This window comes from Arachis hypogaea, chromosome 3 (genome assembly GCF_003086295.3).
Source record: "Arachis hypogaea cultivar Tifrunner chromosome 3, arahy.Tifrunner.gnm2.J5K5, whole genome shotgun sequence".
NCBI classification, from domain to species: Eukaryota; Viridiplantae; Streptophyta; class Magnoliopsida; order Fabales; family Fabaceae; genus Arachis; species Arachis hypogaea.
Window position 1 is genome coordinate 134,065,348 of NC_092038.1, and position 142,796 is coordinate 134,208,143.

The window sequence follows — 142,796 nt, forward strand, 5'->3', positions numbered from 1 at the left end:
GGTTCCTCTCATTTTAATTTCTTTTTTTTTTTTTTTCTCTTCCCATGTTTGATGTACCAGGATGTCCCCCACTTTGTTGGATAATAATTCAAGGTCCCATTTCCTAGCTATAATAATTATCAATTAAGTGAAATAACACTACTAAAGACATGGATTAATGAAAGCCAAAAGTAGCACCTTGTTAATATCATCTCCTTTGGCTTCGATTAGATGAACATACAAAACAAACGGACAGAGAGGGGGTTGTAATTAATAGTAATAGTAATAGTAATTAATTCAAGGGCATTTAGTTAGTCAGGTATTGTTAACATGTGTCCTAAAATTATTTAAATTTATTTTTTAATATATTGAATATATTAAAAATTTTAAAAAATATTATTATACTATTAAATGTATTCTTATAGCATAAAATAGATAAATTCATTATTAGTTAGTTACCCTCTTTGTGAATTAGTGATGAAAGAATATTAATTAAAGTTTGTTTAACAATTGTTTTAAAATGCCTTTTTGTTTAATATATATTAATTAAAGTTGTTTCAAAATATTTTTTGGGCTTCTAAAAGTATCTTCAAAATCAACACTTAATAATAATAATAATAATAATAATAATAATTTTTAGGTTTAATTACTCTATTGATCCTTATAGTTTCGTCAAATTTTAAATTAGATCCCTATACTTTTTTTTAATTGGATCTCTACACTTTTTTTATTTTATAATTATGTCATTTCTAGTGTAAAAAATGTTTGAATTAACTGAATATTTTTTCGCAAATTGAAAGTATTCATAATTAAAAACCTAACTAGATCTTTAATCACATGTATTTTAGGAAAAATATTCTGTTTATTTTAGTATTTTTGATATAAAAATTACCTAACTACAAATTAAAAACAGTATAAAAATTTAATTAAAAATAAAAAATATAAAAATTTAGTAAAATTATAAAGATTAACAGAACAAATAAACCTAAATTTTATATATACTATAAAAATTTAAAAAATAATATTTCTAATATGATTATGCTTTTAATTTGGTGCACCTTAAAGGAAACCGCTACCTTAACTAGTTAAATTTATAGCTGTTCACTTGTTCCATAGTTTTAGATTTTTTTCTTTCAAGTAAGCAACGATGGCAACAAAATAATCGCGTTAGGTCAAGGGCAATATATGCTGTAGAAGAGTGGAGAAGTGGTCCAAACTAGACATCAGCACGTGATCAAGACTATTTTAATATTTTATATCCCACAATACAAACATAAGTTTCTTAAGAAATTTTATCTCATTTCTAAAATTTATCTATGAAATTATTACAATTTAACATTTTTTCGACTAGCAATCAGTCAGTACTTTTTAGTTTTTATTTTTTCTCTATAATATAATAACTCAATCTTTTAGCCTTTACTAATTTTATATTTTGTTGATTAGTTATTGAAAAAAAAAATCAAAATTGGTATTCTAGCAGAACCATTTATAGAAGATTCAATATTTTATATATAAGATTAAAAATTTTATTCAATGAGTAGTAGTTCAATCTTAACCAATTGGATCAGTACATTATGTTGGTTTGATTGCATTTAAATTCTGGTAGAGGAGGCCATAAAGGAAAGGGTGGAGAGTTCTGTTTGCGAAAGCTAAAAGGGATTAGTGACACTTTTAAGTGTTAATGATTGTTGCATACTTAATTGTTTCTTTCTTTTTCTTTCAAAAATTGAGTTTGTTCTTCTATATATGGAACAGTAAACAGTTTATAGTAAGCTCATCAAGCCTTGTTTTGCTGAAATAACTTGAACTTGATATATAGAATTCTTTTTAGCTTTTAGATATATTTTAATTTTGTAAGAATTTGGAATAATCATTTAGAAATTTATCATAAAGCAAAATGGATATTGTCACTTTTAAATGATGTTGATCTCCCATGTTGGGACATAATACTCTCAAAAAATATTTATAAAGATTTAATAAAATTAAGAGTGATGATATTATCACTTTACCTAAAAAAATATCCACTTCATTATACGAGGAGTAAAATGATAATTAGATTTTCGAGAATTTTACTTTTGGACTAATTAATTTTGGAAAAAAAAACTATCAATTAAGGTTTAGTTTGGGTAAACAACTTAAATAAGCTCTTTTGAAAAAAGAATTTAAAGGATAAGAATTTTTATTAAGAGCACCTTATAAATAAGTTGTTTTTTGTTTGTATTTTTAGTTATAGAATTACTTATTTAAAGTTGTAGCATTTACATAAATAACTCAAAAAATACAATTTTCTTTACATAGAAAAATAGATATTAAAAAAACGATGATAACAAATACTTTTCAATATTGAATGTTGATTTTACATAATTTAATAATTAAGATTACAATCGTTTAGACAACTCATTTTTTATTTGCTCTCTTATTAGTTTCATTTTGTAGGCAATTAATTCTTCTTATGTAATATCATTAGAAACTGGTTCTTCTACTTCATCTTCACCCATAACGGTATTCTTGTATGTGGTGAATAGTAATAAAATTTTAATTATAACAGATGGAACCTTGCGTAAAAATGGTGGTGGATGGTCAGTATTTTCAGCAGAAATAAAAAATATTTTTTAACAAAGCAATAATTGAAATAGATCTTTTTTGTTTTGAAGTCAATTTTTTTTACGAAAATGATAGAAATAGAATGACTTATCGAAAAGGAAAAGTCATATATTTCTACTTTTTTAAAAAATTGTGAATTAGCTTTTCGGGAAATTAAAAGCTTTTTGTGACTTTTCATAATTCAAAAGTCAAATAAAGTAGCTTCTACTATTTTTCAAATGGGCTCTAAGTCATCCACAATAGTAAATAATAGACATATATGTCCTTCCCTTAATGGATAGTATAAAATGAAATAGAGTTGTCCATAGATTTTGTTATTTATAGTCAGCTACATGAACATAAAAAGACAGCTTTGAATAGTAAAACATTTATTATCTTTTGAATTTTTATATAATATTTATTAACTATTTTTTCTTTATCACGAATCCTATCAAAATGTGTGAAGTTTCATTTTAAAAATTGTTATCTACACGACGATCTTTTATAAATAGACATGTTACAATAATTAACAATACATATAAGCACCATAATTAAATTTTACATGATAAGTTAATAGAAAAGCGTCACATATTCACTGTTCATTATCATAAAGAATCAAATTAATACTTTTTTTTTTTTAATTTTCTTAGTAGTTCAAGGTGGAAATCTTTAAATTAAGGACCTAATTATCACTTTAATTGTATTATTTTATCTGATGGTCATTCGACAGTTTTATGTTAGCTATAAAAAATCTATCGTAACACTCCTGTTTATTTTTCCAGACTTAGAATCATCACTATATAACAAATTTACAATAAATTAAACTCAAGGTAGGTATAGTTCGATATATAATTGAACTTCTTACTTGTATTTTCTGTGACGTACAAAATTAGTTTCGTATTCTTACTAGCTAGTTAATCACTTTATTTGTGGGGAATAACTTTTGGAAAAAGAATGTTAATTACAAAATATTCATTCATTATTGTCTTTCTGAAAAATGAGATAAAACCATTCTGCAAAATCTCCATCTTTCAAAAATAAACCTAACTCTTTTATATAAATAGTAAATGCTCATAAAATTATGCAACACCACTAGAAGTCCAGAAGTAAAGGAAGAAGCTAAGAAGGACCACAAAAAGAAGGATTAAGAACATATTCTCGATCTTCATTCAGTAATTTTTTTTTAAAAAAAATTATGCAAATATAAAGGCATGAATAATGTGGTGAAATATATCATGAAATTATTATAACGATAATATAAAATACACTCTTTAAGAAAAAAACTTATTTAGGGTTAGCCTCTTCAATCATCCAACGATATCCATAAACTCTGAATTTTATTTTGTTGCTTTATTTTCACTTTCTTGATTCTTAATCAGTGTGAGTTGTATAAAAAGGACATCCTCCCGAATTTATCCCAATTATTTACATACATATTACTAGGTTACTAAAAAAGGGTCAACATCTTAGATTTCTCTTAATGCTTTTAACATATAAAAGTCTCAATCGAAGTGTTTTAGATGCCTTTAAAAAACTGTTTTTGTTGTTAGTTCCAACTAGTAGAAGATAAAGTAAAAGCAGAAGAGTGAACAATTTATGAAGCACAATTTTCACGTGCTAAAAGTGTTGCATAGAAAGAAAAAAAAAATCAAGGATTTGGCAGCTGGAACTAAGTGAAATTCCCAATTAAATAAAAAAAAATATATATATACCAAATACCCAAAATGGAAATGTAAATGGCTTTATCATGAAAAGGAAGAGTAATACCTAGCTTTTATATTTATATGCCAACAATGAAAAAGACTAAGCTCACCACACAGTCAACATCATGTTTAACCCTTCTTTCACACACTACTACTCACCCAATTGAACACGTTTTCATTCCATATTCACTCAAATTCTTGTTCAATTTTATGTGCTACCCTTTTCTATGATACCAATAGTGGCAATGCAATAAGCAGTTGGAATTCTTGGATGCTATTCTTTTTTTTATTATTATTATTTACATTATTATTATTATTATGAAGTTTGTGTGTTAGTATGCACTAGCAATCGAAGGTGACCTAATTTGGTCCCTAGAGTTATTGCAAAAGTACGATTTGATCAAAGTGTGACATTGATTCATGCTCAGGTCACGCCAAATACTTTGCCATATCTAATATCAAATATGGTTAGACATAGATAATAGCCAGAAAGTTACCTCCTTCTCTTACTTTGGATACCACCTCAAAGAAGTCCTATCCGTGCACTTAACAATTTTCAGCACATGTTTGTGACTTCATCCTCATTATGATTTTATTCCCATGCCTTTCACGCGCTGTATATAATACCCCCTTTGCTAAACTATTATTCTCCGATTATACTAGGTAAAAATTCAGATAAAGTCGACTTCACGTGAAGTTGATATCTGAGATTTATTAGTTGATTTGACTAATTTGACTAAATTTTCATCTAACGGCTCTCGGGTATCAACTTCACGTGAAGTTGACTTCACCTGAATTTTCACCAATATGCTAATACTAAAGTAACAATAATTTTAAATTATTTTATTTTATTTTATTATTTTAGTGGTAATTAACAAATGCAAAATAAAATAAGCAATTGATAATTAAAGAATGTAAAATCAAATAAATTCGAATTGATTTTTTATTATTTTTTAAATATTTTTTGTATTATGACGCTTACAGATCATGAAATTTAACAATTTATTTTTTGGGAAAAAAGGGTTCAAAATCAGCCAACAAATTTATGACTTTCATAGAATTATCGGTGACTTTCTTGTATTTAAAATCTATTTTGCTCAAATGATCTTTTGGAGTCAATTTACCCTAAAACATTTCTATCACCAAACTCAATTTATTAATAGTAAAAAAATAATAAGACCATTATATATTAGTGTTAAAATAAAGACTATAACACAAAAAAAAATTAAGAACAATATCAGTATAATTTATTATTTTTTGTCAGTAATAAATTAGTAATATTTAAAAATATTGACTAAGAAAATTGTACGTACTGGATTATTAAACTAAAAATGTTGAACTATTAGCTAAAAATATTGGTCAATATAAATTAAAATTGATGGCTCTCAACTTTTTTTTTCAAAATTTAAAAATAGCTAGTAGAATAATAGATAGATATTAATACAGAGTACGAGAATTTAGAATATATCTAAAACGAGTAAAATAATTTTGTGCGCATTAAATGTGTCACATTTATATAAATCATCAGATTTCATTAAGTAAAAATTAAATACTAGCTAATATAAAAGAAAAGTATTGATGGAACCTAATAAATACAGAATATCATAGTATATAAATTAATACTTTTTAATATACAATACTTTAAATGAAATATATTTTTTTATTTTTAAATAAATAAATATAAAACACATAAATACAAAAAATATGAATATTTTTTATTTATTAAAATTAATTATTATGTAATAAAATTTCTATAATATTAAAATAATATTTTAAATTGCAACATAAAAATATAAAATAATTAAATTTTATTTTATATTACTCAACAAATGATTAGATTATTATATTCAAAATTTATTAACTAATTATTTGTATCAAAAATATTATTATATAATCTAACTTTTTATCAAAATATTTATGAAAGGGTAACTAATTAATCAAAGGATCAAAATTTTATTTTGAGCACGTTTCAGAATTGGCATTGTGTGTGTGGTTTTCATGCATGTGCAAAATTCTGAAATAAACTTGGGCAGGGAATTTTCACATTTAACAATGGGGGCCGAATTGAATTATGTGAACACACCATGTGCTATTTTGCTTGAAATGGGAGTGGCCACAATTCGTAGTTCGAACTTCTTTCTATTAACAACTTAGCTTTGTGGGGAGAAGAGAAAAGAGAGAGGGAGGGGTTCATATTTAGCTTGGGGGCAAAAATTAAAGCTTTGTGGTATGGCTATGGCTATGGCTATGGTGGTGGATATGGCTTTGCATTTATTCTTCTGAAAGATTCTAAGTATAGTCTTCAAGTTTGAGAAGAAGAAAGGTGTCCACAATTATTCATAGCTGGGTACCATCTATACACCCATGCAAAAACAATAGTTATATATGCATGCTACCCTTTTTGTAATTTCCTTTTCTTTGTTTATTATTTACTTTTTTACTTTTGCTTTAATTAACCAATCTTTCTCTCTTGCTTTGTTTTAGAGGAGTGCTAGGCCATCAATTTTTGTGATTTATAGTCATTAAATAGCTATTAATGATGATTTTAATGGTGTGAGATTGTTGTGAAATTTTATCCAATAGCTCACTTTTCTTTACTGATTACATACTTACCAGAATTTAAAAAAATTACTCTCCCTAAACTTTTCCTTTGTTTTATTATGAATTGAAGGACTTCATGTTGACATAGTGGAAAATACAAACATAAGTCTGGTCATGTCAGCTCGCTAACAAAGCCTTTAAATAATTATATTATGATTGCTAACTATGAATGTAAGCCTGCAATTATAACACTTGCCCTTGTTTTTCTAGGTAATTTAATTTACATTTTGGTGAGTAAAAAATAGGTTACAAAAATCACTCTTGTATTATTTTGATATGCATATATTTGTGACCTAACTAAGCAATTCAAGAGAACTAAACAAAATAATTAAGGGAAGTAATTAAATTAAATGTATAAATGTATGGTTGTCTATATCATGAGCAGTATTTGGCAGTTGCGGTATATTATCAATTGATGAATAATGATGAGTGACGTAATGTAGGTTCAATATATATATTCTTGAAAGAAATTAAAGGTGGTACCTGATTAGTGTGTGGTGAAGTGAAGTGCTAATGTCTTATCTGTGCCAGCCATATAATAAGTATCTATTTATCCACTTGAAAGAAATGAGTGAAAAGTGGTATTGATAAGTTAGCTCACTTAGCTGGCATATGCATATATATGTGTGTGTCCTACGTAGCACATACTTAGCTTACAGTGGAGAGCAACCAATAAGACAACATACAAATAATCAAAATTCATTACAAGACAGGGTGTCTTATCTTCTCTTACTCTTCACTTAATTCATTGTAGAGATCCTCCTCCCTCATCATTTTCAGGGTTTTTTATTTAAATAAATTATTTGCCATCCTATTTTACCTGAATCTCCTAAATAGTTTTTTTGAACCTGTTTTCTAAATCATATAATATATAAATCGTCCTAAACTCGCGTGTTTTAATTAATATATAAACCATTGTACCCTGGGACGATTTATGCATGAATTGCATAGGTGAATAAGGCATAAATTGTCCCACCCTAGTGTGTATTAAAAGTAACACATAAATCGTCCTAGGCTAGTTTGATTTATGCGTTTTACCCTAAAACCCCATACCCTGGCACGATTTACGTGCTTCTCCATAACCCTCAACCCCCTCGCACGATTTACGTGCAAATCCCAAACCCACAAGCCCCTAGGATGATTTATGTGGAAACCTAACCCCCACCAACCCAGCACGATTTACGTGCATATATACCCCTCAGCACCCTAGAACGATTCATGTGTAAAGACCCAAACCCTACTTACCTTCCACGAGTAAAGTCTCATTCGTGAGAGACTCCATTAGCGGCGAGGAGGGTAGTGGAGGGGAGGAGAGCTCCGGGAAAAAATTCAAGGAAGGGTGTGGTCGGCGGCAGTGGAGGGTTAGTTAGGGTTCGGAAGAGGTGGCCTCCGGTGGACGGCGTTGACGGCGGCGGAGGGCGGCTTCTGAAGGTTGGGTTGGCGGCTGTTGGAGGCTGATTTGGTGGCTTAGGGGGGCGGTCGAAGATGGCGAGGAACGACATGTACCGATTGAACGGCATCGCGCACGTGGCAGGTTTTATCGACGAAGAGGTTAGTAGTTAATTTGATTTACAACTGATATATTCAATGTCGTTGATGTATTTAGTTACAAGAATGTGATTCTTTTGAAAAAAAATGCTTGTTGTGTTAGAAATTAGTGAAATGTTAAGGTTAACATGTTTAGGATATGTTAGGGTCATGTTTAGTTTAGGGGTTTGGTTGATTTCTGATACATGTTTTTGGTTGTTGTGCGATGTTGAGTTGTGACTGTGCTTGTTATTTTCTTATCAGCCAACCCGGTGTGTACGGACTATCCGTAGGCAACAAAAGATGAGAGTACGACACTGTTCTCTGACTTCTGCAGCCCGAACCAGATGGAGCAGGTTTTTAGTGCGGGGAGTGATTTTTTTGCTGAGATACGGGAGTTTTCCAGCACAGATGGTGATTATAGGCCTCAGTTTGAGGGAGGGACAGTGGATCTTAACGTCGATTTGAATGAATCGCCGACTACTTATCAGTGAGGTCCGTTTGCCATGGGCGGTACTCCGGCATCTGCCGTGCAGGGACAGACACACACAGAGTTGTCTGACGAGCCCGATCGTGCTGCTGGGATGGAGGTGCAGCCACCGGAGACATATGTACTGGTCACACAGAGGAGGAAGCGCATCATCAGGCCAGCCAAGTGTGGCACCGGGTCACATATGTGTTAGATAGTGGGGTATTCTTATGTTATTGTTATGGTATTCAGTTAGTACTTTTTACTGTTGTCGTTTCGATATTGTTATGTTGTTATTAAGCACTGTTGCCGTTTCGTTAATATTATGTATTATCTAGTACTATGGAAAGATTTAAGGACTATTTTGAAAGTAAACGAGAAGTGAAATTTAAACCGACTAACACAAGGTCTTTAACAACAAATGAAGTGAACGACAAAGAACACCATTAAATGCAAAGTGTAAAGAGCGACATCAAGCAACAATCTAACTATGCTAAGGCAAATAAAATAACATAAACTATAATGCTACTCGAGGCTCTATGCATTAGTCCCTTCATGAGGACCGGATGCACATGCGCGAAGGGGACACTGTCTCCTAGTATGACCTGGAACCCTACACATACCACATCTCTTCGTCTTGTCCGGTTCGGGCTCATCCATACTGTTTCTTATCCGTGTAGTCCTAGGACGACCCACGGTCGCTCGCATCATGCCGGGGTCTGGGATAACTTGAGGACCCTCGTACAAGGGAAGCAAGTCGTCTGCCATCGGAGGGGAGAAACTTATGTTATAAACATTGAAGATGGTTGTCAAGCGATACACGTCATCCACGTAAATCCTCCAATCCAGTCTGCAATACGAACAAGCTGCAAGCACATGACGACATGGGTAATGGAGGGTCTGAAAATAGTCACAGTCACAAGTCCTGGCCGAAAGCGATATCCTACATGCAGTCAGAGCGATTCTCCCTCCCGTCGGAGCAATCTCGTCCACAACAAACTCTGTGTTTCCTCTATCATATAGCTCAACCCGCATGTTTCTGGAGGCCTATTGGTTCTTCTCAATCGCCCTCATAAGCATCTGCGAAAATTTCTGCCTTGCCCCGAGTTGCATCTCCGCTTCCTTTCCTTTCCTAACAAAGAGCTCAGCCAATTGTCCATATGTTGACTTCACAAGTGACCCCACCGGTAAGTTTCGTGTGCCCTTCAAGACGGCATTGATACACTCAGATATGTTGGTTGTCATGTGACCGTACCGGCGCCCACCATCCCGATATTGGGTCCATAACCCTAACCCAATCCGGTTACACCACTCAACCATAGTCGGGTCTTCGGACCTCAAGATCTACATGTAATATTGATGCTTCTGTTCGGACTTTGCATAGGCTGCGTTCACCAGAATCTTCCGTGCATCCTTGGATTTAAAGTTAAGCGCAAAATTAGCAGCTATGTGCCTAGCACAATATGCACGATAGGTGGCCAGTGGGAGCCACCCACCGTCTTCTGCAACTAACGCGGCCTTGATTGCATTGTGGCGGTCAGATATAACTAGAATGCCGGGTTGCGGGGTCACATGTTGGCGAAGGTGAGCAAGGAAGAACTTCCATGACTCAGTGTTCTCACCCTCAACAAGTCCAAATGCCACTGGGAGTATGTTCGAGTTTCCATCTTGTGCAATCGCCATGAGTAACGTTCCGCCGTACTTGCCATACAGATGGGTACCGTCAATGGATATCAGTGGCTTGCAATACTTGAATGCCTCAATGCATGGCGGAAACGTCCAAAACAATCGATGAAAAAACACCCTCGACTCATCAACCGTATTACCAGACCTTACAGGTGAAGTGCGCAATACTGCAATACTGCCCGGCATGTACATCTGAACCCCGATTATCCACCTCGGAATTATGTTGTAAGATTCCTCCCAATCACCATAAATCTGTGCAATCACCTTCTGCTTAGCCATCCACACCTTCCGGTAGCTGGGCTTGAATCCATATGTCGTTGACACCGCATTTTGCAGTACTTTCATCGAGATTGCCGCATCCGCCCTAACCAGCGATAGAATTGATGCACAGATCACATGATAATCAAGCTGCCTGTGGTCGGTGGACAGCTCGGTTGCAAGACATGTGTGAGGCCCATTGTACTTCCGGACTTCCCATTATCCTTTCCGTTGCCGCATAGTCACGCGTATCAGCCAATTACACCCATTCCCAAACTGGACGCACTTCCCGTGATACTTCAACTAGTCCGACTCAAACACCTTATACTGAACACCACGAAGAATATTATAATTCTTCACCATCAACACTGCCTCCTCCTTGCTCTGGAACCGCTGCCCGACCTCAAACTCCTCTGCCGCATGCATACCATGCTCGTCTCTGTGAATACTTGACATTTGTCGACCTGGAAATGCTGGTTGATTCATCGCCTCAAGATCCAATGTAGAGAAGTGTGGAGGGTAATGTTGTATCTGAGAGCTTGTTTGGCCTTGCGATCTCACAACTGTTCTTGTGTCATCCTCATCGTCAGATTCATCACCGATAACGGGTGGTTCCGAATCTGAATCATCATCACCAATGGCCTCAACAACTGGATCCCTATCTCCGACCTCCATAAACGTAGTTGCACCATCCAATACCGGTCCTTCTCTGATTGCCGCTGCAAGCTCCTCGAAGGTTCGTGCATCACCCAAGCAATCCCCATCTTCGGCATGAACTGCCAGATCGGCTGCAAATGATGGAGATGAAATGTGGGCGGTGACGTCGTGACGAATAGGAATGGCACTTGAAGCACCATCTACCCCGACTGTGGGCGGATTTGGAGTAGATCCACCGGAGCTACCCTCCACATCATCCATTTTCGCGAACAACTCCATAGCTCCCAAATCTGGAAATCTCGATTGACTGTGAAATATAACACGAATGTCGTCATCGCCTAGCATCTCATATTTTCCAAACTTCACATAACCTTGCCTGAGTGAGATAGGGATCCTGAAAAACATTTGCTTCACAAGCTTCTTACCGCACTTACCTAACTTTTGTAGTATGCTATTTCGTAAATCATCTAAACTCGTTGATGGATTTATGAACACTCCAATCTATTTCTTGCAACTGAACGTTACACCCTCACTTGTATTTTTATCGATCTTTTCCCGATGATGAACTAACAAGAACACACTCTCAGCCATCTTCCCGCAACCCTCAGCTGAAATATGGCTCGACAATGATGTTCCTCCTGTATTTATAGGCTCTTCCAGCACATAAATCGTTTCATGGTGTCTGGTATTGTGTTTTTACACATAAATCGTCTCACACTAACGTGTCTTATCATAGTAACACATAACTCGTCCTAGGGTATTGAGGGATAAAGTTTTTTACATAAATCGTCCCAGGGGCTTGTGGGTTTGGGATTTGCACGTAAATCGTGCCAGGGTATGGGATTTTAGGGTAAAACGCATAAATCAAACTAGCCTAGGACGATTTATGTGTTACTTTTATTACACACTAGGGTGGGACGATTTATGCCTTATTCACTTATGCAATTTACGCATAAATCGTCCCAAGGTACAATGGTTTATATATTAATTAAAACACACGAGCCTAGGACGATTTATATATTATATGGTTTAGGAGATTCACGTTCAAAAAAATCATTTAAGGGATTCAGGTAAAATAGGATGACAAATAATTTATTTAAATAAAAAACCCTCATTTTCATTTACCATAGCTTATCAAAATTTAATTGTATATATTATAGAAAATTTTTAAATATTTTAAAAATATTAATGTTTTAGTGATTTTAATTAGTTAATTTTAATTAATATATATTATTATATATTTTTATAACTAAAATTAACGATTAAAATTATTAAAATGCTAATATTTTTAAAATATTTAGGGTAAAGTATATTTGTTGTTTATGAAGTTTGGTAAAAATTTTAAAAATACTTTTAAGTTTTATTTTATTTCAATTTTGTCCTAAAAGTTTTCGATTTGCATCAAATATACTCCCGACAGCTAAATTCTCAAAAATTTTAAGACCAATCCAATAATAATGCATGACAATTATATTTGATTTGCTTATATTGAAGGTTGTTCTTATGAAATTGTTATTGAATTGATCCTAAATTTTTTGAAAAATTAGCTGTCAGTGGTATATTTGATGCAAATTAAAAACTTGTGGAACAAAATTGAAACAAAATAAAACTTAAGAATATTTTTAAAATTCTTGTCAAACTTCAGAAACAAAAAATATACTTTATCTAAATATTTAAAATTTGTTATATTCCATTATTTTAAATAGTTTTCATGATTATTGGGAGATTAAATACGTACTTTTTAATTTAAGGTAGGTTTAACATTAGTATTTATACAAATTTTTAATAAATATATAACAAATATAAGTTTTACACAAAAAGATTTAATTAGTAATTTTAACCAATTTTCTAATTAACAAAATCCTTTTATTTATTTTATTATCAAAGAATTAGCTAATTTATATTTTTAGGACATTTAATTTGTTAAAGACACTAGAAGTAATAATATTCAATTTTTCTTTTTACACATTTAATACTTCAAAAGTGCATTGAAAATATAAAAATTAGAATTTGTTTGATTTGTGTTTTCACATTTTATTTTTATCATTATCAATTTTTTGGACTTTTATGAAATAAAAAGAGAAAATAAAAATAAAAACAAAAAAAATATTTTTTATTTAAGAAAAATACTAAAAATAAAGACAAAATAAAAATGCAAATTGTTACGGTTTAGTATCTTCAACTGAGTCTAAGGCATTTTATTAGCTCAAACACACCTCTTTGTAGATATAATTAGGCACAAGATTCTCGAACTATATCGTATCTCGTTAAATTCGGTAAGAATCTACTATAAATATTTTTTAAATTCATAGTAGATATATTATAAGAATTCCGCTAGAGAGCCAATAGAGTAAGTATACAATGTGTATAATGGATTAATTTTTTGGCCCAATATGAATAAAAATAAAAAAAATCAAAATTACCCACATTTTCCCTTATTCCAAAAATGATGTTCATTTTTGAGATAACCACCATCATATATTCAGTAATCTTAATTTTTTCTCAATCACCCTTTCTTCCATTACCGTAACGTTTCAAACCAAACCATTCACATACAATGTTGAACATCCCACTGTCTCCCCCAATGGAACTCTAATCAGCGCTGAGCATCCTTCACCGCTAGCTTCCGTCGCGTGTCTCCCGCCCACCAGACTCCAGCGGCTCACCCTCGGTCACAGGTGTATAGGACGTCGGCGGTTCAATCGAAGTTGTGCCATCCAGGTTAAGACCACACACAATAAGCCATGACAATTTTATATAACTATCTGCGTATAAGAAGAAGTAACCATCCGATATTGTACATGTTCGAATATCCAGGGTAAATTACTACTAATTTATCAAACACAATACACTCATACTATCTAGAATAACCATCCGGCTACCAGGGATAATAAACATCTGATATCCTACTGAATCGAACATCCAATTTAAAATACTTGAAACCAATGTTCTGAAAATCGGACCGGACCGGCCAGTTCAACCGAAAACCGGTCATCTAGCTGGTCTGGTCTACCTGTAAAACCGTCCTGCAAAAGACCGACAAAAAATCGGCCAAACCGGTGGTTAACCGACAAACTGGGTGAACTGGCTGGGTTTCTGCAAGCACCAGTTCTCCCCCCAGGTAACGAAACGGCGTCGTTTGGCGCTAAATAAAAAAAAAAAGAAGGCTGAAGTGAAGTGAAGTCTTAATGCATTGTAACCCTAATCTCTTCGAAAAAGACTCCTGGACCTAGTCACCTCCCACTCCCAACCCTAATCTCTTCAAGCTTCTGCCTACGAAGGACACCAACCACCGTCAAACGAAACAGATGCTGGAGCCAAGCCTCACCGTCGCGGGTCGTCGGCTTGTTGTCGTCACCGACTCACCGTCACCGAAGCGTCGTCGCCTGGCTCTGGCCTTTTGTGCCCTTCTGCGGTTAGTTCTGGCTCTTCTTCTGTTCTTCTGTTCTTCTCTTTCAATCTGATTTATGTTTCACGTGCCACTAAATCCTTGCTTTGTGTTTTTTCATTTGATAAAAATGCATGTAAGATCCAGGAACTCCTTTCCTTGAGGATGATTGGAGCTGCTAAACAGTTAGGAGGTTTATACATCATAAATAGAGACTATTTTCACACATGTCATCAACCACAACATTCACACTACACATGAATCTCAGCACAACACAAACAACATCAGACATTCCATTGGAGACAGTAGCATTTGGCATCAAAGATTAGGACAATTGGCTTTAGATAGGCTTAGTTCTATGAAAAAGAAATATCCCTTTCTGATTGGTCCTAATGTTGGTGTGTCTTATGACTCTTGTTACTTTGCCAAACAAAAGAAAATTCCAGTTGGCACTAACATCACTCAATCAGAGAGAAAATTTTCCCTCATTCATGTAGACATTTGGGGCCCCATTAACATTTCTTCAATTGTCGGTCACAAGTATTTTTTGACTATAGTTGAGGACAAAACAAGATTTACTTGGTTGTACTTTATGCAAAATAAATCCGAGACATCCTCTTGTTTGAAACAATTTGTTCAATTCGTAAAAACGCAATTTAATTGCAGTATACAATGCATAAGATCAGACAATGACAAGGAATTTATCTTAGGTGATTTCTTTTAAAAAGAAGGCATTATTCACCATACCTCTTGTGTTGAGACACCTCAACAAAATATTGTGGTGGAACCTAAGCACCAAGAAATTCTAAATATGACAAGAGCATTGCTTTTTCACACGAATTTATCTAAAAATTTTTGGCATATGTAACTGCATATGCTGTACACATTGTGAACCAGGTACCAAGCTCTGTTCTTAATGATTGCAGTTCATATGAAAAACTCTTCAATAAACTACCTGACATCAGTCATTTTAGAATTCTTGGGTGCTTAACGTATGCCTCTACTTTAGTTGCCCATCGAAAGAAACTAGATAAGTGAGCTCGAAAATGTATTTTTTTGGGTTTTAGAACTGGTACCAAGGGCTATGTACTCATGGATGTTCAAACCATAGAGGTTTTAATCTCAAGACATGTCCAATTCTATGAGCATTGCTTTCCCTTTCATAACACTAAACCTTCACCATCAATCCAATAGAAAGGTTGATTTTACTATAAACAACACTCCTTCTTCATACTTCATGGATGATGGTGATGATTCCACTCACCTTCCCTCTGATGCCATAATGTCTACTTCCTCACATTCTCGTACTCATTCATGTTTTTCCTCCAATTCAACGCATGCATCCTTAGGCAGTACTAATACCACCGTCTCACCTGCATCTCATAATTCTAGTGTCCCATGTATTTCTCCTATAGTACCACATGCACCTAGGGCCCGTTTGGAAAACTTTAGAAATAACTTTTTTTAACTTTTGACTTATGAAAAGTAGTAGTATTAATGTCTGGTGCAATTTTCAAAACTAAATTGCAACTTTCTAAGAAGCTATTTAGGAGCTTATAGAGAAGTTAAAAAAATGACTTCTCTCATAATACTTCTACTTTTCATCACATTTCTATAAAATAAGCACTTTTAGAGTTAAAAATCTAAACACAAAATAACTTATTTATAAGTTACTTTTAACAGAATCATTTATTGTTTAAGTTATTTTATCAAAAGGAGCTTAATTAAGTTGGTTACCCAAACTAGGCCCTAGTACAGTACATACATCAACACTGCATGCATTAAGAAGATCCACTAGGGATAAACACAAACCATCTTATCTCTACGACTATCATTGTTTTCAAACCTCTTCTAACTCTACTCCTGCACCCTCACTCAAATACTCCATTTCCAATTATCTGGACTATAAATCTTTATCACTTGAGCACAAAGTATTTTCTATAACACTTACTAACACCATAGAACCTACGAGCTATGAGCAAGATACGTTCTTGATGACGGTTGGAAACAAGCTATTAAAGCTGAACTTGATGCTTTAAATGAAAATAAGACATGGATTCTGACCAAACTACCGAAGGAAAAAAAGGCCATTGGGTGTAAATGGGTGTTCAAAGTGAAGCTCAAGTAAGATGGTTCCATCGAAAGGTATAAGGCTCGTTTGGTGGCCAAGGGTTTCACCCAAACTCTTGGTTTTGATTATTTTGACAGATTTAGCCCGGTGATAAAGATGACTACATTTCATTTGTTACTTACCATTGCTGCCTCCAAAGATTGGTACGTGCACCAATTGGATGTGAATACGGCATTTCTCCATGGCGATTTTCCAGAAGAAGTCTTCATGAAGCCTCCACCGGGCCTGGCTGCACCTCCGGGAATGGTGTGCAGACTCCAAAAATCCCTCTATGGGTTGAAACAAGCGAGTTGTCAATGGAACACCAAACTTTTCTCTATTCTGTCATAATCAGGTTATTTGCAATCTAAGGCTGATCCGTGTTTGTTCACTAGGCTGTCCCCTCGAGGTTTCACTTGTATTCTCATCTATGTTGATGACTTGGTGGTAGCTGGGGACTGTTTGGCATATATTCAACATATAAAGAAACTCCTTGATGACCGGTTCAAAATTAAGGACTTAGGTAATCTCAAATTCTTCTTGGGTATGGAGATAGCTATAAGCACTCAAGGTTTTGCTCTTTATCAACGCAAGTACACTTTGGAGCTCTTGAAGGAGTTTCATCTCGAGTATGCCAAACCCGCATCAACTCCTATTGATTACACAATGAAACTTTCAAGAACTACTGGTACGAAGCTGGAAGACTTTACTGCCTATCGAAGAATAATTGGAAGACCCATTTACCTCACCAACACTAGACCAGATATTACTTTTGCGGTAAGCAAACTCAATCAATATCTTGACTATGCTACTGATTCTCATTTCAAGGCGGCCTTGCATATCCTTTGTTATTTCAAGCAATCATCCGCCAATTCTATTCTCTTCCCTCCTTCTCCAGATCTTTCTCTCACAACATTTACAGATTCAGATTGGGGAAGCTGCCCATACTCAAGGCGTTCTATTTTTGGGTTTTGTTTCTTCTTTGGAAAGTCCCTAATTTCTTGGAAGAGCAAAAAACAGACCACTGTTGCTAGATTCTCTGCGAGGCTGAGTATCACGCCCTGGCCTTGGTCACATGTGAAGGTCTTTGGCTCTCTTATGTGCTCGTTGACCTCAGACTTCCATTGTCTAAGCCCATTCGTATGTTTTGTGATAATAAATCGGCTTTGCATATTGCTGCAAATCCCGTCTTCCATGAACGTACCAAACATATAGAAATTGTCTGCCATGTTGTGGGTGACCAGGGTCAATGTGGGATGATCAAACTTCTTTCCATTACTTCATCTAATCAATTAGCCGACGTCTTTACCAAAGCGCTGGCTCTTGGACCCTTTAGCACCTTTCTCTCCAAGCTAGGAACATTGAATTTTCATGCTCCTAACTTGTGGGGGGATGTGGACAATAGAGCTTATTCACCAGTAATAGAAGAAATGGAGTGATGCACTACATAATTCACTGATGTACATATATAGAGGCAGTTATGCTGCAGCTGCTATTTAAGTACCGAATAACTTAACTAGAGTTAGATGTTAATATGAGTTTGTTAGCTATAGTTAGAAGTTAATTACATTTTTAGTTGTGTATATAAACACCATTGTACTTTTCTCACTTACCTTCACAAACTCTGCACTCAGAGCATGAATTTTCATAAAAATCTCTATTTTTTTAAAGATAAATCTAGATAGTTAGTGTCGAACACAAATAAAAACATCTTCTATTTGCTTTCTTAACACTTATCTTTTAAAATACATATTAATTAAATCTTATTATTTATGTGTCAAATACTAATTAATACGATATTAGTGAATTGTAATTTAATAGCCAATAGTTAATTGTTGTCTTTATAAAGAATCTTCTGTAGTTGTTTAATTCTCACTGAAGTTTAGTGAAGAAGATCAAGTAGCCTTTAGATATTATTGGATTGGTTTAACGGTTTAACCTAACACTCAAACTCCCAGCAATTAAGAGCACTCAAACTCACTACCTAAGAATTCACAAATCTGATCTATAGATTTTCCACTGTTCTTACTCATTACAATAATTAATAACTCACATAGCTCAAGCTAATTGAGTAAATTGACACACTTTATTACAAATATAAATATGAGAGAAGGAAGTAAGATTGCATAATAAAGGACTTTAATTTTGGTACTGGAATTTTCTATGCTGAATAATCAGTTTACCACCGCTGTGGTTGACGTTTCTTTAATGAATAGGAAGGTAGATGTTGTACCCTTGTTGGGTTATATAAGCTTAAGAAAGAAACTAGCTACTTTCTGGATTTTTAATTTATACCTGTTTTCTCTCTCTGTGGTAAATTCTCACTACAACTAACATGCATGTTATTTGAAACAAGAATGTTACGAATTAAAATCAACTATTAAAATTATTAGTTAAAAATATATTAAAATATAAAAATATTAAAAATAAATTAAATTATTCATATATTTATACATAAATATAATAGTGATTGATTTTGATGATTGATTTTAATATACATTTAGTATTTTTTTTATTTAAACACAGATTATTTAATTTGGTTTTTAAATACTATAATAATATATAATATGGTTATCAAATGTCACTGAGAAATTCCCAAAATCTTAACACCAAAATTAAACTGCAATGTTCAAATGCAAGCCAATAAAATGATAAACATTGACCATATATGTGCACAAAATTAAAATAGGAGAGGACAAAATTTAGCAAACACAAGAGAAGAAGACAAGAAAGAAGAAGAAGAAGAAGGGGACAAAAGGATCCACCTCCCCATTTGTCACATATCTATACGACTCTCTCATCTTTAAAAAAAAAATTAAAATAGATTTTGAAAATAAAGAGAAATTATTCAAACTTCAGTTAAAAGTTAAAACCTATAAATTAAAAAGAGAAATAAACCATAGCATATGTTAAAGGCTTAAAGCACATATAAAAAACTACTTCTATTTGAGAACGCAAATAAGAGAAAGGAGACTATATCTAAAATAAAATCTAAAAAAATATCTTTCCACCTCTGGTATTGAATTGGCAGGGATAAAATTTTCTCTTTTTTTTTTTTTTTTGGTAATAAATTTTTTTTTTAATATAAAGTTCTGAATTTCATATATCATGGGGCCAAGGCCCAAAGGTTGCAAAAGGAGGCTTAGATAGTTAGAAATACGATGCGGCCCAAGGATATAAATCCAGGCCCAAGTATCCTGCTGGATACAAGATATCTAATTATTTATATATAAATACTATGAAGCACAAACACTTCGTTGAGTTGCCGTGCGCGCGTGTCGGACATATTTTGAATACGACACTTATCGACACTCGTCCGACACGCATGTTTGCTGTGTCCAACCGTATCTTAATAAAAAATAAAAATTCTTCTCCGAACACGTCTACGTCTGGACACACCTAAATATCATCACGTGTCAATGTGTTCAGTCTTATTCTTAACATATATTCTTAAAATAAATTTAGATATAGCATATATTATTATTTATTAAAACCAAAAAATATTTTAAATACTTGATATAATTAAAATAAGACATTAAAAATAATAAAAAAATTTAATTTATATTTTAATATCAATAAAATATCAAAATATCGTTACGATTTATCTAAAAAATACTTTATATTTTATATGAATGCGTGTTCCCGTGTCATATAAGATTTTAAAATTTGCGTGTCAACGTGTGCGTGTCAATATTCGCCCATCATAGTATAAATATTTTTTTTTTGGTGACTCCATCGTAGTATAAATATAATGATCTTCAAACGCTTTTCTTTTTTTCCAGCCCAAAAAAAATCGCTTCGTTTCTTTTTTTTTTTTTTTTCCCTTCTTTTATTGGCTCTCCCAAATCCCAATTAGTGTAAATTTTTAAAGATTTGTCATTTTGTTCAATCTTCCCCATATATTTCGATATCAAGGGGGCGAAATTATGTTACGAAACTTGGGCCATATTTTGTAGCCAGCAATATCTGGCAAAATCAGTTTTACACTTTTACTACAAAGTATATGTTCTCTAATAATTTGTTTTACTTCCATTAATTTTAAAATAACAACATTAATATAATTTTTAAATTAAAAAATATATATATATAATTATTTAAACGGATAATAATAATAGAAATTTAAATTTTGGGTTTTAATTTAAATTAAAAAATACATATTCACACACTTGTAAATTTAAAATGAAAAGATTAATAATTTCTTAAAATTTATAAAAGAAAATTTTAAATTTATTGAGATCTAAGAAATTATTTTATATGGAGACTTTTGAATTTTAATTTAAAAAACGGATCTAAAACAGATACTCTTGTGACATAGAGAGATCACGCACGTGTCTAATCCTTAGCCACAAAACTCACCAACCTTTTCTTCACTTTTTTTAACTAAATGATGTAGCATGATCCCTATGATAATATCTTCTCTTCACATAGTTTTTTGTTTAAGTAGGGAGCTATATATAATATATAATATATTGTAGCTTGGATTTAAATTTTAAATCTCAACAAGTAGGTAGTAGTTGTGTGGTGATTAACTAGAATGGCCGTGGTGACAGTTAATTAAATGAAAAACATGCAAAAGTAATTAAAAAAGTAGTTGGTTGTTTGGTACAAAACTTCATGAAATGTTCAATGATCACAGTCATCACACCATGAATCATTTAACCTCTTTAACACCCACATCAACTTCTCTTCTGTCCCATTAATATTAGTCTTCTATTTATAGTATGCATTAACATATCAATTATCAATTATCATATATTCATGGCAAAGAGTGAGGTGAAGTTGTTGGGTGCATGGCCAAGTCCATTTGTATTGAGGGCTAGGATTGCTCTTAACATAAAATCAGTGGATTATGAGTTCCTTGAAGAGACATTTCAACCCAAAAGCCAACTTCTTCTTCAATCCAATCCTGTTTACAAGAAAATTCCTGTTCTTATTCATGAAAATAAACCTATCTGTGAGTCCTTGATCATTGTTCAGTATGTCGATGATGTCTGGTCCTCCGGCGGCCCTTCTATTCTTCCGGCGGATCCTTATGATCGCGCCATTGCTCGATTCTGGGCAACTTATGTTGATGACAAGGTATATGTATACAACTTTCGTTGGATATTCATAACATAATCTTTATGATTTAGAATTTAGGGTTTAAGAACCAAGCGAATATACTTTGATAGTATATTAGAATTGAATGAATTTAACCAAGTAAGAAATTAAAAAAGTATCTTATTGTAACTAGATTCTTAGATAATGTGAAACTAAATATATTCCGAGTGAGACAAGAACATAAATAAAACCAAGAAATCAGGGACGGATCTAAAGTGCAGTGGTGTAGGGGCTACAATTTGAAATTTTTTTTGAGTAATATATGATAATAATATTTATCTGCCCTCATTAGATTATTAAATTTAACTCTACAATAATTTTTTATTCAACTTTTAGTACTTAATCGTTAATTTAAAAATTTTATATTAGATATTCGTTAGAATGATCAATTCTCATATTTAAACGAAATTAGTATTCGTTTCTAAAAATCAACTCAAAAGAATATTATTTATCTTCTTTTCAAATTAGCTTTAATTTTTACGTAGCAACTGTATTAATTGAAAGAACTTTTTTAACTATGAATATCAATAAGAGTCGGCTTCTAATTGTATTGGGAAGTGAATTTTTAAATAATTGTTTAGTAATATATATGGAAAGAGCGAAATTTTAATGGTAGTGTTAAGAGAAAAATTACTTAATTTTTTAAAAATATAAAACCTAAAAGAATAGAATTTTAAATTATATATTATTATTTAAATTACTATTTTAGTATTTTAATTTGTATATTATATATTTTAAAGGCTAATCATATTTTACAATAACAAAATATAATAATAACAATAATCATGCTATATATACATAAAAAATAATTATCTGTATAAAATATATATTAAAATATAAAATATACCTTAAAAATAAGTTAAATAATACATATATTTATACATAGATATATAATAATTAATAGATAATTTAATATTTAATTTTTTATATACACATTATTTTTATTATAAAAATTATTATCATGTTATATAAATTTTGTCCCGACTACCAAAATTTTCTAGATTCGTCACGTCAAAAAATTGTCCGTTTGCCACTAAATGATAGAAATAGACAGGTCTATGAAAGTTTTCACTTTTTATTTTAGTGAATTCATCTAAGAATATTAAAAGTGGAAATTGATGCAAATTAGAATATAGTTTTGTTAAATGGGCTTTAGGCCCAAGGCCCTACTTTAATTCAACTCTTCTTTTGTCCGAGAAAAAAAATACTTTTTATTTTGTATAAATAAATTTTGGGATGATGAAGAGTTGAAGATGGTTACATACATGAAAGTATAACAGAATTGAGAGTAATAAATTCTGATTCTTCAGTCCGTTCTTTTTTTTTTCTAAATCCAACTTGTGATTATTTTTCAGTTGTTCCCAGCCATGAAATCCATTGCAGGAGCAAAAGGAGAGGAAGAAAGAAAGAGATTGATAAAGGAAGTGGAAGAAGGATTGGCACTACTAGAGGATGCATTTAAAAAGATCACCAGCAAAGGAAATAACAAATTATTTTTTGGTGGTGACCAAATTGGGTACCTTGATATTGCATTTGGTAGCTTATTGGGGTGGCTAAGGGTGACAGAGATAACCAATGGTGTGAAGTTGTTTGACCAAGTCAACACACCTGGTTTGGTCAATTGGGCTGAGAGGTTCTCTGCACATGCTGCTGTCAAAGATGTTATGCCTCACACTCATAAGCTTCTTGAGTTTGCTAAGACACTTATGACCAAACTGGCTCCTATTTTAACAAATTAGTAGAGGAACATGCAGTGTAATAATTAAGCCATTGTTGCTGAGTGAGTGAGATTTTGCTTTTGTGCCTTGTAATGTCTAATGTGAGGCTTTGTTAAATAAAAAATATTATTCGTATATTAAAATTAGTCACTAAAATTAGTTACTAATATATTTGTGTATAAATATATGTATGGTTTAATTTATTTTTAATGTGTATTTATATTTTAATATATATTTTATATTGCTGGCAAATTTTGATGGCTGATTTTTGTTTGCAGGTAGCATAGTCGTTGTTAAATATATGATATTAAAAATACGTTGTAATGTGAAGGCAAACGGCACCAGTGGTCTAGTGGTAGAATAGTACCCTGCCACGGTACAGACCCGGGTTCGATTCCCGGCTGGTGCAGTTTTTCTTTTCCTTTTTATGTTTTTTGCATTCTTAGAAGTTAGAACCCCCGTTCAAAACTGATGAATTTTTTTTATTCTTAAATAACATACTAGCTAGTAGAGACTAAAAAATAATAGGATCTTGTTTGTTGAATAAGTAGTTTTACTTGTTGGACTTCAAAGTTCAAACATTAATTGTGCAACAAATATGAGTCAAATATATATATATATTCCAAAATAAAGTCAACAATGGCATGCAATATCATCATTCAGAGTGTTAAATGAACTCTCAAGCTTTTGTTTTCATTCTCCCTTTGATGTCATAGAAGGTGGCGTCCGAGGACGGCTGCTGGTGACACTGTCATATAACTATAACAAACTTACCAAGTCTTACATTTTATAAATTAAAACTTGAATCTAATTTTTTTTTATTATTATATATTTTGTATACATTTATAAATAAAAATATAAATTAATATACCAATATATAGTAAATAAATAAATAAAATTTTGGTTAATATATGTCTTAAAAATACATATTAAAATTATAAAATATATTTATTTTATAAAAAACCATACATAACTTAAATTTTTTTATAGTTTATTAACATAAAAAAATTAATATATATATATATATATATATATATATATATATATATATAAGATGAACTAAATTCAATAAATAAAAAAGCAAAACAAGATTAGGTGTCTGATGTATTACACTAACAGTCTAACAGTGTTATAGTCAACAGGGACATTTTGATCTACGTATTAATTAATTAATTATTGTTGCATCATAGCTAATAGCTTAAAGTTTATGGCACTTGTCCAGTATTAATTTCTAAGGTGATGTAGCATTTCTATTTCTATTTCTATAATTTTGAAAATGCAGTTTTTTATGTTGACCGTTTACCAAAGTGTAGTCACTCATATATATAAGTAACTTCACTCTATTTGCTTTGTTCTGGGTATCCTAGACTATTATTGTTCTGCATTAGAGTATGACAGAGAAGAAGAATAGTAATGGTGAGGTGAAGTTGTTGGGGGCATGGCCAAGCCCTTTTGTGATCAGAGCTCGCATAGCACTCAACATAAAATCAGTGGAATATGATTTTATTGAAGAGACTTTTGGGAAGAGAAGCCAGCTACTTCTAAAGTCCAACCCTGTCAACAAGCAAATCCCGGTTCTGATTCATGGTCACAAATGCATAGCTGAATCCATGATTATTGTTCAATATATCCATGAAGCTTGGTCCTCTTCAGGTCCTCCTATTCTTCCCTCTCTTCCTTATGATCGTGCCATCGCTAGATTTTGGCTTACTTATATTGATGATAAGGTATCTATCTATAACCATTCTATATGTTAAATCATAGATTATTGTCTTTAGTGTAACAAAGGTTCTTATTTTATTTTCTAGTGGAATAATTATAGTGAGTTCTACTATGTTAGTGGAAATTAGAATATGTATGTGCATATAAAAAATGATTCATAGTTGAATGTGGTAATTAGTTTTGTGGTTTTGACAGTGGTTCCCGCCCTTGAAATCCATTGTGTTGGGACTAGACACAGAGCCCATAGAGGAAAAGTTGGAAAAAGTAAGAGAAGGGTTGGCATTGTTAGAGGATGCATTCAACAAAATAAGCAAAGGAAAAGATTTCTTTGGAGGTGACCAAATTGGGTACTTGGATATTGGGTTTGGAAGCTTCTTGGCATGGCTGAAGACGGTGGAGGTGACTGAAGGTGTGAACTTGGTGCATGAAACCACCACTCCTGGCTTGGCTAAGTGGCTTCAAAAGTTTTGTGCACATGATGCTGTTAAGGATGTTCTGCCACCCATTGACAAGCTTATTGCCTTTTCTAAGATGCTAAGGGCCAATGTGGATCTTGTCATTAATCCTAAGTAATTTTGGTTAATTAATACTAGGTGGAATCATTAATAATGTATTGTGTCATTCTAACCTTTACTATTATTATATGGTGTGTTACTACAGAATAAAAGACATAAACATTATTATATGATATGGTTTCAATAATATATATGATTTTGTATTATATAATTACGGAAATAATAATTAATTAATCTCCTAATTTGTAATCGATAATTAAATTGGTCTCTTAAATTTAAAATTAATCTTCCTAATAGACAAACTAACATAATGAGAAGCCGATTTATTTGAAATTGAGACATCAATTAAATTATATAATTAATATTTTTTTTATAAAAGTATGGTACTCATGCGTTTGTATGTATCTGAAAGTTTGTAGTATAAAATATTCGGTCCAAAGAAGATTCCAAAGAGGAGTATCCAACTTTGATTCTGATTTCTGCCATGGGTGAGAGTGAGGTGAAGGTGATTGGAAAATGGTCAAGCCCTTATGCTATGAGGGTGAAGATTGCCCTCAGAATCAAGTCCATTGAACATGAACACTTTGAAGAGACCTTGAACCCCAAGAGTGATCTTCTTCTCAAGTCTAATCCTGTGTATGCCAGGGTCCCTGTTCTAATCCACCATGGCAAACCCATCTCTGAGTCTCTCATCATAGTTGAATACATTGATGAGACTTGGTCCAATAATAACTCTCCTTCAATCCTTCCTTCTGATCCTTATGACAGAGCAATTGCTCGCTTTTGGGCCACTTATATAGATGAAAAGGTGATTCCTTTTTGTTTTCCCTATTTTCACTCTTCTTTTCTCATTGTTTCCCTGAAGTTGGATTGTAAGTTGGATTATTTCTAATTATTTGAGTAGAAGATCTTAAAAGTTTATGTTAGTGAGTTTTGAGAGACTTTTAATTGTTTAAAAACTATCAGTAATTCGATTCTTTATTAACAACCTTACAACTAGCTTACTATTATTAGATTAGTTCTATTAATTATATTGATTATACTATTATTTCAATAAAATAAACTTACATGGAAGTTTGTTACATGTTGTTAGTTAATAACTTAAGATTAGTTGGTAGGTTATAGTAATTACTCTAATGAGTTAGCTTTCTCTTATTATATGTGATTTTGTCTCTACCGAAAAACTATATGTCAATTGTAGATCAATTGATTCTTAACAGTTTTTTCCTTTCTGTGCAAATGGGGGCAGTGGTTTCCTTCCATGAAGAGCATTATAACTGTTGAAACAGAAGAAGAGAGGGAGCCATATTATAAGGTGATGGAAGAAGTGGTTGAGAGGGTGGAAGAGGCTTTTGGGAAGTGCAGCAAAGGGAAGCCCTTCTTTGGTGGGGATAGTGTTGGATTCCTTGACATTGCTTTTGGGAGCTTCTTAGGGTGGCTCCATGTCACAGAATCTTTGTATGGAAGGAAGGTTCTTGTTGAGGCAAAGGCTCCTTCTTTGGTGAAATGGGCTGAGAGATTTGCTGATGATCCTGCTGTGAAGGGGCTTATTCCTGATCATGACAAGCTTCTTGAGATTTCCAAGCCTCTTCAGATCAAATGGAGAGCTTTAGCTGCTGTTGGCAAGAAATATTGAATAAGAATGAGAAATTGTTGCATGCTCATAGACCGGAAACTTAGGCGAATTGTGTTCCATCTACTCATAGAATGGCATGGGTCAGTTTCGTTTGAAATGCCGCTCTATCAATGAATAGATGGAGCATAATCCGCCTTAGTGCGCTTTGCGAGCGTGCAATTATTATTTCTCGAGAGAATTTGGAGTGGGATTTGCTAGTACAAATGATCAAAGATTGTGTGAAAAATAAAGTAGAATTGCATTGATCTATTTTCCTCTGTTTTTGAGCTTTAAAGTTGTTATCTCATTTTTAGTGACAGTTCCATGTATCAAGTTACTGGTTTGCTTAGATGATTCAATGTTATGTAACTGTCCTGATCAACAACTCTCATTATCTGATAACAGTTAAACAACATTGCTTAATTCCTTTTAACTGCAAGGTTTGAAGTTTGAACAATGATGATTCATTTTGGTTTATTGTCACATGCAGTGTTCATAACATGTGCTGTTGCAGATGCTGATGTTTATGTGAAAATATCAATACTCTTAGGTTGTAGTATATTTCTCATGAATGAATTGTTTATATCTTAACCTTAACTTTCTTCTGCTTTTGAGCTTGTAAGCTGAAATAGTATTTTTAAACTGTTGTTGCAAGTAATTCAACATCAAATGCACTTGCTGCTTGAAAATCTCCTCTTTGAAGTTGCTACTATCAAGAAGAGGAGTAATGTAATGGCATAAGCATATTTGTGTTGCCACTTAGATTCTTGCTGCTATGAATTGCTATAGCTTTTCCTTCACTTCCCATAATCACATTAAGTATATCTTTGGAGTCACATGTATACTTCTTTTATAAATTGATTGGTTTTGTTTATAAATCAATTTTTCAAAAGAAAGTTCAAGAAAAAAGAAGACTCTGTGCATATCTATTTTTGAATTTAATTTTTTTGGGAGCCATTATTCTATAATTAGAAAAAAATATTTAATTAAAAAATATCTTTTTAAAATATTTGATATGTTTATGAAAATATTTTTAATAAAAAGACTAAAAATAGAATTATTAGAATTACTAGAACGAAATCTTTGAATATTAAATCCAAATACAGATTTATAAAAAGAAAAGATCTTTTAAATAATAATGTACGAGATCTTACTAGCATTAAAATCAAATCCAAATTAAAAAAAATAAAAATCATACTATTCACTATTCATTATCCTCACCGAAAAACATCATAGTACAGTTGGAGTTTTCAGCCTCTGACACACTTCACCAGTTGATTCAGTTCAGTCCAAATATTACAAGGTAGTTCCTGTCTTTTTCCTGGGATGTTCTTATGTTCAAGTCTGAACCCAAAAGCTAACTTGAGATTGGTATATGAAAAAAAGATAGTAAATTAGATAAGATAGCAGGAAAATGGAGAAAGTTGTTAAATTGGATAACTGGGGATATGAGGTGACAACTTCTTCTCAAGCATGTATTTCAGCCATCAATGCCTACTATCATCAGGTGTGGAATTTCATAAATGGTTGATCTTCTTTCTTTTAATTATGTGTTTGATAAAGTTTCAATTTTGACGAGTGGGGTTTGCCTGGAATTTGGTTTTTGAATGTTGTGAAGGTACTAAGCTATGGCAGAGAGAAGCATGTGATTCTTGAAGCTGTAGCTCATGACAAAGATTGTACCTTGGCCAACATCTTAGCATCCCATTTTCTCCACTCTTCTGATCCTTCCAAAGCTTCCTTTTTTCTTGATTCTGCTAAATCCAATCTGGTAATGTTCCTTTTGTTTTTGCTATAAATTATGCTTGCTTACTCCAAATTGTATTTTTTCACACATAATAAGAGTTCAGTTGTGAGTTGTGACAGGAACAAGCTACCTTGTACGAGAGGCTAGTTTTTGATGCTGTCAGTTATTTAATATCTAAAGATAGAGATGATGATGTGGCTTATGAATTACATGCTAAAGTGAGTTCACCTCCCCCTTGATTCATTGTTCTTGTTCTATATCTCTGCATATTTATCTATCACAGTTATGTTCTGCTTAATAACTGATGCTTTTATTCTCGAGTTTGAGGACTAGTTGTTACTCATGCTTGGAAAATTCAAAATTGAATTTCGACTTATTTTACTTGGTATGCTACTGGCCTACTGCATATTCCTGCACTATGTATTGAAATTTATCTATATTTCTAGTATAGGTTCTCTTGATTAATACATCTTTCACTTTGGTTCGTAGCTTCTAAAAGAGTTCCCGAGAGATCTTGTTTCTCTGAAGAGGGCGCAAGTGCTATGCTTCATCACAGGCCGGCCTGATCTTTCTTTATCTCTTGTTCATCAGGTTCTTTACTAATCAGAGAACTATCACTTTGTGTATGTTATAATTTGCATGCAGCAAGTAGTTTTTCTTTGGCCATAAAAAAGTACATTGCTATTATCACTATATTCTATATTGTTTGAAGAATTTAGAATATGTAAATATTGAATCAGCATGTACAATGAAGGGGGCTCCCTAATTTGAAGTTTATAAAGAGTTGAGAGTTAATCAAAATTCTTCCCTTGAAGCAAACAATTGTATTACTGCAAACCATTGGTTAATTGGACAGTTTGAGAACCTTATCCTATGTTTTATAGGTACTACCCCAAAATAAGGGAGAAAGTTTCATATATGGCATGCTTTCTTTTCCTTCATTGGAGCTCGGTCGTATGAAAGAAGCCGAGGAAGCTGCCAAAAGGGGATTTGAAATTAATAAGCAAGATAGCTGGGCACATCATGCTGTAAGTTAACATATTCCATTGAACAAGGGAATGCTCACTCTACCTTATGATTTGCAATGTGCTTTCTAAAAGATGTTTAACTATCAAATCTTGATGTCATAGAAGTTTCCAATTTTGTTAAATGATCAATTAGTTAATCATGCTGGGACTATTGTCTCTAGTTTTGTTTAGATTCATGGACACATGCTAGAAATGCATTTTGAAAAAGACCTTGTAATAAGTTATATACTAAACTAAATAATTACTGTAATCACTGGCTTTATTTTATGCAGTTGTGCCATATTTATCAGTACGAGTGCCGTTTTAAAGAAGCTGTGGAGTTCATGGAAGAATGTTCACCTTCATGGAGTTCTTGTTCATCCTTTATGTATGCAAGGCACTTGATTTATTATTACAAGAGTTTTGTTTCTCTTGCTATCAGTAACTTGAAATGTTTCCATTTTTTCAGGTTGACCCATAATTGGTGGCATGTAGCACTTTGTTACTTAGAAGGTAATGGTCCAATGAACAGAGTGCTTGAAATATATGATCATCATATATGGAGGGAGTTAGATCAACCTGATGCTGTGGCTGCAGAGGTTTGTTATTTCATAACATCATCTCTTAAAGAAATAAAGAAAGAAAAAGAAAAATCACCAACATCATTCCATCTAACAGTTTCTAGTTTTCTTGGTTCCTTTTAATGAGTTCTGACATTACACAAATAGGTTTATCTAAATGCTGCTGGCCTACTTTTGCGGTTGTGTGTACGTGGCGAAATGGATATCATTGGAGATCGTCTCAAGATCCTAGCAGAATACCTAACTGATAAAGTAAGTTAGGATACACTCTACGTCTTACAAGTTATATGAGCGAAGACTCGCAATGGTAGTGTAGATTTGATGGTGAAATTTATGATAGTTGATTCTTGGTATTATCTAGCTAGTGGAGAAAAACTTGCTAACTTGGCTTGCAATCGAAGCATATAAATGCTGACAGTTTATTTGCATTGTATACTTAAATATTTAGGCCAACTGGTATATGAAGTGGCAACTTGATATATTGACAGTGTGGACTCTTGCAAAGACTGGAGAATTTTCCAAAGCTGAAGAGCTTCTTGAGGGATTAAAACTTAAAAGGCAGGTAGAAAGTGTTAACTCATCTTTTGCAGAAAGTATTCTAGACCTACAGCATCATGAATTATAATACTGTATTTCTTACCATAGGATTTCGAGGATGACGAAAAAGAAGCAACGAGTAATGCATAGAGGATTGGTGGTATGCCCGAGATACGACTTTGTTCACCTGAATGATACATTTCCATAGATAAAATTCATCTCTCCATTTCTATTTTTTAACATAGCTTGCAGAGGCAGTTTATGCTTATGGGAGTGGCAATGACAGACATGGGTTGGAAATACTTGGTCCAGATTTCGATGCTCATTCTTTTAAGGTTGTGGTGTTTATCAACCTATTTTTTGAGTTGTGGCTCCACATTCCTTAAATTCTTTTTGGAATTTACAATATCAATTGAACTCTCATTTTCAGCTGATTGGTGCATCTGATGAACAACTAGATGTGTTCAATGAAGTTTGGTACATCATGTTGCTGAATGCTGGTGAAGCAATCAAGGGTAAAATCACAAACTTTAGTCTAATGTTATCTAATACAACTTCAAGTTGGTTGCTAACTTTGTAAGGAGTTTTCAGAAATCAGTCTCATTATCCACACAATCTAAACAACTAACTCTATCAGCCATGACTGACCATGATAACTTAAATACAGCTATTGAAGTGTTCGAGAGGCGAATCGAGAAGAGGCAGGGGTTCGCGTTCTTGTGGCGTCTGCTGGTACATCTCTGTTTGCTCATGGTTTTGGAGAATAACAAGAGGGGCTATGATCTGATGATTGTAGCAGAGTTGATGACATATTGTTATTTCAAATTTGTGTTTCAGGAGAGTGCATACAAACTAGCAAAGATGCCAGAAGAAGCTACTATAGCAAATGAGAAAGCAAGAGCTTTGGAGTGTGCATATTTCCAGTGAAAGGAACAAACAATTACATAATAATCCCAGTAATAAGTTGATGAATTATAGTGAGTTAGCACACATCTGTGCTAATGTAAGAAGTATGAACTAAGAACTAGTAGTATTATAAAATAAAATTTTACATATTGTCTAGTTTGTGTTGTTTAATCTAATCTAATTTGGTAAAAGAAAACAAAGACACTTACTTTGTCAAACTTTTTTTTTTTTTTTTTTTTGGTCGGTGGATTGGACAACCCCAATCCTAGGTACCCCAATGGATTGGACAACCCCCAATCCTAGGTACACAATACACACCCACACACTCCTCACATACTTACCAATTTTTTTCTTCTCGACTGCAGCTGGTAGGACTCGAACCCAAGACCTTTGAGATGAGGAAGGGGCGGAATGCCGTGTGAGCTATAGCTCATTGGCCTTTGTCAAACTTATGTGGCATTAGGATAAACAACCAAACCCGTCCCCGATTAGGGGTGAGCACGGGTAGCGGGTACCCGATTACCCGTCCGAATCCGAATCCGAACCAATTAAATTGGTTCTGAAACCAACGGATAATCGGGTCCAACCCGAACCAAACTGATGACTTTTGTTAGTGATCGATTCAGGTATCGGTTTTGGGGGTGCGGAACCCGAACCAACCCACGAACCCGATCATATATAAATTAAATAAAAAAATAAAAAAATATATATGACTTTTTCATTAGACAATGATTATTCATTATTAATATGTTTGGATTTTAATGAGTTTAGTTTCTAATGTATTTAGTGTTTAACATGTTTGAATTATTGTTATTGATGTTACATGTTTATTGTACTTGTTGAATTTTTAAAATAAAAAATTAGGTTTTTTTTTATGAATTTCAAAGTCATCGGAAAACCAATTATCCGAACCGAACCAATCTGTTTTTAATCGGTTTGGTTTGGTTCGGGTACATATAAAAAGAATATAAATCTGAACCAAACCGAACTAATTACATTTTGATCGGTTCGCTTCTAATTTTACCATAAATCCGAACCAAACGACCCGTGCTCACCTCTATCCCCGATTTTCGAAACTGTTGACAAAATATTATAAAATACAACAAAAATAATTAAAAAAATATAATATAAGTAACAAATTTTTTTGGTATTTGTAAAATCGTTTATGCATTTGATCTAATTTTGTATAAGAATATTTAAATAATTATTTAAAAAGTGAATAAAATGACAGATAAAAATTTAACTTTTAGATTCTTTTTTAATTTTTTGTTAACCATTAACAAAAATAATTGCAAAAAAATATACTTACCATAAAATTACTAAATTTTAAAGATAAAAAATTTATTTTTTTCTAATCATGTTTATAAATAATTGTATTAAAATATTTTGAGAATATATATTTCACATTTGGAATTTTTGTCACATTTTAAAGCGTTTGGAGGATATTTTTCTCAGCGTATTAAAAAGTTAGCGCGATTTTGATAGTTTATCCAAATTTTAAAATTAGTGAACAATTATAATTAATATCATAAATTAAAATAAATAAAATCAGTTAGCAACTCATCAACATCGGATCCGTGGCGCAATGGTAGCGCGTCTGACTCCAGATCAGAAGGTTGCGTGTTCGATTCACGTCGGGTTCAAATCCCGGATCACAATTTTTATCTACCAAAATAAAATTTGTTTTATTTTATTCTCAACTTCTCAGAGCATTTTAAGCTGCAAAACGGCGGCGTTTTGTCGTTTGGCTCTGCTAACAAACTGAGATCTCATTTCATCCTGAACCGCGAGTGTGAAGAGGAAGAAGAAGAGCACAGTGCGAATCGAAGAAACTCGAAATACGAAAACCTAAGAATGGCGTTCGAGATGCCATTGGATCAGATAAAGCAGTTACAGATCTTGCTTCGCAAAGATGCCAACCTCTCGTGGTACGACACCGACAAGAACGACCAACTCTCCCTCCCCAAGCTTCCTTCCGTTGCCGAAACCGTCGCCAATCTCGATCCCTCGCCACCGTACCTTCGCTGCAAGAACTGCGATGGTAGGCTCCTCCGCGGGGTGCAGTCCTCCATCTGCGTCTTTTGCGGCGCCAATCCTCACAAGGATCTCCCTCCCGAGCCCATCAAGTTCAAGGACACACTCGGTTACAAGTGGCTCCTTGATTCCCTTCAGCTCGATGGATCGGTAATGTCAAATCTCCTTAATTATATATAATCAGTTTTCTACTGATCAATTTGTTGAAATTGTTCTCCTATAGTGCTGGAATTTGGGAAATTGTATGTAGCACTTTGATGAATTCTTATGCATAATTGTGCAAATTATTTAACTAGGTGTGGCTTAATTGGCGTAGTTGTGGATCCATGCTATTTACATGTACAACTACTTAGAATGTTTACATATAATTTACCCATCATATCTCTTGTTAAAAGAAAAAAGAAAAATTCTAGAACTGTGGGATAAATACATTTAAATGTGATAAAAAATTGGGATAATTCCAGTCATATTTATTTGATAGAGATTTGTTGAATATGATGTTTGTTACTAACTAATAACTCATCTTGGAGCAACTGCTTTGATTTTTAAATATTTTTCACATTGATTAGTCATTGGAACCTTCATCTTTTAATCTTGCACTTATGTAACCTGTCTATTAAGTGCATGTTTCTAGGGATATATGTTCATCTGTCTAATGATGACTGTTAGAGATATAATCATGTTACTTTCTTCTATCAGTTTAAACTTTTGGGATGAGTTTCATGATATGGTATTAGAGCTCTATATCTGAAAGGTCTAGGGTTCGATTCTTGGTGAACCCCAAAAGTGAAAAAAATATCATAAGGCAAATAAAAGAAAAAAAAAAAGAAGGCCTAAGCAAAAAATCAAGCAAATCCAAAAGAGGCTCTTGCTTGAGGGAGAGTGCTAGAAATATAACTATTCATGTTGGCTTTTCCTATCAGTTTACGCTTTTAGGATGAGTGGTTTCATGACAATGACTTATGGATCTTGGATTGTAAATAGGCCATTACTTCTTTCTTGCATTTTCCATTATTTCTAAACTTCCTAACATAATTTTACAATATTTTGAATTTTTGACTGCAGTTAAATTGGCTTGTTGGCTTTAGACTTTTTATTCATAGTATTTTTTTCACATTTCTAAACAGTAGGATCATTTCCTAACTTGTTGAAGCACAACTCTTACTTATAATACAATTGGCCATATAATGTTTAAGCTGCTAATAACATGGCTCTCTTAAAATTTTGGTTGTAATCATTGATGCATGACCAACTTTTGGAGATAGATAGTAATTTTGCTTTATATGCAAAGCACCACAATAAATAATCTAAGGCATTATTGATCCACTTAAATGGTTCAGATTGACTAAGATAGAGTGCTCTACGATTAAGTTAATGAGAAATTCTCAAGGAAATTTAGTAAGATCTCACAGATTCATTCCATATGGGAACTTTGTATTTTTATGGAACAGTTGGCAATGATTTAGATATTTTCAAATTCTTATTCATAGCTTCTCCTTTCATTCATTCGTTCTTTCTTTTTTATCTTCTTGTTTTGTTTTGTTTTGTTTTTCTTTTTGGTTGTTTGTTTTCAATGAAAAGTGAAGTATGTGGAATTTGGAGAAGTCAATAAACCTCATTATCTGACCAATACAAACCTCCATTAACATATGCATTGATGCATCATCCAAAATTAGTGGCGTATATTAACTATTAGATTATGCATGATGTGTGGATTTGTGTTCTTCGTTGCTTTATAATCCAAATTAAATAGAATATTGCATGAGAAGTCCCCTAGCATTCGCAGCCAATAAGCATAAGCACGACCCTTGAACATGGATTAATATGTATTTCTACTTTGGATTAAATATGAATCAGTCATTAAACTTAAAGAGTGTCTTTGTTTTATACTCCACCTAAATCCGCTTTACAGTAAGTACAGTTACAGTATTAGTAAAAGGATAGTTTGTATATGGGGGTCTTGAAAATGTGCTGCTGTGAAATGAGTTTTGGTTTCAAGTCTCTTAATTGATTAATGTTTCTGAAGGAACATATTCAAGAGTCTTCATTTTTGGATATTTATGACACCATAATAATACCCATAAAGTTTGCTGAGAAAATAAAACAACTCAACACATTCATTAAGTAACAGAGATTAACAGACAGAAACTACCGATCATCTATAGTGGGGCAATCCTTGATATGAGAATATTTAATCTGGAAGTTAAAGAATATGAGAATACTTTGAAGTTTGAAGCATGAAGAACCATTTCAATGGTATTAATCTCTTGCTCATTCCACTTTGGTGGAACTCTCCAAAGCCTAACAACCCAAACATTGAAGCACAACTCTAGTTTCTTGGGATTAACTTCCTTGAGTAATGAGTATATAAATTTTCTCATCCATTTCTGTGGCTAATTATCTTTGGATTCTCACTGATTGATATTCACCGAGCAATTTGAGTTCTGTGTTGGCATTGCATGTTTGATGGAGGAAGAATAGTGTATAAATAGAGATATAATAGGTGAGAAACATGGATTGGCTGGACAATTTGAATTTTCGAAATTGGTTGCTGAAATAATTGCTTTTGGATTAATATTCTACAATTGAGGATAACCTAAGCTACCCTATGTCTCCGATATCTGCTCCCTAAGATTTAATGAGGCATGCATATTTGAATAGTATTTGCCTTCTTTGCTTAAAACTTTCAAAAAGGTTGTATCCTGCACCCTTGCTTCCTCCCATTCAAAGTGTTCAATGTTCATTTACTCATGCTGCTACACGTCACAAAGCATGCATGCATGTTGCACTATGATGCTGCAGAGAACATCAATTCCACATAGATGAAGCATCAGACTTAGCATCCATGAAGTTGAAATGCAGTGGTCATATAACACTTGGACAAAAAGGTGGGATACGGGATTACCAGAGTCGCACCTATATAGCCAAGATTTGCTACTAGATAAAATTTACATTTTAAGAGTTTATGTCATCAATAATAAAAGAATTATGGCAGTGCCCTTTTTTTTGGGTATAAAAATAGTTTTGGTAGTTTGTTTGAAAATAATGTTTTCGTGTGCTTTTGCAGGAGATGGTGGCACCTATGGAGGAGGAGGAGAATTCATCAAGCAGGAGGAGGAGTGAATCTAAAGATGAGATTCCCTTATCTGAGCTGCTAGATTTGGAAATTAGATGGCCAAGTGAGGCAGAGAGAACTCTGTCTAGTAATTCAGATTCGGAAGCATTCCAGGGGAAGAGTTCGTTGAGTTTGGCTGGAGTTGATCTTGATGGTTTTTTCGATCACAGGGAATCCGATTCAAATGCGTCTGGACAGACAATGGCTTTCGGAGATCAAGTGGGTGATACTGCTTCTTATAGTGCCATCCAAGCTAGTGAAAATCTTAGTTTGTTTCAGAATGTCCAAGCTTCAGAATTGGCTACACCTACAAGGTCTATGGAAGATCAGAGTGATGATTCCTTTTCTGGTTGGGCGGCCAACTTTAGATCCGCTAGTTCTGGTCCAGTTAATGAAGAGCCCGAGTCATCATTTGGTCATTCTAAAGTTCAAGATACAGTATCTGGATCCTCGAAAGATGATTTCAATCATTCAGTGTCCAAAGGAAATGATTGGTTTCAGGTTGATGGATGGAGAACTTCTAACCTAGAGGTACCTAACCAGAGTGGCAAACCAGAGCTGAACGTGGATTTTAATGATACCAAAACAGCAGAAAGCGCTACCAGTTCCTCTACCAGAAATTTGGACTGGATGCAAGATGACCAATGGCAAAGGAGTGATAATAAAACAACTGCTGCTGTTGTTACTGAGGCGGTTGAATATTCATTTGATGGATGGAATGATTTTACTGGCTCAGCTAGAGATAGTGCACAAGATCCTTCAAGTATTATTTCCAGATCAAATATAACTGAGCAGGTTGGAAAATCTGAAATTACCGCTGATCTTAACAATACCAAAGCAGAAGGTAATAGCTCTTCTATTGAAGATTTCAGCTGGATGCAAGATGACGTATGGCCAGGTAGCAATAACAAGACAACTGATACCAAGAGTACTAATAACGTTGAGGATTCATTTGATGACTGGAATGATTTCAGTGGATCAGCGAATGCACAATATTTGTCCAGTAATCTCTCCAACTCCAAGATAACAGGTGAGTCTGGCAAATCCGAACTTGCCAAGAATAATGATGATAAAATAATAGCAGGAGGTGATAGTGGCTCATCTAGAAATTTTGACTGGATGCAAGATGATCAACAGCTGGTTAGCAATAACCAGGCTTCTGACGTTGTGACTACTAATGAAGATGCTGATTCATTTGATAATTGGAATGATTTTACTGGCTCCCCTGTTACACAAAATCCTTCCAGTAGTGTTTTGTATTCTGAGACAAACATTCTAGCTGGGAAATCTGAGACTTCTGTTGATGCTCACCAAACCAAAACAGAGGTAGGTAATAGCTCTTCTATTGAAGATTTCAACTGGATGCAAGATGACGGATGGCCAAGTGGCAATAACAAGACAACTGATGCCAAGGGTACTAATGAAGATGCTGATTCATTTGATGACTGGAATGATTTCGCTGGATTAGCCAATGCACAACATTTGTCCAGTAATCTCTCCAACTCCAAGATAACAGGTGAGTCTGGCAAATCCGAACTTGCCAAGAATAATGATGATAAAAGAATAGCAGGGGGTGATAGTGGCTCACCTAGAAATTTTGACTGGATGCAAGCCAATCAATGGCAGGGGAGTAATGACCAAGCTTCTGGTATTGCGACCACTAATGAGGGTGCTGATTCATTTGATGATTGGAATGATTTTACTGGATCCCCTGTTACACAAAATCCTTCCAGTAGTGTTTCTTATTCTGAGATAAATGTTCTAGCTGGGAAATCTGGGACTTCTGCTGATTGTGATCAAACTAAAACAGAAGTAGGTAATAACTCTTCTATTGAAGATTTCAGCTGGATGCAAGATGAAGGATGGCCAGGTAGCAATAACAAGACAACTAATACCAAGGGTGCTAATGAAGATGCTGATTCATTTGATGACTGGAATGATTTCACTGGATCAGCCAATGCACAACATTTGTCCAGTAACCTCTCCAACTCTGAGATAAAGGGTGAGACTGGCAAATCTGACTTTGCCATGGATAATGATGATAAAAAGATATCAGAAGGTGCTAGTGGTGCATCTAGAAATTTTGACTGGATGAATGATGATCAATGGCAGGGGAGCAATAACCAGGCTTCTGGTATTGTGACTACTAATGATGATGCTGATTCAGCTGATGATTGGAATGAATTTACTGGATCCTCTCTTGCACAAAACCCTTCTAATAGTGTTTCGTATTCCGAGATAAATGCTCTTGCTGGGAAATCTGAGACTTCTGCTGATTCTCATCAAACCAAAACGGAGGTAGGTAATAGCTCTTCTATTGATGATTTCAGCTGGATGCAAGATGGAGGATGGTCAGATAGCCATAACAAGACAACTGACACCAAGGGTGCTAATGAAGATGCTGATTCATTTGATGACTGGAATGATTTCACTGGATCAGCCAATGCACAAATTTCATCAAGTAATCCCTCCAACTCTGAGACAACTGGCAAGACGGGCAAATCTGAATTTGCAAAGGATAGTGATGATAAAAGAATAGCAGTTGGTGCTAGTGGCTCATCAAGTTTTGACTGGACGAAAGATGATCAATGGAAGGGGAGCCATAACCAGGCTTCTGGTATTGCGACCTCTAATGAGGGTGCTGATTCATTTGATGATTGGAATGATTTTACTGGATCCACTGTTACACAAAATCCTTCCAGTAGTGTTTCATATTCTGAGATAAATGTTCTAGCTGGGAAATCTGAGACTTCTTCTGATTGTCATCAAACTAAAACAGAAGTAGGTAATAGCTCTTCTATTGAAGATTTCAGCTGGATGCAAGATGAAGGATGGCCAGGTAAAAATAACAAGACAACTGATACCAAGGGTGCTAATGAAGATGCTGATTCATTTGATGACTGGAATGATTTCATTGGATCAGCCAATGCACAATATTCCTCTAAAAATATTGACTGGAAACAAGATAATCAATGGCAGGGGAGCCAAAAACAGGCTTCTGGTATTTTGACTGCTAATGAAGGTGCTGATTCATTTGATGATTGGAATGATTTTACCGGCTCCTCTGTTACACAAAATCCTTCTAGTAATGCTTCATATTCTGGGCAATCTGTGACTTCTGATTTTCATCAAACCAAAAAACAAGTTGGTGCTAATACTTCAGTTCAACTTCAAAGTTTTGATTGGATGCAAAATGACCTATGCCCAGTTAGCCAAAAAAAATCAAATGATCCCAAAACTACTAATGTAGTTTCTGATTCATTTGATGATATTTGGAATGGCTTCAAACAAAAGGCCACTACACGAGATTCTTCCGGCACTATTTCAATACCAGTTCAGACTTCTTCTGAGCAAAGTTCTGTCTTGAATTTGTTCAGCTCCTCAAACAAATCGCATAGTGTGAATTTTTAGGACGTTTTAGCAGCCCACAGAGTACTACTGCAGCAAGTACACAATCTGAAGCTGCTTCTACAAACAGGTAACTTGACTGACATTAACTCAGATGCATTGTTATTCTTTTTGAAAAGTATGTGTAAGTGAATTCAAGCTTTCAACCACTTGTAATACAAGTGGGAGGAGTAGAATGTGTTTTTATGTTCCAACACTAATGGTTGAGGTTAATCATTCAGATTATGTTAGTAGTATTGTATATGATTCATTAAAAAGAATGTCTGTCTATACAGCAAGTCTTGCGAGGAAACTGATGGTCTAGTTAAGCCAATTAAATTTGATATTGGAGAGGTGTTAAAGGGTATTTTTGTTCTGTTTGGTTTGACAAGTTGAACGGGACTTTGACTGATGGAATAGTTCTTAGCATTTACAACAAGGGTTTACATCTTGCATGTGGATAGTACAAAGGAGAGATGGTGTAGAAAGGAACAAATTAGTGGATGGTTCTAATATTTATCATTCATTACAAAATCCATGGCCCAACATATCTATCCTTTCCAGTACTGTCTACCTTGGAAATGCCTTTTTCATTTTAAACCCTGGACAGGCTTTACATATTATCACTGATGATGTGTTTTCTTGATGTGGTTTTTGGTCAGCCTACAAACCTACATGTTGATCTTTCATACCGAAAAGTAGAAATTTATCCAATATGTTGCATGTCCAGGCTGGCTGATGTGGATACCAGGCGATGAGACTCGAGAGAAGTTTCCACTGCACAAGTAGGGTCAAAAGGTAATGATGTGGAAATGTTAATGTCTCTCAGATGCGTGATCTTTCCTTTTTGCTTGAGAGCAGTCTTAGAGTTTCCCAAAAGTAAGATGGACATTCATTTTTCTTATTGATTTCCAGTCATTCTTCACATGTAAGTTTAACTTTTATTCTTGAGCACGGGCCTATATTCTCTGTGTTCTTGGATGAATGGGTGGAGGGTGACTTTGATCTAGTGTTGTGATTCCACTTTCCTGAATCCGTCTTTTATTGTAAACCGCGTATGGTGGTATTGTGTTGTTTTATAGAATGCGACCACTGTACATTCGAAGCTAGCTTTTCTGAGGAAGATTATGTGTATTATAATTTTTTTGTGTTGCTGTTGAGGAGTTTCAGACATTATTCACACCACTGGCAATTAATCTTCATTGGATTCTTCAGTCTTCACATCTGAGCCCCTTCCCTCCCCCTTCTTTTTTTCTTATCTTCATTTTCTTTTAAAAAACATCGATTTTTTTTTTAAAAGACCGGTGGAGTTGGGAGAATATCCCACTTAAACTTGGGTTCGTCGAGTGGTCAGCTCACTCGTCCGCTTAAGCAAGTGTCGGGGGGTTCGAATCCTGCCTTGTGCATGCAGCAACTCATTGGCCAGCGGCAGATCCTTGAATGGAGCTCAGATCCGCGACGGATTAGTCCTTGACCTGTCGGGTTGGGAGATACCGTGGGAAACAAAAAAAAAAAAACTTGACAGTTTTGCCCAGACCAAAACAAAGAAGTTGACTGTTTTGGATTTGAATCCTTAACGCAATGGCAGTTCTAAAGTGAAAATCTTGGGGATTAATAACTTTTCCAGTTGCCGTTATCTTCCAGAAGCTATCATTTTTATTGATTTATAATAATATAAAGTTAACTTTTCCTAACAATCTGCTTGAGAATTCAATAACTTTTTTTCTTATTTAAAAAGAAAGATAAGCAATTTAGAAAAAATTGTTATTTGTAAATTAAAAAATGAGTGATTAATTACCACTCATATGAGATGCATGCAATAAAAAGATATATTGATAATATATAAAAATTCGACGTTGTTGTTGGCCCCTTTCTATATATATATGATTTAATAGTTGATTTTTTCATAATATTTTTAATTTAGAAATATCGACGTTGTTGTTGGCCCCTTTCTATTGTTGTTTCCGTCGGCTATAAGACGAGTCAAAGGAAGAAATGCAATGGCAGGGACACCAACCAATGCCTATTATAACAAGTCGTAGTATACCTATAGAAATGTCTAAGGAATAGATATAACAAACATTGCTAACGACTAAATTCGTTCACAAAGCTTATAAATTATCCTCTTCATCCGTTTTGTCCTCTTGCAGAACTTTGTTCCTTTATTGTTCTGGTTTAACTGTATTAAATCATTAAGAATATATGTGTATGTGAACAACTTTGCTAGCTACATTTTATTAACGTTACATTGAAGTTATGTTGCTAAAGAACTTTAATAATATATATTCGTGATTTAATAATATTTATACAAATTTGGTTCGTTTATAATCCAATTAGAACGAGCAGAGGAAGAAGCCACTCCCTCTGCTGTTTCTCTCCCACTTAACAAGGATATATTATTCCTAGATCTTGTAATGATGTGATTTTGCCGCGCTGTTTAGTTTACGCACAACATAGGAAAAATGGAATTTGATTAGGACATTGTTACTTATTTGAATAATGGCAAGAGCAAAGACCAAGTTTATCGAAGTCAGAATCTGCATACTGCAACGTAGCATCATCTGGTCTTCCTTTGAACGTTGACTACCCTTATGTCTTCTAGACTTGGGTTGGTATCGCTATGTATCTCTTGGAGTCAAACCACTGTTCATTCATAGTTTTGTGTGTTTCTTTTTCATTTTTATTTTTTTGAAAAGTTGACATTATGTTAGTCTTATTTGAAAATAAGATATATATTGCAAAAACCATAAATCTGATTACTATACTCGTATTGTTGAGGCTATAAATAGATATATATTATGTTATAAGAAGATTGATTAAGGAACTTGTCGGTTAGCTAATACCTCCAAGTAACAAATTGTTTCTTCGTTCCATGTTTTCTTTAAAGTTTCCATGATTCTTATGTGCGGGTCAAGTAATGCCGTATGTTATTGTTGACCACCGGGTCAACTTGTAGCATATTAGATTATTAGTAGATATATGATATATGATCATTTTTCACTTAGCACATTCATCGAACACTTGGTAGACGTTATTCAACTACGTAGCAATGGAGTATTTCAACAAAGCCAAATCCGTGAAGCTTCGGAGCCACCTCGGCAAGTACCTAATCGCAGACGAGGACGGCGAAGGCCTCTACCAGAGCAGAAAAAGCTCGGCGAAGAACGCAATATGGGAGGTGGAGTTAGTAGAAGGGAAGAGCCACAGCATTCGGCTCAAGAGCTGTCACGGTCTGTACCTGAAGGCAACGGACACAGCGTTCCTTCTAGGAATGACCGGAAACCGGGCGGTGCAGTCGGAGATGGACGCAGCAGGTTCGAGTTGGAAGTACGAGTGGGAGCCACGAAGGGAAGGGTTGAGTAACCACGTGAAGCTGAGGAGTTGGTGTGGGACCTACCTTAGGGGAAACGGTGGCACTCCGCCTTGGAGGAATTCAGTTACGCACGACGATCCTCATAGTTCCACCACTCACTCTTGGATCTTGTGGACTGTGGAGGTTGTTGACAACATTATAGTTGGATCTTTTTCCAAAGAGAGATATGATGATGATGCGGTTGTTTCTGTGGCGGCGCTTTCTGATTCTTATGTAAGATCTCCGTCGTCGTTGCCGCTGTGTGAGGACCCCGCGGAGTTGCAGCTTACGGTACGTCTCTCAGATTTTATTGAAAATATTGATTCTCTAATTTGTTTATTTATTTAAATAAATAAACCGAATATTAACCATTTTTAATATTTTTAAAATATAAAAAAGAGAAAGTTTAGCTAGCAATATTTTTATTCAAATTTTTATGATATGATGACTTATGGCATTTAAGTTTTTCTAAATATAACGATGGTAAAGCATCTGTGATTAATTAGTAGATATTATCTTGTGATTGGATTGATTATGGGTGGGTGGAGATGGGGGAATTAAACGTAGGGTTAGATGGTGATGAGAGCAGTGTCCGCCACGAAATGGCGACGGTGTTTGGCCAATGCTGGGCCAAAACCTCTGCACTAATATAATGACGACGTCCTATGGCTTCCTTACGAGTTCTCAAATGCTCTATATCCACATTACAATTCTTTTTTTTTTTTTTAAATATTTTGCCATCAAAATTACACTTAAATAAAATGTCGACAATTTTATTTCAGATAGGTGTTTTATTTTTCACACTCGTTTTATTAAAACATTTAAATAAACTTATTCCTAATTTTATTTTCTAAAGATTCATTTTCACCGTATCCCCAAACACTTTCCAAGGCTGTAAATTACATAAGGTTTGTTTTCTATGAACACCTTCCAGTTTCAGCTTAAGAAAAGTCCAAATCAACTTCTATGACTTTCTAAATCCACGTGCCCAACTCCAAATCTTGCATACCAGTTAATTATTGAATAATCTTACTCCTACATGTCATCACTGAAATTCAGGATCAAAACATAGTTTTCTTAGGCATCGTAATTATAGGCATCGTAGAATGCCCAACCGTAGTTGTAGATATTATTTGAAACTAGAAATACAAAAGTAGAAGATTAATGTTTGATTTACGAAGGATTATGTCATAAAATAATTTGGTCTAAGAAAAATTTGATATTCTAATTTGATCTTAAAGAATATTAATATAATTTAAATATTAAAATTAAATGTCACATGAATTTTGAAGATGAGTCCTAAATAGAAATAGTTGGTTTGATGAACTGTGAAGCAGCAGCGTAGGGTGGTGGTGCACGTGATTGGCTCATGTGGTTCCTGAAGAGATTAGCATTTAGCACTTTCACTTTGGCCACCTAATGGCCGCGTCCACCGCCACCAGCTAACAACCGCGTTCTGCTTTGTTATTGCTGGCTCCCCCTTACAGCACACAATGTTGAATAAATCATCTCCTACATTTTCAAAATTTGATATGGCCAATTATTTAAAAGGATTAGGGTTCGTTTGAAAAGTTTTAAAAATTATTTTGTTGAGTTTTTGATTTATAAAAAATAATAGCATTAATATTTGATGTAATTTTTAAAATTAAATTATAATATAGAATTAAATTATTTTTTAAGTTGTTGTTTAATGATGTAGAATTACACATTTTTTAATAATTAAATACTAATTAAATTTCAATGAAAATACTGCACTGAGACTTTTTCATAAATAAATAATAAATAAGCAAAATGGTAAGAAAGAAAAGTAGTCACCTTTCTTCTCTCTCTTTCTTCTTCTCTTCCACAATATAAGAGACCAAGTCCAAATATCACTTCTCAAAATCAATCAAAGCTCCCACACTTTCCATTCATCTATCTCTCTCTCTCTCTCTCTCTCTCTCTCTCTCTCTCTCTCTCTCTCTGTTCGCCATGGACTTCTTCCACCGCGCCAAGGTGGTGCGTTTCCGCAGCCACCACGACAAGTACCTCACCGCCGACGACGATGAAGAATCCGTCGTCCAAGACCGCAACGGCGCCACCAAGAGCGCCAAGTGGCTCGTCGAAATAGTTCCCGAATACGACAACATCGTACGCCTCAAAAGCTGCTACAACAAGTACCTCACGGCATCAAACCAGCCCTTCCTCCTCGGCGTCACCGGCCGGAAGGTCCTCCAAACCCACCCCTCAAGACTTGACTCCTCCGTCGAATGGGAACCCATCAGAGACGGCGCCCAGGTCAAGCTCAAGACCCGTTACGGCAACTTCTTGCGGGCCAACGGTGGCTTGCCGCCGTGGAGGAACTCCGTTACACATGATATTCCGCATCGGACTTCCACTCAGGATTGGGTCTTGTGGGATGTTGATGTGTTGGAGATTCATGTTGATTATGTTCCTCCGCCTCCTCCTCCTACTCACTCTGATTCCCTCAATTTTGAATCGTCTACTCCTTCTGCTGTTGATGCCAAATCTGCTCAATTTTCTAGGCAGGAGGTATGCTTTTGGGGAAAAGTTTTGAAATTTTCATCTCTGCTGCCTTTGATTTTTTGTTGACTTTATTTCTTTATTTTCTTGATGGTACTTTTAGCTCTCAAAATAATGCTTATTTTGACTAAATTGGTGTAGTGTGTCTGGATAGTTACATTGATTTATGAATGAACCTATTAATATGGAATGGAGGGAGGGCTGTAATTAGCTTGGTTAATTGTTTATGATATAGCTAGATTAGATACATGAAATTGGTCGTTGGATGTTTGTTTGTGCGGTTAAAATTAAATTACTGTAGTTCCTAGAAATATATATTGGCCTTTGACTATCATTTAAGGACTAATTCTGACTGTGATTTCATACTGGACAAGCATGATTTTCGTAGAGGGAAACATAATACTTTTATTATGGTAAGGTTCTGCGGTTTTTTTATGATGATTTTGTCTTGATTTGTTTGCTGGCAGTCGTCGGATTCATATGTGGGCTCGCCGCCAAAGATGGAGGGGAGAACTATATACTACCATGTTGCCGAGGATGATGGGGAAGTGGACGATGAGAATGTGCAGGGGTATTCTCTGATCTTCAAAGGGAACGGGGTGGAAGAATTGACAAAGAAGTTCGAGGAGGAGACAGGGTTAGAGGGAGTTATTGTGTGCAGTCGGAGTCCTTTGAATGGGAAGCTTTATCCTCTTCGATTGCAGCTTCCTCCAAACAATGTGATGATGCAGGTTGTTTTGGTTCTTCAATCGTCAAAAGGTGAGTTTTCAGAGTTCTTATGGATGCTGAGCTGCTAGTAGTCAGTTACATGCATCAGAGTATTTTCATGAAGTTGTCATAGATTATCAATTGAAATCAGATTGAGTTGATATTATACGAAGTTGAGAAAGGATAATTTGGTGTTGAGAATTGGATTGAACTACAAGTGTGGAATTCTACAATAGCTAGTCTCTAGTTGATGTAGGACTAAACTACATAAGCCTACCACTTGAAAAATTATGGATCATTTGAATTACATAATTATTAACTCCCTTGGAATATAAATCTTCTAGGATCCTTAACATCAAGCCTTTTAAGACATTGTTCAGACTTATATGCATTGCTTTGCTTCCTTCTTTATAGAAAAATCAAGTGGAGGACTTGATTGATGGTCATATTTGTTTTCAAGGTGAAATGCTGAATTGTTATAATAGAAGTAATTTAAAATAATAGTTAATGCTATTTTGGCTTAATTAGTCAAATTTCATAAAAATGTTATACAACAAATAATTAGCCATTTAGAGTGACTTTTAATAGTTAAGAAATAAGGATGTGGCATCTCTACCTTTCACACATCTCGCTAATCTTACATCCTATAAATAAATAAATTAAAAATAAAATATACTCCTTCCAATGCATAATATTTGTCACTATTAACCAATGTTTACCGAAACAGTTTATTTACAACTAATTTATGGCATCATTAACATTTTTATTGTACTTTGTTTTTTATATCTTATTGTACTTTGTTTAATCTGAGTGGAGGATATACTTTGGAAATTCATCATAGAAATGTGAGAATAATTGATACATTAATCCAAAAGAATTTATATAAAATGATTTGATATTTGCGCATTATACTTCAATTATTTCCCTAACTTTTATTTTTCTATTATGCCATTCCAGTTGCAAAAGACTTTGAGGCACAAGGTTTACTTTGAGTAGCGAGATTTGTGGAGTCTTGAATCAATTACATTAATGCAAGGGGTATGTACATAGAGATCCAAGCGGGTTCAAATATCAATTATACATGTGAAAGCATTTAAGATGTTGCACTACTACACCATCTTCATTGCGTTGAAAAAGCACAATTCATTAAGGTCTTACCAACCTTCAATGGAGGTGCCCTAAATTTTGCATTGGCTAGGATCATATCAGCATATTGTCCCCTTCTTCTGGTAGTAGTTGTTTTTGGGCTTCCTATGTATTTGAGCTATAGTTATAACTTAGTCAATTCTTCATGTGCACTACTATTGTTTCATTTATTTCATTTCATTTGTATTGGGGTAAATTTTCTTTGACTATGCTATTCTTAGGTGTATCAGTGTTAGTGTATCAGTATGCCTTTGTATAGATTTTTTTTTTATTTATTTATTACAATACTTATAAACAGGCTTATTTTTCTAATAGAAAAGGTTCTGTTTATATGTGTATGTCTTATTGGGTGAGATTCTAATTCACAAATGACAGAACAAAACAAAACAGAGAGATGCAAACTAAATTTATCAATGAGCGTCAAGCATTATGACAAAGACCAAAAGTTTCATGTGCATTATATATATAAAGTTACAATTTGAACCTAAAAAAAATAAAATTCAATTCTCTGGTACAATCTTATATCAAACCAATTTGTGTTACTGTTCGTCCGTTGAATTTGTGTCAATGGAATGCATGTGGCCGGCAGTTTCACTAGTATCAACTAGCTGGCTATTATTAGTTGAACCAAATCATTCATCATTCGTGTCGCTTTTAATATCCAGAGAGATATATGATTATAATAATTGCTGTGAAGATAGGATTCTCTATTGTCACATGAAATTTTAAGAAATCCATAACATCAAACCCGGGCCAATAAAATTTTTTAACGATATATTAGTTCACCATAGATTTTTCATTTATATATGATTGTGCATATTTTTCGTCACCAATAATCCTTACAAGAACAGTTTCCCTCTTTAAAATGATGGAACCGTGCACGATCTCTCACAATTATCTCTACATTATAAATTCTTGATAGTAATTTTGTAACACTGTGACAATCATTACACACTCTAAGATTCTTAAACACTCTTATTGGCATGCCTGGTCTTGACCTTAGTAATCCAAAAGCTATAGCTAATCTCTCACTATGCAACCTCATAGTATTCTTTTTTCCCTCATTAACCTCATCAACTAAAGGTGCACCTGAATAATCAGGTACATACCCGGTTGCTTCTAGCTTCTCCTCAATTTCACTCATAAACTTGTATATATCTTCACTTTGAGGATGACTAGTGTCCCCAGCAAAAAATTCATGAGTGACACCATCAATCTCTACCAAACTACAACCTGGTTCTTTATTCACACCCTTATCAGTCATTAGTTTTCTAAGCAATCCAACATCATTCCACATGCTAGCTGAAGCATAGATTCTTGACAATAGCACATAAGCACCACTACTATATGTAGTACTTCCCTCTGACTCAAACACTTTCTTGGCCAATTCTTCACTTAGCTCAAGACTTGCATGTTGCTTGCAACAAGCATCCAACAGACTCCTCCAGATCACGACATCCGGTTTCATAGGCATTTCTGAAACCAAGTTCATAGCCTCTTCGATGCGTCCGGCTCGAGCGAAAAGATCAACGAGGCATCCGTAATGCTCTAATCTTGGCTCAATTTTGTACTCCCTGGTCATTATGTCAAAAGACATAATCCCTTCATTAACCATGCCCCTGTGATTACATGCACTCAAGACACCAACAAAAGTGATTGAATTCGGCATGAGTCCCTTTACCTTCACCATTCTTGCATAGTAGTCCAACGCCTCCTCAGCCATGCCATGCATGGCAAGCCCCAAAATCATTGAATTCCATGAATTCACATCTCTATAAGGCATGCTTTCAAAGACTTGTTTTGCAAATCCCACTGAGCCACACTTGCAATACATATCCACCAAGCTAGTGTTAACCAAAACATCACCAATCATGTTCTTGTCACTCCTTTTCAAGACATAAGCATGAGCCCACAAACCCAAAGACAAAGCACCCAATCCAGCACAGGAACTGATCACACTTTGCATGGTGTAACCGTCAGGATCATGAATCCTCTGCATCTCACAGAACATTCTCAATGCAGTGTCATACTCACCAGCACTTGCATAAGAGTCAATCATGATGTTCCATGAAACCTCACTTCTTTCGGACATTTTCTCGAACACCTTGTGTGCCAAGTCTAGAAACCCACAAGTTGCATAAAAATGAATCAAACTGTTACAAATATGAGTATCCGATTCAAACCCAAGTTTCAATACATGAGCATGCACCTGTTTCCCTTCAGAAAGAGAGAACAAGTAAGCACATGCCTTTAAAACAAAAGGGTATGTGTAATTATCAGGAATAACCGCTGCACTTTGTTGTTCTCGTTCCATCATTAACATTGCTTTGTAAAGTTCCATGGACTTGTGTTTTTGGTCTGCGGTTCTAGCATAGGCTCTTATGAGTGTGTTCCACATGAAGGAATTGGGATTCTGAAAGTGATGAAAAATTCGAGTGGCGTATCCAAGATCAAGCAGAGAAGAATGGTGAAGGATTCTGCTGTGTAGAAGGAGGGATTGTGGATGATGGTTGGTGTGAATGGTACGTAGAAGTTGAGCATGGATTTGCTTCAAGTGAGAGATATCAACAATGGAGTGGTTGAGCAAGTGGAAGAGGCGCGTGTGGCTGTTATGGATAAAGGGTTGGCCATTGTTGTTGGTGGAGAAAAGCAATGGAGTTTGAGTTGTTGCCATGCCCAATGCTATTCATTTCTCTCTCCTACTTATTATCAACAACAAGATAAGGTGGAACCATGCTACCAAATTAAACATCTTATTATTCATTATTTTCTATATAAAAAAATATATAAGTAATTATACTTTAACAATTAAAAAATATCAAATTCGATTATAATTTTATATCAACATTAGAAAGCTTTTAGCTTAAATATTTAGTGTATCTCCCATTCTCCCTAATAATTTAATTATTTAATTCAATTTTGATACTTTATAGTTTATATAGCTCAAAATTAAGTTATTATAATACGGAGTCATATATTTATTATTAAAATTTATGTTTACAAAAAACCAATTTTTAAATTAGTCATTATTTATATAAATATGATAGAAATAGGGATGGTAACATACACCACCCAAGCCAATGAATAAGGTAGCGTTTGTTTTAAGGTACTGAGACAGAGACTGAGAGACTGAGACTCAGTATCGTATTTGTTAGTTCAGAGACTGGTACTAAAATTTTTGTCTCTGTCTCTAAAATTTCAGTATTTCAGTACCTCCAAAAAATAGGGACACAAAAGACTGGAATTTTAAGAGATGGAGACTGAAACTTTAATAACATTTTATACCTAAAATACTTTTATTTCAATTAATTAATTCCAATTTTACCCTTTGTGCAAATTAAATTAGAGTTTCATTCTTGTTTCAATTCCTGTCTCCCATTTTACACCAAACAGAATACTGAGATTTATTTCAATCCCTGACTCTTAGTAATAGTTCAAATGGCATAATCTCTCCATACTCATCTAAGAGGTTGCGGGTTCGAGTCTTCATATATTTGGTAAAAAAAAAAAAAAAAAAAAACCACCCAAACTTGCGGGTACCCACCCCATCCCTACTCGTTCGAGACGGATAATTACCCGTCCCGCACTGTGGTGGGTTTTTGGGAGAGGCGGAACGAGATTGGGTTTAGGTAATACCCGCCTTACTATATATATATATTATATATATATATAATATATATATATATATAATATGTATAATATATGTAAAATAATTAGTAAATGATTAATAATATTGTATCATATTTAAATTTTTACTTTAATTTATGTTATTTATGTGATGATGGTTATACAAAATTTGAAATTTAATTTAATTTATTGGATTTTAATAATTATAGGGACAGGTATGGGGGAGGCGGATACCCGCAGGGGCGGGTTAAGGTTCAACGTTTTACTACCCGCGGATAGAAGTGGGACGGATTCTATGCGGGTTGTTGTACGACGGGGCGGGTCAAGTAGAGCGAAAATTCGCCCCTTTCCGCTCCGTTGCCACCCCTAGATAGAAATTCATATGTAATTTGTCTTCATATAAAGTTAATAATTAAAAATCGTTAAATAATAATTTAGTCAAATTTGTCAAATCATCTAACGGTTTTTAATGATCAACTTCACATGAAAACAATTTCACGTGAATATTCACCTATATATATGTATTGTTTAAGGATGAAAACTTAAGTACAGTCAATTTCACGTGAAGTTAATAGTTAAGAACCGTTAAATGATTTGATTAATTTGACTAAATTTTCATCTAACGACTCTCAATTATCAACTTTACGTAAAATTGACTGTATTTAAATTTTTACCTTGTTTAAGTAATTTCTAATATGTATTTTATAGTTCAAGATATATTTTATGTGAGTGACTGTCTTTTAAAGTCTGATTAAATGTGTAAAATTATTTTATGCACCAACCTGTAAGTGTATAAAATTGAATCCTGAGTTCTACATTCTCGTTATATCATATTGTTGAGTTAAGGTTGATTTTGGGCTCATATATGATGACAAACATTATTTGAGTTAAAAGGTTAATATTATTTAATGTGTGTGCTACTGATGCAGGCCCAATTACTTACTCCTTAGTCCAAGTCTACAGTGCTTCAGCAACTTCAAATGATACAAATCATTAGCCTTTTGTATTTTGATGAGTAACTAAACATGCTAAAAGAGAGAACGGAATTAGAGAAAAAGAGAATAAAGACATTTGACATCACAGGACAGTTGTAACACCAAGACAAAAACAAGGACACAAGGATAAGTTCACTACACTAAAGACATCAGTAAAGCAAAGCTCAAAATATGGAAGAAAAAAACACAAACTTGCAAGAATGTAAAAGTAGTGGAGCAGCTCATCGGAAAGCAGAAGTAATGGAGTAGAGAGAAAAAAAAATGCATTCCATGAAAGAAAGCAAATCAAAGGACAATAAAGGTGGTGGAGTAGTTCCTCGACAAGCAGTGGTAGTGGAGTAAAATGGAGCAAAGACTGCATATCATCAAAGACAGCTCCAACGAGTTGATGGACAAGGAATTGAAAGAGGCAAATTAGAGAGCAAGGTGATGATATAAAACAGACCTCACTTCAACAGTTGAAAGTTAAAAAAAGAGAGCAAATTCAAGAGCATCATCTCAACAGACTTGAGCTGAATTCTTTTTCTTCTACTAGTGCTTCATTTCTGATTTTCTTTGTTATGGCTATCTTGTGTCATCTTTTGTATTGAGAAAAGATTGAATATATGAGTTGAAAAAGTCATGAGAGAAAAAGCAAGAAAGATACATGAAAGAGCCACTAATAAATCTGTGTAATTGAATGGTTGAACTAGGACTAGTTCCTTTTGCCAAGTTGGGATAGCACTATACTTGGTGAGTTTGAATCTGTTTAAGTTCCTCTTCTAAGTTGGGACAGCACTTAAAAAGTTGAGCTTTGATGAAGAAAATTTAATGGTAGATACTAGTTGAATTAGATTGTAATTCAATAGTATTAATGAATGTAATCTGTTGATTATAGTGAAAATTCCACTATAATTGTAGTAGAAACTGGATATAAATTTTATGGCATTTAGAAACTGAACCAAGATACATGTTAGTCTCTATCTCTTTTTTCTTTTTCTGTTTTATTTCTGTACATGAGACAAAACAAATTTTTTTTTTACATATTTAACTTTCGTGAAAACAGAACTAAAGAAATTTAATTTTGAGCTAACTTGATTCAACTCCATTCTCAAATCCTAACCATTTCCATCATATATGAATAACAATAATGTGAAATAATGAAACAAACAATTTGGCAAGTAAAAACATATAGACGGAGGACATTTCAATAAAGAAACACAGACAGACGTAGTTATTATAAGTGTTCCATAATTTGGATTACATGAAATAGAAACGATCGAGGACATATACTTAATTAGTTTAAATTCCAGTAGCTACAGAAATAATACGAGTAATCAAAATCTAAAAACATTAGACCACAGATTATAGATACCATTATCAATATTGGTGTTATTGTTGTTTAAATCATCAGCTTGTGAGTACATATTAGGAGGAATGCGAAGCAAACGTTGGTGCCTTTCCATTTGAAGCTTTCTAATGCGATTGAGAGAGTCTTTGTAATTTTGGTAATGCAATGGATGAGGACTCCCTTGAAAATATTGCATTTGGTGCTTAGCAAGTTGGTCATACCTTGCAATTTCTTTATCAAGGTCCCCAACATACACTCTATTCAACTTGTTTAGCACATCCATCGCTATTTCCTCAACGATCTCTGATTCCAACCTATCAACATATATTATTTGCAAACATTAAAATTCCTACATGCATGTGTGACCATATATACATATATATATATATATATATATATATATATATATATATTTCAAAACTTGCAATTTCTTACTTGAGAAACTACTTTATTATTTACACTACTCATATTCTTTAATTTATATTTTTCAAATAAAAAATGCTATTTGTACAATAAAATCAACCACTAAAATTAACTACCAATATATTTGTGTATAAATACATGTGTGGTTTAATTTATTTTCAATGTGTATTTATATTCTAATATATATTTTATACTAATGACTGATTTTATTTTAGTGACTAATTTTAGTGTACACCTAACATAACTCTTTTCAAATATATACACTCCTCTTTCCTTAAGAGTAGAGGTAAACTATATGTTACATTTTTAATCGCTTTTGAAGCATTTTTTTAATTTTCTATTATCTCATTATATTAATTACTCTATTTCTTTTATTATTAAAATATTCTCTATGATAAAAAATTAATGAGTTATTCTATTCCTTCACTTATTAAACTTCTAGTTAGAAAAGTAAAGTCACCTTACTTTATATATACCTTTTCATAATTTAACTTTGCCTTATACCATATATATACAAGTGTGAAGAGTTGACATTATTGTTATATGATTATCTAGGTTTATATATAATAAGCAAGAAAATAACCACTTTGGGCATATTGTTTGACTTTCTATTGATTTTCTGGATCATCATGTACAAATAAACAAGAAACATATAGAGAGATATTAGTTTAGTGTACCATTACCATAAACTATTTTACATTAATATTTAATTATATATTCTCAAGCTAAACTAAACCATCAATATTTTGACCCTAAAATAAAATAATCTTAAGAGGAAAAACTGCACTTTCTAACACTATTAGAAAAATGTTTAAAACCTACGGTAATTATCGTCAAATTTTAGAATTTCAATAATAATACATTAACGTTGTGTGTTTCTTCAACAAAATAAATCTGATAATAATACTTAAAATCGTCGATTCTGTATATAAAATTTAACAGTAAATTTAACGATAATCAAATTTTTTTTGCCGTGTAAACTTTCAAAAATAATAGAAGCTTGACCACTATCAAGAATTGTGAGTCCGTGGTTTAGTGTGTTTAATAATTGGCTTAGGATTAAGGTAATAAATAGGATATTATAAGCATACCAAAGTTCTAAAATTGAACCAACTATTGAATTTGTAGAGTTAAAAGTTTAAAAATTAAAAATTCTATCAAAATTAAATCACATATAATAAAATAATATATTATATAATAAAAATATTTTTTTATATATTTTATTATTTAAACAGCTAAAAAATCATATTTGACATTTTGATTACTCATTCACACCTAATTTTTATCTCTTGAGTTTTGATCTTTGACCTAATGATCGATTTGGTCAAATAATTTGATAAGTTTGACTAAATTATTATTTATCAACTCTACCTAAAGATAGCTGCACGTAAATTTTCACAAACTGGAGTTCATTAGATGTATATTATGATTAACCTGTCAACGGAGCAATCCCAGCCAGAGAAAGTGGCAGCTTCAGCAAGAGCATCCCTCCATTTCTGAATCTTCTTGTTAGGGCGATCAGAATCACGAAACCGCTCCTCATGTCTGGCGAAAGCAGTTGCAAAGCTTCCCGTTTGGTACCTAACAATGGAAGGCTCCACATCGTAGAATATGGGCAGCACCATCTGCCCCCTCGTTTTCTTACAATCAATTATCTTCTTCACCTCCTCAAGACACCATCTGGAGGATGCGAAGTTCTTCGAGAACACGATCACGGAGAGCTTCGCATCCTCTATGGCCCTGAGAAGCGTCCCCGAGATCTCGTCTCCTCTCTCAAGATTGTAGTCTATGTAGGTTCTGATCTCAAATCTCTTGAAGGCAGCGTGCAGATGGCTGGTGAATGTCTTCCTTGTGTCCTCGCCCCTGAAACTCAGGAACACCTCGTGAACACCATTATTGGTGGAGGACGATGAAGACGTTGCTGCCATCTTCGTTCTCGATCTCTATGGTTTCAAATACTCCTAAATAGGTGAAAACATGCAAGAAATTAAAGCATTATTACCATTTGCCTTATTAGTTGACTTTAGTAGGTGTTAGTTCCTATGTACCTTCCGGGGGTAGAATTCAGGCAATATCTCTATTGAACTTTTCGTAGGAACAAATACAAGCAAACATTACATTATTATATAAGGAGGCCACTCCGATAAAGACGCGTAAAACGTCTTTTTTTAAAGATGTTTTTATGTTGTGTTTTAATTGGTTTCTGTATAATTTATTCGGTGTTCCTCATCACATATTATTAAATTCCTCAAAAAATTTTCTTTTCAAAAACAATAAAAAATATTTAATTTAGACTAAAACAAAAAAGGTAATAGATTAACTATTAGATTTTTTTTAAAAGATTATTTACATAAAAAAAATATATCACATTCATTATATACGGTAATTTTATAAATAATTATATACGGTAAACACCATGAAAATTATTTTAATCATATATAATTATTTTAAACCATGAAAACACCGTTTATTTTTAATTATATATGATTAAAAAATAATTAAATAAATATATTCGATAAAAAATTAATATTATTAAAAAATAAAAATAAAATTTATTTTAAAATTAAAAATAAAGTTTATTTAAAATAAAATTAAAAATCATGATTTTTTTCTTTTTTCTAAAATTTATCTACGAGTAATTCTATAAATATTTTATGATGAATAAAAATATTAAACTCATACTAAAATTTATTCTAATAAAATTTATTTTTATTCTACTAAACATTAAATAAACTATTGAAAAGAATTTTGTTTTCTCCATTAGAGAAGAATGATAAACTTTCATACTTCTATTATGTTATGGCAATAATTTGGCCTGTTATTTTTTAATGTACATAATAATAATAATAATAATAATAATAATAATAATAAAAAAAAAAACAAGTATATCACAATAGAAAAGGAAGTACGTCACCAAATAATTTATCATCCGAATTATATATGAATCAAATTGATAATATGAGGGCTAACACTACAAAAATCGATAACAAGGTTAGGGATTTACAAAACCTTTCTTAAGATTATAGAAAAAAACGTTTATATTTGTGTGATATATAAAACAATTATCATATTATTATTATTATTACATTATATATATATAATGTAATAATAATAATAATATGATAATTGTTTTATATATCACACAAATATAATATATATATATATATATATATATATATAAAAGCAAAAAAAGTCCAACTGTTTTAAAGTAAAAATTTTTTTAATATTTAATTAAATGTTCTTGTATTTAGTACTTTTTTTTTTGCATTTTCTCTTAGTTAAAAATACAATTATTATAATTTTTTAGTTATTATTGCTAGGGGTGTTTATAGTGGGATATGGCTGAAATTTCGATCCAATCCGCACTAAACTTATTAGATCAAATTCGATATTCGCACTTTTTATGTTTGGATCAGATATCAAATATATCCATAAAATAAAAAATATTAAAAAAATTTATTTTTATAAAAAAAGTCAATAATTTTTTTTGTTTACTTTTTTAAACATATTTACTTCTATCTGATTAGAGTGTGGATCCGATTCGATCCAATCTGATCATCTTATAATACTTATTGGTTTCTAAAATTATGTTTATATTTCAATCCATAGTTGTAAAAACCGAACTGGATCGGTTGGTTCGACCGAAAAACTAGTGAACTGTACTAGAATCGGAACCAGACTAGGTTTACTCCTTGGACCGTTTAAGGAATAAAATCGGTGTGAACCGATAAAAATTGGTGCAAACCGGTCTAACCAAACTGGTCTGTTTAAAAAAATTTTTAAAATGTCTCCACAAGGTCTCGAACAAAGAACCTTGGAGCAAAAGCAACCTCTACTTGCCACTTAGCCATTGCACTTCTAAGTATTGTATTTGACAAATACTAATTATATAGTATACATAAATATCTAATTTAATTTAATTTTTGTTTTTTCTATTTTTAAAATTAATTATATTTTAATTATATACCATTATTAATATAAATATAAATTTCACTAAAAATTTATTAATTTACTTGATCTATTTTATTGCTAGTATTGTGATTAAAGTTATTTGTTTTGGTGTTAGTGTTAAAATCTACTGATATTATAGTTAGATGATAGGCTTTGTGAATTAATTATTTTTTTATTGTGTCAAAATAAGATACTATTGTAGTATTAAAATTTTATGGTTTTTTTATATTAGTTATTTTTAGAAGTTGAGACTTGATTCTTCATAAAATGTTAGTGAAGATATGTATTTCAAATTTTAATTTTAAGTTTTTAACTATTTTATATTTTATATTTACGTGAGATCGGTTTTATCAGTTCAACTAGTGATTTATCGGTTGAACCAATAAACCAGTGAACCAGTAGCTTGACCGGTTCGATCACTGGTTCGGTTCTAATAACTATGTTTCAATCTAATTTCAAAAATTTCGATTTACTTAATTTAGTCTCCCAACTTAATAGTTATGACTCACATTGGTTCCTAATCTTATTTTTGTCACTGTCTCATAAAATTGTTAACGACATGCTGAGATGGACTAACGACTGCTACATTATACATTCTAGCGACTATTTGATGTGACAATTGAAATTTTTTTTACCTTATTTTTTTTCAACTAAACACTTAAAACCCTAATATGAGTCACGGATACCTAAGTTAAAAAATCAAACTAAGTAAATTGAAACTTTAAAAATCAGATTAAAGCTCGAATATAATTTCAAAACAGAACTTTAACTTATGTAGTGATTAATTTAAATGAGAATCAAATAAATCAAAATTCAACATAATTTTTATCAATGTTTTCAAATTCGAAATTTCTATACAAAAATTAACTAGAATTTGTCTTTACATTAAAAATTTAATGAAATAGTGACTTTAATTATCTTAACCAATGTCCTAATTAATTACTTTTATTTCTTAAAAAAACTGTATATGAAAAAAAATAATTAATTTATCTATTTTAATAAATAGTTATTTTACTAAAATGAAAGAAACTATTTTTTTAGAATTTTTTAAGAACTAATTAATATTATATATATTTTGTTACACTACATTTAGTTATAAAAATTTTATTTATTTCTAATACTTATATTAAAAATAAAAAGAAAATTTAAATTAGTGAATCTTAATCTATAATATTATAATAATAATATAGTAATTATTTTATATATTGTACGAATATAAATTAATTATTTTTTTATTTATAAAAATTTTAAAAGGCTTAAGCTTGTTATATATATATATTGATGAATGTGATATATTTTTTTATGTAAATAATCTTTTAAAAAAAATTTAATAGTTAATTAAATATTTTTTATTGTTTTTGGAAAGAAAATCTTTTGAGGAATTTAATAATATGTGATAAGGAACACCGAATAAATTATACAGAAACCAATTAAAACACAACATAGAAACATCTTTAAAAAAAGACGTTTTAGGCGTCTTTATCTGAGTGGCCTCTTTTTTATTCTCTAATAATAATAATAAAAACAACAAGAGTAAAGTATCCTTCTTATCTTTAATATTTAGAGTAAATTCTGTGTCTTTAATGTTTAAATCATCCTATTTGTACACCTAACGTTTATAAAAGTAATTTAATATTATCTTGCCATCAATTTTACTAATAGATCAGATTGTATTTGTCAATTATTCTCACTTAAATGTATTTATTCTCAATTAGATCTCACTTGGATGTGTTCGATTTTAATATTGTATCCGTTAGTTGTGTTCAGATTTAATTATGTCCCTAAAAATGAATTATGTAAATGTTACAGGGATTAGTTTCAACTTTTAATGAGCTATTATCCGGAGTAGATCATGAGTTCTGTTTCACATATTTATATTCTAACTTTAAAAAGAGATTTTCAGAACTCCAACTAAAGCTCATGATGTGTAATTGACAGTATGATAAGATAACATTGAATCACTTTTACAAACGTTAAGAATACAAATATAACGATTTAAACGTTAGAAACACAAATAGGACTTACTCCAAACGTTGGAGACAAAAATAATACTTTACTCTAACAACAATAATAATACAACTACGGGTGGGTATACATTAAAATCAACTATCAGTATAGAATACACGTAAAAATATAAAATACATACTATAATTAGTTAAACTACATATATTTATACATAAATATATAGTGATTTATTTTAGTGACTAATTTTAGTGTGCAATTAACATTTTTGATAATAATAATAATAATAATAATAATAATAATAATAGATTATTTTTATTAACATGACATTATAATTAGATGAATGTATAAAATTATTTTATATTAATAGTATATTAAAATTAAATAATAATAATAATAATAATAATAATAATAATAATAATAATAATGATGATGAAGTGATTGAATTTTAAAAAGTAAAAAAGTCCTCTTTATCGTTATTTTATTATAAACTAGTGAGCGATTTCTTGTTGGAGAGAAATAGAACAGGTAAAATTGTTAATGGACTAATACTATTAATTAATATTAAAAAATAAAGAGTAGTTAATTACTATTGATTCAAAATGAAAACAAAAAAATATTGGTTATTTAAAATTTCTGGTTGGTGTATGAATTCTTTAATGTTATATGAGTTTCACTTAATTCGTTACGTTCTTAATTGATATCATACTCATCTCTCATATATATATCTCAATATCTTTGAATTAAATGTAAGATTCAACACGGTTATTTCTTCTTTTACAAAACTTTCTAAATATTCAATTACTATTGAATTCATTATCGGATGAGCTCATTATTATAATCCAGTATATTAACTTATAAGAATATAATGTTTAATAAAGATTTAATTCGATCTGAAAAAAGATAAAAGCCAGGCAACCGATCAATGAAAGCAAGTCCACACACGAAATTCCATCATTACATTTGACAAAGTCCAATTATTTATTATTATTATTATTATTATTATTAGATAATTATAAATGTATAATCAGACAATGACGTATGGGGGTTGGGGTATGTTATAGAATTATGCAATGATTAACGGGTAGAGTTATGTAGTCGATGATGAAGAATAAGAATCTGTGAGATGTGGAGACGATAAAAGAGTTGACCATGTGAAAAGGAGAAACGTAGAGCAGCATTTGTCACAAACCAGCCACAAAGAAAGAAGCCAAATTGCAATAAGATCAGAGATGTAAAAGCTATGAGAAATTTTGACACCAATAATCTTACACAAATAGTGAATGGATGCTTCCAAAAACAGTAGTACTAGTGGGGCTACTGTGACAACTCATTTCAACAGCTTCCTTTGTTGATTTCTCCTTCTTTCTTTTCATTCTAATATGACTATACTTCAGCTTAACGTCTTATGCTATAAGTTCCATACATCCATAGATTTATAGCTACCTTTTGAATCCGGTAGACACTTTATTAATGACGATGATAACCAATTTGTTCGCTTTGAAAAGGATTGTCAAGTGTTTGTATTTCAGTAACAATTTCGTTTTTTTTTGGTGACTAGTAACAATTTCGTTTAACTATGTATATTCCCTCCTTAATTAGGAATGGTAAAAATATCTCCGCTTCTCCGGTAATACATTTTTATTTTAGTAACAATCAAAATAGCCGCTAATATATTGGGTGAAAATTAAAGAATTTTTAGCGATAATAATATCATTGTTAATAAAGATTTTTTTTAATGACTACAAAAAATATATAATTATTATTATAACATAGAGTAATAACGATAAATATATAATTATCGCAAAAAAAAGTTATAGTAACTATTATATTATTGTCACTAAAAATTTATTATTTAAAAGTATTTTTGTTGTAGTGGCAATGAAGGGATTAAGAAGGACTCGCAAAATTTATATGGAGATAGAAATACGTTTCTACGAATAAATAGCGACGAGAATAAAGATATTTGCCTTATAAAAATCTACTAAATTTTTGTAAAAAGTAAAATTATTAAAATATTTTTATTTATATATAAAATTATGTTATATTATTCTATTTTATTGAAAATTATTTCTATTTCATTTTGATAAACGTGTATATTAGAGATTTTATATATACATGAATTACGTTAAATTTATATTTGGATTGTGTTTTAATATAATAAATTTAGTTAAATTGTATTAGAATATAATTTATTGTGTTGTTTTTTAATTATTTAAAGATTAATATCTATAAATATGCACAAATATTTATTTTTTCAAATAAAATTAAATAAAAACTCGTAATAAAAATAAAATAGAAGCAAAATATATTTTTCTAAATGAAAATAATTGTTTGTACCTTACTACTATACCTTACTACTAGGGACGGACTTAAGGGGGTAAGTAGTAATTTTGGCCTCTCCAACAAATTTTAAACTCATATATTATTATAATAGATGTATTATATAAAGTAAAATTTAATAGTATAATAATAATAAAAAGAATTAGTATTCTTTATGTATTAGAGTTTAAATTTTTTTACATATATTTATATTATTTATATTTTTTTATTTGATTTAGAATTCTTTTTACATTTAATTTTTTAAAATTAATTTTAACATCTATAATCATATAAAAATTACTTTAATATTATTTATAATAATATTGTTCTTTTTTTAATTGGCATTATTAGTTATTTTTTATTATTTTTTTATTACTTTTTACCCCTATTATTATATAAAAATATTTTAGTATATTTTAAATTCACGTAACAAAATTGTTAGTGACATTAAGTTATATTATTTTACATCATATTTTATAATGATATAAAACATAAAAATTTAACTCATTACATATAAATACTTACTAAAATAAATTAATTAACAAAATATTTAAAAATAGATAATTTTATTATATATAATCATAAAAAATTATAAAGACTGAGATAATTCTTTTATTTGATAAGTATTTATTAATTTTTTAATTAAAAATTAATTATAATTATATTTATTATTAAATATATAACATTATATTTAATTATACAAGATTTTAATTTTCGACCCCTCCATTATTATTTTTTTTTTAGATCCATCCCTCCCTACTATCCTAACATTAACATCCTCTTTTGTTAAGTTGTTCAAACTTGAATAAAATAAATTAAAATGACGTTCAATTTGTTTTGCGGATATCTAATTGGAGTGGCGGAATTATGATTAGAAAACCGCGTTCTTCATTTTCAACTCAACCATTTAAAACAGTATTTTACTTATTCAATAGGCATGTTGTCGGCTGCGGCTGGTACAGTAACATCACATATTAAATCATAATCAAAAATATTATTTACCCATTAAAATTAATCACACTAAAATATAAAATTAAACATCATTATATATTTTATATTATAATTAAACACATATAATTTAATTTATTTTTAATATATATTTTATTTTAATAATTAATTTTAATATACATTTAACATAGTTATATATCACATTAGTTACTACTCAAATAGTTAGAACATTTATGAACATTATGAGTTTGCTAAATTTTAAACTCTAAATATTAAAAGTTAATTTATAGTATTTATTATTTAGTACCTAATTTTTATTTAATTTATTTTTCATAATAAATTTTAAATATTTAAAAATCATTTTATTATATTTTTTTAAATTAAAACTGATTGTTAATCCTTTTTGAACAAATTAGTCACTATTTTTTAAACATCATAGCAATTATTAACGTTAAATCGTAAATTTTAATAATATAAAAATAAAGTATTGATTTAAAATATTAACTAATATTAATAAAAAATGTTGAGTTTCCTTGTATATATATTTTTTTTGTACGCCAGAAAGAAATTATTATACATGTAATTCAACGAATCTGCAATTTTCTTAGCTCTTTTTATGCCTAAATTATTCACGAGCTTCCTATATTAGCTAGTATTCCTTAATTTCAGTTTATTAGTTTGCTCATCTCATATTTTATTCCATCTTAAAGATGATATATTTAGTTAAAGACTTAAAGCCCATTTGTTAATGTTAATTCTTAAGAGTAACCAAGTTTTCCTAACGTATAACGAGGGCAGGGCACATGCATTTGTTCTTGTTTTCAATTCCTTCAACGAGGACATATTCAATCATTAATGACTCGGATAATGAGCATTCAACAAGAAATTAAAAACATTATGAAAAGTTTGATCAGGAAGTACATAAGTCAACAAATTGAAAATGAAACGACTTGTAACAAGGATCGAATTAACCAAGTATACTCTTGATGAAGGCATTTAAGCAGGCAGTAATAATTAAATGCAATGATGAATAAGAGTTAGTGGGATTTGAAATTTCCGACATATGGAAGCATGTCAGGAGTTAAACGAAGGAGACGAATGCTTCTCTCCATTTTAAGTTGGGTGATGCGTTCAAGCGTTGACTGGTAGATTTGTAAATTTTCCACATTTGGTATAGCATTGTAATATTGATCTTGAAGCTCTGCAAGTTGCTCAAATTTTCTTATTTGTTCATCCAGGTCACCAACATACACATGATTCAGCTTCTCCATCACATCCTTTGCGATTCCCTCAACTATTTCATATTCCACCCTGTCACGCCAACATATCACTCAAACAACTTTATTATTATCTCAACTATTTGAAATGTGCGTAATATGAACATGTTTTGTATGAAAAAAGGGTTGAATTTAAATATAACTCATACCAACAAGTCTACTGTTTAAAATAAAGCAATCATATATAATAACAAAAAATGTTATCTTGCTTTATTAAGCGAGAAACTAACTTTTAGTTCATTAACATTAACTAATTTTAAAATTTAGATATTATAATTTAAAATATAAGATTAATGATTTAGGATTTAATACAAAAAATTTAAAATAAATAAAATAATATTAAAAAATTAATTGAAAAATGTTATGTTCCTGCAAAAAATTCAATTATGTAACACTTTCATTAATAAAAACAATTATATTTTATAATGACTGCATAAATAATTATTTAAATGTGTAAAATTATCGGCACATCAAAATTAAATTCAAATAAAAAAAAAAAGAAAAGAAAAGAAAGGAAGTTACTTGTTGAGGGAGCATCCCCAACCAGAGTGATTAGCAGCTTCAGTCAAAGCCTCCCTCCACTTTCTGACCTTATTCATCTCACCTTCAAACCGTTGTTCATGCTTGCCAAATGCGTCACCATAACTTCCGATCTGGTTCCTCACCATGGCCGGATCTACACGATAGAAAACAGGCACAACAATTTGGTTACTCCTCTTCTTGCACTCCAATATGTTGACAACCTCATCCAAGCACCATTTTGAAGCCGCAAAGTTTTCCGAGAAAACAATGACGGAAAGCTTAGCATCCTTGATTGCTCTAAGAAGCCTCTCAGGAATCTCTTCTCCTCTTCTGAGGTCGTGATCTATGTAGGTTCTTATCTCTAGCCTTCTTAGTGCAGCATTGAGATGGCTGGTGAAGGTGTTGCGTGTGTCCTCACCTCTAAAGCATATGAACACTTCGTGTTTCTCTTCACTTGACTTTGCCATCTTTGGATTTTTCACAAACAGGTACGCTGCAATATGTTACTTAATTGATTTTGGATGAAATGATAAAATGCTTACTCCTTCTTATACGTTGTATGCTTGACTTTTGGGAGAAGTGGTAGGACAATATTGTAATTTTGAGTTTACTTTGACTTTGGATTATATGGAAACATTGGGCGCAGATAAAGGAAAACAAGTGGGTTAGTCTATTTCCTTGATCATCCCTGGAAGCTAGAGATTGATTATTCAACGACTCTCGTTTTCTTTTTTTCCCCTATATGTTAATGCTTCTGGAACTTATTTTTAAAATGTCACATTTTTTAAATTATTTATGTATCAGTGTTTTATCATAGTGACCTTCCTGCTGAGTGCTGACCGAGGGGATTCGAACCCCCGACACTTGCTTAAACGAACTAATGAGCTAACCACTAGATCAACCCAACTTGATTAGATATCTAATAATTTTAATTATCAACTATATATAAAAATAATTACATCTGAATTTTCATTGAAACACACACACCTTTTTTAATCTTTCAAATTTAAAAGTTTGCTGATTTATATAGCATAATTAATAATTTTATGATAGCATTTTAGATATTGGAAAATTTTTAAGTGATTATGAATTTTGTGTTTAAATTGTATAAAAATATTAAAATAAAGATAGAGAAAGATGAGACACATTTTTTTATTTTTGAATTCTATGTCTCAAATTTAAACACCATAGAATAAACCTTCAAATATTAGAGACGTGTCCCAATAATCAAAAAACTAACAAATAGAACTTGACAAAATGATAACACCTAAGAGCGGCATATTGGAGAGAAAAAAGAACAAAGCGACGATTTTCAAAGAGCTGCATTTAGGGCTAACCGGCTAATACTTCAGTTCATAAACCCATTTATAGTTCAATCAACAGCTAAATGGGCAATTGGATATACAACTCGCATGAATACTTCCCCTAAAATGAAATTGTTCTCAGAGAACGTTTCCGGAAACTCCCCCACCGCAAGACCAAAAAAAATATAAAAGAAGAAAACTCCTCAACAACTTCCCTTCTCAGCCTTGACAATTCGTGCATTCATTCTTTCGAGGAAGGTATACGCAGTGCATAATGCATATTAAAAATATTGACCACAAATCTGCACACCCTCTATTCACAAGTACCGCCATTTCATTTCAACGTGAACGTGCCAACTATGCGTGAATGTGAAATTATTGAAGCCTAGTATAAAACTCAATTGGGCATAACATACAACTTCAATATAGGTAGACAACAGTATACAAAAATAATAAAGCAAAAACAAAAACTCATCGTCATTCATATGTTTTCTTCTCCACCTCAAAAAAATGGTTCCCAGCAATTCTCTTCCTTCCCACATCTCTTAAATCCCTCTCAAGTTTTAATAACAGGTCTACTCTCTCTTGTTTAACTCAGTTGGGGAGCGGCCGGGACATTCAGAGTGATTCCTGCTTGGATTTGTCCCCATCCAATCAGACGCCAATGCTTCTCAACACGCCGACTAAGAGCAATCTTCTCACCTTTGCTGGTGCACACCGGGGAAGTAAGTTGCAGCTTTGCCAAATCGTTTCTCACAGCGACAACTCTGGCTCCCGTTGACATTGATCCAATATTCAACATAAGCATCTCTCCTTTAGCAAGCTTCGATACCTTCCCCTGTTTCTCTGAGCCTTTTGTCCGCACACCCAAAAGCCGTCGAAGCAAGAAAAAGTTCACCTGCAAGACCGCAAGTCAAAACACAACCAAACAGGCAAGACAGGTGTTCACAATACCAAGCAATGAGGGCAGATGTAATAATGAGAGCACAAAAAAACAGGAGGCAGAGATAGTGAGACTATGAACGTATGCTAAATTGCAGATAGTTAAGTATGTAGCCCCGTACCTCAAGTTCAACAAAAACATCAGGCAGAGATCCAACCTCACCAAGAACTTGCCCAACCAACCTGTCAGCACGTGTCAAAGTTGGATCCATTGTCGTCCCAACACCAATGAGACCTCCAGGCACAGCAAATTGAAGCTCATTTTGCTCAGCATATAATGATACTATTCTGGAGTATATAGGGGTGCACTTGATATTCCCGCTCTCGTCTTTAACAACTATACCAGGTCGAACTTCAATGAATTGGTTTACCTTCAAAACACCCTGCGGCAAAAAATCGTCAGATGTGTTTGACCAAAGATGTCAGGGAGAGACACAGAGTAAGAATAGAATGCCTCTAACCAGCCATAAATTTATGTCATATTCTAACACATTAACTTGGTTTATAGTTATTAAAAAAAGTATACATTGGAAAGAAGATTAATGAGGTGCTAATAAATCAGCTCAGACATTGTTTCTCATTCACTGAGCATCCACCTTTTAGCACATGGTGATGCCTTCTTTGGTTCTTCCCCTATTTGTATAACATTTCGCAAATAGAGCAAGAGCAATTTAAATTTAGGACGAGCTAAACATTTTAAAAACATGTATTATACATGGTCAGGAGTACCAAACAAGGCTTACCCTCAGAATACTTCCACCAGCTACACCTCCTTTTATATCATCAACCTCAAAACCAGGTTTGTTGACATCAAATGACCGAATTACTATCATATTGGGTGGAGAGACGAAATCCCTTATTGGAATTGGGATCTTTTTTACAATATACTCGCACACAACATCAATGTTATACTTCAGTTGTGCTGAAATAGGTACTACTGGTGCACTATCAGCAACAGTTCCCTGGATTGGATAGCCACCAAAAGGAGAACATGTAAGTTGCAGAAAGGGACCCACTAAGAACATAATAATAATAATAATAATAATAATAATAATAATAATAATAATGAGTATACAATTAAATAAAAGAGGGCTTCCTTGCACAACAAAATCTTTCTCACAGAAAACTTATTCACAAAAAAACTAACCGCAATAAACTTCGTTATTGCTTCATGTTGATTGATTGCCACATTTTCTTGAATCAAGTCTACTTTATTCTGAAGGATGATTATGTGCTGCAGACGCATAATCTCTACAGCAGCTAAATGCTCTGAGGTTTGTGGTTGTGGACAGCTCTCATTAGCAGCTATAAGTAGCAAAGCTCCATCCATGATTGCAGCTCCATTAAGCATTGTAGCCATGAGAATATCATGTCCCTAAACAAATAGGAAAAGTAAAGATAAATATCATGTAAAAGTAAAACCAAGCAAACTAGAGATATATTAAATTAGATAATTGGCGCTGATTAGTGACTGGTAACATACTAACATCACTAAAAAGGGATAACCCAAGAAATATGAAAATCCCATGCCATATGGAGAAAAAAAAAAAGTAAAAACAGCAGAGAAAAGGCAACAAAAAAGCAAAACATATATTATAATGAAATTATGTAGAGAAAAGACGGCCAAAAATAATAAATGACAGATCAAGGCATTACCGGGCAATCCACAAAAGAAACATGCCTCAGCAATTTCATCCTGCTGTTTTCAAACCCTGGCACATCACACATAGGACTGTCTTCCTTCCCACTTCCATATGCCCTGAAGAGGAAAGCTGATCACCATAATGAAAGTTGAAATCAACTGATAATATAATAGCATTCATAAAATCAATACCCACTTGTAGCACATAGGCCTAGGACAACGTTCATCTTCACATTTATATATCTTAGCATTTGCATAGCCAAGCTTAATTGTAATATTACGCTCCAACTCATTTTTGAAACGAACAGTCTGCACATTCACAGTATACAAGAGGTTAACAGTGTATGATTAACTAACACTCGAGGAACATATACTATTGATAGAATGAAATTATTAATAAAATTTCTTTTTAACACTACAAATCCAAGGAAAAAAAGTAACAACTATCACATGGAACTCATGTATGTTGTCAAAAGACTTTGTGACCACTGATCAACGGGGAAAATAAAAATGTTCTTATCTGCAAAATGCTAAAACCACTTCCAAAGCCACTTAATTATCCCTTGACAAACAACTGAATTTTACAAGCTGAGTATTGTGTCTAAAACTAAGTGAAATTCCTTGGTGACGACCTATATGACAATGAGTATATATTATTCTTTGCAAAGTTGAAAGAAACAATAGACATTATTATTGACCCTTCCTTTCTTTTGTTACAAGGATTTCCAAAATTATAATCCAGTCAGGTGATACAGCATCATAGTGGTGGCACCCATGATGGAAAAATTATTATTCAAGCTTTAAGATGACCAATAAATGAGGAAAAAAAGGCATACAATAGTATAGCAATAGCATCAATAACAAATTGCAACAGATGTTACCAGGATTTGGTATATAAAAAGACAAAGTTAAAAACAGAGAAACTAAAGAGAGAGAAATACCTGAACACCTGATATTGCTTTCACAACAGTTGACTTGCCATGTGCCACGTGACCTATAGTGCCTGCAAAGATTCAAAAAAATCATAAGTTCCAAGTATCATTATTCATTAATAAAAAGGAAGAAATAACATTAGTCCTTTGGAATAAAAATCTGTTTCAGCTCAAATATGGCTGTAACAAAGCTGACAAATGAATGTGATATACATTAGAGAAAATATTACCAATATTAATGGTAGCCTGTCGTGATATGACTTCAGGAGAGAGTGGATCCAATTTCTTTACATCCAGTTTACTCAGGTCTTGTTCCATCAAACCCTTCCGCGACATCTTGGATGTTTAAGATGGTATGAATGACTTTACAATTCAAAATGTGTGATGGTAACCTATCTAAAGGTTAAAAAAACACAGGACAAGAAACCTGCATCAGCATCAACATATCTATTTTGATAAAAATCTGCATTTTTAAAAGTGGCAGTGACAAACATCCAAAATATCTTGCATCGATAGTCAACATTAAGAGAAATTCATCCCTAATAGTGTTAGTTTATCGTTATCTTCAGAGATTATAAAATTATTTATCAATTTCTTGGAAATATCAACAGATTGTTTCCATTTTGTTAACAGATCCCCCAACAATTTGATAAATGTCTCCCTTCACACAATTTTCTCAATTCTCACCATCTACCAAAAAATTACTACTAATGAATTTCAAACTTACCACTCTTACTTGGATACCCTCAGAAATAAATTGAAGCAAGAAAAGAAGTATGTTAATAGTTTTGATCTTAAGCCATATAGTAAATGGTGGAGTCTTAGCTAGGGCATAATAAGTACAAACAGAGATTGTTTATAACCTAGTACAAATGATTCATAACTCTTCATAGTATCTCTCTTTTCCTATTCATCCACACCTCTGAATTGTACATGGCACATTAACACAGTTGTTAGCTATACTCCCATACCACCCCAAACCCTTCCAGTCCTCACAGCATAAGCACACAGACACTTATAAATACAACATGCCAATTAGCATCGCACTACCATATAACTCTTCAAACTGTCAGGAAAATGAGAGGAAAAGATACAAAATACAGCATCATTTGTGAATAAAAGAATGTAGCTCAAGACGACGACAACAACAACAACACATTTTGATGAGAAACTTACAAAACTGAAAGGAGAATATTGGCAAAACTATTTACTAAAACAGTTAACAGAAAGGGCAAAAAGTGTCAATCGCTAAAAATTGCAAAGGAATGAAAGTTGAATGCCTCTTACTCCTTAAACCCCAATCTCCACCCCCTTCTCCAAAAACCCAATAAAGAACACTACAATAAAATTGGGCATTTCATAATTCATACTCTTCAAACAGTCGATCCAATCATTGATTCTATTTAATGAAAGTCGTAATGTCTAAATTAATCAAATCCCATATATACGACCTAAAACCCAATCATCCAATACAAATGAACAAAAAAGACAACTCTTCAGTATCATACAATCTGCAAAAGCTATCATACAAGAGACACATCAAACTGATGCAGAATAAATTATTTTGAAAAATATAAAATATAAAATATAAAATATCGAATCTTAAGCAAACACAACCAAACCAAATTAGCCAAAAAAAAAACAATTGAATGATTATTGAAATTGAAATTAGTAGACTTAGACAGAGAGAGAAGTAACCTGGAAGAAGTAGAGCAGCTCAGAAGTGTTGAGCGGAGCGGCAGCGGCGGCGGAGGCGGAGGAGGAGGAGGAGGAGAAGGAAGATGATGGCAGCTGAGGAGAGTGCAGAGAGACTGCGTGCGGCTGAAGCCAAGTGAAAGAAGAAAGAAACCCTAACTATAGTAATTGCTCAGAAGAAAATCAAGAAATGACAATGCTCATGTCAAAAGAATAAAATATAATATTTGAAATCAATAAAAAAAATAAAATGAAATACAGAAAATTGTTTTTTAAATGTCTACATAATAATTAATTTTAATGGATTACTTTCTGTTTTGATATTTTTACAAGACGAACCAGTAGGAAAATGTTATTACTTGTTAATTTGTTATCAATAAAAGGCTGGTTCAATTTAGTACAAGAATCTGCTATACATTTAAATTTTTTTATTAATTAAATTTAATTAAATTAGTTTAATATAATAAAAATTAGTTATAATTAATATTATTTTAAATTTTATTATTTAATTTAGTTAGATTTCATTCATAAAAAAATTTAAATGTGTAATATTATTTTAATATAATAAATCTTAAAATTATTTCTTAATTTTTTATAGTATATTTTAATTCGATAGAATAAAAGTTAATGAGTTATAATTCAAATGACATAGTCTCTCTATATTCATTTAAGAGGTCGCGAGTTTGAGTCTCTCTATCTCGAGTGAAAAAAAAATTTAGAATAAAGACTAATTTGATATGAAATTTTAAAATATTTTATTTTAAATCTAGTTTTTTTTTTTTTTCGGACCGGTTGAAATCCAGTTACTAGATTAAATTTTCCATTGGGTTATTCAATTTTCAAAGTGCGTTAACCTTCTTTTGACAAAGCACATTAAAATTGGGGAAAAAGTTATTCTCCTTTTTATTTTGTATTTTGCTATAACTTTTGTAAAAATAAATAAATAATATATGAATCACCTAATTTATATTAATTTAATTTCATAAAAAAAGCGCATTAATATTGGGGAAAAATTTTGCATATGACCCATCATTGGGTGAAATTCTGAAATGTCACATAATGGAATATGAGACAAGGAAAAGCATGTTTTTTATTTTCTTTTTCTAACAAAATAGAAAAAATGGTTAACATTTCTCTCTTTTTCTGAGTTTTTAATGTACCTTGTTTATAAAAAAATAATAATGTTACGTGGTTAATAAATATTATTATTTTTAGTCAACAATAATTTATACTTATATTTATAGACATTTTGTATATAATAAATATATATTTTACATTTATATTTATTAAAATTTTACACATATGAATCAATACAGTTTGTATTTATATTTTTTTAAAATTTACACACATAAATTAATAAAATTTATTTGTTAAAGACAATTTAGTATTTGTACTGACCAAATAATAGCCAAAAATACAAAAAATTACTGACTCTAAGAATTTTTTTTATAAAAAAAGTTGTATATTTATAATTTTATATAAAAATATAAATATTTATTATTTTATGTATTCTTTTTGTCGTAACTACTCAATTTCATGCCAATGAGTTATAGTTCAAATGACATAATCTCTCTATACTCAAGTAAGAGGTTGCGAGTTCGAGTCTTCTATCTTTGGTAAAAAAAAAAAAAAAACTACTCAATTTCATAATTATTATTTACGAAATATAAATTTTTATTGCAATTTAACCGATGGTGTCAACGAAATTAAAACAATAGAAAACAGATTAATTTATTGACATTTTTTGGTTTTAAGTTAATAAAAAATAATTAATTTTAAAATATACATATTAATAAAAAATATTTTTATTTTAATTCAAATAAAATATAAAAAAAATAAAACTAACAAAAATAAAAATTCCAATTTTGTGTATTAACATTAATTAAATTTTGAATTTTTACTCTTATTAATTTTGATTTTTTACATATATATTTTCTATTTTCAAATATCAATCTATTTTTTTCATGAACATGAGTGTCATTTGATTAAAAACACATTACATTGATCAATCTCACATTAGTATCTGTTACTTGAATTTTGCAGAAAATAGTATAGAATCTTTTTTAAAATTTGTTAGGAATATGTGTCGGCTAATTTTTTTGCATATGACGTAAGGTTTGATGTAACGGCAGGTTATGGAACTTATAGGAGTTTTACACCAGTGTGACGGTGGTTAGGTGACAAAAGAAAATCAGACGGTCCGAATTCTTGCAGGTGGGAGGGAACACAAATCGGATCGTCCGATTTGTGCTTGGTGGATAGTTGTGCACAGAAGTCGGACCATGCGATTTGTTGCATGGGTGAGAAAATTTTTTTGGCCCAAACAAATCGGACCCACCAATTTGAGGGCTGCATTCAAAAAAATTGGCAGAACACCCAAATCGGACCCAAAGATTTCTGGGTTTCAAATGTTTTTGGGCGGGCTGTTTAGTAATCGGACTGTTCGATTTTTTGGTTCAAAAAATTCGAATGACCATGCAAGTGGTCGGATCGTCCGATTTCAGTGTAATATATACCTACCCAAGCTGACCAACCCATTTCATTTTCTTCTTCTCCGGTGCTACAAGACCCTAAAGCTCTTCTCTGCAGATCTCTTCTTCTTCTTTGTAGATATCTTCTTCTCTATTATCATGGATGATAGAGTAAGATTAAAGGTGTATTATAATGGCCAAATTTTATTACAAAAATCAGAAGGAGTAAAATTTGTGTGAAAATCCGTTAGATATTATTATTCAATTCACACTGTCATTTGAAGAATTAAAAGGTGTCATTTGTGAAAAGATGAATTCTGAAGTATCCAGGAGAATGGCGTATATTCTGTACACGATATCCGATATCTGTGTTTGGTGAGTTCGTTCAATTTCAAACGAAATACGTGACCGATGAAGCGAGCATGAAAGAAATATTTTCAGTGTATCTTGAAAGTCGGTCCCGAATATCGTTCATCGAACTGTATATTGAGTTCGAGCAATCTCCAGCGGACCGAGATATTGAGTTGGAAGTTTACAACAGTGATAGTGAAGAAGAGTTTGAAAGTAACTACGAGAACGTTCATCCGGGTATAGACGAGGATCATGCTGACGATGATATGGTGGCAGATGTGGCGGATGTGGCAAATGCACTAACAAACCAGCAGCCATTTGAGGAGCCGACTTTCATGCGATCATTGGATTTGGACGCCATGCATGCACCGGAGTTTCCTCAATATATAAATGCAAGTACGTCATCATTTTAAATTAAGATTTGTTAAAGACTTAAAGTATGATTTGTGCATAGGTTTTGAGTTTAGGACAAATATTCAAGACAACGGTAAATATAGCATATAATTAGTAATTGTTTAATGTTTGATTATCAAGTAAACATGTATACTGAGATATTTAGTATTTGCCATCATTGTTACTAAAACCGAATCGGACCGGTCGGTTTGACCAAAAAATCGGTGAACTGGTCTGGACCAACTGGTCCAACCGGAAAATTGATGAACCGGATCGAACTGGCCGGTTTGACCAAAAACTGATGAACCAGATTCCAGTCCAGTCCGATGATGAGACTGCACAAAGCAACGAACCGGTGTGAACCGATCCAATCTGGAGTGAACCGGTTAAAACCAGTCAAACTCGGTAAAGTTAACAAAATATTTATTGTTACTGTTTCATATTGTTTTAGAATAGATAGATATATTTAAAATGTTAGTGAATATTTTTTACTATGGATTGTTTTTTACTTACATAGGACCGGGTCAATCGGTTGAACCAGTGACCCACCGATTGAACCAGTGATGTGATAACCCAGTAACCTGACCGGTTCGATGATCGGTTCAGTTTTGAACTTACTATTTTTTCCATTGTTGTGTGATTGTTAGTTTATTACACTATTAGTTCTGACAACTATAAAATTTGTGATGTGATTGCAGCAGAGCTTCCCGTTATGCCAGATGGTGAATTTACCGTGGGAATGGAATTCAGTTCTAGGGAGGCAGTAATTAAGGCGATGAAAGATTATACTATCCGCAGAGGTATAAATTATCGGGTGCATGAGTCAGAGCCAACGACATTCTATACTAAATGCACCCAGTATGGCGCAGGATGTGATTGGCTTATCAGGGTGAGCAAAATGTCCAGAAAGTACTGTTGGAGATAAGAAGGTACAATGGCAGTCACACCTGTACTAGGGCCACCATTTCTCAAGATCATTCGAAGGTGGATTCCAACAATGTTGCAGAAGCAATAAAGCCATTGGTAGAAGTTGACCCGTCTCTAAAGGTGAAATCAGTGATTGCAGAAGCGCAGTCAAAGTTTAACTACACCATAAGTTATTACAAAGCATGGTTGGCAACACAGAAAGCAGTGGAGTCAATTTTCAGAGGTTGGGAAGCTTCGTACGAAGCCTTGTCGATATGGTTTGAGGCCATGTGTCACAAGGAGCCATCCGCAGTCGTTCATTTTGAAACAATGCCTGGGTATCAGGGAGATGACTTGGTTCCTAATATTTGTGTACTACACCGAGTCTTTTGGAGTTATTACCCTTGTATTAGAGCATTCAGACATTGCAAGCCAATAGTGCAGGTAGATGAAACTCATTTGTATGGAAAATACAAGGGTTGTTTGTTGGTTGTAGTTTTACAGGATGACAACAACAACATCGTGTCTATTACATTTGCGATAGTTGAGGGAGAGACATCTGAGGCTTGGCACTTTTCTCTAAGTAACTTGCGACAGCATGTTGTGACACGTGATGGTGTGGGCCTTATCTCCGATCGACATGATTCTATTAGGTCATCTATTGCTCGCAATGACGGAACTTGGTCTCCTCCCAGAGCATTCCACATGTTTTGCATCAGACATATAGAGTCCAACTTTTTGAGGAAGTTCAAGGCTCTGTATCTACAGAAGCTTATCGTAAACATCGGTATGATAGTTACGATTATAGTTACTCTTGAACCCAATTATTATGATGAACGTTGTTTATAGTGGGTCTTTTTTTTATTGACAAGATACTCGCGAACAGTTCGCGAGTATGAGACGCGTTATCAGCGTTTACGCGATAGGGGTGAGGCTTATACCAACTGGTTGGATCGGATTCTATGTGAGCAATATGCTTTAGCATTTGATGGGGGATATCGATGGGGTCATATGACCACCAATCTAGTGGAATGCATCAACTCGGTACTGAAAGGGGCTCGCAATCTTCCAGTCACTGCACTTGTTAAGGCAACGTTTTATATGCTTAATGAATTGTTCACCCGAAAAAAAGCCGAGGCTGAGGCTCGGATCAATGCAGGACATGAGTTCTCTGAGATTGTAACCTCCAAACTGCATGCAAATCAGTGGGCAGTGGGTAACATCCAAGTTACTTGCGTTGACCGACAGAATAAGGTATTTGAAGTGCGTGAGTGTCCAAGTGGTGTAGAGTATGCAGTGAACCTTCGTCAACATCGGTGTGTGTGGTGTATTCCAGGTCGATCGGCATCCGTGTCGACATATGTTTGCTTGTTGTGCAAACCAGCGGATGGATTAGCAATTGTATGTACATGATGTATACAAAATGGACTAAGTTCGACGTGTTTACAGGGCTAGGTTTAGACCACTAGGGAATCCCACAACATGGCCTGTCTATCATGAACCTCGATTCATAGGTAATCTGTTCCTCAGACGAGTATCCAAAGGTCGGCCAAGGATGACCCGTTTCTTCAATAACCAACTAATCAAACCAACTAATCAACTCAAATCAAACTAACTAATTCAATAATCAACTAAGCAAATCAAATCAAACCAACTAATTCAATAACCAACTAATGAAACCAACTAATCAAGTCAACTAACTCAATAACCAACTAATCAAATTAAATCAAGCCAGTCTAACCAATAAATTGTTTTACCTGCACTAGGCACTAGACCATTGCCCCCTCATCATCAGCATCATCAACCTCCTCATCCTCATCATCGTCCTCATCCTCATCCTCATCCCATCCGGATGGTCAACCAGAAAGTCATCAGCACCATCATCAACTGTCTGGTAGCTCTCCTGGATTAGACACATCGGAACACGACGTGAATTTCTGCTCTGTATGATCCCCCTCGTGGCATCATCACTCCTACTTGAGTCAACAGAAATTCTACCTCCGGAATTACCAGAGGAAGTGAGCTGACGAGGTCTCGTATCCAATGACAATCTACCTGGAGCAATCCCACTCGGTTGGGTCCTCTGGTTTGTGGGAATGTCTCTATAAGCTGGATGTGAGTAACCTGGCACAGGAGCCATGAATCTAAGCAGCTGGCTGAACGAACCCTATTCACCTGATTCTTGGTGCAAGACACTCCAATACTGTTGATGTACTGGTGGTGTGAAGTAATCCGCAGAATGCGTCTCAGGAATGTATGGTGTGAACTGCTCAGGCTCTTGTTGTGCTTGTGGTTGGGGGGGCGATGGCGGTTGCGGTGGCGGTGGTTGTACTTGTTGATTCTCCTGATTTTGCATAGGATCACCGTCCTGATTCTCTTGCGGTTTGAGATCTGATAGATGCAAGTGGTCACCATATGTACCTCGGTACCAATGCAAGTAGATATCTAGCTGGTGCTGTGATGGCACCATGTGCTCGACAAGAACATGACTATACTGATTCGTCCAATGCATAACCCAGAATGAGTGGGTTCCAGACCAATCTTGATTCTTCGGACCTATCAGAACTTTGCCGTGTGCTTCACCTAGATCCCGCTCTTGATGAGGAATGCCCTGAGTCAAGCTAAATTGCCTCCTTAGTCTATCAGATGCATGCCACTCAATACATTCAATAGATATAAGCAGAACTGTGGTCGAATGCTGACGGATATCAGGAGGAATCACGTATGGATCGATCCGACTAATTGCATAAACCTCCCAAACAAACTGCACACATTATACAAGTAAAAGAGGATTACACACTGAATAATAATACGGCTAAACGAAAACAACAACTTACTTATTACAACAAACCTGTCCTTCTTGCAGACTATCAGTTCTCTCCAAAAATGAGCTAGGGTATGAAATCTGTAAGGCCGATTCTCACGCTCCCAGTTACGCCACCTGACATCAGACAATTCATTAATTTACATTTATCAATACAATTTAAAATACACTATTTGAAAGCATTTAGTAATTAAATTTACCTATTTGCAATCGGAAAGATTCGAGGATTGCCAGGAATAGGCGCAATGAATGGTAGACGGATCCAAGTCCAGGTAAGTAAAAGTGTCAGCGGACCATCAATCTCTTTACAGTCGACACGAGTTGCCCTACACAACGCTCTATACAGGTGTGCCAAGCATGCCGATCTCCAACTGAACTGTATGATCCCGACAAAATTACGGAGTAACAATAGAAACTTCCAGTGCACCCATGCCCCAAACTTATCTCCAAACACGACAGTCCCAAACAGTAGCATTATGTGGCACTTCACGTACCTCTGAATTTGAATATCGTCAACCAACACTAAACGATCTTTCAATCCTCGAAACCACGTCAACTTGATGAAACTTCCCCTATAATATGCCTTCCTAGGTGCAACACCAAACTGATCCAAGCATTCACCATCTAATGCCTCGTAACTACCGAGTGTCGGTCTTGTAACTGGCAGACCATTCGCCGGAAGACCAAGAATTAACGCCACGTCCTCCAATGTCATGACACGCTCACCAACCGGAAAATGGAATGTGTGGATCTCAGTGCGCCATCTCTCGATCAGAGCATTAATCAGTGCCGACTGACATTGGACAACTCCAATCTGTGAAACATGATAAAAGTCGGTGTCCCGTAAATACCCCTCCACTATTGGATGGTACCGATCCGGCGGCATGTAGTGGTCACATTGCAACATTCTAGAACCCTAAACACAAACATAATATTAATTAACTAACAACTTAAATTTAACAGAATAAAAATTTCATTATCAAATAACCAGTAAAACATATCCACAATCAATAAAAATAATAATAATAACAATACTACTAAATAAATAACTATTATATTATATACTAATACTCAAGTAACTATTCAATTATATTCTAACAACATACATACAATAATAAATCAATCATTAATCCTTTATTAAATATTTATGTTATACTTATAACAAAAATAATTAAATTAATAATTTTTAATTTATAATATTTATTTTACTATCCTACGAAAGCTTAATAATAAACATTATTACTACAAAAAAAATATTTATTACTAACAATTAATACTAATTAATTTATTTATTATCACACGTACTACCAATCTTAATATTAGTGATGTATTCTAATAATAATTAAACCATCAGTAGTAAATAACAATTATTATTATTATTATTATTATTATTATTATTATTATTATTATTATTATTATTATTATAAATTCATTAATAATAATTAATAATAATTATTTTATTTATCATATCTCCATTTTTAATAACAGTATTATTATTATTATTGCAATTATTCTATTAATAACAATAATTAATTTATTATCATAATGTACAATAATCATTTTTTCTAAATAATATTACTACACTATTCCCTATTCTCTAACATTTGCATTATAATCTACTATTACTAATCCCTAAAATTATTTTAATTAGATTAAAATATTTAAAAATTATTACTACACTAATTTCTAACATTATCATTATAATAAACTACTAATCTCTAATATTATAATTATTATTATTTTAATTAAAATAAAAATTTCTAAAATAAAAACTTACATAATTAAAATGATCAAGATAATTAGTAATGTGGAGTTCCGGACGATTGACATCTTTTATTCTTCTTCTTCTAGACATTGCTAAAAATGAGTGGTCCAATTTTTTTTTTAATTCAAAGCTTCATCAATGGAGGGCCATGGAAGAATGAAGCTAGTAGTGGGGTTGGAGGAGAAGAGAATTTCGTTGCTGCTTGAAAGTGAAAGGGAATGGGGGGATTCAATCAGTAAAGGCATGCATACATCTTGGTGGGAGGGGACACTTGCATGCACGACACGTGAATGGGGGCACAAATCGAATGGTTCGATTTGTGTACCTTTCCAATCCCTAATCAAACCGTCCGATTACTGGCATCAAATCGGACCGTCCGATTTTTCATCACAGCCGTCACATCTGCATGAAGCACCATGGATGCCCATAACCGTGTTACACACCATCTTCTCCCCAATATGTAAAATAAAAAAGTGTAATTTTGTTATAAAATATAAATATTATTGATGTTTTAGTTAGAGATGGGTGTAGTTAGTGTATTTACAAATTAGTAGATGTGTCATAGAGAAATTTCAACACGTAGGAAGCATGTTGAGTCAATATGTGGGGGCGTACTGTCACGTGTCAAAGTCTAATTAGTTGGTAAAGCAGCACTTGAATAGTGTACTCAGTGTTCCCCTTATATAAGGCAAAACTCGGTACCATTTCATTGCGAAAAAGAGAGTTGTTTAAGTGTATTGCTAGTGTAATGGAGGGTACAGTCAATTTGATGGTGTATCACAATGGTAAAATTATATGGAATACTCATAAGGGAGTGAGCTTTGTGTGTAAGAATCCACTTTTGTTTGTGGTCCATTTACTATGACGTTCATTGAGCTTCAAAACGGTCTCTATCAAAACATGGAGAACGATATGTTCAGGAGAGTGACCTATATTCTATATCGAGATCCCGTTATAGTTTTTGGTAGTCTAATACAGTTTGATATTATGCTAATCATTGACGAAGCAAGTATACAGAATATGTTTTATATTCACCGGCAGACTCAAGTACGACAGCCAAAGATTGAGCTTTATGTTGAGTTTGAAAATGTAGAAGAAGATGGAATTCAACATGATTCAAATATAGAAGATGATAGAGTTGAAGTGTACGAAGAAATGAACAATGATAGCGAAGAGGTCTTCGAAACTACTTATGAAGCCGGTGACGAAGACGAGGATGGTGTTGTGAGAGGTGAGGCAGTAGTGGAGAATGTAGCGGTTCCCCCCGTAGTAAGTCAACCGATGGGCGTTCCACCTTTTATGCATATTTTGGATCTTGACACCATGCATGCACCAAAATTTTTCGAATATGTAAATACAGGTAGTGACGAGGGAATAAATTAGTTTAAATAAATAAAAATTATTACAAATAAATATTTATAATACTAATTTACATCAATATAAATATTGTTCTAATAATAAATAAAAAATATTTATTTATTTAAATATTATAAATAAAAAAATATTTAATAAAATTTATTTATTAAAATATTTATTTTTTCAATATTTAAAAATAAAATATTTTATAAATATTCACATATTTATTATAATATTTATTTATTAAAATATTTAATAAATATTCGCATATTTTTTTAAAAAATATTTATTTATTTATTAATATTTAAATTATTCATTAAATGTACAAAAAAAACCCATTATAACAAAAAAAATTATATATTCATATTTATATAAAATAAAATATAATTATTTTGGACAAATAAAAATATTATTCAAAAATATTAATAAAATAAAAAAAATAAAATAACAATGCTATATTTTCATATGATACTAACAATAATAAAAATTAAAAAAATTTAAATACATAAAAAATAAAAATTTATCAACTTACATAAATTGGATGATCCAAATAATTAATAATAGGGTAAAGTACTAAATTGGTCCCCTAGGTTTGGGCGTAATTCTGTTTTGGTCCTTAAGGTTTAAAGTGTTCTATTTAAATTAAAAAAAGTTTCATTTAGCATCAATTTAGTCCCACAGTGAGGTCAAAATTAAATAATTAACAAAATGTCCTACATAACAACAGTACAAGTACAAAATCGATAATCTGGAGAATAAGTACAAGCTCCAGAGGCATAAAATCAACCATTGATACATCAATACATTTATTTATTATTTTTTATAATATAAATAAAATATTTTCTATAAAACTAAAGAAAATGATAAATAAATGTATTGATGCATCAATGATTGATTTTGTGCCTCTGGAGCTTGTACTTGTTCTCCAGATTATCGATTTTGTTCTTGAACTGTTGTTATGTAGGACATTTTGTTAATTATTTAATTTTGACCTCAGTGTGGGACTAAATTGATGCTAAATGAAACTTTTTTGGATTTAAATAGAACACTTTAAACCTTAAAGACCAAAACAGAATTACGCCCAAACATAGGGGACTAATTTAGTACTTTACCCTTAATAATATATTCTTTGGGTGCAGTACAATTACGTACTATTTTTTATTAATAGAAACTAATATTTTTTTTTGTATAATCACTCTTTTAAAAAAAAAATTAGCTACACTAACACTAACACTATTAACCCAACTCTCTTCTTCTTCTTCACTTTAGCTTCTCTCTCAAACGCACTCTCACTCGGTGACATCAAATTGAAGAAGAAGGAGCTCTATTTAAAAAGTTTTGGTCTATTTCGCATATATGTTATTCCTCGAAAACGCACGCTAATCTATACAAAAGCTAGTAAATTTCTAAAGCACCATGCCACCCGCATGTTGACAAGGTGCTGCTACGTAGTTGACGTTCCTATTTCATCACACCCCGTGTGTTGACAGGATGCTGCTATGTTGCTGACGATCCTGTTTCATCATGTCTCCTAGGGGTGTGCATGGCCCGGTCCGGCCCGAAGATCCGACCCGGTCCGGAACACTTTAGGGGCTAATTTGATGTGATTTCATCGGGTCTAGGGTCGGGTATGGGTTTCAAAAGTAGACCCGGTCATTATTTCGGGTCGGGTCCGGGCCATAGCTCGGGTCACCCGAAATCGGCCCGGTCATCATACACAATTAATATTTTGTGTTATTAGTGATGGATGATGGCTATTATTATGTGAAATTTAAGTATTGTAAACCTTAATATTTTGTGTTATTAGTCATTATATATAAGACTATAAGTTAATGTTTTATGTTTAAAATGCATAAGACTTTAGACTAATGCATAATCTTGTGTTATTTGTATTGATTTAAATATTTGGTGTTATTAGGCAATATTAGTATTGATTATGGTTATACTTTGATTTTAGAGAAGAGTTAGTTCTTATTATATTTTTCTAAGTGAATTTTACCATGTCAAATAATGGTTGGAGTCTTAGAAATTTGGATATTTTTACATGCTAATTTACAAGAAGGTATCAAGGTAATATAATGTTAACGGCCCGGTTTTCACCCGGTTTTTACCCGGTATAATCATGGCCCGAAAGTGTATAGGTTTCATCGGGTCTAGGGTCGGGTCCGAGTCTAACAAATAGGCCCGATATATATTTCGGGTCGGGTCTGGGTTACATCAAACCCGGTTTCACCCGACCCATGCACACCCCTATTGTCTCCTGCATATTGAAAACCTGCTCCACAAACTAACAAAATATCGAATATCAATATTGAGCGAAAACACAATTTTACTTTCCATATTAAAAATAAAAATTGCACAAAATGTGAAGCATTATCAATTATCATCAAGTGGTAACAAGACACTCACTATGATGTTGAATTGCTGATTATTACGTCAGTTTGACTTTATAACTTAATCCTTGACTATAGCACTTGGCACTGCAGAATAGTGTCTAATCACAAAGCCTCATCCCCTACTTTTGATTAGAACAAAAGATCTGGTCGGTGATGGTTGTTGCAAATCAAATTGGAACACAGTGCCTTTAACCCCCCTTTGGTACAATCTGACACTAGTAGGGTTACGTTACAAATTGTGTTATGGACAATTGAGGGTAGCTTTAAACTATGAATAATGAAAAAATATTAATCAACTTAAATGTACAAAACAGAAATAACTACACAAACCATTTCTACAAAGTTTTAGTTGTATGAATGCATAGTTTTAGTTATGTCTCGAATAGTTGAATTGTTTCTCATATAAACTTTAATAGATCCTTGGGCTTCTTTATTTTTTGAGAATTGGGCTTAATAGGATATTTATTTAAAGGGCTCCATCACCCCCCACACAGTGATCCAAATTTTAAAGGCCTTGATCCAAAAATAAGAGGGAGTTTTATGAAAACCATTAAATCCGACATTAGATATGCTTGAGAAAAAATAAGAAAAAAAAAAAGATTAATTTAAACCTGTATTTTAAGTGTAAGATCCCTCTAAGAGCACCAACTAGATTCTGGGTCCTTAGTGTTTTGGAAGGAAACAGTGAATTGGAAAAGGAAAAGAAACATCATGGTTGGTGGTACCTCTCTTTCGTTTCACTCCAGCTATATTATGCCTACCATCCCACTCCATTGCACGTTCTCAATCTCATTATAATATTGATCACTTCTTTAATCACTATCTCATAAACCTAACATGTCTTCTTTCTCCACTCGCCAGGCATTTCTTCGCTGTAATTCTGCCTTCTCTTTCTTAAATCAAAAACTAAGCACTTGTCCTTTCTCAAACTTGATCAAACCCATTCAAGTCTTAGCTTCATTTCTCTAACTCAAAACTCAAAAGTAACTCACCCTACAAGTTTCCAAAATTAACCAAAATATTGCTATTTTCTTTAGAATTTAGCTAATTTGTATATTAAAAGTATATTTTAACCTGTGTTTTTAGAGTATAAGACTATAAGTTAACAAAATTCTTTTATTTATTAGTTTTCAAGTGTAATATTGATGGTTTTTATTTACAATCGAAAATTTTATTATCGTTAAACACAAGAATTAATCTCTTGTTACTTTACAAACATTTTAATAGGGTTTTTTTTGGTATTGGTGACGTAATCTATTTTAACTAAATTAAAGCATCATTGGTAACAAATAATTTATTTTCATACATAAATTCTAGTTATTTACAAAAGGAAAAAAAAAAGGACCCTAATAAAGGCCTAAATCTGTAAATCAAATAGAGAGAACTTAATTCAAAATCAAGTAACTGACTGTGCTGTCAATTCCATATTTTGAGTGATTCTCCGTTTCAAGTCCACAAAACGGTCTGAGAAATTAGAGATGTATTCTAGCCTCCAGGGATCTCACCATTTTTTTTTATTTTAAGAAAAAGAAAGGATTTTCCAGAATAATATATAACTTGATATGAATACCTGGCTTTTATCTATTGGTGCTTGCTGAAACAAGTGCTTATGACAGCACACACTCTTCTCTCTCTCTCTCTCTCTCTCTGAAAAAATCAAATATTCCGAAAAATCAAAATGCAAGTCTCAGCAATCAATCAGCATCATCCAAGTACCCAACCTTAATTCTCATCTCATCTCTCTCTTTCTTCAAATAAACACACACTCTCAAGTCCTAACTCTCTGTCAGTGTTCTCTTTCTCTTTTTCTCTCTCTCTCTCTGGCGGAAGGTGAACGTGAATCCTGCTACTTTTGCGCGTGTGCATTGTCCCTTGTTTCTTTCAACAGCTGGAACTGCTTATTACTGTAGCACTAACACGCTCCTTTCTTCTTCAACTCACTAACCCTCCACCACCAACAACCACCCCCTTTTGCAACCACACATACCAAACCCAAAAATTGAAACTTTTCATAAACCCCATCACGAAAGTTATAATCTTTTTTCCATATAATTGAACTGAATTGTGAATTCAAAAGAAGAAACTTCTCACTTTTCAGTTTCCATAAACCCCATTACAAAAGTATTTTTTTTCCCCTTTTTTCACAAAATTGAGGTGAATTGTGAAGAAGATGGGTGCAGGGGACTACTACAAGGTTCTGAAGGTGAATCGTCACGCCACAGAAGAGGAGCTTAAGAAAGCATACAAGAGGCTTGCAATGAAGTGGCATCCAGATAGGAACCACCATCAAGAAGTGAAGAACAAGGAAGAAGCTGAAGCAAAGTTCAAGCAGATATCTGAGGCCTATGATGTCTTGAGTGACCCCAAAAAGCGCCAGATCTATGATTTCTATGGCCACTACCCTCTCAATTCCATGAAGGTTAACAAAAAGGAACAAGACTATGATGGTAGGAATAATAATGTGAAGGAGGAGAAAGCAGGGGTGGTGGTTGAGACCAAACTTGTGTGCACCCTTGAGGAGCTTTACAAAGGTTGTAGAAAGAAGTTGAAGATCTCAAGAAATGTTGTTGATGAACTCGGGTAAGTAGTAGTTACAATTACTCCTCTTTCTTTAATTAATCCATGCCATGGTTTTACATTGCGGTATGCATTACAAGTGTTGAATTGAGGCTTTAGGTCTGATTTTGTGATGGTTTTCTGCTTCTTGATTTGGTTACAAATTTACAAATTTTGGAGATGTTATTTGATTTAGTTAAGCTATATTATTAATGTTGCATGCCTTTGTCGGCTACATGTTTGGACTATAACTAATTGAAAATCTACTAGTACTGAAACTCATTGTTATCACTTAGTACATATACTTTAGGCTCTTGATTCTTGAACTTGAATCTTTTCCTAACTTCAATCAATACCCCTATGATTTTTGTCTTGCTTTGGCCATCATTTTTATTTAACTCATCTGCAGAATTTTGTTTTCTGTAATTAATTTGGCTGTGGCTACTACACTGAAATTTTTGGCTGTACATTGAGTAGGCCTAATGTGTAGACACGCAAGATTACATGTGTATCCACATGCCACAGAAAAAATCAATTTTCTTGTTTCATTTATTTATTTCTTGGCATTTGTGTTGGTCCCTCCTGTGTTTATTTAATTGGTTATTAACAAATAACAATACACAAAATGCTAAGACCATTCTTCCATTAACAACTAACTATAAAAAATTACTAAGTTGAATACAGTATTTTTTTTTTATTGGTTGTAGTAATCTTCAACTTAGCCATTCCAATCACAATATCTCTTCATTCCTAAGTTTGATTTGAATATACCTTAGTTTTATTTTACCAGCGTCACCCCTAAGTTCCGATTTATAATAATAGTTAAGAACCACTGTATTATATCAGATATATCAAATTATCTAACGGTTCTTAAATAGAGTTATATCGTTGCGAATGCACAACAATTGACCTAGTAATAAGCGGTTGAGTGAACTTAAAAAAGTTCCTCTGTTTTTGGTTTTAGCAGCAAGTTGAAGTGTGTGGAAGAAACCTTGAAGATAGACATTAAACCAGGTTGGAAAAAAGGAACAAAGATAACATTCCCTGGAAAAGGAAACCAAGAACAAGGAGGGTCTCAACCTTCTGATCTAGTCTTTGTAGTGGATGAGAAACCACATGCTGTGTTCAAGAGAGATGGAAATGACTTGGTGATCACACAGAAGATCTTGCTTGTGGAGGCACTCTCAGGGAAGACACTCAACTTGACAACCTTGGACGGAAGAGAAATCGCCATTGAAGTGACCGATGTTGTGAAACCGAGGCATGTTATGGTGGTCCCAAATGAAGGGATGCCAATTTCTAAAGAACCAGGGAAGAAAGGATCCTTGAGAATCAAGTTTGATGTTATGTTCCCTTCAAGGCTTTCCACACATCAGAAGCATGAGCTTAAGAAGATTATGAGAAAGGATTATAAACTGTCATCATGAACATGATATATATATATATATATATATAAATAAACTAATTCTCTCAATCTTTTATTACTTACACTGTATATATATGTAATGTAATTTCCAGCTCTAGTCTTGAAGAAATTGTGCATAATACTAATAAACAAGGCATGGTTGGTTGCTGCTACCCAGGTTTTGAATTGATAGCAGAAAATCGTTGGTGTGTGAAAACTTTTTGTGATTGTAACTTGAGAATTGGTCTATTAAGGTAGTTAATTATAGTTATATTGTAATTTACATAAATAAGTGTAACACCACAAGTTGCCTTGGATTTTGTTTTATTAATATTATTATAACACGTTGCTACTTGCTATGTGTAAAGTGTGTATGGTTCATCTTATGAGTGGTTTCAGTTAAAGAAGTTATAGGCTTCTTATTTAGTTTCTCATATTAATTGCTTATTATGAAAATGACTTGTCTCTAGATATTTCTCTAAGGTCCCATGACATGAATTTTTTTTTTTTTTTCATTCTCCTTTGGCCTTGTATTTTATAATAATTTATTTTGTTTAAGAAAAAAAAAAAAAAAAGAGAGAATTGTGTTGGTTGACCAAATAATATTGATGGTTATAATATAATCTTTGATGAGTAGTGTTAGTGTCAAATATCAATAAAGAATCCAATGGATGTGAGGTTACAAATAATAGAGACATGAATCGGTAACCCCTTTTATGTCGTTTTCCATTTTTAAAATTAGCACCGACACATGACAAATAGGTCTAGAAAAATAATTTTCATTCTGATTTGAATCACATTAAACAATGACACCTCTATTTTGTTTTTTTAGGTGATCCAACATAACCTTGCTTGTTCTCCCTCCATCTTTGTAGCTCCTGATTTCTAACTCCAACCACTTTATGAATGTCTTTCTTAATAAGCATGGTGTTGCCATTACCTGCACATGGATCTTTCATCCTTGAGACACCTGTTTTCAATTACAATAGTGATTTCAAATAAGTTTCATAGGTGCTAGAATCAATCAATCATTAATTTTGTGGTAGGCTGATAAAGAAATTGTACTTTTTTTTTTCTTGAAATTTAGTAAAATTTATCATGATCTACCTTTATTTGTCTAGATACTATTGTTTTTCTTTAAAAAAAAAAAGGTCTTATTTAGTAAAGAAAAATGTAGAAAGAGTAAAGTATTGTTTTTGTCCCCAACCTTTGGAATAAGTTCCAAAGTTGTCCCTAACGTTTCAATCGTCCTATTTAAGTCCCTAACATTTCAAAATTGACTCAATGTTATCCTGCCGTTAGGGATCCCTTAACAGAATTGACGGAGGGAAAAAATTGAGACGATTTTGAAACGTTAGGGACTTAAATAGGACGAAAACGTTAAGGACAAAAACGATACATAAAAATAAATTTTAATTTTATTTTATCTTTCAATAATATTAATTTTTTGCTGTACATAGTATTCAATTATTTTTTAATCACATTACTTTTATTTTAAATAAATTTATTTTTTTATAAATTTAAAAAATTTTGATACATTAGAGACAAAAGGTATAATTTATATTTTATTGTATATATATATATTTTTTTTCTGCAAGTTTATATACTAGTCATTCTACAAACATTTCATGATAACAAAATCTTTAAGAGTAAAATTATAAAAAAATTAATTTATTTAAAATGAAAGTAATATGATTAAGTGTAATTTACTTAGATGTGATTAAAAAATAATTGAATACTATATATAGTAAAAAATTGATATTATTGAAGGATAAAATTAAAATTTATTTCTATGTATCATTTTTGTCCCCAACGTTCTATTTAAGTCCCTAACGTTTCAAAATCGTCTCAATTTTGTCCCGCCGTCAATTTTGTTAACAGATTCCTAACAGTAGGACAACATTGAGTCAGTTTTGAAACGTTAGGGATTTAAATAGGACGATTGAAACGTTAGGGATAACTTTCGGACTTACTCCAAATGTTGGGACAAAAACGATACTTTATAAAAAATATTATTAAAAGGACAATATATTTGTAATTTAGAGAAAAATATAAAATTAAACTTTATAAATAATATAATCAAACTAGATTTGCATTATAATTATTTAAAATATGAATAAAAATATAAAAATTCAATGGTCGACTAATTTGATGTTGAGAAAAAAAACTATTATTCTATTGCAAAATATTTAATTATTTTACAATATAATTTTTTTTTTATTTAGTAGTTGACTATTTTATCAAAAAAAAATGTATAAAACACGTATATATATTTATATATTCATAGATCATTTTTATTTTTTGTTTTGAGACGTTTATCAAATAATAAAGTTTTAGGAAAGGCTAGTATTACATTTACAAGAATATCTAACACTACATTTTAGTAATATATATACAAGAACACCATATGTATTTTTACTATATATATATATATATATATATATATATATATTGTCCAAAATATCTTTCAATTCGACAGACTAAAGACTAATTAAGTACGGATCAGAATTTTATTTAAGAGTTTGTCACTAATCAATAGATTATTATATGTATAAGACAGAATTTAAACTCTCGATATTTATTTAAGCGGACTAGTGAATTAATCACTAAATCAATGTACACAGAAGGAGTACAAGGTTGGATTTCACCAAACATGGGAGGTGAGAATAATTTCACCGAATCTAAAAACTTATAATGGGTTGCTATATAGAATGAAACAAGAGAGTTATGGTGAAAGAGAAGGAGGGATATACCATAAACTCGTCCACATCAATATTGACAAACCCAACCCCTGTGTATTTTGCAGCAAATTGTTGGACATCAACACGGCCCATTAATTTTCAAGGTCCACAAACATCATGTTGCATGCTGTGAAATCAATCGCCATCTACATAATTATGCCAATTAAATCAATAAAAAGATTGTATCACCAAAAAAAAAAAAAAATTCAATAAAAAGATTGATATAATAATAAGTAAAACGAAGAAACATTTAACTTCAATTGACAGTGATACAAATTAATAAACATTGTTGGTATCTACTAGCATAACAGCTTTAATTTGTCCGTCTCTTTGAATCCATTAAAATATGCATTCCATCTACATATCAATTGTGAAGTGTGACTATCCTAAGGATGATAATCTATAATGAATATAGAATAAACTAGACCAAATGACAAGGAAAAAAAAAAATGAGACGAGAATTGAAATTGAATAAAAAAGATAAATTGTAATTGAAAATAAAAATAAGATAGATAGATTAAAGTTGAATAAAAAGAGAATTATTTTATTTTTTATTTAATTTTTTGAAATAATAAAAAAAGACCCTTAACTTAATTTGTTCATGTCATAAGTTGAGAATTGAATCGAATGAACTCTTTAACTTTCTATCCAATTTTTTAATACAACAAGAGAGGGACATATTCAATTTTACGTGTTCGCATTATAGTTTCATCATGAAATCAAAAAAGAATTTAAAAGTTAATTTCAGTGTTTAAAACAAAAATATTTAAATTAGTTTATATGGAATTCAATTCAATTTCATTATTTTTTCTCAAAATCAATTTCAATTCAAATAGGTAGGATTTGAAATTCTATTCCATTAGAATTTCATTTAAAACTTAAAATGTCTAAAATATCCTTATAATCTAATTACTTCTTCTTAAATTTTCTCGCTCACTTTCACTCAATGCTTCCCACTTTTCAACACATACACTCTCTTCTCTCACCACCTTTATTTTCTTCCTTTTCTTTTCCTTCAATTCACTTAATATAATATATAGTTAATATAATATATAGTTTTTTTTTTAAATGTCTACTATGTAAATCTAAAAAAAGATCCACATATATAGATTTATGTGTTTAACTTAGATTAATGACACCAAAGGTTTGCCAATGTATCTGAACATTTCAAGTAAAATTGTGCCAATCACGACACTAGTAAAAAAGGGCATAATTTTGTTCCATTTCACTAATATGAATTAGTTACTATAATTTATCGTTAATAACTAGCTTTTTTTTACTTGCTATGTCATTAAACCACTCAAAAAATTGATTTTTAATAGTTCATGTTTGTTTTTTGTTGTTGGTTTGTGTTGGAATCAACCATAAAGAATTATTTAATTTTTTTAATTAATAATAATAATATTTTTTAAATTTAATATTTTTAGATTAATCTAATTTTTTTTAAAAGAGATGAATAAATTTTAGTTGAAAAAAATTTTAGTTAGAAAAAACTTTTTTAATTATTTATATAATTTAATAAATAAATATATTTATTATTTAAATATAATGTTATATTAATAAAAGATAAAGTTGTCTATTATAAAATTTTAATTCATTTGATAAATATTTTAAACACTGAAATTCAATTCAATTCTATAAAACTAATTCATTTCAAATACTATAATTCAATTAAGTTCTAATTGGAATTCAATTTTTGATAGAATTCAATTAAATTCTATACCATTAAAATTTCTAAACATCAATATTATAATTCTAATAATTTATAAAATATTTATAATCTCTTATTAGATTAGTGCCTAAAAAAAACCCATAAATTCTAAATTGGGTATCATGATAATGGTTATTAATTAATTGCTTCTTTTTTATATATAATGATGATAGACCAAAAATGGATACATATCATTTGTGCATTAATGTAGAATTAAAATGACGAAAGGACTAACAATGCAAGATAGAGGGAAAGTTTTATAGACTTGTAATAGTATGTCAGTATGTCTTTTGAAACGGCATTGGATTCTGCTAGAGAGAAGTGACAAAGCAAACTATAGAATGGAACCTTAAAAGCTAATTTAGGCACATCATTATGCGATGAGATTGTGAAAAACTGAAAATAATATAAGTACCTTCCCTGCTATGTGATCCCAAAATAATTCTTGTCCTTAAAAATGTTACCTTAGTAGTATTGTCAATAATCCATTCATGTATTTTATGGTTTTTTTTCCCAGCTTGTACATTCAAGTATATATCGCATTTCTATACAACAATTAGCTTTCCCGAGGTACAAATTAAAGCAGTCTATGACTTTTACTTTTATGAGTTTAGCTAACACGAACTTTTTAAAACAAGTAAAAAATTTTAAATATTTTTATTTAATAAATATAAAATAAGTATATTAATTTTTTTAAATTTTTTTTATTTAAAAATAAGTAACCACTACAGCACAGGCGGGGCTTAGCGGCGCTTTTTTATCCTTTTAGCGGCGGTTTTAAACCGCCGCAAAATAGATTTCCGGCGGCTATAATGACCGCCCTGGTTATGAGCGCTGGGACTGAGTTCAGCGGCGGTTTCCAGCAACCGCTGGTATAACCGCCGCTAAATACGTATTTCGCAGCATCTGTTAAAAAACCGCCGCAAAATAAACGTTCTACGATTCTCTACTTTATTTATCAGCGGTTTAAAAACCGCCGCGAATCAAAAAATAAAGAATAATTGCTTAAGAAGCAAGATAGTCCTATCTAAATGTTATTTTTAAATTTCTTTTAAGATAACTGAAGCTCCACTTATGAATATGAATTTCATCACCGTTTTTATCATAATATCTATTATTTTATTTGTATCTCTCAAAATTAATTGGAAGTCAATACGTTATTTTCAAAACATTATGTCCCAAATTTTTAACACTAAAAAATTAACAAAATCAGATTATCATATTTTTATAAACTTAACATATATTTTTATGATACAAGATAGATAAATTATACTTTTATAAACAAACGTTGAGTAAATAGCCAAATTGGTCCCCGAAAGATAGCCCATTCTTCAAACGAGTCCCCGTAAGAAAAAAATAATAAAATTTGTCCCCGAAAAATTTAAAATTGATAACGTTAGTCCTTCCGTCAGTTGGATGATGACGTGTCACGTTAAGTGCCACGTGGCATATGATGACGTGGAGGGCTAATGCCACGTGTCAGGTCAGTGACACGTGACATGTCACGTGGCACTTGACATGTCAAAAAGTTATTTATAATCAAAATAGTTCTTGAAAGTTCAGACGTAAGTCATTTTCATCCCTAAAATTTTAAAAATTAATCAAATTAGTCCTTATATAAATTTTTTTATTTTTTTTGATAATATTAAATTTAAAATATTTTTTGATACTACTAATTTTAATAGAAATGTAATTGACAATCAAAAAATTAGTAATTGTATCTTTTCTTCTCAAAAATTTGTTCAATAAAATTATATCTCTCCTTTAATTCTTATCAAAATCTCTCTATTCTTTTCTATTATAAAACCTTTTTCTTACATTATTACATTTTGTTGGAATATATATATATATACTCAAAATTGAAATGTAGGTATTTGTTAACCTAAACAAAGTTATATGCTCAAAATCAAAATTTATGTATGTTAATCTAAATGAAAGTAATAACGTAATGAAAAAAAAGATGTATAAATTTTTATTAAATTTGTTTAGGTTAACATACATAAATTTTTATTTTGAGCATATAACTTTATTTAGGGTAACAAATACATACATTTCAATTTTGAGTGTATATATATATTCCAGCAAAATGTAATAATGTAAAAAAAAGGTTTTAGAATAGAAAAGAATAAAAGAGATTTTGACAAGAATTAGAGGAGAGATATAATTTTATTGAACAAATTTTTGAGAAGAAAAGATACAATTACTAATTTTTTGATTGTCAATTACATTTCTATTAAAATTAGTAGTATCAAAAAATATTTTAAATTTAATATTATAAAAGAAAAAATAAAAAAAATTATATAAGGACTAATTTGATTAATTTTTAAAATTTTAGGGATGAAAATGACTTACATCTGAACTTTCAAGAACTATTTTGATTATAAATAACTTTTTGACATGTCAAGTGCCACGTGACATGTCACGTGTCACTGACCTGACACGTGGCATGCCACGTGTCACCGATCTGACATGTCAACCAATCATATTGTGACACGTGGCATTAGCCCTCCACGTCATCATCCAACTGACGGAAGGACTAACGTTACCAATTTTAAATTTTTCGGGGACAAATTTTATTATTTTTTTCTTACGGGGACTCGTTTGAAGAATGGGCTATCTTTCGGGGACCAATTTAGCTATTTACTCAACAAACGTTTAATTAGATTTGGCAATGATCACATCTTATATTTTTAAACAAAAGTTTAAATTAGGATAGATTTAAATTTTAAATTTTTTAGGGTTTAAAGAAGTATTTACAAATTGGGCAATGCTACGTAGCTAAAATATTATAGATAATAAATAAAGATATATGATTAATAACATTTGCGTTTATAAGAGAATGTAAATTGTTCTCTTAATTTAATTGACACAATTAATTTCTTTCTATAATTAATTATCTTTCTTCATTTAATTATACTAAAAATTAATGCTAAATTTAATGTTAATCAAATTCTAAAAATTTATCTCTCATTATTACTATATGCATTTATAATTCTATAACTTTTTTTCTCCAAATAAAAATCTCAAATTCTTATATTTTTAATTTTTTAAAAATTTCAAATCACCTCAATACATTTTAAAAAAATATAAATATTATACGTATAAAATATGAATATTAAATCAGAGAATTTAACAACTTCTGTTATACAACTCATATTTTATATATAGATTATTATAAAATAAAAAATAGAAAATAAAATATAAACAAAAATTAAGAAATAACATTTTAAAAATAATTATTAACTCGTCATATTAAAATCAATAAATAAAAATACGTATAAATAGTAAATAAAAAATATTAAAATTATGACTCTTTGGTGTACATATAAGATAATTTGAAATATATAACAAGACATATAGTTTAAAATTTAGTAATATGAAATTATGGATGTTATTAATATGAAATTTTGGATGTTATGTATACCTTACCTAACTATGAATGTTATGTGTATGAACTTATGAATGTTATGAGTAAATTTGCTAATTGAATAAATTAATTTAAGTATTGGATATTCCTTTTTCAAATTTAATTATAGTAAAATTTGAAAATATATGTAAATCAAAATAAGTAATTTCATTTTGAAAAATATGAAACAAATTTTTAAATTATCAATGATTTAAAAAATTATATGTTAATTTAAATGTATACTATCTTAAAAAAAAATTAAAATATGAATCATAATTATTAGTGTATATATGAAATAATTTGAAATATATAATAAAATATAGTTTAAAATTACATAATATTAATTGTAAAAATATATTAATTATAAAAATTATATATATATATATATATATATATATATATATATATAGATGTTACATAATAAATAAAAAATGTACTCAAAAATTGATAAGAATATAAATTGATAAGAATATAAATTATATATATTGAAGATCCTTCTATATTCATTTAATAAGAATATAAATTGATAAAGTATGTATTTATAATATACTATTAAATATATAATTAATGTTTTTATATATAATAAATATTGTAATAAAAACGATAAGCGCGTAAAAGAGTTCTAATTAAATTTAGTTCATCTAATTAAATAAAGTTAAAAATAGAAAATTTTTGCTGATTTTGGTTCCTAAGTTTGGTTACCAAACTTTTCTCTTACAAACCAAACAAAAATCGAATTCCGACGCGTCTTCATAAAATAAATTTTATATAGCCCCAATACCATAAATGACAAATGTAGGTTAAATTATGGAATTTTGAGGGAGTTGGACTGAAACGGTTGAGCTGATGAAAATTAAAATCAACTCAACATGTTGGATATGGAAGGAAAAAAAATTGGGAACATAGTAATTTGTTTGAAGGACAAAGTAATTTTTTATAATTTAAAAATATTTATTTAATTTTCAATTATTTAAATAGTTAAAATTTAACTAAATCAATTATTTGAATGACTGGAATCTAATTAAAAAATTTTGAATTATAAAAGATTATTTTGTTTTTCAGACAAATAATCAGTAACAAAAAGGGTATTTACTCATTCGTAATTCATTCTTTTGTAACAAATTAAATGAGTATATGTCTGGATAAATTAAAATGTAACATATTAAACATTCAGTGTGCAATAATGATATGTGTGAATTGGAAGGAGGGAGCACCTGTTTGGTTCCACCTTATCATGTCTTCTTTCTTTTTTTACTTTATATGTTCCGTCCCCTACTTTACATAATAATATTTGTGAATTGAAGGTTATATGCTGATATATCTTATGAGGGAAAATCCTATCAATAGTGTTTTTAAAAAAAAAAATTTAGTTACTTAGGGTATTTTTTTATCAGTCTAATAGCTCAAAAATTAATCCGTTGCATATTTAAGTTTTATTTAATGGTATATTATTGGTTAATAAATTGCTATATGTATAAAGTAAAATTCGAACTCTCGACATTTACTTAAGTGAACGAGTGAATTGATGACCATCCAAACGAAATTCAAATTTTTTTTTATTATTTTATTTTAATTTAATTTTTTTACAAAAATATTAGACAACTAAGACTTTTTTTTAAAACAAATATAACCAAATCAAATTTATATAGATGCATTTCTATTTTCATTCTCGTTTTTGTTTTCATTTTTTGTCCTTGTTCTTTTTCTTCTTTTTATTCCTCTTTCTCCTTCACGGTTCTAACCACCCTTCCTCCTTCTTTTTCTTTTTTTTTAATCATCATCTTCTTTTTTTCTTTAATTTCTTCTCCTTCTTTTTCTTCTTCCTTTTCTTTTATTATCATCATCATCTTCATTTTTTTTTACTAGCTTTTTTTTTAGTTTAATATCACACAATTAGTTTAAAAATAACAAAAATGACACAAAAATTTTCTGTTAATGACACAAAAAATTTATTAAAAATAATACCAACTTTTTTTTATAAATGACACCAGAAATCTTTAAAAAACTAGAAATCCAAAATTATAACTTTTTCAACCAACAAAATACATTTAAGTGCATTTTTGAATGAAAAAATAAAACAAGTTATTACAAAATGACATAAGAATGACTAAACTTCTTATATGAGTTTAATACCACTCAATTAGTTCAATAATAAAAAAAAATTGCTAAATTTTTTTTTATATTATTGTTAAAAAATTTCGGTATCAAATTTAAAAAACTTCCTATATCACAATTAAAGAATTTTAATATTATTTTTCTAATAAATTTTACACAATTTAAAATTCTCCTTTCTCCTCTTCTTTTTTATCATCATCTTTTTTTCTTTTCTTTTTGTTTCACCCTCTTAATAAAAACCTGTGTCACGCTTAAAAAATGTTGGTGTCAAAATTAAAAAACTTCATGTATTACAATTAAAAAATTTTAATATTATATTTAATAAATTCTGCAGTATTAAAAAATTTCCTTCCTTTTCTTCTTGTTCATCATCATTGTCATCATCTTATTTCACATTCTCATAATTTTTCTTATTTCACCCTTTTAATAAGAGTTTGTGTCACAGTTAAAAAATTTTAGTGTCAAAATTAAGAAACTTTCTATGTCACTGTTAAAAAATTTCGATGTCATTTTTCTAGATAAATTCTATACCATTCAAAATTTTGTATACCCCTCTTATTCTTCATCATCTTTTTCTTCTTTTCTTCTTTATTTTTTCGTTCTTATTTTACCAACTCATAATTCTTCTTATTTTACCTTGTTAACAAGAATAAAAATATGAAAAAAATTAAACAAATAAAAAAAAACTCAATAATCAAAAAAAAAGAAGAGAAGAATAAATAAAATAAAAAAACACAATAATAGCAGCAACAAAAGAACGATAATAAATAAAAAATACTCAACCAACGCAAGTTGGCACAGATAGATGAGGGTCTTTGTCCTTAACCATATCTCTTGGATTCGATACTCACTGGAGGATGAAAATAGAATTTGCTTGTTTGAGAAGGTCGTCCACTTTGTGCCTCTGCAGTACTCGAGAGATTAATTATTGGGTTTCCGACCTAATGGATATCCTGATACAAATTAAAAAGAAAAAATACGCAAAGAAAAAAATGTCTAATTTATACACAGGTTGTGTGAGTGATTTTTATTAGTTTTAGGACAACTTAGTTAGACTTTATCGATAAAAATACTTAAATGTATAATAATTTTTTTTTTAAGTTGTATAGTAGTTATATTCGGTAAAATGAAATAAAAGTTACTTTCAACAAATATACACAAGATATAATAATATATAGTATTTGATAAAATTATTCTAAAAATTAAAATATTATAATAAATATAAATATAATAAAAAGGGTGATTTTCATTTTTTTTAATAGATTCTTTGATGAACTTTTGCGACGCAATACAAATTCTTTCTTTTGACAATATACAATAAATAAATAAACAAAACCTGGCGTGAAGTGTTTGTTACACAATCGAAGTGAGTTGGAAAGTGGCATCTACTTTGGTTCAATGGGAAAAGAATGTAGATTTCATGACGCAGACGAAGACATAAACATTAACAAATCATGAATTATATGCATGCAAGTACAAAAAGGAACACTAATACACTGCTTCTAAACTGTTCCTTCTTTTAATCTTTTGGTCTGAATCCCACATTGATATTTAATTTCATACACATATATACCGGATCGGATCAATATATATACAAGATAGAATTTAAATTTTTCAACCCTTTTATTTAAGAGTGTTATTATTATAATTATATTATGTTTATACACATGCATCAGTGAGGTAAGTAAAGTGGTGACTGAGGCATGCATGCATTTGACATTCTTCTTCCAGTAGGATTAGCTTTTTTGGTGTTGTCCAACACCATATAATTAATCTATTTAATTTAGCGGATAAAGTACTTGCGATTGCGATGTTCATCATCTTATTTAACTTTGAATGGAATGATTTGATGTTTTGACAATATAAAATATTTGATACAGTTATATAATTATATTTATTTTTTTAATAATTATTTATGCAATTGATATAAAAGCAGTTATTTTTATTAATATTATATTATATTATTAGATCTACATATAAAATTATTTTATACAGATAATATATTAAAATTAAATTCTTAATATGTATGTTCCTACACAATAAAAGTGTTTTATGCATAAAAAACAATATTTTTGGTCATAAATTTGATTTTATTATCAAAGTTGCGAGAACCAGGTCAATAAACTAATAAGATTATTGATTCAATAATTTATTAATTCGACCGTAATTCACCCGAAATTCAACTGGTTTAATTAAATATTAAATAAAATTATTAAAAAATTTATGTATAATTTTAAATATATAAATTCAATAATTTTTAATTTAATAAAATTTAAAATTTTATAATTTTACATAATAAATTATCCATAATTTAATATTAGAAGTTCACAAACAATTTCAAACATCAAAATTCATAACTAAAAACAACCAAAATGCACATAGTAACAACACACATAATGTTTTACTATCAAAAGAACCATTAACAAACAAGGTTTCAACTAATCAAAAGCACAACTCATCACAAATTATAATCATCATTAAGTGTTCCAATATCTCTATCATAAACAGGTAATCATCCAAAGTCACCATCTTTAAAAGTACCACCAAAAAATTTGTATTTTGAAGAATAATCAATCACAATATCAGGCATATCCACATCAATCACAGCATTGTCTTGTGGCTGTTGATCACTTTGTGATTTCATCATTAACATACAAAAAAAAATCATGAACAAAATTAACTCAACAAAAAATATTTGACAGAATCATTCAGCAACTCACAACTCAGACATTCAATAAACTACTAAATCCAGTATTATTAACAAAACTACAAAGTATTATCAAAATCTGAAAATTTGCAACTCAATATTATTAACAGTAAAACCAGCAAAAATGATTTCAAGTAACGGTGCTTACCGGCGGCAAAGGAGGAAGAGGAGTGACGGCGACGACAAAGGAGATGGAATTGCTAGCGGAGATAGAGAGAGAGAGCTCAAACAGAGGAGACGACGACGACCACAGAGCTTCCATACGACGGCAAGGGAGCTTCCTAGGACGGCGACACAGTTTTCTAGGACGGCGACGAAACTTCCTACGATGGGGACACAACTTCTTACGACAGCGACGGAACTTCCACACGCGACGCCTGTCCCCAATGGAGAAGAGTTCGGTGATGATAACGAAGCGGGACTGCGGAGACTAGGATTCTTTGTTCTTTCAATTTAAATTTTCACTTTTCAGTTTCAGAGAGGAGAGGAGGGGGACTGGGGCTGCGTTGGGGAGTTAGGGTTTTCTTCTCTCTTTTTTTTTAAAGGGGTAAACCGGCGCTATGTGAAGGAGTATACCGAACTGAAAATTCTTTAAAAAATCGATCGGTTCTAACAGTTTATCAGTTAATTGTTGGTTTGATTAATTTTTTGATCGATTTTTTGTCATGCGATTTATGAGATCAACCGAATCGATCTAATAACCGATTTCTAATTAATCCGCTTGACCCGGTCAGTCTGATTTGAATTTTAAAACTGTATTTATCATTCTTATTTCGTAAAATTTTTTAGACTATCCTTTATTATTATTATTATTATTATTATTATTATTATGTTTTTGCCAGTGATGAACAAAATTTGTCAATAAAGAGTAACGATAACCATATGACAAAAATTATTTTTAGTAGCAAAATTTTAATAGTAATAATATAATAACCATTATATGTTTGTCTAACTTATATTTTTGTGATAATTATATATTTATCATTGTTATTATATGTTGTAATATTAATTATATACTTTTTGCGATTACTAAAATTTTTTTACTGACAATTATATAATTATCGCTAAAACTTTTTAGTAACACAACATAAGACTATAATATCTAATTGCCGATAAATATATTAGTAGTTATTTTTATTGTCACTAAAATTAAATAAATAACTGTTAAAAATAATTTTTTTAATAGTATAAGAAGATAATAATTTAAAATTATTTTATTTAATTTAATATTTACAATTTTATGTATATAATATTTGTAATTATATATTAATTATATCTAATATTATATATTCGTTCTACCGAGAAAATCAATGAATACAAACAAAATTACAAAAACAAACGAAAAATTATAGCTACTTTTGACCCCAAACTTTGATCACAACAATTTTCGATTAGATATATGTACCTAAAAAACATATTAATACGTGAAATAGAATGTACATAATTTAATGAAGTTCTTAGAAGACATTATTATTACAATGCTTACATTTAATTTGCTAATCCTAAGTACATTTACATATTGATTTCTAAACATTTAGGGTTACCAGGATAAAGTTATAGGTCTACCGATGAAGTGCCTCTAGAGATCGAACATATCCCAAAATTCACCGATACTGTTTATTAACAGAACTCCAAACGATAATGCAACTTTCTTTTTGTGTTTCCTTCGCTTTAATTTGATTCAACGTAACTCACGGCTGAGTTCATTGGCCTATAGCATGGCTTCTTCAACAAAAATCGTAAATTCATTCGACTAATACTATATCTACATCAAAATCAGCTATTAAAATCGGTCACACATGTTAAAATATAAATACACATTAAAAATAAATTAAACAACATATATTTTATTAACTCCTCATACTTTTCCTATATTTATATACAAATATATTGATAACTAATTTTAGTGGATGATTTTATTATCCAAATAGTATTTTTGAATTCGTAATCATCACACTTTTAAAAGTTATCTACATTATCTACGCCTACTACTAATTTGATATGACCACACAGTTTCAAACATTTTTATTTAGACAGGTGTTTATCTATAATAAATTTTTAGAATAATATTATATATCTAAATTTTTCTATTAATTAAGTTTAACTAAATTGATTTAATGTAACAAAAATTAGTTATAATTAATATTATTTTAAATTTTATTATTTAATTTAATTAAATTTAATTCATAAAAATTTAAATGTATAGTATTATTCAAATTTTTATTTATTGATTATAAAGTGTAAGAGTTATAAAAATAAAAAATAAATTTACAAACTTATTTTAAAACTATTATAGTAATAATTTTTTTTCAATTACTTAATCTATTTTCTCTCTCAACACATTTAATTCCAGGATTGATTAAGGTAATAACATCGATAAATTAATTAAGGAAAATAATAATAATAATAATAATACACTGATCGATTTGCTAATGAATCTTTATTCGTGAAAAAAGATAAAATTTTAAGAATAGACACTTATAATAAGATAGTCAAACTTAAAGGAAAGATAAATTGTTATTTAAGATTTAAGACATTGATCGATTATATTTAGTTTTTATTTTATTTATTACTATTTATTATTAGGAAGATATTTAAGAAAAAATTTAAAAAATCACGTCAATGTCACTTTTCCATGTTTTTCAAGAGTGGGTAACTAATCTAATCTATATGTGTGATACATAGCATGCGTATGATATCAATTCATTTATCATTAAATAATATAGAATACGATTTCTCATATATATAATATTAATAATTTTAATATACTATTAATATAAAATAATTTTACATATATATTTAATACATAATATAATATCAGTAAAAATAATTATTTTTTATATTAAATATATAAATAATTATAAAAAACCAATATAATTAAATAATAATATTATTAATATATGAAAATATCTAATATTACTGTCGATATAAATTTCATAAAATTATAAGAATTGAAGTTGCCGACACTGATGCATATCCATCAATGATGTAACTAAGCACTGCATGCCGACACAAATAATGGCCTCATTATAAAAAGTTTGGGATTATTATTGGTTGGAGAGTGGTAGTGCTCTATAGCCTCAGCATCATATATATCTCATTAATCACACTTCAAAATGTTGATATAATGTGCATATATAGTCACAACAAATCAAAGTAGAAGAATATCAATGTTTTGTCCAATATATATACGCGCTTCTCACATGCATGTAACTCTCACCTCTTATTTTATTTTGTTTTTCTATTCTTTCCGTTGCTTTGTGCTCGTGATATTATCATGTTATTCTAGAGAAGACACACTATTCTGATGATTCTCGGATGTTCGAAAGGTTAATAACATTTATGATTTTAGGATTACTTTGATACATCTTGAATTCCTTATGAATTACATTATCATCAGAAAGTCTAGGAGTCAGCAATTTTTTAAGAAATTGGCCAGTATTTAATTATTAAAAAAAATTGAATGATTTTATATTATTGAATTTAATCTCACACTATTAAAAATATTATTAATAGCCAATTAATAATTATAAAACACAAAAATTATTGGTCTCCTAACACTCTTCTTATATTATATTGTTAGTTATTGAATTTGCAATAATATACTGTCTTATGTAAATGAATTTGTTGCCCTTTTTTTTACCAATATGTCAATTTTTTTAAAATTTATTATCAAAATATTTTCTTTTTTGAAATTATATATATATATATATATATATATATATATATATATATATATATATATATATATATATATCACTATTTTGTTATAATGGTAACTGATTACTTTATTTTTAATTATGATAATATAAAAAAGAAACATTTGGATAAGTAATTTTAAATGAATAACAATTTAATAATGTTTTGAAAACAGGTAACACATTGGTAAATATATATATATATATATATTTGTTGTATCTTAACACTTTAAGCAAAGTGAAACACGCACATAGTATACCTAGCAATCTAGCATATGGAATAAAAGTTTTGTTAGGCTGAGAAGGTATATATTATTGATGCGGTTCTCATCATTGACTTTGTTTGACATGACTCAAATCACATGAGCATCGTCCTTAGAACTTTTTAATTTTAATATGGAGAGAGAGTTAGTGTATAGCAGAATTATGAAGGTATATGATGTTTTATTAGGGTATGAGGATTGTGCAAGATAAATTGGACCGTTCGATTGGAGGTACTGAAAATTTTGGGTCTGATTTGTGTATTGGCATAAAATCTTGGGTTCAATTTGTGTACTGACAAAAAACTCTGGGTTCGATTTGTGTATCCACTCTCTGCAATAAAATCGGACGGTCCGATTTCTTCCCACTAAAATAAAAAATTGAACGCCGTCACAATCGTGTATATCTCCCCAATACTCCATAACTCAGCATAACTCACATATAAAAAAAAATTGGCCTCGTCCTTACCTAATTGTTTAAAAAATTTTGACATTTTGGCCTGTTATATATTATACATATATAATCTGATTTAACGAATGCTATTCTCTTTAAGTAATAATAATAAAAAAATTCTAAATATAGAGTTAAATACCTTATCACACATGGAAATAACTTTTAGAGTGTGTTTTGAGTATTTAAAATTCCTAATGTATAATAAAATAATGTGTTTGAAAATATTTTAGAGAGAATTTTAAAAATTTCAAGAGATTTTGAGGAAGGAATTTATTTTTTAGGAATATTTAAAATTTTTAAAGATAAAATATTTTATTTGTGTCTATTTAATCAAAAGTATTTTCGAGTTTCAAAAAATTTTAAAAAGAATTTCAACTATTGAAAATATAAGATTTCAATTTTCACCTAGAATGAATGAATTTCAATTTCTCTCTCTTTTTTTTATCTCTTCAGTTTTCAATTTTCAATTTTCAATTTAAATACTATAAGATTTCAATTTCTTTCTTATAAATTTATTAATAAAATTATAAGCATTAATTAATATTTAAAAATAATAAATGATAAAATCAAGTACACATTTTATGAATATAGATAAATTAACTATCTTTTTAAACAAAATAGTTTTAAACTACATCTAATATGATTATCTCAACCAAATAAAATATTTTGAAATTAAACTATTAAAGAGAATTTAATTATAGTATTTAATTTGCTTTCTATTTGAACTAGAATAATGAAATTTAAAAAAGTATCTCATCCAAGCAAACCTTTAAATATAATAATAGTAAACATAATTTTGAGTAATTACCCAAATCAGCCCCTAAAGATTTTAAAATTGGATATTTTAGTCTCCAAGAAAAATTAATACACAGATCAATTCTCAAGATTTTACTCCGGCAGACAAATCAGTTTTCAGTTCATTTTCTGACAAAGTAATTACCCAGATCAGTCTCCAAAGATTTTAAAAAATGGATATTTTAGTCCCCAAAAAAAATTAATGTACAAATCAATCCCCAACGTTTCTCTCTATTAGACATACCGTCTAAAAATAAAATAAAATAAAATAAAATAATAATAATAATAATAATAATAATAATAATAATAATAATAATAATAATAATAATAATAATATTATTATTATTATTATTATTATTATTATTATTATTATTTGTACAATAATACTGTACTATATTTTTTTGTATTTTTTGGACATAAATAATGATAAATATATATATATATATATATATATATATATATATATATATATATATTCACTCAATAATAATAATAATAAAATTATTAGAGATTATTCTATAAAAAATTTAAGGTTAAAACTATTTGATATTTTTGTATTTAATATAATTAAAAGATGTGCTATGTAAAAAAAATATGTTTGTATTAAAAAATATGTATTAAAAGAAAATATTTTAATTTAAATTTATATTAAATACATATTTTTTTTAATACAAACATAGTTTTTAAAATAGTACATCTTTTGATTATATTAAATACAAAAATATGAAATGGTTTTAACCTTAAATTTCTTGTAAAATAATTTCTAATAATAATAATAATAATAATAATAATAATAATAATAATAATAATTATTATTATTATTATTATTATTATTATTATTATTATTATTATTATTATTATTGAGTGACTATATATATCTATAACAATATATATCTACAATACATGGGTTTGGTGTCCAAAATTTCATTTCAATATTACCCTTTCTATTAACTTTTCCACTACTTGGCCACCTTTGACATAACTTTTATCCGTTATCTTTCACCTCTCGTCCGTTTCTCTCTTCTCATTTCATCCCTTATTAGTATTATTGAATATAGATAGAAATTTTTTTATTTAATTTACTTTTAATCTAATTTATCTTTTTCTTAAAAATATCACAAACAGAAATAGACACATGCCCAGAATTATTGCCCTTCGATATTTTACTTGAGGTACTATATCTAAATTAATTATTATAAATTATAAATAATAATTTTTTTTGTTTAGATTTATGTTTTGATTATTATTATTATACTTTTTTTTTACTCTTAGTAGCTATGATTTATATAAGAAATTACTTTATTTTTGGTAAAATTTAAAAATACATCAATCTCATATCAATAATATATTTACCTTTTAAACATTCAGATACTGAAAATAATAGTAGAATTGGTTCAAGTCTAAGTAATAAATGGAACAATAATAACATTAGTGGGTATAAATTATCATTTTTCTAAAAGCTTTAATTCATAATTAGTAAACTTTTAATTATTTCTAATATAGTATGTTACATATATCTATAATACAGCGTATTATGATTGATAATATTTACTTAAAAAATTTATACTATTAATTTTATATTTGATTTTTTTTATTATGGTACTATTTTAATATACTCTAGATTTTTATTATATATTTATAATTTTGATAAAAATTATTTTTAGAAGAAATATTAATATTATTTCTTAATTTTTTTTGGTTAAGACAATATTAAATTATTTATATTAAAAGATTTAGATAATTCAAAAAATATTATTTATATGTTAATAATATATTTTTTAGATATTTAAGTATTAGAATTAGTCTAAATAATATACTGAATGATGATAACATTGGTTAGTTGTGTATATATATTCTATTAATTTGTTAATTTTATCTTTTAAATTATTTTTTATTATAGTAATATTTTAATGTACTCTAATTTTTTATTGTGTATTTATAATTTTAAAAATAATCATTCTTAGAAGAAATATTAAATTTATTTCTTAATTTTTTTAGTTCTGACAATATTAAATAATTTATATTAAAATATTTAGATAATTCTAAAATTATTATTTATACTATAACAAAATAACAATATATAAAGGGATATAGGAGTTTAATGTTCAACTCTTTTTTATTATTCAGTGAATTTTATATGGCAGTTGTTGTATAAAATATTTATTTAAAAATATTAGTAATTTTTATTTAATTTATACGGTAAATAATAATGTTTTATGTAATTTTATTTTATTTAATATCTAATAAATTTAGATTCGGATTTTCTTTTATTCTTTTTGACATGGTTGAACTGAAATAGTCTCATTGTATGATTGACAACTTTAATTTCTATCATAATAACTATTTTTTCTATTAATTTTTATTTACTATTTTTTTTAATTTCTGTCATAATGACTATTTTTTATTCTAATAATAATTATTCCATACAGAGAAGTGCATCTTGAATTAGAAATAGAAGTAAAGAAATGAAACAAATTAAAAGGTAAATTAATAGAGTAGAAAATTGAAGAAGAGGTTACACATGATTTTTCTACGGCTGTTACTGAAATAAGATAGAGATGAAAATAAGATGAAAATAAGAAGAAGATGTTATTGAAATACAAATGAAAATAAGATAGAGAATATGAGTTATCGTGTGGAGGTGGTTTCTTTATGTAACGAATGTAGGGGGAGAAGTTCTACCATAAAAGATAATATTAAAACTTAAGTTTGAATACTAAAATTTTGAAGTGAGTCATGTAAACTATGTACAATTACTCTCACGTACAATAGTAGTTGTTTTATAAAATATTTATTTATTTATTTTTAAAAATATAATTTTATAAATTCTAAAAGTATTGATATTTTTTTATTTAATTTATAGTGCAAATAATATTTTAGTTTATTTTATTTAATACCTAATAAATTTAGATTCGATTTTTTTTTCACATGATTCAATTGAAACAGTGTTATTGTATGATTGACAATTTTAATTTTTGTCATAATAACTATTTCCTTCTACTATAATGCTACGGATTAAATATTTTTTAATTTAATTTATACTGTAAATAGTAATATTTTATTTCATTAGTTACCTGATAAATTAAAAGAGATATAAGAGTTTGGTGTCCAATTATTTTTTTTATTTTACTTCTATCACTATGACCCAAAACAACCGAAGCAGTTATCATTAATTACTATATTCTCCTATTTTATTTATTAATTATTCTTATAGTTTGATATTTAAAAATAAAAAAAAAATAAGCATTTTCATTTCTTTAGTTTTTTCACTATTTATAGAGAAATAAAGCCTATTCAAGTTCAAATCCATATTTTAGCATACCACTTTAAAAAAAGAAGACAAATATGAAAATCCATTGCATTTAAGCAAAATTATGTTTTATAAATAACTAACATATATTTTGGTTTATATATACTCTTTTTAAATCAGGATAATATTATTATCATTATTTTTTGAACTATATTTTTTCTTACCTCTTTATTTTGTGCTTTTATAATTTAACATTTTAAAAGTTTTTTATAATAATTTTATGGTAAAAAAATATGATATAAATAAGATCACGTCAATATTAAAATAATATAAAAAATATTTATTTAATAACTTAAAGAGTGAATAATATATTAACATAAAAAAAATAAATTAATTTCTTACAAAAAATAGAAAAACGACTGAACAGGCACGATAGTGACTATTGAGCCGCTGGTATATATAAATACATATATAAGAATCTAATGAATAAATTTATCATTATTTTTATCTAGAAAATACAAAAAATTATGGCACAATATTAATAATAATAATAATAATAATAATAATAATAATAATAATAATAATAATAATAATAATAATAATAATAATAATAATAATAATAATAATAATCAATAAATTTATTAGAGATTATTTTACAAAAAATTCAAGGTTAAAACTATTTGATATTTTTGTATTTAATATAATCAAAAGATGTACTATTTTAAAAAATATTTTTGTATTAAAAAAATATATATTTAATATAAATCTAAATTAAAATATTTTCTTTTAATACAAATATATATTTTTTTTACATAGGACATCTTTTGATTATATTAAATACAAAAATATCAAATGATTTTAACCTTTAATTTCTTGTAAAATAATCTCTAATTATTATTATTATTATTATTATTATTATTATTATTATTATTATTATTGAGTGACTATATATATATATATACATATATATATATATATATATATAAAATAAATTATTGTGTAATTAATAATAATAATTATTTTATTTTATTTTATTTTTAGACAGAGGACTATTATGTCTAATAGAGAGAAACATTGATGATTGATTTGTACATTAATTTTTATTAAAGAATAAAATGTCTGTTTTTAAATTCTTTGGGGACTATCTAGGTAATTATTCTGCCGAAAAATGAACTGAGAACTGATTTGTCTGCCGAAGTAAAACTTTAAAGATTGATCTATGTATTAATTTTTTTTTTAAAACTAGAATGTCTGATTCTAAAATTCTTGGGAATTGATTTGGGTAATTACTCTATAATTTTAATAAGCGTTGACAATTGTGCAGCTCTTTTTCTTAATTTATTTAATTATTTCACGGTTAAACTCTCTCCAGGGAAACAGAAAGAGAAATAGGGAATCAATATCTTTTCTTTTCTTTTTTTTTTTAATAATAAAACTAAAGATGCTGTCACCTTTGCTTTGAGCCGCCATTTTTCATTTGGTACATACAACCGCTCATAGATTTTATTTTAAAAGGCTTATTGTAATGTGTGATGAAAAAATAAAAATACTAGCCAATCAATTTTTTTTTAACTAAATCTAATTAAATTAAATTTATATCTGCACATTTATATTTTTTTTATCTCCTCTTTTTTCTTTTTCTCTATTCTCATCATCATTATCATTATACCATCTTTTCTTCTTCTATTACCTTCTTTTTTTTCTTTTTTTTTTTCATTATTTTTATTTTTTTTCTCTTCTTCCTCTTTTTTTATTATCATCACATTATCATCGTTATTATCATCTTCTTTTAATTTAATATCATACAATTAATTTAATAATAACAAAATGACAGTAATTTTTAGTTGATAACACAAAAAATCTTTAAAAAAATATAAATTTAAAATCTTAACTCACTCAACTTACAAAATATATTCAAACATATTTTCAAACAAAAAGATAAAATAATTTATTACAGATGATACATAAATAGTTAGACCTCTTATATATAAATTTAATACCAGTCAATTAGTTCAATAATAAAAAAATAGTTAAAAAATTGTATTCACCATCTTCTTCTTTTCTCATTTGATTTTTCTCCTCTTTTTTTTCTCGTCCTCTTCTTCCTTCATTATCATCATCATTACCATCTTTTTCTTCTTAATTTAATATCACACAATTAATTAGTTTAACAATAACAAAAGTGACAACAATTTTTAATTGATGTCACAAGAAATCTGTTGAAAATGACACCGAAATTTTTTATAAATAGCACAAAAAATATCTAAAAAAACATAAATTGAAAATCTTAACTCACTCAACTAATAAAATACATTCAAATGTGTTTAGGAATTAAAAAATATAATTTATTATAAAAAAATACAGAAATGACTAAACTTCTTATATATGAGTTCAATACAACTCAATTAGTTTAATGATAAGAAAAATTGGTAAAAAAAATTTCTGGGTCACCGTTAAAAAATTTTGCTGTTATTTTTCTAATAAATTCTATACAATTCAGAATTTTTCTTCCTCTTCCTTCTCTTCTTCATCATCATCTTTTTCTTATTTCACATTTTCATAAATTTTTGGTTTCACTAAGAACCTGTATCACATTTAAAAAATTTCAGTGTCAAAATTAAGAATTTTTTGTGTCAGTTGAAAAATTTTGATGTTATTTCTAATAAATTATGTACAATTTAAAACTCTCCATCTTATTTCACATTCTCATAATTTTTCTTATTTCACCCTCTTAACAGCAGGAGCGAAACTAGTATAAAATTTGGGGTAGGACCAAAATTTAATTTTTTTAATATAAAGAGATTAAAAAAAATTTAAAGGGAGATAAATCAAAATTTACACATAGTTTACAAAGAAAATTGAAGTTTATTAGGAGGGCTATTATTGCCCCTCCTGAGGCATGATAGGCTAGCAAAACTTGTGTCATAGATAAAAAATTTTGATCTTAAAATTAAGTAATTTTTTGTGTCACAATTAAAAAATTTAATTTTGTGATATTTTTTAAAATAAATTTTTGTATAATTTAAAACTTTCTATTCTTTTTTTTTTCATTTTTTTATCTTTTTTTTTTACATACGAATATTTTTTTAATAAAAAATAAAAATAAAAAATAAAAAATGCTAAAATAATCAAAAAGAGAAAGAAAAGATGAAGAAATAAAACAACAACAAAAAAAAAATAATAAAAAAAATATCCAAAAAAAATGTTAAAAAAATTATGATTTACGTATATATTATATAAATAATTTTTTTTTAAAATTTAAGCCAACTTAATTAAACCGTTAAAATGTGTAACAGAACTGTGAGAAAAAAAAAAAAAGTAACGTATGCAACTTCTATACACCATTCTTTAATTTATTGTTATCTAGGTCCATATTTATATTTTTTAAATTTCTGGGGCCCAAAATTAATTTGCTATCTTCTGATAATCATACATGTTTTATATATCTAGATGCGTATGCTAATAAGAATTGGTATTACAAGCAATTCGTTATTAAGCAGTTAATTTTCAAATCAAGAGAGTGCAATAATAGTAGTTACATATTTTGGAATCAAATAAGGAAATAATAAAAACAGAAATATTTGATAAACAAACAAAATTAGTTTAAATTAGTTTAAATTTTTCTTTATTAAAATTTTTAATTATAATATATTATTATTATTATTATTATTATTATTATTATTATTATTATTATTATTATTATTTTCACAAGTCACAAACAATAATAATTGAATAAGATATGCATTAAATGTATTAATAATAATAAACTAAATTATCATTTTTATTCATAAAAGTTCAAAAAATTGACAAAACTATCATTTCTATCTATTAAAGATAGATTTTTGTTAACAAAATTATTTAAACTTTAAAAAATTATTTAAAATTTTTAAAATACCTTCTAATATAACTTAACTCTAACTTCTCTTTTGACTCCACACCACGGTGGCATTTACCTTGGTCCCTCTTAATGTTTATCTAACACAATTATATTTTTTTTTTTTGCAAAAACACCCTTAGTCAATTATTATAACATTAGTACTATATCTCTTATTTATTACAAGAATAACCCAATATTAATCATTTACCATCATATCCCTATTTCTTTGTTGGGCCAACTAAAATTATATTAATGACTAATTTAACAAAATACTAGAAACTCTGAAACCTCTTAGGGTTCATATGGAGCATGCACCTGATAATGGAGGCAGCAATGGCGGTTTTAACAGTGGCACAAGAGAAGTGCGACCACCGGTAAGTCCTCTCTATTGCATGAATATTGTATTTTATCACATAGTTTCTTCTTCCTTCCACATTAATGGTTCCCTGTTCATTTTTTCATAAATTTAAATCCGTTTCTTGTACATAGTTGTTGATATTTTCTGCTTGGCCATTGATGTTTTTTCTTCCTTTTGTTTGTTTAATCGATATTGAGTTTAATAGCATAAGGGAGATTGTTTTCTATATTTTCAACGCTTTCTTCTATTTTACTTATTTTAGAATTTAATAAGTTAAAAAAAAAATATACAACCAGAACAGTGCTATTATTTTCATGTTAGTGGTCTCTACACTTTGATTTATTAGAATACTATTTGTTTTATGTTTTTCCGGTTGCAAATAAAATTGCTAAGTAGGATCTTGAAGTGGATGATAAAATGGAAGAAAGAGTATTCTTTGATGAGATGATAGAAGAGTCAGATGATACAGAGGAATTTCAAGGAATGTATCAAGATGAAATTGAGCAGGAAGCTGTGAATTCTGAGGATTTAGGGGAGCAAGAATTTCAAGCAATGTTTGATGGGAATGATTTTTCACATGAGGTGGATGAATTATATCGAATAGAAGATATTGAAAATATTGCCATGGTTGATTTTCTGAACATAGGTGCTCATGAGATGGAATGTTTTCATTTTCCTAATCTTCAGATAGCATTTGATTTCTATAACCATTATGCAAAATCTGTTGGTTTTGGTGCTAGAAAAAGTAAGACTTGGAAAAATAGCAAAGGAGAATATGTGAAGCAATTGTTTGTGTGTTCTCGTGAGGGATTTAGACCAGAGAAATATTATAATATGGAAAACAGAAAAAGAGAGCCAAAATCTGAGACTCGTTGTGGTTGCCTGGCTAGGTTTGTAGTTCGTTTTGTGGCTTACACTGGAAGATGGCATGTGGCTTTGTTTGTTGAATCGCACAATCATGATTGCCTTGATCCTAAGTTAGTTGGTTTCCTTCCTACACATAGAAAAATGGCAGAAGCTGATGCTAGTCAAATGAACAACATGAAGGATGCAGGTATTAGCACACCCCATATATATGCTATGTTAGCTAATCAAGCAGGTGGTTATGAAAATGTTAATTATACCTTAAGGGATATGTATAATGAGATTGTTAGGCGAAGGCGTCATGTCCTGGGTGATGCTAGAGCGGCATTGCGATACCTCAAAAACCAGAAATCTGAAGATACAAACCTCTATTATGAGCACATAGTTGATGCTAAAGGGGTATTGCGAGCTTTATTTTGGTGTGATGGAAGAAGCCAATTAGATTATGAAGTATTTGGAGATGTGCTTGCCTTTGATGCGACATACAAGAAGAACAAGTACTTGTGTCCGGTAGTAGTGTTTTCCAGTGTGAATCATCACAACCAAACAGTGGTATTTGGAAGTGCTCTAGTTACCGATGAGAGTAAAGAGGTCTACGTGTGGTTATTACAGCAATTATTGGCAGCCATGAAGGGAAAAGCACCTGTATCTGTGATTACAGATGGTGCTCCATCAATGAGATTTGCAATTGAGACGGTATTCCCAAATGCCCATCATAGATTATGTGCTTGGCACCTCATTCGGAACGCCACAAGTAATGTTGGAAACCCAAAATTTACATCTATGTTTAAGAAGTGCATGCTAGGAGATTATGAAATTAGTGTGTTTGAGCAGAAGTGGTTTGGAATGGTTGAGGAGTTTGGTGTAGCTGAAAAGAATTGGATTATTGACATGTACGAGAAAAGGCATATGTGGGCCACTGCACATATTGGAGGTAAGTTTTTTGCAGGATTTAGGACAACTTCTCGATGCGAAGGTTTGCACTCTATTATTGCAAAATATGTTAAATCTCAATACAATTTGGTTGATTTCATAAAGCATTTTAAGCGGTGTCTTACCTACCTAAGATATAAGGAGGTTGAAGCTGACTATGTTTCCATATCTGGTCTTCCAGTACTTAAAATAGCATTAGAACCTCTAGAAAGGTCTGCATCAAATTTCTATACACGAGAGATATTTTTTATATTTCGAGGCATGCTTGTTAGGGCTGCAAGAATGAAGGTTGTGCAAGATGTGGCATTTGATTCATTTGTACTTTATACAATATCTAAATATGGAAGTCTAAATAGTTCATGGGAGGTGTCTGTAGATAATGAAAGGACGAAATTTAATTGTTCATGCTTAAGGATGGATTCTTTTGGAATTCCGTGTGAGCATATAGTTTGTGTGCTGGTGTTTTTTAACATCCTTGAGCTGCCAAAGTCTCTTGTGTTGACAAGATGGTCGAAGAATGCCAAGACAAGCACTTTCGATTCAAGTGGCGTTACTTGGGAGTCTATAATATTGAGTCAATATGGTTGCTTGATGGATTGGTGTCGGCAGTTGTCCTATGTCGCTAGTCGAAGGCAGGAGAGATTCCACCTTGTTCGAGATATTGTTATGAGCCTAATCGAAGATTTCAAGATTGAAGATGAACAAGAAAAGCAAGTTGGTGCTGAAGCTGATTATTCAGATGGTATTTTTCCTAAGAATCCACAAAATTGTAGGTCTAAGTGTCGTCCTGGTGAGAAGGTAAAACGAAAACCACAACGATGTAGTATTTGTCGCATGGAAGGGCACAATAAAAAATCTTGTCCATTGGCAAAGGACATTCAGCAGCAGACCAATGCAACTTCTTATGGTATAAATAGGAACCATGTTGAGGAAGGTTTGGATGCAGATGCAGAAATGGTAATACTTACTTTAATGATTTACGTACCACAATATATTAATTATATAATTTTCATTAATAAGAGTGAAAATTGATCAATATTTTATTTGATATTGCAGGAATTTTGGGCATCTGATCTTGAAGAAGATTATGAAGAACAAGAGTTTTGGGCAGGAGATTCTGATGCAAGTGCCGACATGGAACTTAGTGAAGAGTTCTCGATGTAGTATTATATAAATTATTATTATGTGATATTTGAATAAAAGTTGAGTAATTGAACTTTGTGTATGAATTTTTATGATGAACTTGGTGTTATTTGCTTAATTGCTATGAAAAAAGTGAGATTTGAGACAAGATTGGTATATTTACAATAATGAGTACATTTTGAGTTACGGCTTACAAGAGACGGTTTTGTGATCCTGTAATTGTAAGATGCAGAACTCAGCAAGAAGAATCTTATTATGATTAGTTAAAGCGTGAAAGATTGTAAAAGAAGTGCAGTTGGGTTAATTGTGAAGAAGGTTCAATACGGTTTGAGGACCCTTCAGAAAGGTTGTTGCTTGCGCTTTTGTATACTGACATTACTCTCTGTTCTTCTTAGCTTTTGTATGAATTTTATTGAGGAATATGTGCATGAAAGTAGATAGCTTATATTTAATGTATGGTTGCAGTAACAGTTAGACCAAGATTTCGGGGGAATATAAGCTTGATGCATGAAAGGCATCCTTTCTATGGCATGATAGTATGGTTATGTATTTGTTGAGACATGTATCTGAACCTGGAATAAAAAAAATTATGTGTGAATCTTTAACTAATCATTTTCAATTTGGAATGGCAAAGAACACATGATGAATATAGGTGAGCATAACGTTACAACAAACTCACACACATGTAAAACTCACACACATGTTCCAACAAACTCCTAAATTAAAAATAGCAAAATATTATTGATCTTTGTATTTATTATGAATATAATAATATAACAAAATTTTCAGACCAGACAAACTTTCTCCTTTAAAATAATAATTCAACAAATAAATTATAAATGTCACTAATCTCGTTCACAATTGAGGATTAAAGCAAATTTTGAAAATAATAACTGAATATGCAAAAATGTTGCTCTCCATGCTGTTCACGCTAAAGCGTAGCCCAGAACTCATTGCTCTTCTTCTGAAACTCGTATTTGTGGTCATTGAACATCCCCAACAAAAGATCTACCACAACAGATGTACGGATATATTGCTCATTTAGCTGCAAATATGGATTAATTAGTTAAATAATATGTTCAGCATGCATATAATTAATCAATATGTCTTTGGCTAACTTACAATGCCCGACACTGTGGGATTAAACTTCTCTCTCATAGATAACCATTGAAGAACCCAGAGACCAGAGTCGCGACTAAAAGTTCAGTGGCAATATTAAAGATGTTAGTGTCAATAAAAGATCGCTTTAATTAAAGATGAATATAAAAGATTCATTGCAATTATGTGTACCTTTGAGGACATTTGGGCACCCCCTAGCCTCTTTCACATCAAAGTTCATGAAATCTTTTCTTTCAGGAATGTCACCTTTTAGGTAATGACCAGAAGTTACCATATCTGATAATTTTAAAGCCTGAAAATTATATTCATGACAAGACTGTTAAGGTTCATGTATTATTTTACATGTGTATAAAGAAATGGATTAAGGACACCTCACCAAGGATTTCATAATTTCTTGTCTTGGCTCAACTTGATCATCATTTAGATTAGAATCAAACTGATATAATTTTCCATCCAATAAGCTAATGACCATAAGATACCAGTGGTCACCTTCTTCCTTAATTGGCACATAAATCTACAGCGGATAGTTATGTGTGGGTCATTTTACATTAAACTCGTAAATTTAGATTTAATGAGGTTTTGCATAAATTAATCCATTAAAGAATTCACATGCACTCACAAATTTAAGATCCGGTGCGACAGACATAAAGCGATATATATAGGTAGCATTCATTTTATCCAGTGAATGTCCCATAAAATATTCCACCTAAAAGGATTAAAGAGATTTCATTCTAATGAATTACGCATAATTCAAAGAAAAGTAATATAAGTAAACATGATATTTACCGCAAAAGATGGCGGAAGCATCCAAAAAGTCTTATTTGCTTGGTCCCATGTGGCCTTCATTACCACAAGCTTGATTATCTACAAATGAGAGTAAAGCAATTTATGGCTGGAGACAAATATTCATAGCCAAAAAAAAAAAAATACATGCAAAAAACAGCTTGTGTAGCCGTGTAGGTACCTTGTCCGAGATTGTTCTTCCGGGAGCTAGACAAACAAGTTCTTCCCTAGTTACTATCGTGTCATCCACATTAATCATGGTCTCACTGAAATTCAGATGTTTCATATAAGATAGTTCAACAACACTAATCCTACAAGTGTGAGCTGAAAAAGAGGAACCCACCTTGGATCTTCAATGCTTGCACAAAATGTATATGCTAATCCTTCAAGTTGAACAGACTTTAGCTGCATTTTAGCACATGGTCTGAATTTGCACCTAAAAGCCTAAAAAAAAAGAGACTTCTCCATTTTAGGGTTTATTAAGTCAAAGTGGCATATTATGACCATTCAAAAACAGTAATCAATGATTGTCACCTTAATCATTGCATTATAGTAACGTGATTTCTCCATTTGGTTAGAGTTAGAGCCTTGTGGCAGTGACCTCTCACCTTGGAGGCAAGGCACACCAGCAGATTGAGCAGGAAGTCGACGTGGAACAGAAAATAATGTGGCATCCCCTGTCTTTGTCATCTTAGCAACTCGCATATTAGAAGAAGGGGAGGTGAGCAATTTTCCTCGAGTCAATGAGGATTCAACCTGTGAAATAACCATTAGAATATGAAATCCATCCAATTTTTAGGTAAAAATAATGCAATGAGGTTTGAGGTTAAGCTGGCAAGTAAAAAATAGTTGAAGACAAAGTTTCAATAACCAAGGTTCTATTACCTTAGTCGGCAATGTCCTGTAGTAATTGCTGGCAAGGAAAGTTGTAGACTTAGCCTTGGTTCTAAGTTGAGGGTTGATAATGCACTTTCCTTTAATGCTGTCAAGTCGTGAAGATTGTGATGCCCGAGACAACCCCGATTCATGCTTATCTAATATAGTGGCATCATCTTCGGCATCAGAGATATCAATGGTGACATCATTGTCGAGTTGTGCGGGGCTGCATCTCAACCTTTTGCTCAATGGTGGATCAGCGACTGGTGTCATCATTGGGTTCTTGTCTACACTTTGCTGAGTAAAATCAACGTTGCTGACTGAATCTTTGGGAGGTAGGTTTGTATTGTACTCATCATGGTCTTTGCACTTATCTTCATTATGGTACAGCTTAAACTCCATCACCTTGAGTGATCTCTCTATGTTGCCAGAAGCCTTGGTTAGTTCTTCCATAGACTTCTTTAGCTCTCCTAGCTCCTTCACATCTCTCCTCAAGTCCTGTAAATAAACAGCACCAAGGTCTACGTTAATGGCTAATCAAGTTGGAAGTGGAGACTTATTTAAATGATTTTATTCCTTTGGATTATTGGATTAATATAATCTAATGGCTAACATACTTCAATTGCACGAAATAACTCATCTATAGAAACATTCTGCAGTTGCGGCGATGTCGGATCTTGCGTAGGGGTTGCACTTGTTGCAACAAATTCCACACCATTTATACGCATAAAAGGGTCAGCTTCAAACCTGCAACCAAATATTAGAAACATTTACTATCACGTAAATATTGAAATTGATGAAAAGTAAATTTATTTACTTGGAATTTGAGACCGAATCAAGTGCAACTGCAGTGACATTCTCTGCAGTGGCCATTGAAATTGTAAAACGTATTGCCGACAAGGTTAGGTTGGTTGACAACAAATAGGGTTTACAACTGGCTGACCGTTATGGATTTTATAAAGGAACAATTACAGGAAACAAATCGAGTGAAATTAATTGAGATATCCCGAGATTTTATTACATTTAATTCAGAAAACATTTAATTCAATATCAAATACAGAAACTTGCTATCACATTAATGAGCATTCAATTTTTTAAAATACCTGGACGTTACTCTAACTGTTAAAATTTATACTTTAAATTTCAAATTTTAATATGTCCAATTTTAAAATTCAAATTTAGAATACTGAAAAAAAAGGGTGGTTACGAAAGTTGCAGTATAAATTCAACTCACATATATATAAAAAAAAGTTTACTTTAATCTCAAGTATAAATTCAACGGTTGTGGCAGCGTTTTCCAAGGTAGGAGAAGAGCAACAGAAGGCAGCAGAAGAAGCTCGAGAGAATCTGAAGAGGCTTGAAGTTGGACTTGAGGGAAAATGCTTCTTTGGAAGTGATAACATTGGCTTTGCGGACATTTCTATGGGTGACTTCCATATTGGATTGGAATAGCTGAGGAAGTTGTGGCCATCAACCTTATTGATGCAGAGTCAATGCCTAAGCTTAACTCATGGTTCCATGCTTTTATTGACATCCCAATTATCAAAGAACTCATGCCTCATCGGCATAAATTGCTCCATCTCACACCAAGGCATCACATATATATAAAAAAAATTTCTTTAATCTCAAGTATAAATTCAACACAACACACTAAATTTATGAATATTGTAATTTCTTTTTTCTACTTTAAACTCAAGTATAAATTCAACTCACATATGTAAAAAATATTTTACTCTACTATAAAATATAAAACTACTTTAACACATTTATTCTAATAAGTTTGGCTAACTCGTAAGTTTAATTTATTGGAACTGCCTCTGTGAGCTCCTTTGAGCTAAACTCATTAATAGTTTAAAAAATTGGATCCATATATTAATAAGTGAAATTTGAATAAATACTAGTTTAACCGGTTGGATCATAACTTGACTTAATGTATATATGCATGTGTATTACTTATTTGAGCTAATATATGTTATCTTCATCATATTTGAGCCATTTCTTAAGTTTAAACCAACTCTATATTTTTTATAAGCTAAATTTTAAAGCAATCAGGGATATTTCTAGGACTTTTCATGAAGACATGAATTAACTATTAAAATTAACCCAGTTACCATATAAGAAAACACCCTTCACTCATAAATAAGGAGATTTGATTCTTCTCATTAATGAACTCTTTAGAAAGAACTCTGACAGTTTCCTTATTATACAAGCACATGTTATATTTATCACAACTATTTTCAGAGGCATTCAAATTTTTAATACAAATTTTCTCACTCAATTCTAGTAAAATCACTTTTTCTTTATTGTTGTCCTAACCATAGTGCTAACATTATTTTCTATGTGGTATGAACATATTTTGAGCTATAAATAATCTTCTTAAGATTCTATTTGCTTGATTTTTTCCATTAGTTTCACAATCATTTTCTCCGTAAGCATACAAACAATATCTATGAGTGAATACAAGCTATTCGATGCATAAAATAGGACAATATATGCCATACTTGACATTAAATTGAGTAAAAATTGACATCATACATATTTACCCTGTTAAATAAGTTCAATTATTATCATTAAGTAACTCTTTTTAGAGAGATATGAGTATTTTCATGAATGTATTTTTAACACCAATTAGCTATTAAAAAAAAATTCATCAATAATCCTTCACTCACTCCCTCCAATTAACAAAGTTCAATTATGTCCTGCTCAACCATAAGTTTCAACAACATTAAGAAAAATGCAAGATTATTTACTGACCTTTTTTGTTCTATGGCTAGATTTATTCTATTAGCTTATAGTTGGTCTCATGCATGTCTTTTCATTGATCTTTTGTGCGGCACACCATCAATTTCAGATTTCTAAGCATCTTATGAACCCAAACAGCCACAGCCATAAATCTGTTGATGAAGAAGGTTAAAAAATTAAAGAAATTACAATAAAATATTTTTTTATGTTATTCTAAAAAATATAAAAATAAAAACATTGTAAGAAAAAAAGAAAAAAAAAATGAAAACCTTATTTGGGGAAGTAAGGAACAACTCTGATGCTTGACAAATGGTTGGAAGTCGTGGGTCTCCTTTGAGGCCATTCTCTTCAGCAAACACTTTTTTCCCTTTTTTTTCACGTTTTTTCTTTTTTGGGTCTCTGTGTATGTATGTGAGGCACCTTCGATAAAAAATACCTCCTCCTCGGAAAACACCACACGACGTCGATGACCATATAGACGAGAAGAACATCACAAATTTTAGTGGCGGGGTGAGCAGGGGTGCGGAATAATGTCGATCCAGGATCTGACACTTGCATGCGTTCATGGGTAGTCTCGATCCAGACCTTGGTAGTTGCTGTTAGTACCGGGGTTCATTGCAGTGGTGAAGAAGGGTTCATTACAATGGTGAATAAGAAGAAAAAGAAGAAGAAAATCAGAAGAGGAAGAGACCCCATCTGCAAAACAAATAATAAGAGGAAGACAAATCCAGACCCTGGTAGTTGCTGTTAGTGTCGGGGTTCATTGCAATGGTGAAGAAGAAGAAGAAGAAGAAGAGACCCATCTGCAAAAAAAAAAAAAAAATAAGAGAAAGATGAAAATGTTTATTTGTAAAAACATTAAATATTAGGGAGTATTTAATAAAATTAAATGTATAAATTTATATTTAATCTACACCATTAGATATAATATTAAAATGATCTAACGGTTTAAATTAAAAATTAGCCTAAAGGACTAACGTTAGTCCTAAAGATGGTTAGGACCAACAAATTAGCCCCCCCACACCACCATGCCCTCAATCCTAAACTCCACTATCACGCAAATCCTTTCTCACCACCACTCTCATCATCCCCAACTACCACCACTATACTACCGCCATCATCACCACTGCCATCACCGCCTCCTTCTCTAATACCACAACAAAGGCAGAAATAGAGTGACAACAATAGTGACTTGGTAGTAACGATTCCAATGATCTCCAGCACCAGCGGTGACATGATCTGCGTATCATTGCCGCCCTTGTCTGAAGATCTATGTTCGTCATCGTTGCTGCTCCACCAACGAGGGTCGTGAACGTTCTCTGTCTTCCCTTCGCAAGCACGCACGAGATCCTGCATGGTGGTGGCACTCTTAATTCCCTTAAGCTTCGCTTCGATGACCCGATCATTGTCTTCGTGTTGCCTTTTATAAAAACGTCGTAGATTCTGATTAGGACCATCTATGACAACATCCTCCGCACCAGCATTTTGACCTTGAAGCACTGCTCATAGAGCTTCGAAGTTAGGGACTGAAGGGTTCGAAGATTTGGCAATACGTCATCGTCGTGGCTTTTTTTTTTTTTTTTTTTTTTAATTTTTGTTACTTTATTCTCTAATTCTACATCTCTATAATCTGATTTATTATTGAACTATAAAGGGTAAAGTATATTTTTTGTCCCTGAAGTTTGGCAAAAATTTCAAAAATACTCCATAAGTTTTATTTTATTTCAATTTTGTCACAGAAGTTTTCGATTTGCATCAAATATACCCTCGACCGCTAAATTTTCAAAAAATTTAAGACCAATATAACAATAATGCATGAAAATTATGCTTGATTTGCTTATGTTGAGGGTTGTTTTTATGAAATTGTTATTGAATTGGTCTTAAATTTTTTGAAAAATTAGCTGTAAGTGGTATACTTGATCCAAATCGAAAACTTTTAGGACAAAATTGAAACAAAATAAAACTTGGAGGTATTTTTAAAATTTTTGTCAAACTTTAGGTACAAAAAGTATACTTACCCAACTATAAATCTGTAATTATTGAATTTTAATGCTCCACTTCTATTGTTAGAATTTAAATTTGTGTTTCCAGTTCTATTGGTTCTGTTGCTGAATTTGTAATAATATAATTCTGTTGAGATATTATTATTTGAATTTGAATGTAAAATTCTAAATTTAAATGCTCTTCCTCTTTAAAATTAATTTTTCAGCAGTGATGAATAACTTCTTTTTTTAGTCATTCTCTCACTCTCTTTGTTTCGATTTTCTCTGTCACTCTTTTTTTCTTGCTTGCTTTATGGTAGTGGTAAAGAGAAGAATTTAGGGATGGTGATGATGATAGTGTTGGTGGTGGTTGAAGATGAAAGTGGTGGTGAGGAAGGATTTGGGTAAGAGTGATGATTTGGAGTAAAAAGAAGCTAGAGTTAGATTATATTAGAGGGTATTTTAAAAATTTTAAAAGATTTTTAGAGTTTGAATAATTTTGTTAGCAAAAATTCATCTTTTATGAGTAAAAATGGTAATTTTATTTATTTGTGGATAGATTTGTTAGTGTTCTAAATTTTTATGAGTAAAAATAGTAATTTAATAATAATAATAATAATAATAATAATAATAATAATAATAATAGAAAGTACATTAATAACATTCAAATTATTTTATCAACTATTATGACAAAGATATTATCTATTATTAACAATTTTATTAAGTATAGTAGATTTTTTCTATTATATTTTTTGTCTGTGCTAATTTTTAATCTATTATGCATGTGATTTTTTTAATAATCTATTTTCTTTAATTTTTTTCTATTCTTGTTCTATATAGTGAAGATAGTCAAAATATTTTTAATTTAATATCAATTTTACATAAATAATATTTATAATTTATACGCATAACCTCTATATATTCATACATATAATATTTATAATTTACGAATATTTATGATTATAATATTATCTAATTTTAAGATATGTATTTTTTAAATGATCTTATATGTGCATCAATAAATCATAATTTTAAATTATTTTAATATTTTTTAGTTGATATTTATATGTGTATTTATTTACTGATTTTAATTTAGTCAGTTAATAATTATATTTAATAATTTATTTTATAATTTTCTTTTATATTTTATTTTTATTTTTATTTTTATTTTTATTTTATAATATATAATCTATATATATAAACATGAGTTGTATTGTAGAAGTTATTAAAATATTTGTAATTTAACATCCATAATTTTATATGTATAGCATTCATAACTTTAAACATATAACATCCATAACTCAAAAATTAAAATTGATAATTAAAATTGATTTGTTATTATTATTTTTTATTTTGCAGGTCATAAACTAATATTTTTTTATGTTTTTTATTTTCAATTAATTGAGACAAATGAATTTGAGGTCTTGGATTTTTTTTATAAAATGTGTTGTGATAATTTAAAAATATTTTTTAGGGTTAATAACATAATAATTTAGGACTTTTATTTGAAATAAAGATTGTATAATTATGAAAGTAATAAGTTTATAGTGAGGGTTAGTTTTTTCGAATTTGATTCTCATAAAATTTGAATTGATTTTTGGTGTAAATGAAAGGAGATATTTATAGAAAAACTAATTGCGTTAATTAATTAAGGAGAGTAATTAACACTCTTTGGTAAGTGAGAATGTTATTAAGTATATATTTTTATTTATTATTTGTGATTTTTGACTAGATAGCATTACTCTAATAAAAAAAATAATATCATATGACTAATAAAATTTATTATTTTTGACTAATATTTAACCAATTTTAAATTTTAAATCTTAAACTTAAATTTTAAATTTTAATAGTATAAAAATAAGGTGTTAGACAAAAATTTTATTTAAATATTTGAAAGTTAAATAGTTTTAAAAATGGGTACTAGACATCTTCATTATTCAAGGGTGAATTGTTTTTTTTTAATAATTGTTTTTTTTTTTCAAAAATGACTATATATAGTGTGAATCATATTAAATTGAGTTTAAACTTTAAAGTGACAAAATGAATGGAGAATAATAAGGAGCTAATATTTTTATTAGAAAAAGTTGGTTCAAATGTATAAAAAAAAAAACAAAAAAACAAAAAACAAAAATTAATCATCTAATATTTCTCAAGATGAATATTAGTATTTTATACAAAAATGTAGGGTTTTCATTTTTTTTAAAACTCTTTTAAACACATGCTAAGGATATTTAATTTGTTTGGGTACGAGCAGTAAATATTGTCAAAATTAGCAGCTTATCTTGCAAGAGAATCCGATACTAAGTAGCTAGTTCTCATATTAAACGATAAAATAGTATTGCAATTATACTTTGCTACTCTATATAAAGGGCTTGAATTTTGCAACCAAATGGTATAGCAACCAAACAAAAGTTGAGTAATTAAACCCCAAATTAAAGTATATATAGTGCCTGAAATAATCTTTTGGGTTTTTTGTAAAAGGAAGAAGCATTTAATTATGGGAGCCAACTATTCAAATTTGGAATATGTTCAAAGAGCACCAAAGCCATTATCATCAGTAGCTACTTCTCGAATCCTCACCTTCCATTCCTCTGCTAAATGGAAGGCTCACTTTGATGCTTCCAAACAAACAAATAAGCTGGTAAGCTTTGACAAACCTATATATACAATTAGTTATTAATTATTAATTATTAATTAGTATCATATAATAGTATTTTATTATTATTGTTGTCATTAAAATTATTTTTGAGAGATATATAATTTATATGAATTTGTTTGCTAAAGATGGTGATTGACTTCACGGCAACATGGTGTGGACCTTGCAAATACATGGACCCAATTTTCAAAGATTTTTCTGCCAAATACACAGAGGTTGAGTTCATTAAACTTGATGTGGATGAGTTAATGGTACGTTTGTTCGAACTTATTAGTTATTATATATATGTGATTATTTATATATTCAACATTATTTTAATTTAATTTGTTTACTAATTAACGTACGTGTTGGGATATTGAATCAGGGAGTGGCCCAAGAATTCCAGGTGCAAGCAATGCCAACATTCGTATTAGTTAAGAAAGGAAAAATTGTTGATAAGGTGGTTGGTGCAAGAAAGGAGGAGTTGCAGAAGCTTATTGAGAAACACAGGAAATGAATAATGATATTATGATCTTACTAGTTAATGGTACCCTCAAGCAATCATTATCTATATATAGAACTTGTGAAATAATACCCCCAACTAATTATACTAGGTTGGTGCCCTCTAATAGTATTGCTTGAGCGTTACGTCAGTGTGTAATAGTATGTACTTATATGTATGTGAATCTACACCTTTTTTCAGTATCCATGCATTGCATTATTTTGTGAATGTGAAACTACTATATTATTATTATTATTATTATTATTATTATTATTATTATTATTATTATTATTATTATTATTATTAGGGGTAAGTATTGTTTTGTTCTTTAATGTTTAGGATCAGAATCGAAATCGACCCTGATGTAATTTTTTTATTTAGAATCGTCCATAATGTTATATTTGATTTTAAAATCGTCCTTTTGACTTTTCACGGACAAAAATATTCTCCACCACCATCACCTTTATCACCACTATCGCCTCCCTTACTCCTACCAAATACCAATTATCAGATTCAAGAACACCAACAATAACATATTATTCAAATTCAGAAACAACATCAAATTCAACAACAAAATTAACCCACAACAACAATAAAATTAGAAAATAACAAATCAAAATCAGAATTAGAAGCAGAAACAGAAACAAAAACATAAGCAGAAGCAGACATAGAAGCAAATGCAGAAATAGAATTGGGAACAAAAGCTCAAGCAGAAGCAGAAGTAGAAGCCAAATCAGAAGCAGAAGCCGAAGCAAGAAGCAAAAGTCGAAGCAAGAAGCAGAAGCAGAAGCGGGGAGGTGCAGGGGCGAAGAGTAGCGGCAAGGTGCAGTGGCGAAAACGCGAAGTGGCGACAAGGTCGGGAGCAGCGGCGGCAGTGGCGGAGCACGACAACGAGCTCTCTCCCTGGCTCGCATCTCCTCTCTCCCTCGCGAGCTCTAATTTCCGACGGCGATGACGACGGCGGCTCCAAGTTTCACCGGCGCCGTCTCCGTCCCCGTCCCCGTCCCCGTCCCCCTTCCCCTCTTAAATGTTTGGGACGATTCTAAATCATAAATTATGTCAGGAACGATTTCAATTCTGACCATAAATATTAGAGACCAAAACAATACTTATTATTATTATTATTATTATTATTATTATTATTATTAATAAGTCGAATTTTGAAAAAAAATTCGTATAAGTAAATTCACGAAGTGCTACTCAGAAGTTATGTTTTTGAAGTTATAAAATATTTGGGTGCATGGTTGGATCCGGTGACAACTATTACTTAAGAATTTGTTCCATATGGCTCCGTTTGTTTTTTAGAAGAGGATAAGACAAGATATTGAAAATAAGATAAAAAAAGATAGAGATACAAAATTTTATTCTTTTATTTTATTTTATTTTATCTTATTCTTATTTTTTTCATTTAAAAAATTTGAGAAAAAAAATATAATAATAAAAAAATATAATTATAAAAAATTAACAAAAATAATGAAAAAAATAAAAAATAAGTTGTGTCATTTGTTAGTGTCTTTGTGTCCTTTTTGTCAAAATGGATACAAAAGACATTAATTCAGTATCTCTGAACACAATATCTTTATCTATATCTCATATGTCAAATACAATTTTATATCTCCGTATTTCTGTTTCAGTGTCCCGTCCCTAAAAACAAACGCACCTATAGCACTTAGAAAATCACCTATATCTGCTATTGGGTAATTCAATTGCTATTGATGAAATTTTGTTTCTAAGAAAAAAATATATATTATGTTTTAATGGTACGGTGTATAGAAAATTCTAATTTATTATTGATAATTATTCAATATTTAATTATTACAATTCAAAATTATTTATGAAACAATCCAAAATAAATTAAAGATGAAAATGCTCATATAGTTATTTTTATGTGAAGTTAATGGCTGAAAATATTAGACATTTTTAAATTTCTTAACCCAACACCATCCATGTTAAATTATTAACCTAAATTTATGAGTATAATTGAAAGAGTTTGATTTTATAATTCTTTGATCTCTATCAACCAAAATCTACCAGATTCTTATTTTAGGCTTAACAGTAACTCTCCGATGGAATAAGAGTCGCAAAGTGATTTTAGTATGTTAAAGACCAAAACTCTAGAGTTCTATTTATATGTGGCTATTAGTTTTCATTAATCCCTCAAAATAAAATATTTAGTTTTATTCTTGTTTAAATTCAAATTAAAAGTAATAATAATGTATTATATTTAATATTTATAATAATAGATGAGATCATCTATATATAAGTCATATAATATGAAATAGCTAATGTGATCGTAACCAATTATATATATTATCCATAAATAGACCAGAAAATTATTAGATACTTAATTAATCAAACATATAAATTATGTAACTATTCTTAACTATTAACTACACGTGAAATTGCATATGAATTTTCACATAAATTAAAATGGTGTCAACTACTTTTTTTTTGTGCTTGGAGGGAGCTTAAAACCCGAAGAAGAAAAAAGAGACAAAGATTGCACTCTAATTAGACGGGGTAACGGGATCCCTCTTCCATGATCAGCTACCATTCCTTTGACATCTCGATAAGATAAATCTACAAAGTGATATCCTGCTTCTTTCCTTGTACTTTTCTTTGCTAGCCATCCAGTCAGTTAAAACATTAAGACAATAAATCTATAGACCCTCCACGTTATGTAACTCTTCAGTTTTCACTGAATTAATCATATCATCAATCAATATGCTACTTCACCTCTTACAAAGTCACACTTGACATTTCAATACTACACATATGAACACCCTCCAAGCACTTCTCAAAACTCTTTTATTCGTTGCAAATCATAAAGTCCAGATCAGACAATTCTTTGGCTTAATTAGCTATTCAATTTTTATGGCACATTTATTCGGCCCTTTTAGCATGAAATCTGGCATAAAACTCAGCCTTTGAACTCTTAGCGGATAAATTCTATATAATTTTCGTATCAAGTTCATTCATAAAAAAATATATTAGATTTTTATCCCCACCCAACTATACACTTCATGTATCTTTCTAATAACTAAAACATAACCAGACCGTGGCCAGCTGAAACTAAAAGTAGAGGGGTTTTATTCTACACCATTAGTTAATTAATTCATAATAAGTGATCCGATAAAAGTGATTACGTGCACTAAAATTCTCCATTACCATTTGTGTAATGCACTTTATAAACCGTTCGTCAAGTTGGAAGGAAATATCAACCAAATCAAACTACCAGTTGGATTCGCTCATTTTGGTTCACCCTATGACCCTAGCAGCATCTAGAGCAACGCAATCAGTAACGAGAAAAACCAGCACTGGAATCGAAATTCCAATCATACTTTGCTTCAGAGAGAAAGAATCCATATCATACCTCTTGGTATAGCAGTGAGTGGCAAGAGTCAAAAAGGTATGCAAAGGGTGCTACTATGTATAATACAGATTTTCAATAAAGCAAATATTAATTAGTGATTAGATGCTTGGTTAAAGAAACTTTTTGTCACAATTTATTTTAAATAAGATTTTATTCGATATTATTTTCACCTATTTCAACTTTATCCTCGGCCTTTTTACTTTAGAAAAAACATGGAAAAAGGAAACGGATATCATTCTACCTCCTTTTTATACATTGGCTATCAATCTTAAGGTGTTTAAAAAAGATTTACAAGGTAAAAATATTTAATATTTCCTGATAATATGATCAATGAGCTAAAAATAATTTATCAAAATATTTTAAATGAAAAGCTTCTATAATTGTATACAGAAACTGCTTCTGCATGATAAAATTTACTAAAAGATTTGGAATATTTATTTCTATTATGCAATATTTAGTTGTTAACGTCATTTATAACTCCCAGTCTCCCACCGTGTATATTGTAAAAATAAAAAGTTTTTCTAAATAATGCTCGAACTTGAGCCTAATCAGCTAATGATTATTTGGCCAAAGGCACCTTAAACTCTTTTAAGTTCTAATTGTACTCTTAGTCATCTGAACTAAAAAGTAACCGAACAGGAATAGAATTTGTAGATATTTTGATTGTGTTGTTGGGGGGGGGGGGGGGGGGGGCTTTTTCTGATGTTTCCAAACAGAATATATTTTAACGGCCTACACATGCAGAACAAAATTCACATAGTGGCCATTATTAATTTACTATTTCTAGTCTACTAGTGATTAACGAGAGAGAGAGAGAGAGGTGTTCCTGTTCCTGCCGCAGAAAATGCCAGTGTTAGATACTAGCTCTTCTTCTGCCTTCTCAGTTCTCTATTATGTTTATTTTTTAACTTCGATTCTGAACCATGTAAGTTGTAACTAAGGCCTACCATAAAGGTTACATTGTTGTTACAATAAGTTGTCAGCGCCGAAGCTGCTATTCAACATCAGTGGTAAATGCACTGACAATAGAGTCACATAACAGGTTGATTTCATTTTTCGTTACTTCATTTCATGGGTCTACATCTTCAGGAAAGGTGGCTTGACCAGCGTATATGTATTGCATTTCATCCTTCCATGTCTGCACAAAACACACAATCGTTATCAAGATAGAATAATTATAATCAAACTGCATTCTGTATAGGGTTTATGACAAATGTTCCACCTCATATCGGAATGCAATTCTCAAACTGGGAACATTTGTCTTGTGAATATCATTTCCTTCCGGACCCCTAAGGAAATACTTGTCCCCAAGCCAACGTAACTGTAAAACGAAGGGAAAATAAATAAATTAAATAAAAAATCAAGACATTTATAAATCAGGAAAGAGCCAGGTAAACAATATTTTATAAACGTCCATGCAATAATACTCTAACTATAACAGCATGTGGATAGCTATCAGTTTTCACTTTTCACAGCTAAAGTTGTGGATCAAACATCAAGAGAGAATACAGACCAAAAGGATGGAAGAGCTCAAAGAAAATGCAAATAATAATAATAATAATAATAATAAGGGTAAAGTATAATTTTCGTCTCTAAGGTTTGCAATTTTTTCCAAAAATATCCCTAACGTTTAATTTTATTCAATTTTGTCCCTAACGTTTTCGATTTCATTCAATTTTACCCTTAACATTTTCGATTTGTTTCAAAAATATCCGCAAACATTTTCAACTTTGTTCCCAACATTTCAGATGGAGTTAACACTCGGGTAGTTTTGATACAAACCGAAAACTTTAGGGACAAAATTGAATACAATTAAACGTTAAAGGTATTTTTGAAGAAAATCACAAACGTTAGGGACAAAAAACATACTTTACCCTAATAATAAAAAAATAAAAGAAAAGAAAAACAGGTAATCCAGTGCATAAAATTCCTACACCATCTCATTTACCTTGGTCTGATGTGAAAATCCAGACTGGTAGACAGAATTTCTGGCAATTTCGCACATATCACACGCAGAGAGTTTCCATACCTGCAGTGCATGTGAAAATTATTGACCCCTAGAAGAAATGATGGAACAAAATATTTAACTGTTGTCAGCCAAGAAAAAGGAGCCTAGGTGTTTTAACAGAGAGCAAACCTTTGCTGCGACGCTATATTCCTCAAGCAAGGGCTCTTTTGTCAAATGAATTTGCAAAGGATCATCAGTAGAAAGAGAGACATTCAGACCTCGCTGGAAAAACATGGGCAATGGATTGCGAGAATAGTCCAAGAAAAGTGAATTATTGCTAAGTGGTGACATTGCCAATCCAACCTAAAAAGATAACATGACTGCCATTAAAATTTTATCACAAATTTTTCAAGATTTACAACAAACGCAAACTACAATTGCAGCATGATAGATATTGGTATGTTGACCAAATGACTGACTATTCACGTGGGGCTAACCTGTGCGAGGTAATATAAATATTGCAACACAGGAGTTTTCCGTAGATTAATCCCATGGGAAATATTATGGCATAGGAGGAAAGCAGCAGCCAAATGATCACTATCGCCTGCCTGCATAAGCAAGTAAAATATATTAACCATCTTAAATAAAATAAATAATCAAATCATACAGCTACTATAGCACACAGAAAACAACCTCTCCGCAATGGGGCCGCAACTTAATAGTGGTCATTCCTTTAGATTCACGGAGCTGAAACCAATAGAAAGTAAGATATTAAATATGTTGGAAAAAGAAAGAGAAGACAATAACTAGAAGCTGAAGACGTGTATGCAGAGGGAAATAACATTAACCTTGTTGAGGGTGTACAGGTTTGCATAACAGTAATAAAGATAGTAAGAGTATGCTGGATTGAATTCATTAGTCCACTCTGCTGGTGTAGGCATGTGCTTAGTTGGACGCCTTTCAGGTTTACTTTCATCATCTACAAGGTCAAATCCCACCACCTGCTTTCAAAAAAGTAACATGTTATACCTAGTAAATTATGAAGACAAGAATTAAAAATGGTGCTTCCTTTTTTCATGATTTTAATAATTGAACTCTACACAATTGTAACAATGACATTATAAAGAATCGAATGCCAGCTCTCAAAGCGAACTTCATCCTCTACTGCTGACATATGAACTGTGAAGTAAAACTTAATGTTCATAAAAGCACGCCTTTATTACTACAAAGCAACACTGCACAGATGGTAGCTACTTAAAAAAAATCTTTGAACAAAAGAAGAAAAACAGCTTGATTTTAAATATATAGGGTTGATTACATAACTGTTATTGGATAACAAGGTATTTGCAAGATGAATAAAAAAAGCAGTTTGCAAAGTACTCAAATAAACTGAAGCTCATGAATATTTAGCTCCATTATAATTGAGTATGCCTTTCAACTAGCTGAACAGGCACACTCAAATCCAATATAGAAAGTCAGTCATTAGTAGCCACACAGTAGCAATGAGCAATTTACATAGTGGCACCGGTAAAGCACCACAAAGTTGCTTGGTGTATCATTGTCACAACATGACATAGTTACACAAGAAATGTTCACTGCTATAATCAAATGATACATACTGAACGTCATTTAACTTTATGACTTCTACTTTGAACATACATAATAGAGCTATGAGCACAAAGGAAGGGTCAAATTGACTAACCTGCTTCAAAAACAAATGTAATTGAGGATGAGAGTTTGGATCAATTGTGACTTCAAATAGAGGAATAAACACATTATCCAAAATATTCTGGAAGGAGGTAACAATTCCCATATTCTTGTATACGTTGTATAGTCGTGGTAACTGTGCAAATGGAAGTTTCATAAAAAAAGATGATAGTCAAAGTCAAAATCCTATACAAGTAAACGCACCAAACACAATTCTGAATAAATGATTAAGACGTATGATGTATGAAGTTAGAAATATTATATCACATCACAAAGAGCATGCATTAAAATGTTGCAAATGGTGTTTCTTCAACATGATCAAATCTAAGCCTCATCTTTCTTTGCTTGTAGACAAAATTGCATATGTCCATTATCTATGTAAGGATCCGTATAATTAACATGACACATTCCAACAAATATCAAGTGACTTCTCTCTTATTTTCTCTTTTACAGTTCTTTTCTTTTGGGAAGAAGCAATGCAGTGCAAGGTTAGTTGCCACTTGCTAATCTAGAAGTTAAACCCACTTAACAACTTATGGTAGTGAAGCAGGAATTCATGTGGAGACTAAAGTAATGATGCTGTTGACAACAAGCAGAGTTCTCGTAGTTCCAACAAACATAGCACTGTAAAAGTAATATAAAGACCTGAAAATGCTCATGCAACAAAGACATTTTACATCAAAGAATTGTGGTTACAGACTTGCTGTGCATATGTTTGAGTGATAACACCCGTGAGTTGATGCTATAATTTGCAAGAATTAAGAAGATTCACTTTCAACAACAGGATACAGGAATATTACAGCACTCGTTGAAGACTGCATACAATTTTGAAGTTACTTACTTCAATCACTTTTCAAAGGGTACTAATCATGAGTATTTCCTTCTTTCTTTTTCTTCTTTTTTTTTTTATCTCTTTTTCTTTTGGATAAAATATTCTCTCCAAATATTTACCACTGTCCATTACAAGTTCAGGCTGAAAAACAAAACAATCCTAAAACTCAAACTAAGGAACCCCATTTTAGTATTAAAAAGACCTATAAACAGTCACAATAAATAAATAAGTAAATAAATGACTGTAAAGTTATGGGAAGTTGGTCTATAGTCTATAAGAATCTTGGTATAAATATCAAATTAGTATCACCAGAAGAGTCAATCAGTTAGGACAGACTTTTATGAGGTCAGATGGATCATATCCGGGGCTCAATGGTTTATCATCAGACTATGCATATCAAAGAATAGATGTTAAAAATTATGCCTCAAGACAGAATAACACACCTGGATTAGCCATACAGCATTCTTGTTATAAATAGCATTGTTAACAAACCAACTTGCCAGCTGGTCCCATTCACTCTGTTTTCTTCCATAAACAGAGATCCTGTACTCAGCCATCTGAAATTTGATTTATAAATAGAAATGAATTAATATATAAGACACAAAAAACATTAACAGAAAAAAGTCTATGCCATGTGAATAAGTTACCTGAAATTTGCTAGCTTCAAGATCGGTTAAAACTTGCTTTGTTACTTCAGCCAGAAACCTTCCTGTGAATGTGGGTACGTTTAAGCTATTGTGAAACAATAAAGCATCAACACTTTTAATACATTCAGAGTTCCTACAGCTTAAAAAAGTATACAATAGGCATATTTCATAATCTTAAACAAACCCTGGATAAGATTATCCTGCTTTAAAAATATCTCTCTGAGTCTGCTTTGCCCGCAAGGATTGTACTTGAGGTTGAATTTGTCAAATCTATGAAATGTACTCTTATCTGCATGGACGTCCAACAAATCGACATTCAGATCATACCTGCATTATGATTGCCTGCTATTAGAAACATGCAGACAAGATAAAAGCTCATAAATATAGCAAGCATCTTTCTACAAGTCATTAGATGAAAATTCAGCAGAAAAATAATTCATACCCAGTTAAATCCAAACTCTCAAAAACCTCCTTAAGTGTCATATACTTTCCATCTCTAAATATAACAACCTGCCAACATGTATGAATACTATTAGCAAAATTAAGAGGAAATAACAACTAAAATTAGATGAAGAAAAAGGATGCGAAAACAACCTACATTATCATGGTCTCAAAAAATAAAAAAACAAAAAACGGATTTGCTTAAGAATGCCCTTAAAGCACTTGTTAGGGAAATAAACCTAGAAAGCCTTTATCCTTCTAATACATTTAATGCACTGAAAATTTTTAAAAAATATTTTTTTTTAAAATTAAAATTATCTACTTCTAGTACCTTAACAAGTGCCTTAAGTGCGGGCACTCATCAGTTAAACCCCTAAATCAGTCCGAAAGTAGATTATCACCTCATCAGGTTCTTTTCTTAGTTTTGACTTAATGAAGCGGAGGAGATGCTTCTGATTCATGCAAGCCGAATGGTGAATGTGAGTATCAACTTTTCGGATGTTGTAAAAATCTCGATGTGGTGCACCTTTCTGGGCTAGAAACTCCCTATCTGCATTTAGTAATAGATGAAGGCGGAATTTCTGTATAATGATCAGATGCATGTTAACCAAAAGCCAGAGGCAAAACACAAATAGATCACATATGCAAAGGTTGTATAAACATACTTCCTCCAGAAACCGAAGCCTATGATAGCATGCAGAGCGAACATTTCCAACAGACATAACTTTAAGAATGTAATGCATATCTGTAAAAAATGTTGTTGAGCTTGCAACAGGGAAGAGCTCTTCAGTGTCTGCACACAGTTTCACACGAAGCTCAGTCATTCTATGCTTAACAGAAAGAAATAAAAAAGCTGAAAATGATCATTGCATTGCCTTGTTTTTACAACTGTGTGCTCACCAGTTTTATTTGCATAGACATGTATGACTCCATCTTCCATTCTAAAGTGATGCTGTTAGAAACATCAAAACATCAGTATAACAATTTTGAAAACCACTTCAAGGGGGAAAGAAAAAGGTTACTGTTAGTATCTCTAGCAGATGGGAACAAAAATATCTGAGGGGAATAATGGAAAACAACTAACTTACTGGTGTTGCTTCAACTGGTTCAAAATGAAATGGGTCAGAGTCAGCCTCCACAGGTTCAGCCTTCCATGGAAGGTTTTCCTTGTAAACATATTGCTTACGCAAATCTAAGCACTCTCTAATCATCTTGCACACTTCCTCTTCTTCTATGTTTATTGGCTCTGAACATTTTTATAAAGGAGAAAAAATGCATCAAATCACTGTGAAAAGAATAAAATTAGAAAAATGCCAAACATAAGAATCATAGTACAGATTCTGTTACAAATATGACATTACCGTTCACTGTGTTTCTTTTAGGGAAAACATTACTGATAAATGCAAGGTCTTTTTCAGCAGCATGTGCTGAATTTGAATCCACTGTTCCATCAGTATTCATATCGCCACTTGCTTTCCCTTCTTTTGAAACCTCTCCAGACATCTGGTGTGCAGAGTTTGCATCATCGAGCCTGAAAGCAACACCGGATAAATTGCACATGTTTGGATTCAGTCCCTGCAACAACATAGCAAACCATTTAAAACAATGTACAATGAACAATAGCATACCAAAATCAAGCAAGGAAGGATAATTGATGGTCATCCACCACAATTTATAGCCTACGATTTTTCAACCATGAACAGATTGTTTGGACCAAATTAAAATCTGGCAGTTTCAATGCTTACTACAAGGGTTCCATTACCTGATGTGAGAGTTTGTTAAACATCAGGAGACTTCTGGTTTTGTTATGGATGAGTTATAAATTTTTAAAAGATTCATTAAATTAATAACAGCCATAAATATTTGGCAACTCACTTGGTTACCTTTGACCCAAAGGCATGCATGAAGGATATGTCCCCTTCACATTTCAATATAAGGTAGGCAACAATTTTCATATGTAAGTATGTAACTGAAATCACAAGCATGTTCCCAAACTAGGCCCCTAAACTGGGGGGAAGAAGGGGGGTCGGATTGAAAATAATCAACATTCACAATTCCAAAAGGTAAGAAAACATATTCTCACATAATTATTCGAAGAATCTCTAGTCCCAGGGTAGAAAGGAATCCGACTGTCATCACCCAGCTGTGTTCCCTCCTCGTCAGAATCTTCAGTACTTTCAAAAGCAGTTCGCCCCGGCGACCTTGGGGTCATGATTCTACCGACAGATGCTATTCTCTTATAAGAACTCGAAAGCTGAGCATTCTCTCCTTCACGAACCCAAAAAACATAAACATAATTTAATCTAGAATCCACGAAAAAAAAAAAAAAAAAAAGAAAGAAACTCGACTTCTACCTCACACTAGTTTCTACTTCGATAGCGTGAAATGAATCATCAAATTACAGATACGAACACATAATATAAGCATCCTCTCAAACGAAAACAGACAGAAAAATAAATGAATAACTAATTGAGAATTGAATCAAAACGACTTCAACTTCACGGAAAGTTGAAAAAACCTTAGATAAACTTGAAACAAATTCAAGCTCGAGAGTTCGAATTCGCACCGGTGGTGGATCGCGTTCGAAGAGAAGGAAGACCTAGCGGCGCAAACTTGAGATTATCAAGCGACGAGACACGGTTCTGCGCAGTGTTCCCGAGCCTAGGGTCCTCCGGGAACCAATCCGCCGCAGAAGCCACGTTCGGCATAGAAGACGAAATCCTATAGCTCCGAAGCAAGCTTTCGTCCACGGACCTTGTCAGGCTTCCCTGATAGTGTGTCGAATCGGCGTCGAATTCTCCGCCGAAGCCACTCCGATCGTCGCCGTCTTCGTATTCTTCTTCTTCGAAGTCATCGTAGTCGTCGGTGTCGGCATCGACGGCGCCGGTAGAGGAAGTGCGAGGTGGCCGGCGGCGGACCTCGACGAGGCGGTGGAGGACGTGGTCAACGGTGCGGCGGTGGATGTAGAAGGCGGAGATGGCCATGAAGGAGGCTCCGAGCAGAGCCGCCATTGCGAGGTGCATAGAAGGTGGAAGCGACATGGAAGATGAAGGATCCATTGTAGCAACTGATTGATGATGGTGGTGGTGATCACATTCAACTACAAGAACTCGAACTCGGTAGCTGAGTCACTCACTAAAACGGAGTCGGATACAGTGAAGGCTGCAGAGCTAAGAGCGAAGAAGAAATGCGAAACTCAGCTAATGCTTCATTTGCTCCACCTCAATACTGCTCAGAGGTGACTAGAGAGATCCCTAAGTGGGACCCACCCGTTAATGCCACGTGGCTCGTTGTTATTTGCTGTTAACCCCTACCCTTTTTGTGGGGCTTTGGAGAATATCTATTAAAAGATATTTTCTTTTTGACGAGCCGTAATAGGTTGATTAGTGTACAAAATAATCTAAGCCCAAAAAAATAAGTGTACAAAAGAATAAAAATTAAGTGGGCTATGTTAACACCGTTTTGGTTGTCCTTCAAATTGCAAAAGGTTTCTCGCCAAAAAGACTTTCACTGGACCTAACTAGACCAAAACATATAGCCCGACGAATAAAAAAAAATACCAAAATAAGTAGTAGTACCACGTCCAAAAAAAGCAGTAATACCAATGAAATCTGTATTAATCGTTCCAATTTTATTGGAGGGCTTATAGAAAATTATTTCATAAAAATTAAATTTTAAATTTTAATATATTTTTATATATTAATTAAAATAAAATTTTTAAAACTTCTATTAATAAAAAAACTAACATATACTTTTAAAACACATGTTAATTAAATTTTAGGGATAGAAACAGATTAAACCAAGTCAGATTTTGTTATTAAAAGTTCAGGTTTATATTATAGTTATCTACTAAATTCTAATAATAATAATAATAATAAATATTTAATTAATATATGTTTTAGAAACACAAGTTAATATAAATGACATCATCATTAACAAAATGAGGACCTTCATTAATGGTCCATCACCTGACAATGTCAACATTCTAACCACGTTGGTCCTAGTGATATGATGGCGAGGCCGGTGGCAAGTTGCATTGCATATGGATAGATTATGTCTTCTTTACTACTGGGATTTGATCAACCTGCTGGTCAGAAGCTCTATCTATACTTACATGCATTTGAATTTACTTTTGAAATGTTGAAGAGTAGTAATAATAATGTATGCTAAGATTTCCCTTTCAAATTTTTAAAATGGTTATCTTTTAGTTATTCGCCTTTGACTAGAAGACAACGACAAAAGCAATATTTTCCACTCATGAGTAATGAACAACCACATTAATTCCCATCTTGTTTTATTGTCAAAAATCATACTACTAAAGTTAATCATTCTGTGACGAGCCTGATCTGTATGATTGAGACATGCAATACTGTATATTCGTAGAGGAAAAGTTCTTGAATAATATTTTTTAAAGTTTTTAAGAATATTTTTATATCATCAAACAATTCATCCTAAACAATAATTTAAATTAATAAAAAAATATAATATAAATGGTTATATATTTAATATTATTTTTAAGTAAAAACTTTTTTTGGATTTGTTTGATTTTTTTATAGATCTTTTTTTTTTATATTTGTCTTATATATGCTTTTTTTTTCTATTTTTGGGTTCACCCACAATTAAATTCTAAATCTTTTAAATATAAAACTCTATACTATGTCACAAAATTATTCATCCTAAAAGTTTAAACTAATAAAAAAAAGACAATAAAAATAATTATTATATCTCAAACGCATTAATTATCATATATGATATGTAATATGTATTTCTTTTGTCGTAATTATATACCAATATGTTACGTATATACTAAAATTAATCATCAAAGTTAATCACCAATATAAAATATATGTTAGAATATAAATATACATTAAAAATAAATTAAATTAAATTACATATATATTTATAGACAGATATATTAATGACTAATTTTAGTAAAATGGTTGATTTTAGTATACAAATAATATTTTTGATATTTTTAAAGACAAATGGTTAGCTATAAGATGTTTTTCATGCTCAAAAAGATATTTCAACTTGCAAGCTTTTAGTTAAAAGACAACATTTTATATAATATTAGAATATATTTAATACATATTTTAATATCAACCACAATTACTCTGTATTCCTTCTTACTTTTCATATATATAAATTCTAATTCTTGTTGTACAAATTTTTAATAATTATAAATTATAAATGAAAATATATAGTTGTCTTGTGATTGATTTCGGATCATGAATTAAAAAGATGCCTCCAAATTAAATGAATATCTCATATGTAGAGTATTAACTTACCGTCCGGGGAATAATCTTGTGTATATCCAATAAATGCACAATAAATTTGATTAAGACTACCCATAATCAGTTCAATTATTTCTGTGATTAGTTACGTTTCACAATTTTCTTCCAAAAATTATTGGCTTAATTAATAGAAAAAGCAAAATATATACATTGTTCTTTTCTATATATAGTTGCTATCTATCATGTCTATCTGAAAGCTAAGTTTAGAGAAGGCTACACAAAGAAACTTTTAAAAGTTTAAAAAATAGAGAGTAATTAAACCTGTTATTATACTATTATTTCACTCTCAATAGCTTACATTACATTTCCAATAAGACAAGTAATATAATCTAACTATTACATCATCATGATCATAATAATAATAGCTTAAAATCCTAATAAGAGAAGTGAAGTAAAAATAAAACCACCAACTTAGGTTCTTTCTAGGTTTTGTGTGATCCCATCTCCATGTCTTGTGGCAATGGATCAATAACTTGGACCTGTTTGTATTGATATCTTGTAGCAACATGTATAAAATAAACCATGTTTATAACGCCTAGTCCTGCAATAATGTAGTAAAAATAATCTATCCTACCAGCATTTATGTCATTTGTTAACCAATCTGGATGGCTATGTGTTGCAGTAACATGATGAA

General features: G+C 31.0%; 18 protein-coding genes and 2 non-coding genes across 35 annotated transcripts in view; 11 read left to right on the forward strand and 9 right to left on the reverse strand.

The window, feature by feature from the left end:
- Nucleotides 1-10,206: 10,206 nt before the first annotated feature.
- Nucleotides 10,207-10,893, reverse strand: LOC112735538 (uncharacterized). Its single transcript, XM_025785071.1, has one exon. It carries the CDS (start codon nt 10,891-10,893, stop codon nt 10,207-10,209), a length of 687 nt encoding a protein of 228 aa, XP_025640856.1.
- Nucleotides 10,894-21,399: 10,506 nt separating this feature from the next.
- On the forward strand, nt 21,400-24,031 carry LOC112733999 (glutathione S-transferase U17). The gene is made up of 2 exons (XM_025783157.3): nt 21,400-22,040; nt 23,417-24,031. Exons 1-2 carry the CDS (start codon nt 21,720-21,722, stop codon nt 23,798-23,800), a joined length of 705 nt encoding a protein of 234 aa, XP_025638942.1. The 5' UTR covers nt 21,400-21,719; the 3' UTR covers nt 23,801-24,031.
- Nucleotides 24,032-24,117: 86 nt separating this feature from the next.
- On the forward strand, nt 24,118-24,188 carry TRNAG-GCC (transfer RNA glycine (anticodon GCC)). Its single transcript has one exon. It is a non-coding gene; the product is annotated as a tRNA-Gly (tRNA).
- An 848-nt stretch (nt 24,189-25,036) lies between these two features.
- Nucleotides 25,037-26,186, forward strand: LOC112734011 (glutathione S-transferase U17). The gene is made up of 2 exons (XM_025783179.2): nt 25,037-25,506; nt 25,697-26,186. The coding sequence occupies exons 1-2, from the start codon at nt 25,171-25,173 to the stop codon at nt 26,072-26,074; spliced, it is 714 nt and encodes a 237-aa protein (XP_025638964.1). The 5' UTR covers nt 25,037-25,170; the 3' UTR covers nt 26,075-26,186.
- Nucleotides 26,187-26,402: 216 nt separating this feature from the next.
- On the forward strand, nt 26,403-28,114 carry LOC112734012 (glutathione S-transferase U17). The gene is made up of 2 exons (XM_025783180.2): nt 26,403-26,824; nt 27,266-28,114. The coding sequence occupies exons 1-2, from the start codon at nt 26,501-26,503 to the stop codon at nt 27,650-27,652; spliced, it is 711 nt and encodes a 236-aa protein (XP_025638965.1). The 5' UTR covers nt 26,403-26,500; the 3' UTR covers nt 27,653-28,114.
- Nucleotides 28,115-28,758: 644 nt separating this feature from the next.
- Nucleotides 28,759-32,565, forward strand: LOC112734004 (uncharacterized). Of its 5 annotated transcripts, none has more exons than XM_025783166.3 (15): nt 28,759-28,934; nt 29,018-29,138; nt 29,250-29,402; nt 29,498-29,596; nt 29,868-29,969; nt 30,263-30,406; nt 30,679-30,773; nt 30,855-30,984; nt 31,114-31,218; nt 31,415-31,524; nt 31,612-31,663; nt 31,749-31,838; nt 31,934-32,018; nt 32,171-32,235; nt 32,341-32,565. In XM_025783166.3, the coding sequence occupies exons 2-15, from the start codon at nt 29,046-29,048 to the stop codon at nt 32,428-32,430; spliced, it is 1,413 nt and encodes a 470-aa protein (XP_025638951.1). In that variant the 5' UTR covers nt 28,759-28,934; nt 29,018-29,045; the 3' UTR covers nt 32,431-32,565. The 5 variants fall into 5 exon arrangements, 4 of the variants coding, with proteins under 4 accessions (XP_025638951.1, XP_072089699.1, XP_025638952.1 ...); XM_072233598.1 differs by adding an exon at nt 29,712-29,763 and having other exon boundaries at nt 28,788-29,138; XM_025783167.3 differs by having other exon boundaries at nt 28,816-28,934; nt 29,042-29,138.
- A 1,412-nt stretch (nt 32,566-33,977) lies between these two features.
- Nucleotides 33,978-42,166, forward strand: LOC112734000 (uncharacterized). 4 transcript variants are annotated; one of them, XM_025783158.3, is made up of 3 exons: nt 33,978-34,593; nt 37,511-41,036; nt 41,608-42,166. In XM_025783158.3, the coding sequence occupies exons 1-2, from the start codon at nt 34,264-34,266 to the stop codon at nt 40,967-40,969; spliced, it is 3,789 nt and encodes a 1,262-aa protein (XP_025638943.1). In that variant the 5' UTR covers nt 33,978-34,263; the 3' UTR covers nt 40,970-41,036; nt 41,608-42,166. The 4 variants fall into 4 exon arrangements, with proteins under 4 accessions (XP_025638943.1, XP_025638944.1, XP_025638945.1 ...); XM_025783159.3 differs by having other exon boundaries at nt 34,088-34,593; nt 41,676-42,166; XM_025783160.3 differs by having other exon boundaries at nt 34,142-37,331.
- TRNAW-CCA (transfer RNA tryptophan (anticodon CCA)) lies at nt 33,981-34,052 on the forward strand. The gene has a single exon. It is a non-coding gene; the product is annotated as a tRNA-Trp (tRNA).
- Nucleotides 42,167-43,304: 1,138 nt separating the features above from the next.
- Nucleotides 43,305-49,006, forward strand: LOC112734007 (uncharacterized). Of its 2 annotated transcripts, none has more exons than XM_025783172.3 (3): nt 43,305-44,588; nt 47,288-47,579; nt 48,486-49,006. In XM_025783172.3, exons 1-3 carry the CDS (start codon nt 43,995-43,997, stop codon nt 48,518-48,520), a joined length of 921 nt encoding a protein of 306 aa, XP_025638957.1. In that variant the 5' UTR covers nt 43,305-43,994; the 3' UTR covers nt 48,521-49,006. The 2 variants fall into 2 exon arrangements, with proteins under 2 accessions (XP_025638957.1, XP_025638959.1); XM_025783174.3 differs by lacking the exon at nt 43,305-44,588 and adding an exon at nt 45,640-46,829.
- LOC112734003 (pentatricopeptide repeat-containing protein At1g59720, chloroplastic/mitochondrial) lies at nt 46,197-52,189 on the reverse strand. The gene has a single exon (XM_025783163.3). It carries the CDS (start codon nt 51,346-51,348, stop codon nt 49,501-49,503), a length of 1,848 nt encoding a protein of 615 aa, XP_025638948.1. The 5' UTR covers nt 51,349-52,189; the 3' UTR covers nt 46,197-49,500.
- A 2,291-nt stretch (nt 52,190-54,480) lies between these two features.
- LOC112734009 (toll/interleukin-1 receptor-like protein) lies at nt 54,481-57,149 on the reverse strand. The gene is made up of 2 exons (XM_025783177.3): nt 56,484-57,149; nt 54,481-54,940 (listed from the first exon to the last, which is right to left on the reverse strand). The coding sequence occupies exons 1-2, from the start codon at nt 56,975-56,977 to the stop codon at nt 54,613-54,615; spliced, it is 822 nt and encodes a 273-aa protein (XP_025638962.1). The 5' UTR covers nt 56,978-57,149; the 3' UTR covers nt 54,481-54,612.
- Nucleotides 57,150-65,100: 7,951 nt separating this feature from the next.
- LOC112734010 (toll/interleukin-1 receptor-like protein) lies at nt 65,101-66,743 on the reverse strand. Its single transcript, XM_025783178.2, has 2 exons — nt 66,032-66,743; nt 65,101-65,543 (listed from the first exon to the last, which is right to left on the reverse strand). Exons 1-2 carry the CDS (start codon nt 66,496-66,498, stop codon nt 65,270-65,272), a joined length of 741 nt encoding a protein of 246 aa, XP_025638963.1. The 5' UTR covers nt 66,499-66,743; the 3' UTR covers nt 65,101-65,269.
- A 983-nt stretch (nt 66,744-67,726) lies between these two features.
- LOC112734005 (eukaryotic translation initiation factor 2 subunit gamma) lies at nt 67,727-72,765 on the reverse strand. Of its 2 annotated transcripts, none has more exons than XM_025783169.3 (9): nt 72,550-72,765; nt 71,082-71,247; nt 70,861-70,922; nt 70,116-70,228; nt 69,934-70,036; nt 69,425-69,652; nt 69,021-69,239; nt 68,400-68,660; nt 67,727-68,233 (listed from the first exon to the last, which is right to left on the reverse strand). In XM_025783169.3, exons 2-9 carry the CDS (start codon nt 71,185-71,187, stop codon nt 67,925-67,927), a joined length of 1,401 nt encoding a protein of 466 aa, XP_025638954.1. In that variant the 5' UTR covers nt 71,188-71,247; nt 72,550-72,765; the 3' UTR covers nt 67,727-67,924. The 2 variants fall into 2 exon arrangements, with proteins under 2 accessions (XP_025638954.1, XP_025638955.1); XM_025783170.3 differs by having other exon boundaries at nt 71,082-71,243; nt 72,550-72,754.
- Nucleotides 72,766-78,834: 6,069 nt separating this feature from the next.
- On the reverse strand, nt 78,835-80,377 carry LOC140183630 (serine/threonine-protein phosphatase 7 long form homolog). Its single transcript, XM_072232093.1, has 3 exons — nt 79,692-80,377; nt 79,512-79,608; nt 78,835-79,431 (listed from the first exon to the last, which is right to left on the reverse strand). Exons 1-3 carry the CDS (start codon nt 80,375-80,377, stop codon nt 78,835-78,837), a joined length of 1,380 nt encoding a protein of 459 aa, XP_072088194.1.
- Nucleotides 80,378-86,292: 5,915 nt separating this feature from the next.
- LOC112734008 (uncharacterized) lies at nt 86,293-89,328 on the forward strand. Of its 2 annotated transcripts, none has more exons than XM_025783175.3 (2): nt 86,293-87,588; nt 88,529-89,328. In XM_025783175.3, exons 1-2 carry the CDS (start codon nt 87,179-87,181, stop codon nt 88,989-88,991), a joined length of 873 nt encoding a protein of 290 aa, XP_025638960.1. In that variant the 5' UTR covers nt 86,293-87,178; the 3' UTR covers nt 88,992-89,328. The 2 variants fall into 2 exon arrangements, with proteins under 2 accessions (XP_025638960.1, XP_025638961.1); XM_025783176.3 differs by having other exon boundaries at nt 88,532-89,328.
- A 24,893-nt stretch (nt 89,329-114,221) lies between these two features.
- On the forward strand, nt 114,222-117,429 carry LOC112734002 (protein FAR1-RELATED SEQUENCE 5-like). 2 transcript variants are annotated; one of them, XM_072230250.1, is made up of 3 exons: nt 114,222-114,357; nt 114,735-117,095; nt 117,195-117,429. In XM_072230250.1, the coding sequence occupies exons 2-3, from the start codon at nt 114,759-114,761 to the stop codon at nt 117,300-117,302; spliced, it is 2,445 nt and encodes an 814-aa protein (XP_072086351.1). In that variant the 5' UTR covers nt 114,222-114,357; nt 114,735-114,758; the 3' UTR covers nt 117,303-117,429. The 2 variants fall into 2 exon arrangements, with proteins under 2 accessions (XP_072086351.1, XP_025638947.1); XM_025783162.3 differs by having other exon boundaries at nt 114,232-114,357; nt 114,738-117,095.
- A 573-nt stretch (nt 117,430-118,002) lies between these two features.
- LOC112734006 (uncharacterized) lies at nt 118,003-124,320 on the reverse strand. 5 transcript variants are annotated; one of them, XM_072233595.1, is made up of 14 exons: nt 123,535-124,317; nt 123,071-123,397; nt 121,294-122,953; nt 120,677-120,806; nt 120,069-120,557; nt 119,718-119,939; nt 119,527-119,627; nt 119,365-119,449; nt 119,187-119,264; nt 119,020-119,106; nt 118,777-118,914; nt 118,572-118,692; nt 118,404-118,476; nt 118,003-118,326 (listed from the first exon to the last, which is right to left on the reverse strand). In XM_072233595.1, coding segments are annotated over exons 3-13 (1,494 nt in total). In that variant the 5' UTR covers nt 121,296-122,953; nt 123,071-123,397; nt 123,535-124,317; the 3' UTR covers nt 118,003-118,326; nt 118,404-118,435. The 5 variants fall into 5 exon arrangements, with proteins under 5 accessions (XP_072089696.1, XP_072089697.1, XP_025638956.1 ...); XM_072233596.1 differs by having other exon boundaries at nt 122,814-122,953; nt 123,071-124,318; XM_025783171.3 differs by having other exon boundaries at nt 121,316-122,953; nt 123,071-124,317.
- A 2,843-nt stretch (nt 124,321-127,163) lies between these two features.
- On the forward strand, nt 127,164-128,123 carry LOC112734013 (thioredoxin H2). Its single transcript, XM_025783181.3, has 3 exons — nt 127,164-127,424; nt 127,568-127,690; nt 127,804-128,123. Exons 1-3 carry the CDS (start codon nt 127,281-127,283, stop codon nt 127,933-127,935), a joined length of 399 nt encoding a protein of 132 aa, XP_025638966.1. The 5' UTR covers nt 127,164-127,280; the 3' UTR covers nt 127,936-128,123.
- Nucleotides 128,124-131,921: 3,798 nt separating this feature from the next.
- Nucleotides 131,922-140,139, reverse strand: LOC112734001 (probable AMP deaminase). Its single transcript, XM_025783161.3, has 19 exons — nt 139,435-140,139; nt 138,952-139,136; nt 138,230-138,443; nt 137,957-138,114; nt 137,769-137,820; nt 137,534-137,661; nt 137,270-137,449; nt 136,870-136,937; nt 136,612-136,754; nt 136,428-136,489; nt 136,224-136,337; nt 134,944-135,084; nt 134,090-134,242; nt 133,935-133,988; nt 133,739-133,849; nt 133,431-133,604; nt 133,242-133,322; nt 132,516-132,614; nt 131,922-132,431 (listed from the first exon to the last, which is right to left on the reverse strand). Exons 1-19 carry the CDS (start codon nt 139,925-139,927, stop codon nt 132,363-132,365), a joined length of 2,679 nt encoding a protein of 892 aa, XP_025638946.1. The 5' UTR covers nt 139,928-140,139; the 3' UTR covers nt 131,922-132,362.
- A 2,268-nt stretch (nt 140,140-142,407) lies between these two features.
- The window catches only part of LOC112734015 (protein NRT1/ PTR FAMILY 2.13), a 6,278-nt gene continuing 5,889 nt past the window's right edge, over nt 142,408-142,796 (reverse strand). The window contains exon 4 of the mRNA XM_025783182.3: nt 142,408-142,796. This exon is cut by the window's right edge and continues 659 nt beyond it. Coding sequence (XP_025638967.1) covers nt 142,585-142,796 — 212 coding nt within the window. The 3' untranslated portion in view covers nt 142,408-142,584.

Coding starts and splice junctions, on each gene's coding strand:
- LOC112734013 (XM_025783181.3), top strand. CDS start 127,281: ATGGGAGCCAACTATTCAAATTTGGAATATGTTCAAAGAGCACCAAAG. Junction 127,425..127,567: donor CCAAACAAACAAATAAGCTG/GTAAGCTTTGAC, acceptor TGTTTGCTAAAG/ATGGTGATTGACTTCACGGC. Junction 127,691..127,803: donor TTGATGTGGATGAGTTAATG/GTACGTTTGTTC, acceptor ATATTGAATCAG/GGAGTGGCCCAAGAATTCCA.
- LOC112734006 (XM_072233595.1), bottom strand. Junction 119,940..120,068: donor ACAGGACATTGCCGACTAAG/GTAATAGAACCT, acceptor GTTATTTCACAG/GTTGAATCCTCATTGACTCG. Junction 119,265..119,364: donor GAAGAACAATCTCGGACAAG/GTACCTACACGG, acceptor TCTCATTTGTAG/ATAATCAAGCTTGTGGTAAT.
- LOC112735538 (XM_025785071.1), bottom strand. CDS start 10,893: ATGAAAGTACTGCAAAATGCGGTGTCAACGACATATGGATTCAAGCCC.
- LOC112734001 (XM_025783161.3), bottom strand. CDS start 139,927: ATGGATCCTTCATCTTCCATGTCGCTTCCACCTTCTATGCACCTCGCA. Junction 138,444..138,951: donor GAGATTCTTCGAATAATTAT/GTGAGAATATGT, acceptor ATGTTGTTGCAG/GGACTGAATCCAAACATGTG. Junction 138,115..138,229: donor TAAAAGAAACACAGTGAACG/GTAATGTCATAT, acceptor AAAAATGTTCAG/AGCCAATAAACATAGAAGAA.
- LOC112734007 (XM_025783172.3), top strand. CDS start 43,995: ATGGAGTATTTCAACAAAGCCAAATCCGTGAAGCTTCGGAGCCACCTC. Junction 44,589..47,287: donor CCGCGGAGTTGCAGCTTACG/GTACGTCTCTCA, acceptor GTTTGCTGGCAG/TCGTCGGATTCATATGTGGG. Junction 47,580..48,485: donor GGTTCTTCAATCGTCAAAAG/GTGAGTTTTCAG, acceptor ATGCCATTCCAG/TTGCAAAAGACTTTGAGGCA.
- LOC112734000 (XM_025783158.3), top strand. CDS start 34,264: ATGGCGTTCGAGATGCCATTGGATCAGATAAAGCAGTTACAGATCTTG. Junction 34,594..37,510: donor CCCTTCAGCTCGATGGATCG/GTAATGTCAAAT, acceptor GTGCTTTTGCAG/GAGATGGTGGCACCTATGGA.
- LOC112734011 (XM_025783179.2), top strand. CDS start 25,171: ATGACAGAGAAGAAGAATAGTAATGGTGAGGTGAAGTTGTTGGGGGCA. Junction 25,507..25,696: donor TTACTTATATTGATGATAAG/GTATCTATCTAT, acceptor TGGTTTTGACAG/TGGTTCCCGCCCTTGAAATC.
- LOC112734002 (XM_025783162.3), top strand. CDS start 114,286: ATGGAGCATGCACCTGATAATGGAGGCAGCAATGGCGGTTTTAACAGT. Junction 114,358..114,737: donor CAAGAGAAGTGCGACCACCG/GTAAGTCCTCTC, acceptor ATTGCTAAGTAG/GATCTTGAAGTGGATGATAA. Junction 117,096..117,194: donor TGGATGCAGATGCAGAAATG/GTAATACTTACT, acceptor TTGATATTGCAG/GAATTTTGGGCATCTGATCT.
- LOC112734010 (XM_025783178.2), bottom strand. CDS start 66,498: ATGGCAAAGTCAAGTGAAGAGAAACACGAAGTGTTCATATGCTTTAGA. Junction 65,544..66,031: donor TGGGGATGCTCCCTCAACAA/GTAACTTCCTTT, acceptor TTGGCGTGACAG/GGTGGAATATGAAATAGTTG.
- LOC112733999 (XM_025783157.3), top strand. CDS start 21,720: ATGGCAAAGAGTGAGGTGAAGTTGTTGGGTGCATGGCCAAGTCCATTT. Junction 22,041..23,416: donor CAACTTATGTTGATGACAAG/GTATATGTATAC, acceptor ATTATTTTTCAG/TTGTTCCCAGCCATGAAATC.
- LOC112734005 (XM_025783169.3), bottom strand. CDS start 71,187: ATGTCGCGGAAGGGTTTGATGGAACAAGACCTGAGTAAACTGGATGTA. Junction 70,923..71,081: donor ACAGGCTACCATTAATATTG/GTAATATTTTCT, acceptor GAATCTTTGCAG/GCACTATAGGTCACGTGGCA. Junction 69,240..69,424: donor CAATAACGAAGTTTATTGCG/GTTAGTTTTTTT, acceptor TATCCAATCCAG/GGAACTGTTGCTGATAGTGC.
- LOC112734003 (XM_025783163.3), bottom strand. CDS start 51,348: ATGGCAACAACTCAAACTCCATTGCTTTTCTCCACCAACAACAATGGC.
- LOC140183630 (XM_072232093.1), bottom strand. CDS start 80,377: ATGCCGCCGGATCGGTACCATCCAATAGTGGAGGGGTATTTACGGGAC. Junction 79,609..79,691: donor ATCTTTCCGATTGCAAATAG/GTAAATTTAATT, acceptor GTCTGATGTCAG/GTGGCGTAACTGGGAGCGTG. Junction 79,432..79,511: donor GCAAGAAGGACAGGTTTGTT/GTAATAAGTAAG, acceptor TAATGTGTGCAG/TTTGTTTGGGAGGTTTATGC.
- LOC112734008 (XM_025783175.3), top strand. CDS start 87,179: ATGGGTGCAGGGGACTACTACAAGGTTCTGAAGGTGAATCGTCACGCC. Junction 87,589..88,528: donor AATGTTGTTGATGAACTCGG/GTAAGTAGTAGT, acceptor TTTTGGTTTTAG/CAGCAAGTTGAAGTGTGTGG.
- LOC112734009 (XM_025783177.3), bottom strand. CDS start 56,977: ATGGCAGCAACGTCTTCATCGTCCTCCACCAATAATGGTGTTCACGAG. Junction 54,941..56,483: donor TGGGATTGCTCCGTTGACAG/GTTAATCATAAT, acceptor ATATGTTGATAG/GTTGGAATCAGAGATCGTTG.
- LOC112734012 (XM_025783180.2), top strand. CDS start 26,501: ATGGGTGAGAGTGAGGTGAAGGTGATTGGAAAATGGTCAAGCCCTTAT. Junction 26,825..27,265: donor CCACTTATATAGATGAAAAG/GTGATTCCTTTT, acceptor AAATGGGGGCAG/TGGTTTCCTTCCATGAAGAG.
- LOC112734004 (XM_025783166.3), top strand. CDS start 29,046: ATGGAGAAAGTTGTTAAATTGGATAACTGGGGATATGAGGTGACAACT. Junction 31,839..31,933: donor TCGATGCTCATTCTTTTAAG/GTTGTGGTGTTT, acceptor TCTCATTTTCAG/CTGATTGGTGCATCTGATGA. Junction 32,019..32,170: donor TGCTGGTGAAGCAATCAAGG/GTAAAATCACAA, acceptor ACTTAAATACAG/CTATTGAAGTGTTCGAGAGG.